Source organism: Thunnus thynnus, chromosome 3, assembly GCF_963924715.1.
Source record: "Thunnus thynnus chromosome 3, fThuThy2.1, whole genome shotgun sequence".
In the NCBI taxonomy this organism is placed as follows: domain Eukaryota; kingdom Metazoa; phylum Chordata; class Actinopteri; order Scombriformes; family Scombridae; genus Thunnus; species Thunnus thynnus.
The window spans coordinates 37,614,183-37,758,361 of NC_089519.1; the positions used below are offsets into that span (position 1 = coordinate 37,614,183).

At 38.4% G+C, this 144,179-nt stretch overlaps 5 protein-coding genes and 1 long non-coding RNA gene across 9 annotated transcripts in view; 1 reads left to right on the top strand and 5 right to left on the bottom strand.

Annotated features, from left to right (window-relative positions):
• LOC137180408 (uncharacterized) overlaps nt 1-9,538 on the bottom strand; it is a 22,486-nt gene extending 12,948 nt beyond the window's left edge. Inside the window, exons 1-2 of one of the 2 annotated variants that reach the window (XR_010927960.1) lie at nt 9,452-9,538; nt 5,002-5,115 (exon numbers count right to left, since the gene is read on the bottom strand). This is a non-coding gene — a long non-coding RNA (uncharacterized lncRNA). Of the gene's footprint in view, nt 1-5,001; nt 5,156-9,451 lie in introns of both variants that reach the window. The other variant, XR_010927961.1, reaches the window with a different exon arrangement.
• Nucleotides 9,539-15,587: 6,049 nt separating this feature from the next.
• Nucleotides 15,588-18,331, bottom strand: LOC137180407 (SH3 and multiple ankyrin repeat domains protein 2-like). Its single transcript, XM_067585757.1, has 3 exons — nt 18,226-18,331; nt 17,173-17,434; nt 15,588-15,673 (listed from the first exon to the last, which is right to left on the bottom strand). The coding sequence occupies exon 2, from the start codon at nt 17,415-17,417 to the stop codon at nt 17,193-17,195; it is 225 nt and encodes a 74-aa protein (XP_067441858.1). The 5' UTR covers nt 17,418-17,434; nt 18,226-18,331; the 3' UTR covers nt 15,588-15,673; nt 17,173-17,192.
• A 3,252-nt stretch (nt 18,332-21,583) lies between these two features.
• On the bottom strand, nt 21,584-75,058 carry LOC137180395 (NLR family CARD domain-containing protein 3-like). 2 transcript variants are annotated; one of them, XM_067585734.1, is made up of 12 exons: nt 74,997-75,058; nt 73,858-73,914; nt 72,459-72,554; nt 72,237-72,359; nt 36,998-37,111; nt 35,132-35,210; nt 34,820-35,048; nt 32,936-34,736; nt 30,753-30,926; nt 28,397-28,558; nt 23,872-23,918; nt 21,584-22,844 (listed from the first exon to the last, which is right to left on the bottom strand). In XM_067585734.1, the coding sequence occupies exons 3-12, from the start codon at nt 72,539-72,541 to the stop codon at nt 22,303-22,305; spliced, it is 3,354 nt and encodes a 1,117-aa protein (XP_067441835.1). In that variant the 5' UTR covers nt 72,542-72,554; nt 73,858-73,914; nt 74,997-75,058; the 3' UTR covers nt 21,584-22,302. The 2 variants fall into 2 exon arrangements, with proteins under 2 accessions (XP_067441835.1, XP_067441836.1); XM_067585735.1 differs by lacking the exons at nt 21,584-22,844; nt 23,872-23,918; nt 28,397-28,558; ... (3 more) ...; nt 35,132-35,210; nt 36,998-37,111 and adding exons at nt 51,167-51,708; nt 52,746-52,792; nt 61,299-61,472; ... (2 more) ...; nt 66,927-67,155; nt 67,243-67,321.
• A 5,306-nt stretch (nt 75,059-80,364) lies between these two features.
• On the bottom strand, nt 80,365-104,455 carry LOC137180396 (NLR family CARD domain-containing protein 3-like). 2 transcript variants are annotated; one of them, XM_067585737.1, is made up of 9 exons: nt 104,366-104,455; nt 100,959-101,353; nt 98,879-98,998; nt 98,542-98,625; nt 95,875-97,723; nt 89,423-89,596; nt 89,032-89,205; nt 81,913-81,959; nt 80,365-81,682 (listed from the first exon to the last, which is right to left on the bottom strand). In XM_067585737.1, the coding sequence occupies exons 2-9, from the start codon at nt 101,233-101,235 to the stop codon at nt 81,123-81,125; spliced, it is 3,285 nt and encodes a 1,094-aa protein (XP_067441838.1). In that variant the 5' UTR covers nt 101,236-101,353; nt 104,366-104,455; the 3' UTR covers nt 80,365-81,122. The 2 variants fall into 2 exon arrangements, with proteins under 2 accessions (XP_067441838.1, XP_067441839.1); XM_067585738.1 differs by lacking the exon at nt 98,542-98,625.
• A 6,922-nt stretch (nt 104,456-111,377) lies between these two features.
• LOC137180406 (myelin and lymphocyte protein-like) lies at nt 111,378-120,606 on the bottom strand. Its single transcript, XM_067585756.1, has 4 exons — nt 120,329-120,606; nt 115,007-115,174; nt 114,345-114,470; nt 111,378-112,769 (listed from the first exon to the last, which is right to left on the bottom strand). The coding sequence occupies exons 1-4, from the start codon at nt 120,416-120,418 to the stop codon at nt 112,695-112,697; spliced, it is 459 nt and encodes a 152-aa protein (XP_067441857.1). The 5' UTR covers nt 120,419-120,606; the 3' UTR covers nt 111,378-112,694.
• Nucleotides 120,607-131,983: 11,377 nt separating this feature from the next.
• Nucleotides 131,984-140,938, top strand: pgap4 (post-GPI attachment to proteins GalNAc transferase 4). The gene is made up of 2 exons (XM_067585755.1): nt 131,984-132,085; nt 133,864-140,938. The coding sequence occupies exon 2, from the start codon at nt 134,144-134,146 to the stop codon at nt 135,332-135,334; it is 1,191 nt and encodes a 396-aa protein (XP_067441856.1). The 5' UTR covers nt 131,984-132,085; nt 133,864-134,143; the 3' UTR covers nt 135,335-140,938.
• The last annotated feature ends 3,241 nt before the right edge of the window (nt 140,939-144,179 follow it).

The following is a 144,179-nucleotide window of genomic DNA, read 5'->3' on the forward strand; positions in this document are numbered from 1 at the left end:
GTTGGTTGGTTGAGTTTGTGGGTTGAGTTAGTTGATGAGTTGGTTGGTTGAGTTGGGTTGGTTGGTTGGTTGGTTGGTTGGTTGAGTTTGTGGGTTGAGTTAGTTGATGAGTTGGTTGGTTAAGCTGGATTGGTTGGTTGAGTATGTTGGTTAGGTTGGTTGGTTGAGTTAGTTGGTTGAGCTGATTGGGTGATTCAGTTGTTGGTTGGATAACTCTACATATAGTGCCTATTTTTCCAGATAATACACCCTCTTACATTCTGCCTGTTTTTGAGAATACAGAACTACTTTGTGAACATCAGCAGAATCTATTCAAGTCAACAGGATCCATCAGGACAGTAACATCTGTATAAAGCCCCTTACAGACCTGAACCCCTTTGCACTAATCTCATGTCTATATAACATGTTGGTCTCATGTCTAAATAAGCACCCAGATCACTTTTATGTCATGACTGCAATCTTATGAGGTCAGACCGGAAACGTTTCTGTATCACTCTGAACAAATCTGAACTGAATGCTATATACATGCTTTCCGTAAATGTCCTGTCATGTCTGAATGAAGCCATAAGAAACATTAACGTTAATTAAAAGTCATTGATGTCTGAATGACCTCTGACCTTTCCTTTAGCCTATTTGTCCTGTCCAACTGTTTCTGGTCTCATTATTTTCTGTTTAATCTTCAGTACTAATCAAAGCAATATTTCCACTGTCTCTATTGATATCTACATTCAGGTTTTTGTTGCAGCAAAGATTGAGTTTCTCCTTTGAGGATTAATTAAATTCCTAATAATCTAAAATCATGTATCAGCACAGGCCAACAGTTTAATTCCAGCAGACGTGAAGCCAAATCATCTTGTCCAAACTCTAAATCTGAACCCACAGCAGAGACTGTCGTACATACCTTAAATTCTCCATAAATCCCACAGTGTGTGTATAAGTGTATGTGTGTTTTGCAATAGTGTTCGGAGTGCGTAATGACTACCACATGCTGCTGTATGTCGACCTGAGTGTTTGTTTCCACTCTGACTCATAACATAATGGCTGGATTTTCAAGCCTGTGCATCTCCAAAGCCACATGATGAAGAACAAAACAATTAAAACTTTGCCAGCTAAAGTGACTCATTGTTAAACTGTCTGCTGCCAGTGATTTGGTGGCATTTCTGAACTGACTATGACTTGAATCGGCTCGGCCCAGTTTGGGTGGTCTGTTTCTTCTTCTAACAAAGATGCGAATCTGCCGCTCTGAGCTCGGCCTGGCTCGCTGTTCCTAAACGGAGCAGTAGGTAGCGTTGACAGGAAAAGTACTGCTTAGGATGCAGTTTCTCTGCTTTGGTTTTGGGGTAAACATCTGCGGTGTTGCTCACCAGCCTCAGGGATCCTAAACCTGGAAGAAAGCCATGTGGGAGAACACGCAGCGGGCCGCCAAACCACAGTATGCACAATATACCACCGTCCTCCCAGCAGAAACGTAAATGAGTTTGACACCAAGAGCATTAGCAGCGTTTTGGCGGAACGAACTGGGGTTTTATGAATTAGTTGTGGCTAAAAAAGGGAAGTGAAATGGTTACGGTGAAGTCGGGATCAAAGTCAGAATATGGAAATTAGCATTACAAGCTAAACACGGGGTCAGGCAGTTAGCAGGGTGGTCTGGTGGTTTGCAAGATGCCTCGAAACCAAAAGGTCAGCAGGTCAGTTCTGCACAATCTTTCCATCATCTACATGTCCTGCTGAAGAACCAGAGCAACACAATGCTTCAAATATGGATGAACTACTCCAACTTTTCTACTCCAAACACCAAGAGATATATTCTGCAAACTGCCTCATGACCAACGGTCGAATCCCAGTGAAACTAAATGGTCCATCATCTGCCACAATCAAAAGACATTGGATTACTACTTGCCTACTTATTATTGTATAAAATTATGGAAAACACAATTGTTTGTCAGATATGGAAGATGGATTTATACTATGCGTCCAGTACAGTGAGTGGTCTGATACAATGTTTAAGCTAGCTTAGTGCAAAGACAGGAAGCAGGGGGGTAACTGCTAACCTAGCAAGTTAACTTGTTAGCTAGCAAGCTAGTCACCAATCAAAGAGTCAGCTGCAGGAAAAGGTAAAGAAAAGAACTTTTCCAGGAACAGAGTGAAGAACTGAAATGGTTTAAAAGCTGGTTTTAAACAGCAGGATAATAACTGCTGTGTCTCCTCCTGACTAAAACAACCGCACCCTCCTCCTCCTCCTCCTCCTCTCTGAGAGACCAAACCAGCCGATCGATATTGAATTAGACAAACTGGCAAGCATGCTCTGATCTATACGGCATGTTTACTCTCTCAGCAATGTGGGACCAATTACTGCCGCTGATCTGAAGTGGATCAGGACTTTTCTCAGGGCTGAAGGGTCGGTAATAAACTCAGTTTGGTCGGCATCACAATAACCAGCCGTGTCTTTTAAATTTCTAATTTTGTTCTCATTTTCTTCCCGGATCCTATGGATAAAGCTGCGCTGAGAAATATATTTTTTAAATTCATATCAAACATTCAATATTATGAGATGACAAGTTTGAGTTATTGACAATATAAAAGTGATGACCTCTCTATCAGATTTCAAATTCAGAGGGTTTTTTGTTGTTGTTTTTGGAACAAATTCAGATACATTTACAGTAGATTTAGAGGAACACTGCTAAGAAAATAATAAAAAATATTTAACAATCTTTAGGTCTGTGCTCAGTAGAGCTGGATATTGAAACGTAACAATTCTTAAAATTCTGACTAAAAAGTAAATGTAGCATCGCGTGTCAAAAAGTGTTGAAAGCTGTCATCGAATGCTTGTTAAGATTCATAGACTTCTTTACTTGTTTGTTGATCAGATCTTTGAATCTTAATTCAGGAAAGTTTTCATATTTGACTGTATATTTTATATGTTTATTTATGTATTTTATTTAAGCCACATAATCCAGATGGATTTCCAGCTGCATATTAGTATAATTGGGACACTCTCTACTGCACATGTAAATGAAGTATTTTCCTGTGTAATGCAGCACTTTGGAATTTGATATGAAAACCCTTTATGGGAAACATGACAGAAACAATTTAAGAACCACTGACCAGAACTCATATTTATAATTTAATTTATTAAAACTGCTAAAGGTAAAATTTTGGACTTAAAAATCTTCACTTTTACTCACAAATTTAAGAATAAAAACAAATTTTCAAGCTAGTTTTTTAGTTTAAATTCTGTTAAATGTCAGAGAGGTTTGTTCAGCTGGTTCAGAGTAGATCAATCATGATTGGACTAAATATCATTGATCAGGATCAATAATACATTACTGAAGCAGCATCATTAACAATAGTCGTTTTAGTCATATTATTATATTTGATAGATGTTGCACCACTTTTTCTTTTTTCAATTATGTTTATCAAACAAACAACAATTGATCTGATTATCAATCACTACTCAGCGTGGAACTAAATTCTCCTTAAACGTTCCTCATCTACCAACAGCAGAACGTCTCGCAGTGCAGTTTAGCCTCCATTTGAACCCATTTCCTGTTATTTCATCTCTACTTATATAAGGCTAACAATTATTGTCATTACCAATCAAAAACTTTGAAAAAATTAACATTATAATTTCCAAAATCTAAGGTGACACCTTCAAAAGTTGTGTTTTATCCGACCAGCAGCTTAAACCCAAATATATTCAGCTTATTATCATATGTGATAAAGAAAAGCATTTGAGAAGCTGAAACCAGAACGATTTTGGCATTTTTGCTTAAAAAATTACATAAACAATGAATTAATTATCAAAATAGTCAAACATCAAAATTAATTTTCTTGACTAATCCATTAATTATTGCAACTCTCTATTTACATTTTGAATTTATTAGAGTGTTGTTCATTTTACATGTTAATTATTTCCAGAGATTTAAATGTTTCACAGAAATAAAATTAAGTTTAAAAAAATTATAAAGTTGCAGAAAAACAAACCTCTGAATAAACTGTAAGGATTTATTTTTTCAATCTATATCCTTCCTTTTCCTTCATGTGATCACTTGAGAGATGCTCTTAAGTAGCAGTAAGTCACTTGATAAATGAGCCAAATGCTACGTTCACATTACATGATGCAGTGACCCAAATCAGAAAAATCAGAAAAATCATCTTTTTTTGCCTCCGAGTGACTCAGGTCTGAATTTTTCGTTATCTGACGCACCAAATAGTTTGTTACACAGAACCATCTGAGAAGTCGTCCTTAAAAGGCAAATAAGTTGATGTGAAGCTTATATTCAGCTTCATCAGTCTGAGTTAGTCATATCAAGTGGATATCTGACACATTTACAGTCTTTTTAGCATCAAATTCCCTCTTTGTGTTTCCTCGGACAGTGTTTCCCTGTTGAGCTGCAGGTGGAAGTATAGTAACAAAAAGAAGGACTCTGGACGCTGAAGCTTCATATTAGCTTCAGATCAACTTTTAAATCCATTTTTGCACAGAAAGAGGACTGTGGATTTTGTCCCCTATCACTTCCATTGTAAGGTCATTATGAAGGGATCTTCTAATGGACAGTATGAACAGGAGGAATGATTACAGCAAGAAAAACATGTTTTAATGTTCATTTGGGCTCCTGACTGTTGGCTTAAGACAGACTAAAAATTGTGAACTCGTCCTTTAAATCTAACTTTAGTCTAATTCTTAGAAGTCTGCTCTAGTTTCTCTCCTCTACTCTAAAATATCTAGACTAGATAAAGTGTCCTCTATCTTTATGAAGATAATTTATCAGTTTGTGCTTTATTTATTTTTTGTTGACCTTGATCTTCAAGCTTAAAAGCCTTTTCTACTCTGATAAGAATAAGATAATTCTGCAGGGAAACTGAAGGTCATTTTTAGCATCATAAAAGTAAATCTTATTCTAACTTGTAACCAAAACAGACGCTCATTGGTCAAAGCTGGTTTTACTGTTGACCTAATTCTTAATGTTTAGACATTAAATCAAATATAGAGGCTGTTACCCCCGAGCAGACTGCTGCTGGCTTCTCAGAGAAAGAACAACCCGGTGATTCTTCGTCCTGGGAAAAGGCCCGGGAGCTGTGGCTGTCCACTTCCCATCATCCTCCACCCAAAACCTAAAAAACAAAACACTGATCCAGCTGAGGCTCAGTTATTCTGCGGGGAGGTAAAACAATCAGAGGAAAGAGCAGGAAAGGAATTTTAAAAAAAGGGCAGAGAAACCATCCAACCAGAGCCGATAAAAATCTAAACAGCTCAAACAAACCCAATGAAAGGGAAAAGAATTCAAACAAAGCCGAGAAAAAGCAGAGCCAATAAAAAACCACAACAAGAGAGAGAAGCGGGATTATAAAAATGATTTTCTGTTAAAAAGGAAAATCCACCAGCTGATGTAGAGGACAGAGAAAGCCTTCATCTTCGTCTTCCTCCCCCCTCAGGACAGTGGAACCAGGTTTAGCTGAGTAATGAAACCAACATGAAAGCTGCAGTTCCTCTAACGGCCACTAGATGCTGCTCTCAAAAACATCTGCACTGCTGACTGAAACACTTAAAGTCTTTCACTTCACATTTTGTTCTCAGTAGCCAATGATGAGGCTGAAAGAAGCTTGTTTACTTGATTGACAGGTGTCTCAGCCTATCATAGTCAGCTGAGGTGCTTCGCCCAAATTAGCACGTTTTTGGCTCCAGTAACTGAGCATCAAAGCATTGAGTGGTTTTAGTTTGTTGTTTTTAGTTTATGACCTTTTTTCACTTGTTGAGTAAAACATCTTTGAGTGTCTTGAAAAGCACTCTATAAATAAAATGTATTATTATCATCATTATGAAGGACAAATCTCATGATCAGACTCAAACCAACAACTTTGTACTGAAGTTCTTTGATAAATTTACAATGTAGTACAAAGTCCAGAGGTTGTGATCTGCAGCGCAACAAGCTAGTGAAGCTGTAAACAGAACTGCTTTCCTGCACATGCTCAGTAGCGTCTGCCTTACACAGAACTACTCTCTGGAGACTGAAAACGTGATGCTGTTATTGGTCTTTGGAGCCGTTTCTACACAAACTAACGTGACCAAACTCTTCATGATGGAGGAACATGTGACCCAGTGCAGCGGTGTGACTCACTGATGTGTTTTTAATCAGATATATCAGCTTTGATACACACACAATACTTGTTAGTACATCAGTTCATTGTTGGTTTGGATCCAAACATGAGATTTGTTGCCAAGAAGAACATAGAAAATCGCCAGAATGATCCTTTAAATCCAAACTACATCTTGCTCATTGTAAAGTGTTTGTTTTGATCAGTCGATTGGATTAGTGAATCTAATCTAAACAGGATCAACGTCTCAGGGGGAGGTGGGGAATGAAATAGTCTCTGTGCTGCTCTTCAGTAATTAAACTCATGATTCTGGACGGCGTTTTAACCGCGAGGAAATTAAAGGATCTGGTCTGTAATAGACATGGACATTAAAGGTGCAGTGTGTAGAATTTAGTGGCATCTAACAGAGCGGACTTGGCAGAAATGGAATATAATATTCATGAGTATGTTTTAATTAGTGTATAATCCCATGAAAATAAGAGCTGTTGTGTTTTTGTTACCTTAGAATGAGCCTTTATATCTACATAGGGAGCAGGTCCTCTTCCACGGAGCCCGCCATGTTGCACCACCATGTTTCTACAGTAGCCCAGAACGGACAAACCAAATACTGACTCTAGAGAGGAGCTTTCACATTTCACTATCACTGTAGGTTCTCCTTCACACTTGGAAGGGGAGGAGGAGGTGGTATTCAGTTGGTTGCAATCTGCAGCCTCACCACTAGATGCCACTAAATCTTACACACTGGTCCTTTAAACAGGTCAAAGCCTCCTCAGCGAGGCGCCAAAGAGATGAAGGTCAGGCAAAGGTCACAGATACTGTGTGATGACTAACTGATGTTGCCATCCCTGAAGCTAGCACGGACAAAATTCACAAATTATAAGTGCAACATTTTGAATCATTTTGATCAATTTTGTTGTGTTTTATGTTTTTGTTCTTCAAAATTTTCAGCAACACAAATGAAATTCGGTTCACTTATTATGTTTTGTTGTTAAAGTCAGAAGTTTGGAGAAAGATAAACAGACAAATAAAACTAAAACTATCTGCATGAGGAGATTCCCCAGCTACAAGAAGGGGAGAACATATAAATGAATATACTTTTTGTATTCTGGGTGAACTGACACTTTAACAGCACTCAAAAAGTTTGAGAGAGAAAAAGAGAAAACATGAGGCATCTCTCGCTAGTTTTTATTTCCTGTGGTTTGTGATTCTGAATGGGAGAGCCATTTGCTTAAAGGCACTTCAGCAGGCCTGAACAATCTGTCTAAACACTCAGCAAAGAAATCCATAAAAGGTCAAACTATCCAAAAGAATCTGGTCCCAGATTGAAGTGATTAGCAGTATCTTAATGTCCTTGACCTCTGACCTCTTGCAGGCCTGCAGCAGAGAGATTATCAGCGCTGTGGGGATGATTGATGTCGGCGGAAACTAGCACATGTTCTTTATCTAAATCCAACACCACCAGAGAGCGAGCAGGCGGAGAACGGCCAGGAACAGTCGGACAGTTTGGGGAGTTTCTGTGAAATCTGAGCTGGATGTTTCTCATGTAGCCTGAAAACACCCAGAGAGGATGCTGAGATCTGCAAGTTAAAGGGTCAGTTCACACAAACTACAAAGACATGTTTCCTCTCTTGCCTCCAGTGGTTTCTATCCAGGCAGGTCGTTTTGGTTTTATTTGTGCATGTTTGGAGATTTCTGCCTCGACTCAAATACAAGGTGAGAACAGCTGTCAGTGTCTCTGTATCAAACATAAAACACACTGTTAACAGTTTTCACTGGAACTACTAGATGAATCCAGGTTGTAGGTGGAAGTAGACAACCAGTGTAGATCAATTTTTAAGCCTTTTTGCTTGGAAAACTGTCCAGGAGATCCTGTAGAGGCAGTTATATGTAGTCATCAAATATCAATAAAATAAAGGCTCTAATCTACAAACTAAATGTTTAAACTTCAGCTGCTCCAACAACAAACTGACACCACGAGTCTCTGCTCCATGAAATCTACATTAAATCTTCATGTTTCATTCTGAGCGTCGTGCAGACAAAAGGACCAGACCAGGAGCCGCTAAAGACGGAGCACATGTTTGAGATTTTTGCATGAAGTGACTCATTTCTTCTGATTGCAGACAGAAATCAGGAGTTTGATGACTGAAAGTAATTCCTGCTGTTTCATGAGCGACTCCACAAAAACACTTTCACATCCAGACTGTGGAGGTCAGACAGAAGCCACGTTCATCTTATTTTTTTTTTCACAATTTCACTGATGTATTAATACTGAAGGATTTCAACATTTCACACAGACGAACTTCAGCTGTTCACTGTGATCAACACAAACATCTCTGCTGTCACTGTCAGAGGAAAAGTCTTCACTTCAAATCAGCTCCTGATTCATCAATAGAAGAGACAGTTTCTGTGGATTATCCAGAATTAATGGTGCTGAAAACACACAATTTCATTCACCTCCATGGTAACAGGCTGGAGGCAGAAATCTGACAACCCAGAAAAAGAAAAATAAGGAACAAATGTGTTTGTTTCTTTGTTTAATGTCTTGTTTTTTTGTAATTTGGGTGAACTGACCCTTCAGGGAAAGGGTCAATATATCACTGTAATGTTTGTGAAGTATCTCAAAGAAGAGTTTGTGAGCAAAGAGTTGGTAGTTTGAATCCGCAGGCTGGTTTGGAAACATGTTGTCATGGAGATTCAGGCTACAACTAACAAATATTTTCATTATCGATTAGTCAAATCAAATGGAGACAAAATAAATGTTTGTTACATCCATTTTTTCAGCTGTTGGAGCTGAAAATTAGAAAATCACTTTACTGACTCAAATTATGTTTCAGTTCAAATATTGTTATTCGTTCATTTTTTAAGCGAACCCATTGCGTCACCTTTTAAAGCCACATCTGTATGTGATCACAAACGGTAACAGTCAAAAGTTTGGACACGTTTTCCCCAAATGAGAAAGCGCGTCCAAACTTTTGACTGGTTCTGTAACTGCTCATAATGCTTTGAGGCCTTCATGTGGTTTTACTCTTAAATCCTATAAATGTCCAGGAATGGTTCTTGGTTAATATTTGTGCAAAGTCATCAAACATTTTGGTTTATTATACTGTATGCAAATAGACGAAATAACAGGAACACTTGCAGCCTAAAGAAATCCAATAAAACGCCACAAACTGCATGTTTAAATATTATCACAGAGCCGAATCAGCTTTTCTCTGACTTTAACCTTGTCAAAGGTTCAGAGGTAAACATGCTGCAGGGTTCTTGTGTTAGATCACATTACATTCATTCGTTGGTCCAGAGCAACATGAGCAAAACAGGAAACATGAAATAAATCACATATGTGGCTGTTACTCACACAAGGAGATTAGCATTAGCTGGTGGTTAGCACACGTCTGCAGGCGTGAGGATGATCAATGGCTTTAATTATCTCTCTGGACACCTGTAAATGAGAATAAGTAATTAAATTCGGATTCAGCGAAAACCAGCCAACACAATCTGCAGAGTGATTATTGAGCCTTGTTAATTAATTGATTTGGAGAATAAGTCAGATAAAGAAAAGTTTGAGCAACTTTTAAGTGTTTTTAACTTTTAAGTGATGTCGACTTATTTTAGTCACGCTAGCAGCGCGGCTCAATGGATGTTTGTCGGTCGACCATTTTCGTTCAGACTGAAATATCTCAACTATCGGATGGATTGCCATGAAATTTGTTGCAACAGGATGAACTGTGATCACGTTGGTCTCCTGATGAATTTTCATGTAGCGCCACCAGCAGGTCAAAGTTATCAGTTATCATGTGAAATATCAACATCTACTTGATGGTTTGGCCCAAAATGTGCATCAGACATTCATGTTCCCCGCTGGATGAATCCTACAGACTCCGGTAATGTTTGACTTTTCCTCCGGCGCCACCATGAGGTTGACATGTGTGGTTCAAAGTTAAAAGTCTCCACAACTTTCAGATGGATTATGGTGCAATTTGATGAAGACATTCATTCAGACGTTCAATTTTTTTGTTCTTTATACTTCATGTTACTCACTAAGATGCTTTGATCAGATTCTCTTTCTTTCTAAGGAAGTTGCTAAAAAAGCTGAAACTCCTGATTAGAATAATTTACTTGTAAATATTTATTCTCATCATATTCTCTTCATTTGACTTATTTGAAAATGTTTTGTTTAATAAATTACATATTTTCAGTTATGCGATCACTGACTGTTACTTCACAGACAATCATTTTTCTGTTGATCGTGTCTGGCTGCCTATTATTTTTGTTTCTTTTGTTTGTTTTTTGATTATTGTGTTGTTGTGTCATGTAAACGTAGCACAAAAAGTAAGGAAATTTGTGTTTGGTAGATTATTTCTTTGTTGTAACAATGCTTCTTGGCAATAAATCTTATATTGTTGGAAAGCCTATTTATTTCCCTTTTAAATGGTGCCACATTTGTAAGGAACATGCATTTGTGGGATGAGCAGCAGAGCTGAGTATGTGGGTTGCGCCCATGAAAAATTTGCCAAATCTTCTCTGCCAATGCCAAACAGCTTATTCTGCCATTGACTCTTGTTTGGTGTTTGGTGGATTGGATGATTGAAGATTGAGGAAATGAGACATGTTGGCAATTTAACAATTTATTAATTGAACAAACAGGAGCCTCAGTAGCGTGTGGAAGAACCACACACAGCCACAACAGCCTGGCACCTCCTCCTCATGCTGGTCACCAGCCTGGTCACACTCTGCTGTGGGATGGTATCCCATTCTTCAACCAGCATTTGTTGCAAGTCAGCCAACATGGTTGTGTTGTTCACTCTGGCACGAACAGCACGCCCAAGCTGATCCCACAAGTGTTCAGTGGGGTTGAGGTCAGGACTGCTGGCAGGCCATTCCATCGTCTAAACTCCCAAATTCTGGAGGTAATTCTTGGAGGATAGAGTTCGGTCCCAGACTGTGGAGATATGGGATTGCCACTGGTTGCAGAATCTCATCTCGATATCTCTCTGCATTGAGATTGCCTCCAATGATGACAAGCCTCGTTTTCCTAGTGAGGGAGATGCCGTCCCACACCATCACACTGCCTCCACCAAAAGATGTTACTCTATCGGTGTAGCAATCAGCATAGCGTTCTCGCGTCTTCTCCACACTTTGACCCTAAGATCCAACTGCCGTAGGCAGAATCTGGACTCATCGCTGAGCATAATGTTCCTCCACATGTTCAGGTTCCAGTGCACGTGTTGCCGACACCAACGCAACAGACCTGATGGTTTAGGGCAGTCATGGCAGGCCTCCTGGCAGCTCTATGAAACCGGAGATTGGCTGCGTGCAGTCTGTTCCAGATTGTCTGGGCAGAGAGCTGTCGGCCATATCGTCCTGCAAACCTTGACTGCAAATCTGTAGAAGACAGCCTACGGTACCTAAGTACTGACAGGGTGAGGAAATGGTCCTCTTGGGGTGTTGTCTTCTTGGGACGCCCACTTCACGGCCTGTCTCTGACATCCCCTGTTATATGGAACTTGGTCTTTACTTTGGAGATGGTACTAGGGCTAACTCCAAATAATGCCGCAACTTGGTTTTGCGGAACACCAGCTTGAAGTTGCCCTATCGCACGGGCCCTATCCAGATCAGTCAAACGTGGCATGCTGATTCTTGGAGCAGACACCCACTGACCACTGTAGCAGGGCCTGTTGATTTTGGCCTCCATCACTTCCATTGAAAGCACATTTGAAGGATCTTTTAATATCCAGTATGAACAGGAGGAATGATTACAGCGAGGAAAACCTCTTTCACTGTTCATATGGACACCTGACTGCTGGTTTAAGACACACTAGAAACACTGAACCAGCCCTTTGAAGCTGTGAGGACCAGCAGAAATGTCCTCACAAAGATAGAAAGACACCAGTTATATGCAGGCAGCATAGCGACAACACACAGTGTCATTCTCTTTCTCTAAACTTCTCTTGATGTTCCAAAATTCATCTGGTAACACAAATAAATAAAGTCTGTTGGTCTGAAAACAAGACTTATTTATTTGGTAAAGATATGAGTTTTCTTTTTGAAGGCACCACATGAATGTTACTGTTCACAGGACAGCAGAAATGTTTGAGATCTTTGGTTTCTCAGTGATGAGTGAAACACAGCAGACTGCTCCCTCTACAGGAAGATCAGATCACTGCAACTACTCATCGACTGCAGCCGAAACACTGCAGGGACTCTCCAAACAGAGAGCTTCAGTGGTTAAATCACTTCAGTCGGCCACTCAGAGAAGCCAACAGAAGGATGAACTTTGTACACGAACATACTGTTAGTTTGGTCTCATCTGAGGATGTTCAGGGTCAGTCTGGACTCAGCAGCTGAACTGGGAGCATCTGACTCAAAGACACCTCGTCATAGAGCAGGATCAGCAGCTCAGAACAGTTTTATATCTTCATTAATGTGTGATTTTTTTCTTGAAGTCATGAGACAAACTCAGTTTTCAGTTTCTAGTGGTGGAAAGTGACTAAGTACATTTACAAGTACAAGTATTGTTCTTAAGTCCAGTTTTGAGGTACTTGTACTTTACTTGAGTATTTCCATGTGATGCTACTTTCTACATTTCAGAGGGAAATATTGTACTTTCTACTCCACTACATTTATTTGACAGCTTTAGTTACTTTTCAGATGAAGATTTGACACAATGGATAATATAACAAGCTTTTAAAATACAACACATTGTTAAAGATGAAACCAGTGGTTTCCAACCTTTTTGTCTTTTGACGTCTTACAAAAAGCAGTGTGTAGTCGGGGTCACATTTCACATGTCTATGAGTTGTTAACAGCTCCACCAAATAGTGATTTTTCCCTCTAAACTTCTCACATGCTTTCATTTCAATAAATGTTCAAATGATCCAATATTTCAGCAAAAATCAAAGATTAGAGAAAAAGTCCAAAAACTGAAAACAGATTTGTGTATCAGAACTTTGTTTTTTCTTCTTTCCTCTCCCATTAATCATCTCACCACCCCTCAGATTTATCTGCTGACCCTTTGAAGGGGCCCGACCCCTAGGTTGGGAACCACTGGACTAAACTAGCTAACTGTATATAAAGTAGTGTAAACTAGCTCCACCTCCAGCAGCTACAACAGTAACATGCTGCTCTAACACTGATGCTTCACTATTAATAATCTAATGATGTCATATATAATAATATATCAGTCAGAGGGACCAAACCACTACTTTTACTGCAATACTTTAACTACATCAAGCTCATAATACTTATGTACTTTTACTGCAATACTTTAACTACATCAAGCTCATAATACTTATGTACTTTTACTGCAATACTTTAACTACATCAAGCTCATAATACTTATGTACTTTTACTGCAATACTTTAACTACATCAAGCTCATAATATTTATGTACTTTTATTGTAGTACATTTACTTGTAATGGAGTATTTCTATATTGCTGTATTGGTACTTTTACTGCAGTAAAGGGTCTGAATGCTTCTTCCACTGTTGTCACTTCCTGATGCCGATAAGAAAGTTCTGCTGGACCTTCAACAGAAAATCTTCCTGTAATCTGATCTGTAGAAAACAAAGTTACACGCTGGATTTCATGGTGGATTTCTGAGTGTTCAGAGATGGAAACATGTTTTTCGTTCCTCTCTCACCCTCCGCAGATCTCACACGAGTTTCAGCCCAGTCGTTTGAGCTTTTTTCACCTCCATCACCAACTTCCAGAAGATTAATATTGATTTTGTTACTTCTGATAACAAACCTGAACATCTTCATCTTCTCACCCTGATCTCACGGTGCAGAACCAGGAAGTGTATTTAAAGAGGGTCTCGCTGATGTAATAGCTCCTTTAAACCAGGAGACTGTTCAACAGTTCAAAGGGTCGCTGAAGAGTTTTTCCACACATTGACCTCTACTGACTTTTTCCTTCCTTTACGTCACTGCGTTGGTTTAAAGGCAAACAGAAGAGCTTCATTAACTGTTTGATGATGTAATCAGTCTACTAGAGGACTAGTAGTTCATATACTTTTATATTTTGTCCTGCGTCTATGATTGTTTATGTGATGAAGTGTTGGGCAGAGGAGGGTTTGTTCGGGTCTGTGGGGAATCTTTCAACTTGTTTTGTATTGATTGTTATTTGTATTAGTGTTTTGTGTCAGAACTCCAGATGGAAATCAGTTAGTAGTTACATCTGGTTCCCCGAAAAATACACATAATAAACTAAATATAATATCGTCCTAAAACATTTTTAGGAATCTGAAATTTGCTCAAAGATGTTTTTTACTTTACAATTTTGTACGAATTTCTATGTTGCATCTATTAAAATTTCCTTGAATATCTTTTAACTTACTATTGAAAACAAAAACACAACATCTTCCTATTAACAGTTGCATTTTATAAATATATTCCAGGGTGTTAAAGACTTAACATGTTAACACATATTTAACAGATAGAAGTCTGAAGTATTGCGAGATGAACAAACACAGTCTGCACATCTGGTTTTATGATGAGAAGAAAAATATAGAATATCTAAATATTTATCTGTTAAACTGTTAAAACTGTTTCTACTGAGACACACATGAGGGACATTTTGGCAAAAAAAACTTCACAGCTTCATCAAAGAATTTTTGTTTTATTGATCAAAATAATTTCTCATCAGGAGTTTCAAACTGAACATGTTCTGGTTTCACTGATTGATACCTTTGACTTTTGGTTTATTAATTGATGTTCTGATAATAGAGATGCCAGTTTACTGTTTCTACTCAACATATCGCAGTGAAACATTCTGACGGGATCAATATCACCAACACATTCCTTCATCAGCAGGTTGATGTTGTTTCGTCACAACTGGCCTGTAAGAGCCGAGCGTCTGTGTGCGTTTATTAATGTCTCTGCCTTTTAAAATATGACTTTAACTGTTAACACTCAGCAGATTAATACAAAGTAATCAAGTCCAGAAATCAATTTCATCAGGAAAGTGGATCTATGAGACACTGAGCTGCATTTAAACTGTCCAACGAAGCTGCAACATACAGACGGTGTGAAGTAACTTTAAATATATTTTAGCACTAATAGTACAGTTTCAGGAAACACTGATTATTATTGTGATGTTACTGCTTACTGTGATATTTTTACCAGCCCTAATCGCAGCGTGAAAATATGATGTCGGCACATCTCAACTCAGTGTGTTGACTAAAACGTCCAGTAAATTAAACAGGTGAAAACACAACAACCGTCCAACAAAGCATTTTTTTTTTTTACTGCAGTTATGTCGTTCACATTTTAATTTTCTCTGTCAGCATCACGAGGACGCAGCGGTCGGTGGATCCCGTATCTGTGAATGTTAACGAGTCGCTGTGTCGTTCACAGTCCGTCACTGTTTTCTGTCCTTCCAACAGTAAAGAAAAACCCACGTGATGAATAATGAAGGTCAGTCCTCGGCTGGTTTCTGTTTGAGCGCCGTCTCGGAGCGAACGGCGCTCCTCATGGCTCTCTGCATCAGCCACGTGGCCACGTGGACGGTGACGAAGGCCCCGCCGGCCGCCCACATCCAGTTCCTCCTGAGCCAACTCTGATGCTTCATCCTGACACGTCTGCAGGCGGGAAGAAGAGACGAAAACTGGATTTATACACACTTTAACTTTTACGTCCTCAGAGACGGATGTAAATAAAACCAGGACAAATGAAACCAGAACTATCTGCAGATAATAGAAGTGCTCTCACTGCATTCACCAGCCTGGAGACATAATTATGAGATAATTACAGCATAGAGATCACAGATTTAAGAGATAGAATTTTATAATGATGAAGTAAAGTCGAAATTACAGGATACAGAAGTTGCAACAACAAAATGTCTCCAGTTTTATTTTGTCTTTTGTTAACGTGCTTCTGTAGGAAACCACTGGAGAAAATATGTGTCTTTGTCATTTGGGAACAAATCCTTTAATAATCATCATCTAAAGACACATTCAAAGTTTAACAAGAAACCTGCAGAGACTTAATATTTGTAGAGAGAAGAAGAGAAAGTTTTCCCTCCAACTTCAATACAGTGAAAACTGTCTTTGAGCAGCATCTAGTGGCCATTAGAGGAACTGCAGCTCAACATCACGGCTGTCGTCTCTTCAGACTGTCAGTTTGGACTGTTTGAGATTAACGATTGTGTTGAAATCTTTGGTTCACGAAAACATAACTGTTAACCTTCTTATACAAGTGGAGGAAAGTAACTACATAAAGCTACTCAAGTACAGTACTTCAGTGCAGATTTGAGGTACTTGTAAAGTTACTTTAACGTTAAGTTGAATTATTTCCGTTTTAGTTTTACTCTCAGTCTTTACATCTTTATATACTTTTACTGGGTGAAAATTTGGAGCTTTTTTTTTTTTTTTAGCTTTGATATAAGACGAAATTCTCACAACATGACCGCTGCTACAACCAACCAGTTTAGAATACAACATGAAATAACAGAATTCACCGGCTGTTCTGATATTTCACAAACACCATGAAGTAGCTGTTGCTACAAATTCTTCCATGTCAGTTTATTATTGATATGAAATTAATAAGTATGCGCACTGGTATTGATTGAACAAGATCACATAATCACATTCAAATAGTTTTAAAACATTTAAGCTTGAAGGTGAAGCACCAATCCTTCCCATAGTTTGGGTTAAAATGTGGTAAAAATGTCCAGTTTAACGGCACTAAAATGCTCGACGTGACAGTAAAAAATGTCCGGTTAGTGGACTACAAGACGTCCAGCAATACATTCTGGAAACCCATTTAATACCAATAAAACAAGCTACTATCAGCAAGGAAAACCAGTCCAGACCAACAGCCTGTGGACTACTGGTACAGATCCAGTTCTGTACCAGTAGTTGGTAAATTATTGCACTGGTTCTGGAGCCGTAGCCAAAAAACCCCCAAAAAAACGTAGCTGCATTTTAGAAACATCTGGTGACGAGTTGATGACGCGTCTCTGCTTCACCACACATTCATCGCACAATCTGGCAAAATGATATCATACAGTCACAGACAGATTACGACCGAGCTCTTAGTGGACCAGCAGCAGGCGCTCCAGGAGACGTGGGTTTCATACCTGGGTTACTGGGTTCTGGGTTACTTGCTCTTGGCGGCAGCAGCAGCAGCAGGAGGAGGAGGAGGAGGAGGAGCTGCAGGAGGAGAAACGTAAGCGACGATGCCCGGCTCAGGAATGTAGTCGTCTCTGGATTTATGCAGCAGCGGGTTTGACTTCAGATTGTACCAGCCCCAGTGGATCAGTCCCAGACTCGTGCCCATCACAATCAGGACTTTGTAGTTCCTCCAGACCTCACGCAGGCCCATGACTGACAGGCACAGAGCTGGGAAATAACAGAGGGAGGACGGATGGTTGAATAGATACAAAAATCTGATTTAGTTTGATTTATTAGTTAGAGAATAAACACTATTTAAGATACTAAAAGAGGGGATATCCTCAGATTAATACTAATTTATTATTATTCCAAAGGACATTTTGTTTGTAAACACACAGAGCAGAAACACACTTATGACAATGAGAAAATATGAAGCCTGAGCGTCCAAATAAGTCAAATCAAGTAGATATCTTTCAACTTTACAGCCTCATATAAGCTTCACAGAGACTTTTAAATGACTGTGTGGACACACTGTGGATTTTGGCCTCCATCACTTCCATTGAAAGCACATTTGAAGGATCTTTTAATATCCAGTATGAACAGGAGGAATGATTACAGCGAGGAAAACCTCTTTCACTGTTACTATGGACACCTGACTGCTGGTTTGAGACACACTTGTAAAATTGTGAACCTGTCCTTTAAGTTTTTTAATAGTTTTCTTTCTTCCAGGCAGCTTTAAGACTACACTTGACTAGAGATGCGTTACATAATAACCAAATTTTAAAAAAAACCTTTCTCCTTACAGCCTGTAAGACAGAAAGGTGAAAGTAACTTAATGAATGCAGCATTAATCAGCTGGCTATATCGTGTCATTTAATAAAGCTGCAACACAAAGAAAAGCTGAATAAACGATCACGTTTAACAACACATACAGCAGACAGTTAGCTAACCTGCTAACAAAGCTAACAGTGACACGAAGGACAAATCGAATCAAACAAAAGTTAAACTGTTAAACTAACCTGTGGTGATATAACTGCACCGCTCACCTTCACCAACCAGCTGTTCTTTATACGCATGCGCCGACCGTGATGTCCGAGGTCCGGAGCCGGGATCCAGCTGTCCGAACAGGAGCCTGATCACAATTATCAGCAGCGTTCAGGCTCAAAACAGCAGCTCTAATAGTATGTCATAAAATATGAAACACGAGAATAATTGCTAAAAAAGATCTGTTTTACAAAAATATCGATTAAAACAAATCCTAAAAAGGTGTCGGTGGTTTTATAAAATGTTTTGTAGCCAGGCAACAATGTCGGAGCCTACATCGGTCACATGACTAAAGACCATATGCGGTTTAGCCCAAAATTTTGCCCTCTAGCCATTGATGTATTATAATAATAATTATTATTATAATAATTATAATGTTATATAAGTATAATTATAATTATTATAATATGGTAGTAATAACTTATGATATGTTTTTTTATAATAAATTGTATGATACATCCATGCTTCTAGGCTGCGACTTGATTGTTTTAATGTTATGTTTTGATGTTATTTAGTGTTGCACTTCCATACAGTTGGGCAGTGGTGGAAAGTCACTCACACTTACAGTTCATTTTTAATGTAGGGGAGAACGGGGTAAATAGAGCCAGTGGGTAAAATGAGCTACCCCCTTTATCAAGGTAACCATAAACAAAACTAATCATGTGACCACAAATTAAGAAAGTATAGTTCATATTACTAAATCCATCTTGGACTCAAGCATATGGAGAAAGAAGTCAGCAAACCAGAGCAAAAAAAAGATTTTTGTCATGCCAAGTGAATTCATCATGTTACTAAAGTTATCAGTCTTGTATTTTAATTAGAAAAGATACATTTTGGAGATTATTACATGTTAATTAAATCAGTTTGAGCTACAAAACAAGGTCATAAACTCAGCATAACTGTGGATCTGAGCTGATCACTGTATGAAACAGTTTAGTCAAAATGGAGGTTGTGGGGTAAAACGTGCCAGTGATGTTGGGGCAAGTTGAGTCAAAGGTTCAATTTACCCCCCAAAATTATTTTCTGATATTCTAGAGACTAGAGACCCTGTTCATGTTTGATCCCTGTTACAAGTGTTATAGTGGTGATGAATAAATACCTAATTGTTGACTAATGTTAAGTTTAAGCCACAAACAAACATGCTGTACATACAGACGGGTGACAAATTAAAGGAAAAAACATGTCAACATAAGGTGTTGGACCACCAGAACAGCTTCAGTGCTCCTTGTTATTGATTCTACAGTCTCTGAACTCTTCTGGAGGGATGAACACTATTCTTCAAAAAGATATTCCCTCATTTGGTGTTTTGATGATGTTAAGTTTTGCCTTTGATAAATTAATGGTATTAATAAAGTTCAAAATTATTTTTAATTTTATAATTAATTTGTTTGATTTTGTGTAATTTTTATATCAGTATTTAATGGTAGCACTATTTACCCCATCCCCATGCTCATTTTACCCCTACCTTGGGGCAAATTGTTCCATAGGACTAACTTTACTTGATGGCTCATTGTTCTAAAACCATAATAGTTAGACAACTTGTTTTAATTTCCATGGGTACACAACAACCTGAAATATATATAGTAACTATTATTTGAAACAAATACACTTTCATTTTGCAGTAAAATCACCAAATGTAAAAAGTGGCTCATGTTAACCCGTTCTCTGCTAGTACTTTTTTGAGGTACTTGTACTTGACTTGAGTATTTCCATGTGATACTACTTTATACTTCCACTCCACTACATTTATTTGACAGCTTTAGTTACTTTTCAGATGAAGATTTGACACAATGGATAATATAACAAGCTTTTAAAATACAACACATTGTTAAAGATGAAACCAGTGGTTTCCAACCTTTTTGTGTTTTGACGTCTTACAAAAAGCAGTGTGTAGTCGGGGTCACATTTCACATGTCTATGAGTTGTTAACAGCTCCACCAAATAGTGATTTTTCCCTCTAAACTTCTCACATGCTTTCATTTCAATAAATGTTCAAATGATCCAATATTTCAGCAAAAATCAGAGATTAGATTTTTTCTTTTGTGATCTAAATATTACATAGTTACATAACGATAAGCTTACAAATCGCACTGCTTTGTTAAAGGTTAAACTAGCTGTTCCCAAACTTATGGCTTGTCACTCTTTACAAAAAAATATCAGTGTGTATTTGTGTCTCTTCGTCATGTTTCAGATGTCTCTGAGTTGTTTGCAGTTCCACCAAAGAGAAATTTCCCCTCACATGGTTTCAAATAAACAATTGTTTGAGACCCAAAAAGATAAAACTCTCCAACATTTCACAAAAATGCAAAGATTAAAGAAAAGTCCTGAAAAAAAATTAATCCAAATGTATGTAGCAGAACTTTTTATGTTCTTTTCTACCCAATCTATCATCTGAAGACCTCTCACATTTATCTTATGACCCTCACAAAGTAGTTCAAACTAGCTCCACCCCAAGCAGCTAGAACAATACAACGCTGCTTATGAGTTGACTCATCAGTGTTAACAATGTAGTTTGTTGAATTTATTTAATATATCAGTCACAGGCTGATTTTCTGCAAAATTAGTACTTTTACTTTAGTACATTAAGTGAATCTAGCTGGTAATACATTTGTACTTTTACTTAAGTAGGATTTTTCATGCAGGACTTTTACTTGTAATTAGTATTTTTACATTGTGGTATTGATACTTTTATTTAACCCTCCTATTGTATTAGGGTCAAATTTGACCCGTTTTCAAGTTTAGATGTGTGAAACATACTTTTATTTTTTTCTGATCAAGACAAGGCTTCATTACATCCTCAATGGCTGCTGAATACAATAAAACATATTTTTGATCATTTCTTTTTTTTTTTAATGTCAATAAAAAAAGTTACATCTGTTATAAATCTGTTGAAAATATTAACTTTATTGACTTTGCCAAAAAAAATGTCATCCCTTCAGACCAGGGTCCTTTCAAAATAAAGTACTACCATTCAAACAGGAAATACCAAAATGAAAGCCATGAAAACAAAATGACACTGGAAAATATCAACTTCATTAACTTTGCCAAGGGCGTCATGTATGACATCTTGAACTCCCCTTCGCTGTCTTTTTGGACCAGGCTCTGCTCCAGTAGCAGTGGGGGGGGGGGGGGGTGTCAGCTGCCAGTAGGATTGTGGCTGGTCTCAGTTAGGTGGTGGTGGGGTGGTCTGTGCTTTCTTCATCTGTCTGGGCTGGGAGGCAGCAGTCACAGCTGCAGCTCAGTGGTAAATAATACTCATGTTTACTCTGTTCACAGTGCAGTCAGGAAGTATTAGAAAAAAGTGACTATGAGGTTGAAGTGCTGACTTTCAGCTTTAGTTTGAGGGTGTTCACATCCATACTGGATAAACAGTCTCGTAGCCCTTTTTATAAACAGTCCCCAAAGTTCAGGACAAAGCAACAGTGATTCTTAACATACAGAAAAGACAACCATGGAGTTCCTGACTGGTCAATCAAACTAATAATTTCCCTGCTGACGAACAAACTGAAGGCAAAAAGCCCCAAAGCAAGCAGTTACAAAATGCATGAACATTATAACTATGTTTTACACTATCAGTCCATTTTTTGACAGAACTAAGACTCAGAATGTCTCAACATGGTTCTTATATCACTGGAACACTGACACTTTCCTTTATCCTTTCATAGACACATTTACTGTGTAAATTACTAATTAATAATTAAATATATTTCAACCTTCAATGACCAACAATGGACAAACAACAATAACTTATATATATATATCACTTGATTATTTTCTAATAACTCAAGTTACAAAAACTGTGGAATCATATTTTTACAAAGTAGAATGACCGGTATTTGTCTTAAAACAATTATAAAGAAAACCTTAAACTAAAATATTAGTTTTTATCTTTATCTTATTACCCCAAAACCCAAATGAAAACATATTTAAAAGTGTTTCAAGATATTTAAAATCACTGAAGAGCCTGAGACATATTCTTGTAAGTATGAGTTAGTATGTAGTTAGTGTGTTTGTCACTGAGTGTTTCTCTACACAGGAGGAGACTCTTCCTCCTACAGTGAACACAGAGAAACTGAAGAACCAGACCCTAAGACTTTAAACCCAGGATACAGAGGTTCAGTGAATGTGGTGTTGAAGGTGTGGAGGTGGATCAGTGTGTCAGAGGAGACTCTGTAGAAGGACAGAGTGCCAGCAGGATGGTCCACATACACTGCTACTCTGTTAGAGACAGAGGAGAAGGAGGGGGGATAGCTTGCAACATCATTGTGCCAGACATTATATAAGTAGGGATCATCATCATCACACCTCAGACTCCAGGATTGATTATTTCTTCCAAACATAGAGAGACCAGTGTCTCCTTTCCTACTGATTCCTCTGTAAGTCACTGATATTTGAACCTCTCCTTTCCATTCGACCTCCCAGTAACAGCGACCAGTCAGACCATTTCTACACAGCAGCTGATACCAATGATCAAATCTCTCTGGATGATCAGGATATGGCTGTTCCTCTGTCACATATGTCACCTTCCTGTTGTTGTCAGACAGTTTGAGGATTCTGTGTGCTGTGTTTGTGTCCAGTGTGAGTTCACAGGCATCTGATGGAGAGAACAAGACACAATACAGCAGCAGATTATCATCTAACACACCTGATGGTTCATTCGTTGATTTACTAACAGACTGAATTAATTAGATAAAAGTTAATTGTATAAAAACCTCAGAATCACTTTTTGGATCTTCTGTCAAACAAAGAATTGAATGCAGATACACAAGCGTTTAATTTAAATTATTTTAAAGCATATGGCTGCCAATTTTCTATATTTTTCATACTGTCAACAAATCTCATGTTTGGATCCAAACCAACAATGAACTGATCTGCTAACAAGTATTGTGTGTGTATCAAAGCCTGATATATCTTATTCCTCTGTGCTGTAGACAGACCTCCTTTGTTGTCCAAAAACTGCACTGGATGACATCCTCCTTCATCCCTGAGGGCAATGGTTACTGTAGTGTTTGTAAATGGTTCAAAAGAGTAAAAACAGCACTAAGATCATAACCCTCAGGAGAGAGGTTCCTCGCACAGCAGACACCACTCCGCATGTGCAGAATGCGGATCTGTTTACGGCTTCCCTAGCTTGCTGTGCTACATATGGCAACCCCTTGACTTTGTACTACATTATAAATTTCTCAAAGAACTTCAGTGCAAAGTCAAGAGGTTGTGATATGTAGCACCACAAGCTAGTGAAGCTGTAAACAGAAACACATTTCTGCGCATGCTCATAGCATCTGTTGTACTAGGAATCTCACTCCTGAAGGTTACTACCATACCAAACTACCATATCCACCGTCTTCTTAATAAAGGAACATGTCACCCAGTACAGCGATGTGGCTCACTGACATGTTTTTAGAAGGTTTTGGACAACAATGCAGGTCTATGACACAGAGGAATAAGATATATCAGGCTTTGGATAAATACACAATATTTGTTAGTAGATCAGCTCATTGTTGGTTTGGATCCATACATGAGATTTGTTGATAATAAAAAAAAATACAGAAAGTCACCAGCCAAATCCTTTAACATGTGCTGCTTTGTTTTCATGAATCAAAGTGAAAAAACACACTTACACTTCCTCAGACCAGGTTTCAGCCTCTGCTCTCCACCATGATCCACCCTGGAGGAAGAAATAAGGTCAGGATTAACTTTCAGAAGCTTCCTCAAAAATGATCTTTACCTAGAACAACAATTCTGACAACAAAGCAAAGAATGTCTGTAAGTCTGCATATCACTTGAACCGTTCATCCAATTGACTCCACACGACTCCACACTTGGCAGATGCATTGCTGAGGAACAAAGGGAGTGCCTTGTTGAATTTGGTGCAATTTTGACACGCGATATGTTTAATATTAATAAACTCTAAATACAACAGCAATCTGTGAGCTGCTCCGCTCTGTGCAGGAGCAGGACGGAGCTTCAGAGCTCTGTTGACTGACTCCAGTATGTCAGGAGAGACCAGAGACGAGGCACAACACAAGTCAGAGAAAAGTGCTCTAAAGATAGAAACATAGACAGCGAAAACAGAGGTTTTAATCAAGAATGGACACTCTTACCCCGTGTCTAGACATAAAGCGAAGTATTAGCAGCACTTTTAGCAGATCAACAGTGAGTGACTACACAGGAGGCGCTCAGATACATTGTTGAGCGTAGGTCACCTGCATTTTGGAAGCACTCAGAGACCAATACACCTGTAAAATGTGATAAAATATGCACGTAATATGGAGCAAATACTTCCACAGGCAGTTCAAAACCAGTTTGTCTCATATGCTCCAAGACCGTGGCAATTGTGAAACACCACTACAGACAAAGCACAAATCTCTGGAGTAAACATATCCACTCAAATCCAAACGGAAGGCACAGAAAAAAAGGAATGATATAAGAGCCCTAACTGATCCACTTTATTTTACGATGCATATTATTTTATTTTTGAACACAGCCCTTATTTTACTTGAAATGAGAAAAGAACATGTATTTACTATTAGAGTGCTTAGCCTATTATTTATATCGTCTGTGTATAATAGAATGTTAGTTTCTTTCATGCTGTTGGTGTATATACTCATTCACACCTCACATCGACTGTATTAATCTTTCTGTGTGGTAAATAACATGATGGTGACAGAATGAAAAAGGCGGAACTCAACTGTGAGGGCAGTGCAGCACCCGGACAGTCTACAGCATGCACACATTAGAGTCATCTTGTATTTTATCTTCAAAAAAGGGAGAGGTTGCAAGCATGATTTGATTTAATGTCTAAATAATTAAATTTGCAAGATGAACACAAAGTATATTGTGAACTTTCCACACTATCACTAACAGACTAATGTTAGTGGAGCGGAGCAGCGAACTCCAGCAGTAACAAACGAGACCAGCTGACCAACACACACTGCAGTATTAAACAACTTAAACCAACTCTGAGGTGAGAAAATAACTCTGAACAGTCTGTTTCACCGCAAAAACCCTGCGCCCACTCAGCATCTTGTGCAGGGATGTCTTTCCCCAGAGCTAACAGTGCAGCTGAGAGGCTGCTCCCCACTGCTGGGGACATGACGTTAACAATACAGCAGAGCACTCCGCCTCCCCCTCATTTTGTTATTCTCATACAGGCAGGAGACACTAAGATGCTTTCAAATTCATTAATTCATAAATTAATGCAGTTAACTTTTCAAATAAAAAGGCTGCAGACCATTTATCTTATCTGCCAGTTATGTTTCATTGTATTTCAGTGGACTAAGGACACCAATGAATGGTTTGGCACACATTATACTGGAGACTGAAAATAGTGCCCCCTTTTCAATTCATTCAATCAATAATTCTCAATTGATTTGGACACAAATGTGAGATTCCCAAAGATTCGCAGCCCTAGTCAAAAATTAACCTTTAAACTTAATTTATTAATCATGTTTCGACGTGAATAGGCTTACTTTGTAATTGTCTAAATGTGATTCAAGGTCTGACCAAGTTTTCTGATTCTTTACAACACTTCAGTGATGATATAAGTCCCCTTTTATGTCTTATGCTGTCTGTGTAGCAGAAAGGAACAACTCAACTTATCATCACTGCTGTATTTTACTATTCTGTTCTGATCTTATCTGTAACTTTCTTGAATGAGAATGGAAGTTTATAGTGTTACCTGCATATTTTATGATACTGCTGCACATTTTTCACCCATACACAAATGCAGAGTAAGTATTTAAGACAGTGCTAGACTTGCTAGTTTGATATTTTAAGTGTGGAAATTTATTCACAAAGTGGAGTGCTTGACTCACTTTGTTATTGGAGGATGTAGCCAGCTAGAAAGAGAGGGGTGGGATGCACACACAGGGACAGGAGCACAGAGAGAGAGAGAGAGAGAGACTTGAGAAAAATAGTTTTTGACAGCCATATCAATTCAATAAGCTATTCAACATGAATGAATAATATTCAACGGATGCTAATTTTCCTAATGATATGTCTCCTCACACTCATAAAGTTAAAGTAAGTGAGGGCTCAATCAACAAAAATCGCTTGCATTGTTGTTTTAATCTACCCAAGTTTCTGTTTAAAACATAAAATTAACATTATAAACAGTAGTAAATTATTGAACAAAAAACAGCATTCTCCAACCAAAGACATTCCTTATTTCTTCACTGTTGTAGCAGCTAGGCCTGAACTTAATGCCACTGAGGGGCTGCAGATGGACTAGTAACTGACATGTCCACCGTAAGGCCATGTTCAGACTGACATGAGACTGCATGAAAAAACACAGTCCTCTCATTCGTTAGAACTAGTGCAGTGCCCATTCAAGACGTGCCTGTTCTGAACAGGCCGATTGCTTATTATTTCTCGAGAACTGCATATATATGTATCAATTAAAACAATAAGGATTTTAATAAATGAAATGGTTTTAATCCAGGCAGAATTGAGACTGCCTGAATTAAAACTAAGACTAAACTAAGGTTGAAACGTGGAAGCAGTTGACAGCCTTCCATTGGTTGATACTGCTGCCAATAAAACGTGTCTGTGCTCCTATTGGCTAGTTTTACTGCCTCTGCCTCTGTTTTTTCTCCTGTGTATGCTCGTTCTTCTCTCTCGGGCAGTTTAACTGAGCAGGGCGAGTGCCTTTGTCCCGCTCAGCAAGTCAGAGCCCAGAAGCACCGCCCCGCTGTGATGTGATGGTGTTTATATCAAACAGTGCCCACTGCACTCAGACATGGAGCTGAACGGCTCGTTGTTTGCTTGTTTATTCAAAGTTTATTAATATTAAATGTGTCGCATGTCCAAACAACTTCACACTCGACACTGCACTTCCTTGGGTCCTCAGCAGTAAACCCACCAAGTGTGAACTCAAGTCAGAGTCCAGAAGCCCCATCCCACTGTGATGTGACGATGTTTATATCAAACAGCCCCTGCCACACTACTGCACACAGAGCTGAGCAGTTCGCTATTTGCATGTTTATTCACAGCTTTTAATACTGAACTTGTCGCGTCACCTGTTGAGTGTTAGATGGATGTTTATTTGTGCTTTAGAATGTAACCGCCGTGAAACAATCAGAAAATAATGTATTTCTGTCATTCACGGGCTTTCTCTCAAAAGAAAACTTTCCAGCGCTGTCTCTCTGTCGCTCGCTCATGCTCTCAGCTCACTTGCCTTTTCTCTCTCTTTGTGTCTTGTCTTTTCTTTGAATGAGTCGGGAAACCCACAGCAAAGCCTAACTTTTAACATTATTAAACAAAGAGAGATGTCATCCCTTCTTCTCTCTCATGGCAAGGTTGTACAGCTCTGATCAGTCGCAGAGCCGAGAAGCCTAATCCTGCTGCTGCAGAGCGGAGCGGCTCACAGATCGCTTGTTTATTCCAAGTTCATTAATATTGAATGTGTCACGTGTCCAAATTGCACCAAATTTGAGAATGCACTCCACTATATCCTCAGCAATGCACCCGCCAAGTGTGAAGTGGTTCAGATGATCGGTTCTTGAGATATGCAAAGGACAAACATACATACAGACAGATAGAGTTTCCTTGCTTTATATAGAGAGATGGGGACAGCACTGATGCAATAGGGGTGCCAACATAGCGGGCTCCGGCAAAACAACACAGGGTTGTCCAAACACCTTTAGCTGCAATGCAACATGACATAATCCAGAAAGACGCTGCATTAGCTAATTATATTCATGCAAGCGTGCATTCCTGTTGGATTACTTTGTTACACAAATGCCTTGTTTCTGCTGTTTACCTCGTGTTCGTCGCGATGAAAGATAAAATAATTGCTCCCTCAATAACTTTCCAGAGTCCAATCTTCCTTTCTTCTGGCTTTAAGTGATATTTATTGCTCACAGAACAATGATCTTAAAATGTTCATGGAAGAAGCATTACCTCGCAGCAGCGTTATCCTGGTATAACAGTCAAAAACTAATTGAAAGTTCCTACCTATACCCTATATTGATTACATTACAAAGGTGACATCTCTTATACAAACTGGTGAACTACATTTAATTGACCTCTCTAGTAAATGACTTCCACTGTTATCAGCAGTGCTGCTGGTACTGAGAACCAACAGTCCTCAGTTTGTGAGTGAGACAGAGAAACAGTGTGTGAGCTCTTGTTGTCTGTTCATACCTGAGAGTGTCCAGTCTGCACTGTGGATCCTTCAGCAGCTTCACCCCTGAGTCTCCTGGGTGATTGTAGCTCAAGTCCAGCTCTCTCAGATGGGAGGGGTTGGATTTCAGAGCTGAGGCCAGAGAAGCACAGCCTTCCTCTGTAATCACACAGCCTGACAGACTGGACACACACACACACACACACACACACAATGATAATTTGTTTGTTGTTCCTTGTGTAAATTATCTGATTATAATGAACTAAGTGATAGATTATCTCATTGGTCCACTGCTTTAAATTTTTTTTTTAAATTTAGTTAGGAACTTTATTGTTCACATTGCGGAAAACTGTCTTTGAATTCACCAAATAGCGTTGAAACAAACATAAGACTACTGCACAGCACAGGTGAAATGCTGGGTCAGCAGCAGAGCTGTGCCCCTTTACAACACAGTAAAATGACATCAGTAACCATCATCAACAAAATCAGTTGACTTAATTATCTGGTGAGTGTTACCTTTGCTGGAGAATCTTAGACAGTGCATCTGGTTTTGATGGATTTCAAAACAAATGCACAGTTAGCAGAAAAAATGAATTTTCTTACATAATTCCCTGGGACCAGAAATTGTATTGCCGATGGTTGATACAACTGAGGATAACCTACACAATAAAATCCTACATATGTTCAGTGTTTTCACTGTCATTTAACTGAATACAAAGCAAATGAGCAATTTGACATTTTCAATATCAAATATGCTTATTAACTTAACTTGCACATTGGTACGACTTTGATGTCTGTGCTGCTTACAGTCTTTGTTCAATCATAAAGCCTTGGTTTGTGTTTTTTAAGTCTGTTAATACCATACTGACGTGCCATTATGTACATGGAAATGGGTCTCAGTCACTGTGACAATTCCTACTCTCCATACTGACCTCAAAGATATTCTCTTGGAACAAGACCACATTGTAATAAATGGAGGCCAAAATCCACAGTCTTCGTTCTTAGATTCAGCTTAGGCTAAAATGATGCTTCAGCAGTCTGAGTCGATATATTCCAAAGTAACAGCCTGTGTAGAACAAAATTCACTCTATTTGTTTCTCCAGAATGTTCCTTGCCAAGTTTCAGTGGAGTGATACATTCTAATGGTTGCATGTAGCTTTGTTGCCAGAATCAGTGTTTTACTAATATATTAATATATATTCATATATTACTTGAAACAAAAAGAGAGAATTTCATCCTAAACAGACTGTAACTCTGGAACACATCCACTTGATTTAGCCAACTGAGATTTCTGAAGAATCATATTAGCATCAGCTGAACTTTGGAAAAAAGGTACACCTATTGTTTTAAATGGCCGAATGCGCACCAAAAGTGTTATGAGGTGCATCAAACTGCCTTGACGCCACTACTCCGACTTTGTTTTGATTTTGGAGTGTCAAATGAGGACCCAGTGACCAAAGCTGTGTTTTCTGCAGCCTAAAAAGAGAGAGATAGAAAGAGCTGAGAGCACCAGCGAGAGAGAGAGATAGATAGATAGAGAGAGAGAGAGACAGTGCAGCAGTGGTTGAGCAAGGAGAGCAAGCAGTGGTAGAGTAATTGAGAGAAATAAAATGCTATTTTTTGATTGTTTCATGGTGGTTATGTTTTAAAGCACAAATAAATAACCATCAAATACTGAACAGACTTACTGTGGAAACAGACACCCTTTGTTTCTGTTTAATTTTCCTCCTCTGCATTTCTCCTTTTCATTCATTCATTACAATCAACCAATGCAGCAGTAAATACAAAGAACAACAGAACAAATCTGTGTTGGTTCTGTGGTGTTGGCATTTCAAATCTGATGCCTGCAGTGCACCATAGGAGCATCAAATAATGTGCATCAAATGATGCGTGCCAATTATTACTGTCAGTGTGTTTGGGCCTTAAGGGCCGTGAGTTCTGGCCTCCATCTCTTACTGTGAAGTCAGTATGAATTGTTACAGTGATCAAGACCCATTTCAAAGTACATAATGGCACATCAATATTGTATGAGAACAGACTGTAAAAAAACCCAAAAACAAACCTGGTACGTCCCAGAAGCCTACTGGTTAGGAGGCATGCCTCATAACCACTACATCTGCAATTCAATTCTGGCAGCAGACCTTTGTTGCATGCCATTCCTTGTCATTCACTCCCCTCACTGTCATAAAATGGCCAAAAATATATTTTAAAAAAGGAAAATTTCAGATCTATCCTTTAACGTCACATGGCTGAAGCTTCATGTTTACCAAACAGACACGAAAGTGGTGTCAATCTTCTCATCTAACTTTTCTACAAGAATGCAAATAATTGTATTTCCAAACATGTCAAAGTATTCTTTTATAACCAAGTCCTGACCTGAGAGTCTTCAGTGTACATTGTGGACTCTCCATTCCATCAGAGAGCAGTTTCACTCCTTTGTCCTGCAGGTCATTGTTACTCAAGTCCAGCTCTCTCAGACTTGAGGACTGGGAGCTGAGAACTGAGGACAGAGCTCCACAGCTTCTCTCTGAGAGATCACAGCCACTCAGCCTGAGAGATAGTAGGTGACAAACGACAAAAGACAAGCACTGATACTGTTTCTGTTGAATACAATTTTAAAATATCAATTTTTAAATCAAATTTTTGAGTTGCTTTCTGTTACTTAATGAGTTGACTGATTGCTCATTAGGTTGTTGGTAAAGAGATAAGTTAACAAAGATTTTTATTGTATTTTACTGGGAATAGCAATTGACTCAGTACTTCCAAATATAGTATATGGTTGGCGATTATCTGTAGTTTTCTTATTGTCAAGAAATCTCCTATGAGACGAACCACCAATGAATTGAACAGGTATTGTAAATAGTTGTTGTGCAAAAACTAGTAAAAATATGTCAATGAGCCGCACCGCTGCACTGGGTGACATGTTCCTTCATTATGAAGAGTTTGGTCACGTTAGTTTGTTTAGAAACATCCCCAAAGACAGAGAGCAGTTCTGTGTAAGGCAGACACCACTGAGCACACCTGGGAAAATTGTTTGCATTGTAAATTATTGATATTTTCAATGTCTTTCTAGCTTGTATGAAATTAAAGTGAAGTTCTGGAACTTGGTTGTGGAAATGTGCTAACCGCATGATTATATACACATCAGAAATTCCACTTTTTCCTAACAACAAAGGTAAAGTTAGTCTGCACGTCTCTTCTGCATTTCCTTTTCTGAATACTCCAGCTCCTATAAACATGAATCCATTGCATTCCACCATTTCTTCTTGTGTGTCAGATGTATATTCATACTGATCATATCAATAAGACTCTGACCCAAATATTGTACACTTCTCAAAGAATTTCAGCACAAAGTCAAGAGGTAGTGATATGTAGCAAAGAATCCAGCAAATCTCTGTAAACAGAACTGCGTTCCTGCACCTGCTCAGTGGTGTTCGCCTCATATAGAAATTTTCTCCAGAGATTATTAGTCTTTAGTTTTTGGAAAACAACGGAGGTCTATGGCAAAGAGCAATAAGATACTGAGACTAGAGCTGTCATGATATCAGATTTTCACAACATGATTATTGTGCCCAAAAGAATTTACGATACAGGTATTATCACAATATTTATAGAAAATGTATATATATGTACATTTATAGAAAAGAAATAATGCTATCAGTCAAATCATCTTTAACTTTGGTTATTGTGTTTTGCCACTTTTCTGACACATTAATTACACTCACAGAGAGAGTCGGTAACCTATACATAGTTTAAACACACTGAAGTATAAGGTTTTTATTTCTGCCTAGAGCTGTGACTTATTAGCTGGAAAACACAATGGGAGCACAGCATGCAGCCGTACCTGGTCCAAGTTCAAATTTAATAACAATACCACAGAAAATGAATATTTTACATGTTTTTCCAAGGGTATGTCTGGGCGTCTTCCAAAAAAAAAGCCATTTAGAGACATCAAATAATCTCTGCTTACCAGATTTAAGAGGTGTTGATTGTACCTGCTGTTGTGATTGTATCTTGAAATGGTTTGCATCAATCGAATCACAAGAATCTTAGCTTTCCAAAGATGTGTCACATGAGTACCCACTTAAAGACAGGAGTTGTGTACATAGCATAGTTGTGTACTTAACAGTGGATGGGCCATCACACTCACCTACGAGGTTAAGGGGTTTCAAGAGGTGCTGGATTATTTACGCGATATTATCGTATTTGTATCATTAACATGATATCAATATTTCATTTTTTAAATGTCACGGTTCATTGCTGGTTTGGCTCTGCACCTGAGATTTGTTGACATGAAGAAAAATATAGAAAATCGCCACATATATCTTTTAAGTTACTTTTCTTAAAATAATTTACACAAATATGCTTTGGTCTTCAGTAAGCAATGACTGTATTAATTTGTGGAGGTTTAACAAACAATTTCAATTTGTTTCTGGTAAAATCACCTAATCAGTTAATTTCCTACATCTTGTGAATGTTATTGGACTAAGAATTTCATGTTATGAGAACAACCCAACACATGTGATACAGTTAGTATCTGCAGTTGTCTATGCACCTACAGAGCTTTGTTGGAGGCTTTGACCACTGGCAGCAGCCTCAGAAGAGCCTCCTCTGAAGCAGAGTATTTCTTCAGGTCAAACACGTCCAGATCTTTTTCTGATGACAGTAAGATGAAGACCAGAGCTGACCACTGAGCAGGAGACAGTTTATCTGTGGAGAGACTTCCTGAACTCAGGGACTGTTGGATCTTCTCCACTAGAGAATGATCATTCAGTTCATTCAGACAGTGGAAAAGATTGATGCTTCTCTCTGCAGACAGATTCTCACTGATCTTCTCCTTGATGTACTCGACTGTATCCTGATTGGTCAGTGAGCTACTTCCTTTCTGTGTCAGAAGGCCTTGTAGGAGAGTCTGATTGGTCTGCAGTGAAAGACCCAGGAGGAAGCGGAGGAACAAATCCAGGTGTCCATTTGGACTCTGTAAGGCCTCATCAACAGCACTCTGGTAGAGATGTGTCAGTTTAGTAGTCTTGCTTCTTTTTGAGCGTAGGGAGGTTGATTGTTTTTCTGCCAGCAGATTGACTCCAGAGTTGACGAATGTCAGATGGACATGAAGAGCAGCCAGAAACTCCTGAACGCTCAGATGGACGAAGCAGAACACTTTGTCCTGGTACAGCCCTCTCTCCTCTTTAAAGATCTGTGTGAACACTCCTGAGCACACTGATGCTGCTCTGATATCGATGCCACATTCTGTCAGGTCTGATTCATAGAAGATCAGGTTGCCTTTCTGCAGCTGCTCAAAAGCCAGTTTTCCTAGAGAAACAATCATCTTCCTGTTTTTTTTATTCCAGTGTGGATCTGTCTCAGCACCTCCATCATACTTGACCTTCTTCAGTTTGGTCTGAACTACAAGGAAGTGGATGTACATCTCAGTCAGGGTCTTCGGCAGCTCTCCTCTCTCTATGCTTTTCAACACATCCTCCAGAACTGTAGCAGTGATCCAGCAGAAGACTGGCATGTGGCACATGATGCGGAGGCTTTGTGATGTCTTGATGTGGGAGATGATTGTGCTGGCCTGCTCCTCATCTCTTAATCTCTTCCTGAAGTACTCCTCCTTCTGTGGGTCAGTGAACCCTCTGACCTCTGTCACCATGTCGACACACTGAGGAGGGATCTGATTGGCTGCTGCAGGTCGTGTGGTTATCCAGACATGAGCAGAGGGAAGCAGTTTCCCCCTGATGAGGTTTGTCAGCAGCACATCCACTGAGGTTGACTCTGTAACATCAGTCAGGATCTCATTGTTGTGGAAGTCCAGAGGAAGTCGACACTCATCTAGACCGTCAAAGATGAACACAACCTGGAACTCTTCAAACCTGCAGATTCCTGCTTCTTTCATTTCAGTAAAGAAGTGATGAACAAGTTCCACCAAGCTGTACTTTTTCTCTTTCAGCACATTCAGCTCTCTGAAAGTGAATGGAAATGTGAACTGTATGTCCTGGTTGGCTTTACCTTCAGCCCAGTCCAGAGTGAACTTCTGTGTTAAGACTGTTTTCCCAATGCCAGCCACTCCCTTTGTCATCACTGTTCTGATTGGTTCATCTCTTCCAGATGAGGCTTTAAAGATGTCTTCTTGTCTGATGGTTGTTTCTGGTCTGTCTTGTTTCCTGGATGCTTTTTCAATATGTCTGACCTCATGTTCATCATTGACCTCTGCAGTCCCTCCCTCTGTGATGTAGAGCTCTGTGTAGATCTGATTCAGAAGGGTTGGATTTCCTGCTTTAGCAATCCCCTCAAACACACACTGGAACTTCTTCTTCAGGTTAGATTTGAATTGATGTTGACAAACTGCAGCAGTAATTCCTGAATGAGGACACAACAAATAAGATCAGTGAGTGGATGTTAGTGAAAATATGAGAAAAGTGGAGTGTGGAAAATCCTCTTACTACTCTGCAGACAGTCAGCCAGCTCCTCCTGCTTCATTGTCCTCAGGAAGTGCAGTATGATTCTCTGAAATGCTTCTCTGCTGCTCCTCATCGGCTCTTCCTCCTCACCAGCCAACACCTTCTCATCCTCACTCTGCCTCTCTAAGCATTCTGGATAATCTGGACTCAAAACATTCTGTATCTTCCTCAGCTCGTTCTTCACAAAAGCGGTGATGTCCTCCTCGAGACGCTAAAAAATAAAACCTGATATGTAAAACATTTTTGTTTCATTTCATTTGCAGTTGAAGTAGAAGTTCCTGTATATTTACACACCATAAAAATGGAGTTCAAGTCTGTTGGATGCTGCTGAACAGACTGACCACTGGGAACCTCTGACTTTTGCTGCTGAACTCTGTGGAGAAAACAGAAATCATGATTTCTAAAAATATCAACAAATACACATTCTTGCATATGACATTTTCTGCATGAGGTGTTATGAGTTTTCATGTATCAACAAAGTCACCTTTACATTGATCTAAGAATTATTGTCAATTGTGTGAAAGTGTCTCATTGTTTATCCACAATTCTTTGAAGGAAACCATGTCATCTATTTTTACTGGAAAACTCCGCCTTGTCTCTTAACTTTATCTGGTGCCAACAGATAGAAAACCAAAAAAGCCTATGGAAAGAAACTGATCAGCAAATTTGCAGAAAAGCAGAAATCACATCACATGTACTGTATGACGTATCCTTTAAGCAAAAATAAGCAATATTTTGTGTCCAACAATTGGTGACCATTCAAAATAATATACAAAATTTAAAGTCTACAGTGAATCACTATCTTAATGTGGTTGAGGGATTTGCAAACCTCCATGACTATCAGAGCTGTTAGGGGCAATAGCCCCCGTTAGGGTGTCACAGTCACAGGTTGTTATTTGTCATTTTTTATTAGTTGCTAAACTTCAAGGGGGTGGGCCTTATGTAAAATGAGCATGCCAGAGGGCAGATGCCAAAAAGGAGAGTAATGATATGGATACGTGGGAGTGGTTTCCTGCAGATGAATGCAAAGTGCAACTTTTTGAGACCATGATGGACAATGAGTGATAATCATCTCTGAAGTCTTATTGTTTAATTTCTGTCTTCATCTATTTGTTAACCTAAATAAGTTGAAACCAATGCCAAGCTCAGTTTGCAGTTGCTGACATGACTAGGGAACCGTGGTGGACTGGCCCAACTATGAAGTCAAGTAAGCAACACCGCTGGGAACCAGTGAAGCATGCTGGCACGCTAGTTGAGCTCACCAGGGTTTCAGGCAAGGCCAGCATCCTGTTCTTACTGTGGTAACAACTGTTCATGTTACCATGCATAAAAGATCTTACTGGTCAATAGAGTGAGAACACATGCCGCAAACAGTTTTCTCTTTCACTTCCACACATCAACAAGCACTGAATTTTAATTTATCAACAGTATTAATGTATGTTTTGATATACAGTGCGGTCTTTGGAACAGCTGTGTAGAGTAAATGCCATCCTCAAGTCCTTCAGCAGCAACAGATCTGGAGCCTGTTCACAGTCTGCTAATTATGTGGCTGTAATACCATTTATTTGGCATCTCCTCATTAAAAATTTAGCAGTGACTAACAAATCTAAAGCCACTTGTTAGCTTGTCACTTAGTAAAGCTGTGGAGAACAGAACCATGTTACTTCTGATTAATCAGTTCCAAATAGTGGTTTTCAGATTTCAAATATAGCAACACAAACTAAACTCCATATATTTCCATTGTATTGGAGTGGAGGACAGATCACTCAATTATTGGACAAATAAGCAGTGAGCAGTCTGTTCTAGTAACAGAAAAACACCTGATCCTCTGTCCTGACACCTTATAGAGAGTGATGGCAGTTGGCAGGAATGACTTCCTGTGGTGTTCCTTGTTGAAGCTGAGCTGAATAATATCTTACTGAAAGTGCTCAGCTGTTTGATCAAACAGATGGAAAATATGCTTTTGTGTATGTTGTAAATAAAATATCCCTCCAAGAGTAAAATTAGCACAACTTGTACAGAACATGATGAAATGTTATAGGAACATTCCCTTAACATTTTAGTTACTAGAAGTTAGTAAGTCTCTGAGGGATTTTCAAGGACAATTCACGTTAGCAAGAGGGCTGCAGAATGACAAACTTGTCTGGATTAAATTCTTACTGTTCTTCAGCAGGTTGTTGTTCATCCCTGAAGTTTACAAGTCGACCCGTGGACCAGTCACTCTTCAGGGACACACAGCTGGGTACAAGAGTGTCTGGTTTCTGCTGATGACTCCTGATAGAAACAGTCAAACCAACACACCTCTGAAAACCTAAATTCTGACAGCTTACAGTCAAACACATTAAAAGCTGAACTCAAATAAAAAATAACCAGTCCAGAAAATAACAGATGCACTGTCAAACCACATGGCACCTGCAGTAACACTCTTGCATATGTGCAAAATGATTTACCACAGCCATCTGAACTGATGTCTGCTGAAAGATATGCATTATATTAATTCACTGCCATTTTATTTTAGGGTCCAACTTCTCAGTGTGAAATTTATGCTCTATTTAGTGCCCTCAAAAATGACCATAATAGAAAGAAAAAAGTTTTTGCTTCTTGCTGAACATCCCCAATGCAAAGCTTTGTATTTGAAAAATGTCTAAATTACAGCTATGTGACACTGCACCTGTCAGTGATGATGTAAAACTATGATAATTTATGAGTCTGAAATCTGATTTTACCTCTCACTGTAGAGTAAACTACTGAGGGTCTGTTATGCAGGGAGGAGTGAATGAGTCAACTTGACAACCATAGGAAACACTGAGGAAAGTGATGCAGGACCTGATTTTACTCTGAATTATATCACCCCATTATTGGGTCAACATCAACTTCAGAGTTTGATTATCTGGTTTGTGAAAATTAAGTAACACCGACACTGAACCATCTTCAGCAGAGACCCATAATCTTTCTCTCTCCTCTCCTGTGTGAGCAGGACTTTATTAATATGATTATTAATTTAATCATTATTATTGAACATGAATATCCTTATCAACTTACCACCTTTGACTATGCATCATCATATATCTTCTCTTTGTGTTCATTATGTGTAAATATTGTAAATAAATTACCATATGTACTTTAACATTGGAGTCCCTGCAGTTCCCAAGAACTAAAAGAGCAACTTATTATCTGAAGATACATTTCATATATTTCCAACCTATGTTCGCTGTGAATTCTGTTCTAAACTTAATTCTATGCTTAAACTCTAAACTTCTTCCCTCTTTTTAGACACTATTTAAATGTGCACTGTGGAGTTTTTGACCTCTACCCGCACTATGCAGGAATATTCTTATAGGAGGGTAACCACACGATACACAATCAACACACATTCCCGCTTATAAACTGTTGGTGGCAGTGGCCTGCCAACAAATGTGCCAGAAAAGGCAGCGAAGAAGAAGACCGTGTTAGCAAGTATGGACGTAAACAATGCAGGTTTCAAAATATAGAAAAAAAATTGGCCTCACCGATACAATGGGTGTTAGTATGACTTTTATCTGACCCTATGTATTTTACTGATTTTGGGTGTTGGACATGTGACATAAACATTCCATAATCTGCATGTCATTTTAGGTAATATGATATAGCTCTTCTTGGGGGGACCTTTAAATACAAATAATGGGTTTATGGTCAAGTTTGGAATTGTTCCAGATGTGGTATGTAATGATACATAATATGTTGTGAGGTAGCTGTCAACCACTTGATTGGAGGGCTCCCAACTGAATTAGTGCCCATGGAAAACCTATGTTATTCATGTGATAAGATACAGATGTGTAACCCCATATAAGCTATGCATCGACAGTGGTACGGTGCCCAGACCATCTTTGTACATGGAATGGACCCGATGGCCATCGTCTAATAAACGTCTTCAAAATAAGAACTTCGTCAGCTCTTCCTTTGAACGATATCATCACACATCCTTCCTTTCAATGGGTTTTGGCAAGAAAAAAAATGAAGGTAAACAGAACTGTGTTTACAAAAAACTTTATAGGACACACATAAAATATGACTTGATTAAAGACGGTGAGGTGGAGAACATTGTGTAAGCATTTTTTTGAAATGATAAACATCAGCAAAATGGGGTATAAACATTAAAATGTAGCATAAATATTAAGTCCTCCAACAATAACATGTACAGAATATGATGAAACATTATGGGATGGTTCCCAGCTAACTGGGAATGTGTTGACTTACTGAGTCTTAGCAAGAAGTTCTCCTTTAAACACTAAAGGTGGATCATTGTTACCTCTTTTTCAGGAGAGCTGCAGAAATAACAAACTCACCTGGTTTAAATTCTTACCTTTCCTCAGCAGAGTGTTGTCCATCTCTGAAGTGAAGAGGTGGAGTCAGGGACCGGTCACTCTTCATGGACACACAGCTGGGTTCAGATCCAGGAGAGTCTGATCTCTGCTGGTGAACCCTGATAGAAACACAGGATTGACGACACAGTTTGAACCTCAACATGATGAAAAGTTGTGGGAATGTTCTCTGCTAGCTGGGACTGTGTTGACTTACTGAGTCTCAGCAAGAAGTTCTCCTTCAAACTTTGAAGGTTGAGTTATGAACTGGTGGCTCTCGATGGACACACAGCTGGGTTCAGGTTCAGCAGAGTCTGGTCTGTGCTGCTGCTCTGGGCTTCAACACAACACACAAAGAGCTTTGAGTGTGAATAATGATGGTGGAGTGATGTGAGTGGAGAACAGTGATGGACAGTTAGAGATCCTCATCTCACCTCTGAGCTTTGGTCTGGCTGTCATGTTCCCCACACAGAGGTCTTTTAGAGGGAGGGACTCCCTCCTCTCTGTCCTCACACTGATCCATAGCAGAGAAACACCTTCACACAAACACAACAACATGTCAGAACTCACACATCATTTCTCATCATTCCTCTCAGTCACATGACAAACATACAGAGCTCTGACTGGAAGGAAACTGAAGAAGCATACCCTTCATAATCTACCTGCTGAATGAAATTACAAGTGAAACAAACAGAACATGCTGCTGTCCACAGAGACAACAAAGAGAAAACAAGCTTCTTCAGTGTGAGATGTTATTGCTTTTCTCTGCATCCTGTTCTTTAATTTTAGCATTGTGTGGTGGATGTCAGACTTAAGTAGTCAGAACAATTGATTGTTTTTCTTTTTAGAAAGACTGATTTAACTGAGTTGATAATGAAGATAATGGTCAGATGAAGCCTGAACAAAGAGAGAGGAGGCTTCTTATTCAATCCATCAAATAAATCAAACCAGTGTAACCTGCAGGCAGAACGTCAGTGGGAGTCAGAGAATCACAGAGCAGCTGGTGTAGTTCTGCTATCAGTCCACTAGATGTCCTCATTAATCTACAGTGAACTACAGAGCAGCTCAGGACTGAGATGGATCTCTGAGGAAGGAGAAACTATTATCTCTGAAATTCACTGACAGTAGTGTTGATCTGAAATATGTCTGTTTATGTGAGGATACAATTTACTCACAAACTATTTTAATGCAGATTTCTATTTACCTTCTAACACATGACACATCATTTCATAACACTGTCAGATTTATTGGTCAAACAGTAGCACAACACAGCAACATCCACGACCACACATCAGTTTAAAACCATCTCCTTCATCACACCAAGAGTCTGGTTCTGCTCCACGTGTCCCTCTTATAAAGGGATTTGACTTGACAAAAGCGCAAATTATCTATATTGAATAATCAAAATGTTGAATGCAATGAACTGTCTTCCACTGTTATGCATTACATGAAACAAACCCCTCCACTCTTTAATAAAACCTGACATAACTAATTTTTGTATGATTTACCATTTGCTTGAAATTTTTGAATTGGACAACAGAAATTTGTAAAAATAACAATATTGCTCTGCCCTAATGCACATTAATACTGACAGGGTTGTCCAAACCACTTAATTCTAACAATGAACAAAGACAAGTCCAAGTAAAAAGGTGACTTCTGATGACACTGAGAAGGGTCATGCTTCTTTATTCATAAGGTTCGGTACCCCTCCCCACTACAAAATATTTGTATATATTTTGTACTTAAAATACCATTTTGTAACTCTTGAGTTTTTCTTTTCCTGCTCACACAGACGTCATCTTTGACCGTCTGAGGAGGAAGCTGATAAACTCAACTCTTAAGGAAACGCCTTCAAACATTTAGTTATTTTCACATATAAAATAAATAATGAAGAGAATTCAGATCCAGCAGAGTTACACTTACTCAACTTGTTCCCATTATGTCAGTTCCTCCAGCAGCTCCCTTGTGTCCTGATCACGTCTGTGTAGAAAAACAGGTTTACAATGATCTCAGTGTGACAACCTCCTTCAATAAAAACATGTAGCAGCTTAACCTGCAGCACAGGACAGGACAAGTTCAGCTTTTACTGTTTTATTATGACTTGATCGAGTTACACATTTCACCCCTTCACTTACAGCAGCCTTCCTGCTCTCATTAAAACTGTTCAAAATGTTCATCATTCACTTCTCTTTCTCTTTGGGCAACAGAAAACAGTTAAAGAAAACTGGACTTCCAGAGTATAAACCCAAACTACTTTTTGTTGCACATTTAAGAGCTGAAGGATCCTCCTTCATCTATAATCAAAAGAAACTACAGATTTAGACTGACAGCTCTCTGCCACCTGCTTAGACAACCAGGCAGGCCGAGGTGAGCTGGAGCTCAGTCTGCTCTGTGGGAGATAAATCTGAAAATCCACAGACTTCAGCTACACTGTAGTCCAGGACTGCTCATATTCAAATGAAAATAAATATATCTGACACATATACACACTAATTAATGTGCACTGTCTCTGATAAATAACTGGAGTAAATCACAAACTGGACTTTCACATTTGAATTATTTCACAATTTCAATTCAGACCTCAAACCTGGATAACAGAACACATTTTCAGTCTCAGCGTCAGCGTCTCATGGAAGACAAGCTGAAACAGTAGACCTGGTCGAGATGAGCCAGGCCTGTGCAGAATCGATCACCATCGCCCACAATGTATGTTGGTTAGATTTTTGTCTGACTTGATCCTGACTTGCTCTGATGTCATGCACACATGGACAACGATTACCTCAAGAGATCAAGGTGGCTGCAAATTTTGGCCCTAAAAGACCTCAGGGCATGATGGGAAATGCTTGGCTGTCACCTGATCAAAGAGACTCTGTTGGATCATGTTGCTGGATCAACAACATGACTTTTTTGTTTGATTGTAAAGACATAGATTTTATTTGTATGATAGTGTATTATGAAGTATTATTTTGCTAACAGAATAAATGTTGTGTGGTTGATGAAAACTTTTATCAGCTAGAGAGACTGAAAAAATTCAGAAGCCTACAAATATTGCAGATGGCTTAAAATATTAACATTACTTTAGTAATTTTAGTTCTTGGAAACAAAGGGGACGTGAGGATTCTTAAAGAAACATCTGTAGCCTTCAGATGTGAGACAGGGTGGTAAATTTGCACCAGACAAATGCTGGTAAAATATGAAAGTGGCTGGTAGATTTCAGACAGAAAATAATGATTTACTATTGTATGTTCACATTTTAAAAAGTGAATTTCCCACCCTGGATGTGAAGCCCTGAGACTTGACTTCAAGTGTCTGAAACCTGCCTTAGAACGACAGAGGTCACTCATTATTATTTTATTTGATATAAAGATTCAAATGATGGGACCTCTGTCCAACAAAGGCCTCAATAAACACAATAAACAGGTTTCATGAAGTAATTTCAGTATGAAAGTCCAACCCCTCCCTGTGGCAGAGAAATGATTTCTGATTCTAACAGCCGTAAAAACGTCTCAACAAACCAACATGTTCAGACTTCAGGACTGTAATGATTTATTGTCTCCTGGCAGTTTAATCAGTCAGCAGTCAGTTTTAATGTGCTGACCAACACTAAACTGTTAGCAGTAATTGAAAAGGTTAAAAACAGTCATTTTTATGTTGGAAGTAAAGAACTTTCAGATGAAGTAAAACACTTACACTGAGTACTGAATCAGAGTCATTACAGCATGTTATTATTTGGTGTTATATCATTAGCGAGGTAACATTTATTAATATGATGAGAAACTTGATGTCAGATATGGAGTCATTGTAAATCTTCACCTGAAATCCCAAAGCTCTAGTTCTTCTCTTTCATTATTTGCTATTTGGAGTTGCAGTTCCACATGTCTCTGGATGACTTCTTAAATAAAACCTGACATGACTAATTTTTGTAGCTTTTATTTACCATTTGCTTGAAATCTTTAGTTTGGATGACAGAAATTTGTAAAAAATAATATTGCCCTGCCATAATGCACATTCATACTGACAGGGTTGTCCAAACCAGCTCATTCTAACAATGAACAAAGACAAGTCCAAGTAAGAGAAGAAGAGTGAGTCCAAATGAGGCTTAGACCAGAGCCAACAAAAACAGTCCTGTTCCAGGACAACGCAGTTTAAAACAACACAGTCGTTTCAAACTAAAACACTTAAGAGTGTTTCTGTAAGTATTTCACCACTTCTGTTGACACTGAGAAGGGTCATGCTTTTTTATTCATAAGGTTCGGTACCCCTCCCCACTAAAAATATGTCCTTTTGTACCTAAAGTTTTTCTTTTCCTGCTCACACAGACGCCATCTTTGACCGTCTGAGGAGTAAGCTGATATTCATGTTGAAATTATGACTGAATTTCAAGCCACTACAACTCTTAAGGAAATACCTTCAAACATTTAGATATTTTCACATATAAAATAAATAATGAAGAGAATTCAGAACCAGCAGAGTTACACTTACTCAACTTGTTCCTGTTATGTCCGTTCCTCCAGCAGCTCTGTTGTGTACTGATCAGGTCTGTGTAGAAAAACAGGTTTACAATGATTTCAGTGTAACGCCCTGCTTCAATAAAAACTCCACGTAGCAGAATTTGAACACCATAAACCAGACTGAACCTGCAGCACAGGACAAGTTCAGCTTTTACAGTTTTATTATGACTTGATCAAGTGATACATTTCACCCCTTCACTTACAGCAGCCTTCCTGCTCTCATTAAAACTGTTCAAAATGCTCATCATTCACTTCTTTCTCTTTGGGCAACAGAAAACAGTTAAAGAAAACTGGACTTCCAGAGTATAAACCCAAACTATTTTTTGTTGCACATTTAAGAGCTGAAGGATCCTCCTTCATCTATAATCAAAAGAAACTACAGATTTAGACTGACAGCTCTCTGCTACCTGCTTAGACAACCAGGCAGGCTGAGCTGAGCTGGAGCTCAGTCTGCATTGTGAGAGATAAATCTGAAAATGGAAACCACAGATCTCAGCTACACTGTAGTCCAGGACTGCTCATATTCAAAAAAAATTAGGGGGTGCTGAAACATTAGGCTTGTTCAAGATGAGTGAGGCCTGGTCAGAAGCCTACAAATATTACAGACGGCTTAAAATATGAACATTACTTAGTAATTAGATTCTTAGAAAGAAAATGGGCAGGTGAGGATTCTTAAAGAAACATCTGTAGCCTCCAGATGTGAGATAGGGTGGTAAATTCGCACCAGACAAATTCTGGTGAAATATGAAAGTGGCTGGCAGATGTCAGACAGAAAATAATGATTTACTATTGTATGTTCACATTTTAAAAAGTAAATTTCCCACCCTGGATGTGAAACCCTGACAGTCCAAATATCTGACAGATCAATAATGTAAATTGTCTTGTATTTCTGCTTTTCCTCAGCGGGGTATCCATCAGATACCCCGCTGGTATAATAAGCTGGCCAAAGGAGGAGATAGAGGCCACTGATATCAAGACAAGAAAGCTCCTCACAATGCATGGAGAGTTTCACCCCAAGTCTAGCACCCTGAGACTGTACACTAAGTGGAACGAGGGAGGCCGAGGACTGGTGAGCGTCAGAGCCACTGTCCAGGACAAAACAACCAACATCCAGTTCAGCACATAATAGCAGGGTGTAAGATGAAGGCAGTGCCATAACCAAGTGACTGGCGTAGTGTACAGGAACATCTGCACTGAGTATGGGCTGGAAGTCCCAAGGTCACAATGGAAGACACCTCCTAAGGTGGTTGAGAATGACCAAGCCAAGATCCTGTGGGACTTCCAGATCCAGACTGACAAGGGGGGGGGGGGGGAGAGGGAGATTTTTTTTTTTTTAATTTTTAAAATATATATTCACACTCAGGAAGCTCATGTCATGACTTTTCAGCTGGAATCCCACACATCCAGATTTTAAAATTAAATTATGATATAAATTTCCACTTTCTTAAACTGACATGGAAAAAAGTGAATTGAATGAATTATTACTAATTTACCACATAGACTGCTACATATAATGTGTAAAATTTTAATTACAGCCAGATGGAGACTGATTTTTTTAATGTTATTCAGATATCGTATGTGGATGTGGAGCCAGATTTTAGAGGAAATACCACATAATCAGAAAGACTGCAGACTGAAGCTTTTTTGACTTTTCCACTGATGTGCTCTGGCAGCATTCTGACTTGTGTTGCATAACTAACTCCAGCGTGCTGTTTGTTTTATGATCCTCACACAAAACTACTGTTACAACTGTTGTTGTAATTTTTCTTTACGAATTTACTCCATCAGACTGGATGAATGTATGTGTCAGGTGTAGGTGTGTGTGTCTGTGTGCATATATGTAAATAGGTGTGTGCAGGAAGAAGGAGCAGCTTCAAGCTCCGGCAGGTGATTGGCTGCTTCAAGAGGAAATCAGCTATATAAAGAGCCAAGATGGCATCACCACTGCACAGGGGCGTCTCCCATCTCCCTCCTCTCCCAACACACTTCCTTACAGTGACGTAGTTCAAGTAATGTTTTGTTCCCTTCTTTTTGAAGTTAATAAGGTTGGACCGCCAGTTTTAGTTAACCTTGTTTTTACATGTTTATATTAGTTAGGGAGGTAAGTAGTTGTAATTTGTTTTTGGTTTTTGTCTTTTTTTTTAACTTATCTTTTTGATTTCAACTTTTTGGCACAGCACAGTCAACAGAAACAAAATAAAAGCCCCTATCTTTGGCATCATGTGACATTGTGATCTTATATGCACACTTGCACCAACTTGCCTCATTATCAAGGTACTCATTGCAGTCTACAGTACGGAAGTCCTAAAAGGCAAGTGAGAAAAAAAATATCCATTTTCTAAGTCTGATCTAAATCCTTTTCTCTCCTGTGTTTATGACTTAAGAACAGGTGAAAAAATAGGTTTTGCCAGGTGAATAAAAAAGTTATGCCAGGATCATTTTTCCAAGTTTTTTGTTGTTGTTGTTGCTGTGAAAATGTTCTAAATAGGACTGATAGAACATAGAATACAGGGTAGTGGCGCACTTGTGTCCTCTTGTGGCCGAAATGAGTATTACAACATCAAACACTGAAAAATCCTGACAAAAAAACAAACATTTTTTCACCTGCTATTTTCAAAGATGAAAAAAAACAACTTAGAAAACTTATCCTGGAAAAACTTTTTTTTCAACTTTTTTCCTACCTATTTCCACAGATAATAAAAAATAAATAAATAAATAAAAAACTAACAAAAATGATCCTGGCAAAACTTTTTTTTCACCTTTTTAAAAGATGAATTATCTGACACTGAATGTAAAATCTGAATCAGCAAAAAAACTTAAAAAAGAATGTCATTTCTCGGTTGCATTAGTCTCAAATTGTTTTACTGTTATACATTGTGCTTTTTTATCAACTTGTCAGTCATCTATAAAGCACTTTGAATAGCACTGTCTGGTACGAAAGGTCATATACAAATAAAGTTTGGCTGACTGGTTCATTCAAACATACTCCCATACATCAATCAAAATTGAGCTGCTTTTCAGTCAGTTTTGGGGTTGTTTGCATATGTTGCAGTCAAATCTGATCAAACCACTGTGTTTTTAAGTGTTTAACTCTTCACAACACTTCTCTGCGTGCTGTGACAGCCCAGCACTGTAGAAGTAGAGAGGGAGAGAGAGAGTAGCTGGCAGTTACACGTTTCGTTTGGCAGCAAGTGCATTTAAAGGCTAAATGACTTAGCAGCAAGATGGACAGTGGAAATAAGCTAGCTAACATTTGCTACCTAGCTAACGTAGGTAATGTTACCGATGCGTCATCATCGTCCCCTGTCAATGTTAAAGCTGCCAAGAAACTGGACAATCAATAATAATCAATAATTAAAGTGGTAGTTCCCTTTCTAATTTCCTCAAAAACATTGATGGTATAACTGGCATATCTAGTCTAGTTACTGAGGTCAATATTATTTGAAAATTCATTCGTTTTGGTGAAAATTTCAGTTCATACTTTGAGCTCATAATTTAAAATTATTGAGACAACACAGTCTTCTGTCACACTATTCAGGCTACTGTAATTTGTTGAAACTTAAAGCTCTATGTCATTTAATGTTTGTGTTGGTTAAAGGGCTACTTTAACCTTTTATGGGTAATTGTTAGTGTATATCAGTAAACTGAGTAGAGTATTGTGCTCTTGCTCTGTTCTTTGAATGGATGGTATATTGTATGTACTGGTTTCTTTTGTATGTTCTTAATCACCACCTAGTGGTGATTCTCAATAGCTGCATTGAAGAGGAAAGAGGGAATAGTAAACAGGAAGTAGAGTTCAGGAACTTCTTTTTACCCCTGTATTCATACTGTGAGCATCACAGTGTAACAGTCCTCTTAATCCTGTGCCTCAAAGTCCAGAAAAACAGATTCATCCGTAAGTCATCTACTATTTATGGTTATATTGACATGTTATGTTACTATTTCTTGGATTTAAGTGCAGTATTTTTGATGATGATTACTTTATTGTCAACTACATATGGATGTATTAGTGTTTGGCAGTTAAAGCATTGATGCTTTTGTAAATGACATTTACTGTTGTATTTTCATCCTTTATTACACATATTGACATATTTTTAAGCACATGTTCACATGGGTTTATGTCAGTAAACTTTTCTCTATTGGTGTACTCAAGATATTATGTAGTATTTACAAAGGTACTTACTTGTTTGTATTTTGTGTTCTTTTTCAGTTTTACAAATTACATTTTTTCCTCAAATAAATCCTGCCAAACACATCAACCTGTCTGATCCTTGGAGGATGCAATGCTGGAGAATATAATGTTAAGCTGGCTGTATAGCTGAAAAATACGTTGCTTGCAACAACTTTTTGTGAGAACAGCAGAGATGAATAGAGTTGTTAAGTGTATTATATTGGTACATTAAAAGATATGGTATGTTGTGCTATTGTTTTTTTCTTTTTAAAGGTAGAGAGAGTACACCTGGTGCCACAGTAGAACAGAAGACTATTACTTCAGAGCAACCTGCAGGTGCAAGACATGTTAAAAAAGTTAAGGGTAATTTTATGGAAAAAATTGTTTTAAAGAGGTTTTTATTCGCACATTAAAAAATATGGCGTGAGCTTGCTTTTTTCCTTTTTGAAGGTGGAGAGAGTAGCACTGGTGCCACAGTAGTAGTAGCAGTGTTGTCTTCCTCCTTAATGGTATGTGCCTTTGGTTAGGAGGTGCACAATAATATCGGCACGCCATCGGTATCTGCCGATAAAAGCTCTAAAATGAAATATTGGCATCGGCCCAAAATTAACATTTTTGCTGATTATGAGAGGCCGATTTGTTGCCTTCCCCTCTGCTGCCTGACTGTGTTTCCCTCCATGGACTGTTTCACCCTTACGGTCCCGGTGCTTCCTCCACAGGCTCCACTTCACTCAGCTGCCCGTCACACCCCACCCTTTTCCATGGTGCGGAGCCGCACTTCGAATTCACTGAGCCTCACCTCCAACTCTGCAAATAAACTACATTTATTACATGTACCATTATCACTAAAGGAGGCAGAGGAATAACTAAACATATGACACACTAAGCAAGAGAGAGCAGGAGAGTGAGAGGGAGAGAGAGAAGCCAACTGCTTAGCTAAGTTAGCTGCTAAGCTAAAATAACTCACAACTGTGGGATTAGCGAGAAAAGTCGCTAAAAGAAGGAGAGAGCTAAGAGTGCTTGAGCACCACTGCCTTTTTCTCAAATCAGAAATGCATTCCATTGAATGGGGGTATCTGATACAAAATAAAGTGCAAATACTGTATATTAAATAACCATGGATTATAAGAGCAGGATACCAGACTGAAAATGGCGCCCATTCAGTTCTTTTCTTTCTTGCTTTTGGGTTTACTTCTGCATTGTGCAGCCTACTGAATAGGCGCAGTGGTGTTCCTCCCAATGGCCCTGCCCGTGAGTTCCCGCCCGGCCCATAGACTTTACATTGTGATGACGTCATGGATATATAAATCACTTTTCTTGGCTCGAGGAAAATTTTACAAATATAAAACCTCCTCAAACCTCTTCACCTCATCTCTTTTACAATGGTGGTTTATGGGGAAAATGCTTTTTGGGCAGCAGGGGGGTGTTTCTTTGCAATACTGCAGATGACTACAGGGAAAAATTGAGCAGCAGCACCCTATCAACCTCTTATAATACATCCATGGTTGACACCAAGCAATAGCATGGAAGCCTTAATGGTCCAAACACCTTAAGACGTTTAAAATAGACTTGTTAACAGGGTATTTTCTGACATATTAATGTGAACACTGAACTAGACATATTGGTCCTATCCGCGTTCCATATATTGTTGACGTTTCTACCATTTGTGCATTGATGTCATCTACCAGTCATCCCTTCAGACCAGGGTCCTTTTAAAATAAAGTACTACCATTCAAACAGGAAATGACAAAATGAAAGCCATGAAAACAAAATGACACTGGAAAATATTTACTTTACTAACTTTGCCAAAAAAAAAAGTGCAGGAGTCGTTTACAGACATTGACTGAAAGAAATACAGACTTAAATAAAGAGAATTTTAGGAGAATGTAAAATCAAAGTCATCAGATAAATGCAATGGCGTCAATAGTAGTAGTAGTAGTTCTAGTAGAAGTTGTAGTAGTAGTGAAGGACAAGAAGAAAGTCTCCTTGATATTATATTAATATTGAAGTACAGTAGTTGAGTAACTGTACTCAGTTAGCGCTCAGCTGTGAGGGCAGGTTAGAGTTAGGTGGGCGATCAGGGCGTCATGTATGACATCTTGAACTCCCCTTCGCTGTCTTTTTGGACCAGGCTCTGCGATTCTAAACAGACAGACAAGACAACCAAGGAGTTCCTGACTGGTCAATCAAACTAATCATTTCCCTCCTGACGAACAAACGGAAGGCAAAAAGCCTCAAAGCAAGCAGTTACAAAATGCATGAACATTATAATTATGTTTTACACTATTTGTCCATTTTTTGACAGAACTAAGACTCAGACTGTCTCAACATGGTTCTTACATCACTGGAACACTGACACTTTCCTTTATCCTTTCATATACACATTTACTGTGTAAATTACTAATTAATAATTAAATATATTTCAACCTTCAATGACCAACAATGGACAAACAACAATAACTTGATTATGTCTTGTTAAATATATCACTGGATTATTTTCTAATAACTCAAGTTACAAAAACTGTGGAATCATATTTTTACAAAGTAGAATGACTGGTACATTTGTCTGAAAACAATTATAAAGATTTTAAACATATTTAAAATCTTAAACATATTTAAAATCACTGAAGAGCCTGAGACATTTTCTTGTAACTATGAGTTACTATGTAGTTAGTGTGTGTTGTGGAAATTTTCTCTGGAGAAAGAGGCACATGGAGACATAAAGAAAGCATTAAACATTGTTACTTGTTGAAGCAGTTGTAAACACTGTACAATCCATCACATCATCAGTAACAATTATACAAATGTCCACACACAAACAAAAATACAATCATCTTGTATTTTTGGAGAGAAAGCATGTTGTTCAGCTGGCCCTTTCTCTAAAGATTGTGAACTCAAACTAGACAGCTTTATACCTCTCCAGAAGCAAAGCTAAAAACAGTCTGGTCCCGAAATGGACACTTCCACAAACCGTTACACCTTCTTACAAACAAGTATGGTCTCTAAAACAGCAGGCTTAAGACAAAGATATCTCTAGCTAACTCCAGAGGTCAACAAGCAATCCTCAGATAGAAACAGGTTCAAGAGTTCAACTAGACTAGGAGCAGGATTTCTTCACCAACATGTGTCCCCAAAATGACAATGACATTACATCACATTCAGTTGATAACAAACACTGACTCCTTAGTTTGAAAACATTTGTAACATATATACAAAAGATTTATAAAATGATAACCTACTATTCAATTTTCTTTCACATGTGTTTGTCATCAGTGTGAGTGTTTCTCTACACAGGAGGAGACTCTTCCTTCTACAGTGAACACAGAGAAACTGAAGAACCAGTCCCCCAGACTTTAAACCCAGGATACAGAGGTTCAGTGAATGTGCTGTTGAAGGTGTGGAGGTGGATCAATGTGTCAGAGGAGACTCTGTAGAAGGACAGAGTGCCAGCAGGATGGTCCACATACACTGCTACTCTGTTAGAGACAGAGGAGGACGGGGAGGAGGAGGGGGGATAGATTACAATGTTATTGTGCCAGACAGAGTAACCATCCTCATCATCGCATCTCAGACTCCAGGACTGATCATTTCTTCCAAACATACAGAGACCACTGTTTCCTTTCCTTCTGATTCCTCTGTAAGTCACAGATATTTGAACATCTCCTTTCCATTCGACCTCCCAGTAACAGCGACCAGTCAGACCATCTTTACACAGCAGCTGATACCAGTGATCAAATCTCTCTGGATGATCAGGATATGGCTGCTCTGTCACTGTCACCTTCCTGTTGTTGTCAGACAGTTTGAGGTTTCTGTGTGCTGTGTTTGTGTCCGGTCTGAGTTTACAGACATCTGATGGAGAAAATGAGACACAATACAGCAGCAGTTTATCATCTAACACACCTGATGGTTCATTCGTTGATTCATTAAATGACTGAGTTGATGAGATAAAAGTCAATTGGATAAAAACTTCAGAATCACTTTTTGGATCTTCTGTCAAACAGAGAATTGAATGCAGATACAAAAGTGTTTAATTTAAATTACTTTAAAGCATATGGCTGACAATTTTCTATATTTTTCATACTGTCAACAAATCTCATGTTTGGATCCAAACCAACAATGAACTGGTCTACTAACAAGTATTGTGTGTGTATCCAAAGCCTGATATATCTTATTCCTCCGTTGTCCAAAAACTAGTAAAAACATGTCAGTGAGCCACACCGCTGCACTGAGTGACATTTTCCTTCATCCCTGAGGGCAATGGTTACTGTAGTGTTTGTAAATGGTTCCAAAGAATAAAAACAGCACTAAGATCATAACCCCCAGGAAAGAGGTTCCTAGCACAGCAGACATCACTCTGCATGTGCAGAATGCGGCTCTGTTTACAGCTTCACTAGCTTGCTGTGCTACATATGGCAACCCCTTGACTTAGTACTATATTATAAATTTTGCAAAGAACTTCAGTGCAAAGTCAAGAGGTTGTGATATGTAGCACAGAACCACATTTCTGCTTGTGCTCATAGCGTCTGCTGTACTAGGAACCTCACTCCTGACGTTTACTATCTTATTATTGTGTTTACTTTTTGTAGCCATTTCTAAACAAATTACCATATCCACTGTCTTCTTAATAGAGGAACATGTCACCCAGTGCAGTGATGTGGCTCACTGATATGTTTTTAGGAGGTTTTGGACAACAATGGAGGTCTACAGCACATAGGAATAACAAATATTGGATAAATACACAATACTTGTTAGTAGATCAGCTCATTGTTGGTTTGGATCCAAACATGAGATTTATTGATATTAAAAAAAAAATACAGAAAACCACCGGCCCAATCCTTTAACATGTGCTGCCTTGTTTTAATGAATCAAAGTGAAAAAACACTCACACTTCCTCAGACCAGGTTTCAGCCTCTGCTTTCCACCATGATCCAGCCTGGAGGAAGAAACAAAGTCAGGATTAACATTCAGAAGCTTCATCAAAAATGATCCTTAGAATTAAGACAACAAAGCAAAGTATGTCTGTAAGTCTGCGTATCTCTTGAACTGTTCATCCAATTGATTCCACACTTGACAGGTGCATTGCTGGGGAACAAAGGGAGTACAGTGTCGAATTTGGTGCAATATGGATGCGCAATATGTTTAATATTAATAAACTCTGAATACACCAGCAATCTGTGAGCTGCTCCGCCCTGTGCAGGGGCAGGGCAGTGCTTCAGAGCTCTGCTGACTGACTCCAGCAAGTCAGGAGAGACCAGAGACGAGGAGTGACAAGAGTCAGAGAAAAGTGCTCTAAAGAGAGAAAAGTAGACAGTGAATACAGAGGTTTCGATCAAGAATGGACACTCTTACCCCGTGTCTAGACATGAAGCGAAACATTAGAACCATGTTTAGCAGATCAGCAGTGAGTGACTACACAGGAGGCACTCAGGTACATTGTTGAGCGAAGGTCACCTGCGTTTTGGAAGTGCTCAGAGACCAATACACGTGTAAAACGTGATAAAATATGCACGTAATATGGAACAAATACTTCCACAGGCAGTTCAAAACCAGTTTGTCTCATATGCTCCAAGACCATGGCAATTGTGAAGCACCACTACAGACAAATCAAAACTAATGGCACAGAAAATAGGAACGATATAAGAGCCCAATATGACCGATCCACTTTATTTTAGGATGCACATTATTTTATTTTTGAACGCAGCCCTTATTTTACTTGAAATGAGAAAAGAATATGTATTTATTATCAGAGTACTTAGCCTATTATTTATATTGTCTGTGTATAATAAAATGTTAGATCCTTTCATGTTGTTTGTGTATATACTCATTCACACCTCACATCGACTGTATTAATTTTTCTATGTGTTGAAGTAGAAGGCGGAGACCAAGCAAGCCTGTTCCGAGCAGGCACGTGTTGAATGGGCACCACACAAGTCTGTAATAAAAATAAAAATAAAATAACAAAATGTCAAACAAAAAAAGAGACTGAAGTTCTATGACAGGATTTTCTTATGTTAGCTAATAACGTGATGTTGACAGAATGAAAAAGGCGGAACTCAACTGCGAGGGCAGTGCAGCACCCGGACAATCTACAGCATGCACATGTTAGAGTTATCGTGTATTTTATCGTCAAAAAAGGCAGAGGTTGCTAGCATGATTTGATTTAATGTCTAAATAATTAAATTTGCAAGATGAACATGAAGTATATTGTGAACTTTCTACGCTATCACTCAGAGACTAATGTTAGTGCAGTGGAGCAGCAAACCCTGGTAGTAACAAATGAGACCAGCTGACCAACACACACTGCCGCGGTAAACAACTTAAACCAACTCTGAGGTGAAGAAAATAACTCTGAACAGTCTGTTTCACCTCAAAAACCCTGCGCCCACTCAGCGTCTAGTACCGAGATGTCTTTCCCCAGAGCTAACAGTGCAGCAGAGAGGCTGCTCTCCACATCTGGGGACATGACGTTAACAACACAGCTGAGCACTCCGCCTCCCCCTCATTTTGTTATTCTCATACAGGCAGGAGACACTAAGATGCTTTCAAATTAATTAATTCATGAATTAATGCAGTTAACTTTTCAAATAAGAAGGCTGTGGACCATTTATCTTATCTGCTAGTTATGTTTTATTGTATTTCAGTGGACCAAAGACACCAATGAATGGTTTGGCACATATTATACTGGAGCAAGAGACTGAAAATAGTGCCTCCCTTTCTATTTATTCAATCAATAATCAATTCTGAATTGATTTGGACACCCAAGAATGGTAATCAAAATCTAATGGAATCGTGAGATTCCCAAAGATTCACAGCCCTTGTCAAAAAATAAACTTTAAACTTAATTTATTAATCATGTTTTGACATGAATTCTGTGCTTTTTGCTGTGTACTTTGAGGACATAATAGGCTTTGTAATTATCTAAATGTGATTTAAGGTCTGACAAAGGTTTCTGATTCTTTACACTTCTCCAGTGATGTTACAATAAAAGTCCCTGTTGATGTCTTATGCTGTCTGTGTAGCAGAAATTGGAATCACTGCTGTATTTTACTATTCTGTTCTATACTGCATTCATTTTTACGATCTTATCTGTAACTTTCTTGAATGAGAATGGAGGTTTACAGTGTTACCTGTATATTTTATGACACTGCTGCACATTTTACACTCATACACAAATGCAGAGTAAATATTTTCAGACAGTGCTTCACATGGTAGTTTGATATTTTAAGTGTGGAAATTTATTCACAAAGTGGATTGCTTGAAGCACTTTGTTATTGGAGGATGTAACCAGCTAGAAGGAGAGGGGTGGGATGCAAACACAGGGACAGGAGCATACAGACAGCGAGAGACCTGAGAAAAAAAATTTTTGACAGCCATATCAATTCAATAAGTAATTCAACATGAATGAATTATATTCAACGGATGCAAATTTTCCTGATGACATGTCTCCTCACACTCATAAAGTTCAAGTAAGTTACAGTTAAATCAACAAAAACTGCTTGCATTGTTGTTTTAATCTACCCAAGTTTCTGTTTAAAACATAAAATAACATTATAAACAGTAGTAAATTATTGAACAAAAAACAGCATTTTCCTACCAAAGACATCCCTTATCTCTTCATTGTTGTATCAGCTAAGCCTGAACTTAATGCCACTGAGGGGCTGCAGACAGACTAGTAACTGACAAGTCCACCGTAAGGCCATGTTCAGACTGACATGAGACTGCATGACAAAATGCAGTCCTCTCATTCATTAGAACTGACATGCTAGGGTAAGCGTATTGTGTCATTTCCTGTTGCCAACTGTGGTTACTAATAGTGTTTTTGCAGCTCCCAGCTCAGTTAACTTTGCTATATTTCTCACTACTGTGGATAAATACCTGCTGTACATTTAAACGTACGCTAGTTCTGCTCAAGCACTCTTAGCTCTCTCCTTCTTTTACGGACTTTTCTCACTAATCACACAGTTGTTAGTTATCTTTAGCTCAGCAGTTAGCTTAGCAGCTAAACCTAGTGAAACAGTTAGCGATGGCTTCTCTCTCTCCCTCTCGCTCTCCTGCTCTCTCTTGCTCGGTGTGTCAAATGTTTAGTTATTCCTCTGCCTCCTTTAGTGAAAACGTTACGTGTGATAAATGTAGTTTATTTGCAGTGTTGGAGGTGAGGCTCAGTGAATTCGAAGTGCGGCTCCACACCATGGAAAAACAATCAGTAGCTAATGTAGTTAGCCAGCCCCCAGTATCCAGTGCGGGCCGACCTAGCGTAGCTCCTACTGCCCCGGTAGTTCCCGAGCAGCCGGGAAGCCAGGGTGGCTGAGTGACTGTCCGAAGGAAGCATAGCCCCAAGCAGAAGCCCACGGTTCACCACCAACCAGTTCATGTTTCTAACTGGTTCTCCCCCCTCAGTAACACACCTGCTGAGAAACCAACTCTGATTATTGGCAGCTCCATAGTCAGAAACGAGAAGTTAGCGACACCAGCAGCCATAGTCAAATGTATTCCTGGGGCCAGAGCGGGCGACATAGAACCAAATTTAAAACTGCTGGCTAAGGATAAATGTAAATATGGGACGATTGTTATTCACAGCGGGAATGACTCTCGATTACGCCAATCGGAGGTAACTAAAATTAATGTTGAGTCGGTGTGTAAATATGCAAATACTATGTCGGACTCCGTAGTTTTCTCTGGATCGCTGCCTAATCTGACCAGTGATGACATGTATAGCCGCATGTCACAATTCAACCGCTGGCTGTCAAGGTGGTGTCCTGATGTGGGCCTCATAGATAATCGGCAGACTTTCTGGGGAAGACCTGGTCTGATTAGGAGAGACGGCATACATCCCACTTTGGATGGAGCTGCTCTCATATCTAGAAATAGGGCTGAGTTTATTCGTAGACCAAAACCATGACAACCCAGAGTTGAGACCAGGAGGCAGAGCTGCAGTCCTACACGCTTCTCTGCGCTTCCATTAGAGCAGTTACCCACCCAAAACCACATAGAGACTGTGTCTGTCCCCCGACCACTTAAATCAATTAAATCCAAAGTAAACAGAAGAGGATTCATTCATAAAAATCTAATGAAAATTAAAACCACTACTGCAATAGTACAACAAAATAAGAGAATTAAATGTGGACTCTTAAACATTAGATCTCTGTCATCTAAAACCGTATTAGTAAAGGATTTAATCTCAGATCATATTGATTTATTTTGTCTTACTGAAACCTGGCTGTGTCATGAAGAATATGTCAGCCTAAATGAATCTGCTCCCCCCAGTCATACTAATACTCACATTCCTCGAGATACTGGCCGAGGAGGTGGAGTTGATGGAGCAGCCATTTTCAACTTAAGCTTAATCATCAACCGTAGACCTAAATTTAATTATAACTCTTTCGAAAGTCTTGTTCTTGACCTCTCTCACCCAACCTGGAAAACTTTACAACCAGTTCTATTTGTTATAGTGTACCGTCCTCCTGGTCCGTATTCTGAATTCCTATCTGAATTCTCATAGTTTTTATCAAACCTAGTCCTTAATATAGATAAAGTAATTATAATAGGTGATTTTAATATTCATGTGGATATTGATAATGAGCACTGCGTTTATCTCATTGTTAGACTCAATTGGCTTCTCGCAGTGTGTAAATAATCACACTCACTGTCTTAACCACACCCTCGACCTTGTTCTGATTTATGGGATTGAAACTGAACATTTAATAATTTTTCCACAAAATCCTATTTTATCAGATCATTTTTTAATAACTTTTGAATTCCTATCACTGGATTACACACCTTTAGACAAAAATTTCTTCACTATGTCTATCTGATAGTGCTTTAGCTAAATTTAAGGAAGCAATTCCATCAGTACTGAATTCAATGCCATGTCTCAATACTACAGAGGACTTATGTTAACTTTAGTCCCTCAGAAATTGATAATCTTGTTGATAGTACTGCAGGCTCATTGCGAATAACACTCGACTCCATTGCCCCTTTAAAAAGGAGGATAATAAAACATAAGAAGTTAGCTCCACGGTATGACTCCCAAACCCGCAAATTAAAGCAAACATCGCAAAAATTTGAATGGATCTGGTGTTCCACCAAAGTGGAAGAATCTCACTTAGCCTGGCAAGATCGTCTTAAAACATATAAGAAGGCCCTCTGTAATGCCAGAGCCACCTATTACTCAGCATTAATAGAGGAGAATAAAAACAGCCCTAGGTTCCTTTTCAGCACTTTGGCTGACAAAGAGTCATAACTCTACTGATCCATGTATTCCTATAGCTCTCAGTAGTAACGACTTTATGAGCTTCTTTAATGATAAAATTCTAACAATTAGAGACAAAATTCAACACTCTCTGCCCTCAACAGGCACCGATTTATCCACAAACTCAGGCACCTTAGAAACAGATGTAAATCCTGACATACATTTGGACTGTTTTTCTCCAGTCGACTTTTCTGAACTAACTTCAATGATTTGTTCAGCTAAACCATCAACCTGTCTCTTAGACCCCATCCCAACTAGGTTGCTTAAGGAAGCCTTACCCTTAGTTAGCACTTCTTTACTAGATATGATCAATCTGTCTTTAGTAACAGGCTATGTACCACAGTCCTTTAAAGTAGCTGTAATTAAACCTCTTCTTCAGAAGCCTTCTCTTGATTCAGGCATTTTAGCCAATTATAGACATATATCTAATCTTCCCTTTCTCTCTAAGATCCTTCAGAAAGCAGTCTCTAATCAGTTATGTGACTTTCTACATAACAATAGTTTATTTTTAAGTCAGGATTTAGAGTGCATCATAGCACAGAGACAGCACTGGTGAAAGTCACAGATGACCTCCTAACTGCATCAGACAAAGGATTTGGAAGGCAAAAGATAGACACGGAGTTCCAGACGGTTCTGTACTTGGACCAATACTATTCACCTTGTATATGCTTCCTTTAGGTAATATTATTAGGAAACACTCCATAAATTTTCATTGTTATGCAGATGATACCCAATTATATTTATCAATGAAGCCTGATGAAACCAATCAGTTAAACAAACTCCAAGCATGCCTTAAAGACATAAAGACCTGGATGACCTGCAATTTTCTACTACTAAACTCAGATAAAACTGAAGTTATTGTGCTTGGCCCTAAACACCTTAGAAACACATTATCTAATGATATAGCTACTCTGGATGGCATTACCCTGGCCTCCAGCACCACCGTAAGGAATCTGAGAGTTATCTTTAATCAGGATAGGTCCTTTAACTCCCACATAAATCAAATTTCAAAGACTGCCTTTTTTCACTTACGTAATATCCCAAAAATCAGACACATCCTGTCCCAAAAAGATGCAGAAAAACTAGTCCACACATTTGTTACTTCTGGGCCAGATTATTGCAACTCATTATTATCAAGTCTCTAAAACCTGTCCAGCTGGTCCAGAATGCAGCTGCTCGTTTACTAACAAAAAATAGAAAAAGAGATCATATTTCTCCAATTTTAGCTTCGCTACATTGGCTTCCTGTAAAATCCAGAATAGAATTTAAAATCCTTCTCCTAACTTACAAAGCCCTAAATGGTCAGGCACCATCATATTTTGAAGATCTCATAGTAAACTATTACCCCACTAAAACACTGCACTCCCAGTATGCAGCTTACTGGTGGTTCCTACAGTCTGTAAAAGTGGAATGGGAGGAAGAGCCCTCAGCTATCAGGCTCCTTTCCTGTGGAACCATCTTCCAGGTTCGGTCTGGGGGGCAGACACCCTCTCTACATTTAAGAGCAGGCTTAAAATTTTCCTTTTTGATAAAGCTTATAGTTAGGGCCGACCAGGCTCACCTTGGATCAGCCCTTAGTTATGCTGCTATAGGCCTAGACTGCTGAGGAACTTCCGATGATGCACTGAGCTCCTCTCTCCTCCTCCTCCTCTCCATCTGTATGCATTCATGTGACATCAATGCATGTCACTAACTTTGCTTCTTCCCCGGAGTTTTTTGTGCTTTCTCATTTTGCAGGAAATCCTGGGTTGCAGGCCGAGCCTTCGTGGTCCTTCACAGTCTTGTTGGCGTCCTTCCCTGGCTATTGCTATTTCTGCTGTTATTGTTATTGTTATGATTGTCGTTATTTTGTCGGCGAGTGCCTTTGTCCTGGTCAGCAAGTCAGAGCCCAGAAGCCCTGCCCCACTGTGATGTGATGGTGTTTATATCAAACAGCGCCCACTGTACTCAGACATGGAGCTGAGCAGCTCGTTGTTTGCTTGTTTATTCAAAGTTTATTAATATTAAATGTGTTGCATGTCCAAACAACTTCACACTCAACACTGCACTTCCTTGGGTTCTCAGCAGTACACCCGCCAAGTGTGAACTCGAGTCAGAGTCCAGAAGCCCTGACCCGCTGTGGTGTGACAATGTTTATATCAAACAGCCCCTGCTACATTTAGACATGGAGCTGAACAGCACGCTGTTTGCTTGTTTATTCACGGTTTGTAATACTGAACATGTTGCGCCACCTGTTGAGTGTTTGATAGTTGTTTATTTGTGCTTTAGAACGTGACTGCCGTGAAACAATCAGAAAATAACGTGTCTCTGTCATTCACAGGCTTTCTCTCAAAAGAAAGCTTTCCAGCACTGTCGCTCACTCATGCTCTCAGCTCACTCGCCCTTTCTCTCTCTTTTTCTTTTCTTTGTTTTTTTTTTAAATGAATCAGGAAACCCACAACAAAGCCTAACTTTTAACATTATCAAATGAAGAGAGATGTCATCCACTCTTCTCTCTCAGGGCAGATTGTACAGCTCTGATCAGTCGTAGAGCCCAGAAGCCCCGCCCCACTGCTGCAGTGTGGAGCGGCTCGCAGATCGCTTGTCTGTTAACACAGGGGGCTCCGGCAAAACAACACAGGGTTGTCCAAGCTTGGTTAACCTTTGACTGCAACGCAACATGAAATAATCCGGCAAGAAGCTGCATTGGCTAATCATGTTCATGTAAGTGCACATTCCTGTTGTATTACTTTGTTACAAAAACACCATGTTTCTGCTGTTTACCTTGTGTAAAATAGTTGCTCCCACAAAGAGTCCAAACTTTCATTCTTCTGGCTTTACATGATATTTATTGCTCACCGCACAGTGATCTTAAATTGTTTATGACAGCAGTACATATAATTCTTCACAAACTAACATTTTCAACATTACCTCATAGCAATGTTCTCCTGGTATAACAATCAAAAACTGTTTGTCCCTTCTGTCTACCAACATATGACAGCTAATTGGAAGTTCCTACCTATACCCTATATTGATCACATCACAAAGGTGACACCTCTTATAGAAACTGGTGAACTACATTTAATTGACCTCTCTAGAAAATGGCTCCTTCCACTGTTATCAGCAGTGCTGCTGGTACTGAGAACCAACAGTCCTGAGCTTGTCAGTGTGACAGAGAAACAGTGTGTGAGCGCTTGTTGTCTGTTCATACCTGAGAGTGTCCAGTTTGCAGTGTGGATCCTCCAGTCCAGCAGACAGCAGCTTCTCTCCTGAGATTCCTGGATGATTGTAGCTCAGATCCAGCTCTCTCAGATGGGAAGGGTTGGATCTCAGAGCTGAGGCCAGAGAAGCACAGCCTTCCTCTGTGACCTGACAGCCTAACAGACTGGACATACACACACAATGATAATTTCTTTTGTGTATTGATGAGTGTCTTTTTTCCTTGCATAAATTCTCTGATTATAATGAACTAAGTGATTATCTCATTGGTCCACTGCTTTAAAATCAGTTTTTATTTTGTTAGGAACTTTTTTGTCCACATTATGGAAAATTGTCTTTGATTTCACCATATAGCATAGAAACAAACATAAGACACAACTAAAGTGAAATGCTGGGTCAGCAGCAGAGCTGCGGAACTTTACAACACAGTAAAATGACATCAGAAACCATCATCAACAGCAAATGTAACAGTAAGTGTAGACAGCCTATCTGGTGTTCATGGATTTGAAAACAAAGATACAGTTATTGGAAATAATGAATCTTCTTAAATAATTCCAAGGGACTATTGCCGATGGTTGGTACAACAACTGAGAATAACCTACACAGTAAAATCCTATAGACGTTTGGTGTCTTCACTGTCATTTAACTGAATATAAAGCAAATGAGCAGGTTAACATTTAAAAAATAAAATATGTTTGTTAACTTTCTTACAGAGTTAGATGAACACATTGATAATATTTTGATTTCTGTTTGTGCTGCTTACAGTCTTTATCCAAGCTTAAAGGCTAGGTTCAGGTTTTTTAAAGTCTGTTAATACAATACTGTTAATACAATATTGACATGTCATACTCTCCAAAATCCACAGCCCTTGTTTTCAAGTTCAGCTTGAGCTAAAATGATGCTTTAGCAGTCTGAGTCAATATATTTCAAAGTTACTGCCTGTGGAGAACCGAATTCCCTCTTCTTGTTTCTCCAGAATGTTCCTTGCCAAGTTGCAGCAGAGTAATACATTGTAGTAGATGTGTGTAGATTTGTTGCCAGAATCAGCATTTTACTGACATTACAGAATGAACCATATACTATGTATTTATTTATTAAAAACTATCAACTATTGTCAGCTCAAATGGTGCCATTTTCTCATAGCCCCCCTTCTACTGAATCTTCAAACTATGTATTTATGTCCATTTTGTCAGCTAGTTGCCACAACTCGCTCCTTTTGGGATCTCTCAAAGGAAATCTCTGGAACGTATTCTTCCTATCGCTTATTTCTTTTAAAACACACTAGATAAACACAGAAGCAAACATATTCCATGTTAGATACAGATGCAAGAGCAAGCTGAGCTGGTCTGGAGGGCAACTAGAACAGCTAAAGATCAACTCCAAAACACTCACAGAGGGTTGTTACCAAAATATTAGTGCCCAAAAATATAGACTGCAAAAATACTCCAGCTATCAAATCTGCAAGGAAAAAAAACACCTTGAGTTGCCCTTGGCAAATAGCTTATAGATGCATTCAAAGTTTACTACTCATCTTGAGTAGTGAAAGCCAGTTAATATCAGCACTACATTATGACCACAACCAGAATATATCCCTGCACCACAGATAAGTGAATAACTTCAGTCCATAGAAACAAAAAGAGGGAATTCTATCCTAAACAGACTGTAACTCTGGAACACATCGATTTGATTAAGCTAATTTCAGAAGCCTCATATTAGTATCATCTGAACTTTGGACCAAGGGCTTTGGATTTTGGCCCCCATCTCTTACAGTGAAGTCAGTATGCAGAGTAGGAGTTGTTACAGCAACTAAGACCCACTTCTAAGTACATAATGGAAAATCAGTATTGTATTAAGATAGACATGAAAAAAACAAACAAATCTGGCACTTCCCAGTAGCCTACTGGTTAAGATGCATGCCGCACAACCACAACATCTGCGATTCAATTTGAGCAGCAGACCGTGGTTGCATGCTATTCCCTGTCACTCTCACCCCCCTGACTGTCATAAAATGGACAAAAATATATTTAAAAAAGGGAAAAATCCAGACCTGTCCTTTAATATCACATGGCTGCATCTTCATGTTTAGCAGGCAGTCATGAAAGTGGTGTGAATCTTATCATCTAACTTTCTACAAGAAAGCAAATGATTGTATTTCCAAACATGTCAAACTATTTTTTTATAAACAAGTTCTAACCTGAGAGTCTCCAGTGCACAGTGTGGACTCTCCAGGCCAGCTGAGAGTAGTTTCACTCCTGAATCATGCAGGTCGTTGTTACTCAGATCAAGCTCTCTCAGACTAGAGGACCGGGAGCTGAGAACTGATGCCAGAGCTCCACAGCTTCTCTCTGAGAGATTACAGCCACTCAGCCTGAGGGAGAGTTAGTGATAAAGACAAACACTGACACCGTTTCTGTTGAGTACAATTTTAAGATATCATTTTTTTATCACATTTTTGAGTTGTTATCTGTTATCTCTCGATGAGTTGACTGATTGCTCATTAAGGTGTTGGTAAAGAGATAAGTTAGAAAGATTTTTTATTGTATTTTACTGGGAACAGTAATTTACTCATTAGTTAAAAAAATTAAATATGATTGGCAATTTTCTGTAGGTCTCTTGTTGTCAACAAATCTCCTGTGCGGAGCCAAACCACCAATAAACTCATCCTACTTAAAAGTATTGTAAATAGTTGTTGTCCAAAAACTATTAAAAACATGTCAGTGAGCCACACTGATGCACTAGGTGACATGTTCCTTCATTATGAGTTTGATCAAGTTAGTTTGTTTAGAAATGGCTCCAAAGACTTAAGACTTAAGACTTTCCAAAGAGAGTTGTTCTGTGTAAAGCAGACACCACTGAACACACCAGGGAAAATAGCTCGTATTGTAAACTATTGATATTTTCAGCTTGTTTGAAGTGAAATGCTCTGTATCTGGTTGTGGAAATGTGCAAACCACACAATTATATACACATCAGAAATTCCATGTTTTCCAAACAACAAAGGTAAAATTAGTGTGGGCTGTTGCACTCAGTGTCTCCCTTTCAGCATGTCTCTGTTTTATTTCCTCTTCTGAATACTCCAGCTCATATAAACGCGCGTCTATGAATCTATTGCACTCCACCATCTCTTTTTGTGTTTCAGATGTATACTCATACCTGTCATATCAATAAGACTCTGACCCAGACATTGCACATTTCTCAAAGAACTTCAGAACAAATTCAAGAGGTTGCGGTATGTGACAAAAGAGCCAGCAAAGCTTTGTGAACAGAACTATGTTCCTGCACATGCTCAGTGGTGTCTGCCTCACATACAACCACTCTCCGGAGATTGAAAATGTGATCACTGTTATTAGTCTTTAGTTTTTGGAAAACAACAGAGGTCTATGGCAAAGAGAAATAAGATATATCAGACTTTGGATGCACACACAATAATTATTAGATCAGTTCATTGTTGGTTTGGCTCTATACCTGAGGTTTGTTGACAAGAAGAAAAATATAGAAAATTGCCAAATATATCTTTTAATTTATATTTCTTAAAATAATTTACACAAATATGTATTGGTCATCAGTAAGCAATGACATTTTGAATGTGTGCATTAATCGGTGGAGGTATAAGAAACGATTTTAATTTATTTCAGGTAAAATTACCTAATCAGTTAGTTTTCTATGTCTTGTGAGTATTGTTGGATTAAGAATTTCATAATATGAGAACAACTCTAAAGTTATTTGTGCACCTACAGAACTTTGTTTGAGGCTTTGACCACTGGCAGCAGCCTCAGAAGTGCCTCCTCTGAAGCAGAGTATTTCTTCAAGTCAAACACATCCAGATTTTTTTCTGATGACAGTAAGATTAAGGCCAGAGTTGACCACTGAGCAGGAGACAGTTTATCTGTGGAGAGACGTCCTGATCTCAGGTACTGTTGGATCTCCCCCTCTACAGAATGATCACTCAGTTCACTCAGACAATGGAACAAATTGATGCTTCTCTCTGCAGACAGATTCTCACCGATCTTCTCCTTGATGTACTTGACTGTTTCCTGATTGGTCATTGAGCTACTTTCTGTCAGTGTCAGAAGACCTCGTAAGAGAGTCTGATTGGTCTGCAGTGAAAGACCAAGGAGGAAGCGGAGGAACAAGTCCAGGTCTCCATTTGGACTCTGTAAGGCCACGTCCACAGCACTCTGGTAGAAATGTGTCATTTCAGTGTTGCTTTTTTTTGCGCACATGGAGGTTGTTTGTTCTTCTGCCAGCAGATTGACTCCAGAGTTGATGAATGTCAGATGGACATGAAGAGCAGCCAGAAACTCCTGAACGCTCAAATGGATGAAGCAGAACACCTTGTTCTGGTACAGCCCTCTCTCCTCCTTAAAGACCTGTGTGAACACTCCTGAGTACACTGAGGCTGCTCTGATATCGATGCCACACTCTTTCAGGTCTGATTCATAGAAGATGAGGTTACCTTTCTGCAGCTGCTCAAAAGCCAGTTTTCCCAGAGACTCAATCATCTTCCTGCTTTCTGGACTCCAGTGTGGATCTGTCTCAGCTCCTCCATCATACTTGACATTCTTCAGTTTGGTCTGAACTACAAGGAAGTGGATGTACATCTCAGTCAGGGTCTTGGGCAGCTCTCCTCTCTCTATGCTTTTCAACACAGCCTCCAGAACTGTAGCAGTGATCCAGCAGAAGACTGGGATGTAGCACATGATGTGGAGGCTTCGTGATGTCTTGATGTGGGAGATGATGGTGCTGGCCTGCTTCTCATCTCTGAATCTCTTCTTGAAGTACTCCTCCTTCTTTGGGTCAGTGAACCCTCTGACCTCTGTCACCATGCCAACACACTCAGGAGGGATCTGATTGGCTGCTGCAGGTCGTGTGGTTATCCAGAGGCGAGCAGAAGGAAGCAGTTTCCCCCTGATGAGATTTGTCAGCAGCACATCCACTGAGGTGGACTCTGTAACATCAGTCAGGATCTCATTGTTTTGGAAGTCCAGAGGAAGTCGACACTCATCCAGACCGTCAAAGATGAACACAACCTGAAACTCTTCAAACCTGCAGATTCCTGCTTTTTTGGTTTCAGTAAAGAAGTGATGAACAAGTTCCACCAAGCTGTACTTTTTCTCTTTCAGTACATTCAGCTCTCTGAAAGTGAATGGAAATGTGAACTGTATGTCCTTGTTGGCTATGTCTTCAGCCCAGTCCAGAGTGAACTTCTGTGTTAAGACTGTTTTCCCAATGCCAGCCACTCCCTTTGTCATCACTGTTCTGATTGGTTGAGCTCTTCCACGTGAGTCTTGAAAGATGTCCTTACATCTGATGGTTGTTTCTGGTTTGTCTGGTTTCCTGGCTGCTGTTTCAATCTGTCTGACCTCATGTTCATCATTGACCTCTGCAGTCCCTCCCTCTGTGATGTAGAGTTCTGTGTAGATCTGATTCAGAGGGGTTGGGTTTCCTGCTTTAGCAATCCCCTCAAACACACACTGGAACTTCTTCTTCAGGTTAGATTTGAGTTGACATTGACAATCTGCAGCAGCAATAATTTCTGAATGAAGACACAACAAATAAGAGTAGTGAGTGGATGTTAGTGAAAATATGAGAAAAGTGGAATTTTGGAAAATCCTCTTACTGCTCTGCAGATGGTCAGCCAGCTCCTCCTGCTTCATTCTCCTCAGGAAGTGCAGTGTGATCTTCAGAAATGCTTCTCTGCTGCTCCTCCTCTGCTTTTCCTCCTCAATGTCCAACACCTCCTCATCCTCACTTTGCCTCTCTAAGCATTCTGCATAATCTGGACTCAGATCATTCTGGATCCTCTTCAGCTCATTCTTCACAAAAGTGATTATGTTCCCCTCAAGACGCTGAAAGAAAAATAAAACCCAAAATATAAAATGTGTGTGTTTCATTTCATTTGCAGTTGAAGTAAAAGTTGTTGTACATTAACACACCATAAAAATGGAGTTCAAGTCTGTTGGATGCTGCTGCACAGACTGACCACTGGGAACCTCTGGCCTTTGCTGCTGAACTCTATGGAGAAAACAGCAACTATGAGTTCTAAAAGTATCAACAGACACATATATTTGTATATTTGCTTTTGGGACATTTTCTGGGTTAGGTGTTAGGGTTTTCAACAATGACACCTTTACATTGATCTAAGTATTTGCTTATTGTCAGTTGTGAGAAAGTGTCTCATTGTTTACTCACAATTCTTTGAAGGAAACCATGTTATCTATTTTTACTGGAAAACTTGTCCTTGTCTCTTAACTTGATCTGGTGCCAACAGATAGAAAACCAAAAAAGTATATGGAAAGAAACTAATCAGCAAATTTGTAGAAAAGCAGAAATCACATCACATGTACTGTATGATGTATCCTTTAAGCAAATATATCAGCAAAAATAAGCAATATTTTGTGTCCAACAATTGGTGACCATGTGGAATAGAATAGAATTTATTTCCGGTCAGCATATACAAATTCATTTTTTATACATACATAAACACACAAAAAAGAGAAAGATACTTAAATAGAGCAGCTCAAAACAGCAAAATAACCCAACTTGAAGTTTTGTTTTTCTGCAGTTCGACAAAAAGGTGTAGGCTGAAGCCGCAGCTTATAATTCCTATCCTCTTAACACGTTATTTTTGATCTTGAAAGGTAACTTCAAACAGCCAAATCAAAACAAGACAAAAACAAAACAAAAACAAAAGAACAAAATCAAGACAAAACAACTAGAACAAAAACAAAATAATACAAATCAATAAACACTTACAGTACATATCATGGACCCTGTCTGTCTATGTCAGTCTTTCTTGATTTGCAGTGTCCTGGGGAACCCCACAAGTAACCTTCAGTGGTTGTGAGTTACATTTATTTATTTGCACATATTGATACCTATTCTCCTGGTAACTGCTTAACCAAGTGAGTGATACCCCTCTAATTCTGTATCTTAGTAATTTCTTCAATAATAAAGTCATGGTCCACTGTATCAAATGCTTTTTTAAGATCCAGGAACACCCCCACTGCATATTCTTTATTTTCTATTGCAGTTGATATTTCTATTTCTTTTGTTCTTTTCTTTTAAAATTCTTTATATAATATTTTTTCTTCTTGCATGCATTTTGAATATCCTTAGTTAGATTGTCCTTACTTTTCAGCAAATTTGTTTTACTACTTTCTTTACTAAAGGACAAAAATGTCTCATTGGATTCATTTACATCTTCCACATAGACTTTATTCCAATCTTGTTTCATTAGGTCTTCTTTAAAAGAGTTAATTGCACCTTGCGTTTTGTGTCTAATTAGATATGTAAGTTTTATCGTTCTTGATGGTCATAATACAGCTATGAATGATTGCAAAAACCAGCAGATGGTCCCTCACTACTTTCTTATCAATAACATTGGTGAAATTGTCAATTAGTGTAGCACTGTGTGTTGTAATTCTAGTTGGCCATGCAATTGAGGGATGTAGGCTCATACTATACATTGAGTTAATGAACTCTATAGTTGTATTGTGTTCAAGTGGATTTAACAAAACAATATAAAAACTTTAAAGTCTAAAGTGAATAGCTATCTTAATGTGCTTGAGGGGTTTGCAAACCCCAATGACCCTCAGAGCTGTGTTGTTAGGGGCAATAGCTCTTGGTAGCATTTCACAGTCACAGGTTGTCATTTGTCATTTCTTATTAGTTGTTAAGCTTCAAGTGGGTGGGTCTTACCTAAAATGAGAATGCCAGAGGGCAGATGCCGAAGAGGAGAGTAATGATATGGACACTTGAGAGTGACATTCTGCACATGCATACAAAGAGCAACTTTTCATTGAGACCCTGATGGACAATGAGTGATAATCATCCCTGAAGTATTATTATTTAGTTTCTGTCTCTATTTGCCTCTCTTTGTTAACCTAAATCCTACAGTGGAGTTTTCTACAGAGAACAATAGGGTCGCCTACCCAACTATGGGGCCATTGAGAGGAAGGCTTGGACTGTTTGTGCTTACACATTGTATAGCAGTTCAGAGAATCCAGCCTTATTAGAGCCTCTGCATGGGGTCCTGGAGAGGGTGTTGCTAGTAAAGTAGAGCCCTAGTCTAGACTGTCTATTATAAACATGATTTTCAAGCACAATGTGGTTCATAAATGTACCTTGTATCAGAACACCTTGGGGTGTCACACATACAGAGACATACGACTGCAGAAATCGTGTGTCCCGACAAGCAACAGGCTTTTGCCAACATCAGCTTGACAAAAATTTCCATGGCAGATAGGATTTTGGATCTTGCTGAAGATTTGGACAGCCAAATTAAGCACAAAGTTAAGTCAGTTGTTGCATTTTTGGTTGTAATTGATGAGAGCATAGACATTACAGATGTTGCTCAACTGGCCATTTTCATTCGTGGTGTTGATGAGACTTTGAATATCATCAAGGAGTTCCTTGAATTGGTGCTGGTGTTGTGACAGACACAAAAGCAAATTACAATTTCAGCTGTCTTGTTGGCACACTGGACAGGGTCAGCTTGGACTGTGCTCCTGTTGTCAGCCTAGCTACAGATGGTGCACCATCAATGATCAGGAAAATGGCAGGTGTTGTGACAAAATTCAGAGAGAAAGTACAGGCCGCAAGTGGAGGGCATAGTTTTTGGACTTTTCACTGTATTTTGCACCAGGAAGCATTGTGTTGCAAGTCATTAAGAATGGATCATGTCATGGGAGTGGTTGTCTGTACTATTTATTTCATTCGAGCCAGAGGTCTTAAGGATTATCAATTTGACAGCCTTCTTGCTGACAAAGACATTACCCATGGCTTGCCATACCACGATGCAGTAAGGTAGTGAAGCCGAGGAGCTGTGCTGATGCATTTCTTTGATTTATGAGAGGAAATCGGACAATTTATGGAGCAAAAGGGAAAACCAGTAGCGGAATTACAGGATCAGAATGGCTGCAGGACTTTGCATTTATGGTGGACCACTTGAATAATCTGAACAAAATGACGCAAGGCTGCAACAAAGTTGTCACACAGAATTATGACATCATACGCACTTACAAATTGAAGCTGAATTGCAGGAGATGCAGCTGTCAAATTGTGACCCTGCTCATTTTCCCTGTCTAATAAATGTGTGTGCCACTGGAATTGATGCTGACATGAATTGGTACAAAGATAAATTTATGGAATTTCTACAGTTTCAGCAACAGTTTCAGGACTTTGGTGAACTAGAGACAGAATACACAGCTCGCCATTCACAGTCAAGGCTTCTGATCTACCCATTGACATCATACTTGAGATAACTGACTTGAAAAGAGACTCACATTTGACGGACAAATTTGCCTCAGTGGTATTGGACACATTTTATCTGTATCTCTTAGGCTACCCCAAATTGACACACACAAGCACTTAAATTGCATTAAGTGTAAAATTGGCAACTGCTCAGGATTTGAAACCTAATATTGATGCATCTGTGAAGGCTAAGAAGTGCCAGGTTTCAGGAGCAAGTTAAACAGGGAGTAGCCTACTTCATGTAAAACGCTGATCAGAGGCTTTTCCATCCTGACCAGAATACATTTTTCTGAAAAAACAATGAATACTAAGTGTGGTCAGATTTAAAGATATTGAACATTGCACAAAATATTGTCATTCAGCAGCTTCAGTACAAAAGAATCTGTAAAAAACTGAGACATAATTTTGTTGAAATTGAACTTATTTTTCTTAAGACATCTCAGGCTGTTCATTATCTGTTTTATAAATGGATGGTTCATTAATTGTGAAAGTTTTCAGAATGTGTGGTCCTCCATACCGAGATAGCGTGTGTTATGACAAAAGGTTTATGCAATTTAGGCATCATTTAATTGGTTTATGACAATCATTTGAGCTAATACAGGCTACAATATAATACAATATAATAAAACAATAATGATAATATGTGATATGATGCGTATTTATTTGTATTATTTTGCAGGGTGTCTATGCATATTTTGTGCATTGAGCTACTGTTTTAACACCTGTTCATGTCACCATGTGTAAAAGATCTTACTGGTCAATAGAGTGAGAACGCATGCCACACACAGCTTTCTCTCTTACTTCTGCACATCAAAAAGCACTGAACTTTAATTTACTGACAATATTAATGTATGTTTTAATATACAGTGTGTTTTTTGGGACAGCTGTCCAGAAGAAATGTCTTCAAGCCATCCTCAAGTCCTTCAGCAGCCACAGAGCTGGAGCCAGTTCATGGTTTGCTAATTCTGTGGCTGTAAAACCATTTATTTAGCTTCTCCTTATTGAAAATTTAACAGTGGCTAACAAATCTAAAGCCACTTGTTAGCTTGTCACTTAGTAAAGCTGTGGAGAACAGAACAATGTTAATTCTAATTAATCAGTTCCAGACAGAGGTTTTCAGATTTCAAATGTGGATGCCACTTGGAATGGAGGGATAGATGAACAGATGGATAGACACTATACACTAATAGTGCCCAGTAATATACTGCACATTAGTAGTGTAAGTGAAGATAATGTTATGTGCTTTACAGAAAAGATGCTGGATTGTGCTTCCATACACAGCAGACAGTACTGAAAAGACTGACAGCAGATGAGTTAGTAATATGGTGAATGCAATCATTGAAATAAAGAAATGTATAAGTTCAGGTGAGCAGTCTGTTCTAGTAACAGAAAAACACCCAATCCTTTGCCCTGACACCTTATAGAGAGTGATGGCAGTTGGCAGGAATGACTTCCTGTGTTGTTCCTTGTTAAAGTCGAGTTGAATAATATCTTACTGAAAGTGCTCAGCTGTTTGATCAAATAGATGGAAAATATGCTTTTATGTATGTTGTTGTGTATGTTGACTTACTAAGTCTCAGCAAGAAGTTCACCTTTAAACACTAAAAGTGGATCATTGTTACGTCTTTTTCTGGAGAGCTGCAGAATAACAAACTCACCTAGTTTAAATTCTTACCTTTCCTCAGCAGAGTCGTGACCATCTCTGAAGTCAAGAGGTGGAGTCTTGGACCGGTTAGTCTTCATGGACACACAGCTGGGTCCAGGTCCAGCAGAGTCTGGTCTGTGCTGCTGCTCTGGGCTTAAACACAACATACACACAGAGCTTTGAGTGTGAATAATGATGGTGGAGTGATGTGAGTGGAGAACAGTGATGGACAGTTAGAGATCCGCATCTCACCTCTGAGCTTTTGTCTGACTGTCATGTTCCTCACACAGAGAGCTTTTAGAAGGAGGGACTCTCCCCTCCTCACACTGATCCATAGCAGAGAAACACCTTCACACAAACACAACAACACATTATTTCTCATCATTCCTCTCAGCCACATGACAAACATACAGAGTTCTGACTGCGAGGACACTGATAAAGCATATCCTTCATAATCCACCTGCTGAATGAGATTACAAGTGAAACAAACAGAACATGTTGCTGTCCACATAGACAACAAAGAGAAAACAAGCCTCTTCAATGTGAGATGTTGCTTTTCTCTGCATCCTATCTTTTTTAATTTGAACATTGAACACTGTTTTGGATGTTAAACTTAAGTAGTCAGAACAATTGATTGTTTCTGTAATTAGAAAAATTGATTTAACTGAGTTGATAATGAAGATATGGGTCAGATGAAGCCTGAACAAAGAGAGAGGAGGCTTCTTATTGCTCCATCAAAGAAATCAAACCAGTCTAACCTGCAGGCAGAAAGTCAGTGAGAGTCAGAGAATCACAGAGCAGCTGGTGTAGTTCTGCTATTAGTACACTAGATGTCCTCATTAATCTACAGTGAACTACAGAGCAGATCAGGACTGAGATGGATCTCTGAGGAAGGAGAAACTATTATCTCTGAAATTCACTGACAGTAGTGTAGATCTGAAATATGTCTGTTTATGTATGGATACAATTTACTGACAAACTATTTAACTGCAGATTTGAATTCATCTTTGAACACATGACACATCATTTCATAACACTGTCAGATTCATTGCTCAAACAGTAGCAGAACACAGTAACATCCACGACCACACATCAGTTTAAAACCATCTCCTTCATCACTCTATCACACTGTCACTCTCAAATCACACATTCATCTATCTATCTATCTATCTATCTATCTATCTATATATATATATATATATATATATATATATATATATATATATATATATGTGTGTGTGTGTGTGTGTGTGTGTGTGTGTGTGTGTGTGTATGTATATGTATATATGTATATCAATATCTATCTATCTATCTATCTATCTATCTATCTATATCTATATATATATATTGACAACTTCTGTTGACACTGAGAAGGGTCATGCTTTTTTATTCATAAGGTTCGGTACCCCTCCCCACTACAAAATATGTCCTTTTGTACTTAAAATACCATTTTGTAACTCTTGAATTATTCTTTTCCTGCTCACACAGATGCCATCTTTGACCATCTGAGGAGGAAGCTGATATTCCTGTTGAAATTATGACTGAATTTCAAGCTGCCACAACTCTTAAGAAAATACTTTCAAACATTTAGATATTTTCAAATATAAAATAAATAATGAAGAGAATTCAGAACCAGCAGAGTTACACTTACTCAACTTGTTCCCGTTATGTCTGTTCCTCCAGCAGCTCCCTTGTGTCCTGATCAGGTCTGTGTAGAAAAACAGGTTTACAATGATCTCAGTCTAACGACCTGCTTCAATAAAAACATGTAGCAGCTGAACCTGCAGCACAGGACAAAGTTCAGCTTTTACTGTTTTATTATGACTTGATTGAGTTACAGTCATATTTTTATTATTACTGTTGTTATTGTTATTATTGTTGTTGCTGTGCTTTTCTGTGTCTCTCCCCCTCCCTCCTTCTTTCTCTCTCAACCCAACCACTCAAGGCAGATGGCCGCCCACCTAGAGTCTAGTTCTGCTTGAGGTGTCTCCCTGTTGAAGGGATTTGACTTAACAAAAGCGCAAATTATCTATATTAGATAATAAAAATGTTGAATGTAATGAACTGTGTCCCACTGTTATGCATTACATGAAACAAACCCCTCCACACTTCTCTAACAAAACCTGACATAACTAATTTTTGCAGCTTTTATTTACCATTTGCTTGAAATCTTTAGTTTGAATGACAGAAATTTGTAAAAATAACAATATTACCCCGCCCTAATGCACATTCATACTGACAGGGTTGTCCAAACCAGCTCATTCTAACAATGAACAAAGACAAGTCCAAGTAAAAGAGTGAATCCAGATGAGGCTCAGACTGAGTAAAGAGCCAACAAAAACAGTCCTATTCCAGGACTAAACTTTAACCAGAACACAGCACTTTTTAATCCCGTTATTTCACATTTAAATGTGATGTAACCTAAAAAATCATTTAAAATAACACAGTGGTTTCAAACTAAACACTTAAGAGTGTTTCTGTAACTATTTCACCACTTCTGTTGACACTGAGAAGGATCATGCTTTTTTATTCATAAGGTTCGGTACCCCTCCCCACTAAAAATATGTCCTTTTGTACCTAAAATACCATTTTGTAACTCTTGAGTTTTTCTTTTCCTGCTCACACAGACACCATCTTTGACTGTCTGAGGAGGAAGCTGATATTCATGTTGAAATTATGACTGAATTTCAAGCCACTACAACTCTTAAGGAAATACCTTCAAACATTTAGATATTTTCACATATAAAATAAATAATGAAGAGAATTCAGAACCAGCAGAGTTACACTTACTCAACTTGTTCCCGTTATGTCTGTTCCTCCAGCAGCTCCCTTATGTCCCGATCAGGTCTGTGTAGAAAAACAAGTTTACAATGATCTCAGTGTAATGACCTGCTACAATAAAAACTCCACGTAGCAGAATTTAAACACCATAAACCAGACTGAACCTGCAGCACAGGACAAAGTTCAGCCTTTACTGTTTTATTATGACTTGATCAAGTGATACATTTCCCTCCTTCATCTACAGCAGCCTTCCTCATTAAAACTGTTCAAAATGTTCATCATTCACTTCTTTCTCTTTGGGCAACAGAAAACAGTTAAAGAAGAGTGGACTTCCAGAGTATAAACCAAACTACTTTTTGTTGCATATTTAAGAGCTGAAAGATCCTCCTTCATTGATAATCAAATTAAACTACAGATTTAGACTGACAGCTCTCTGCTACCTGCTTAGACAACCAGGCAGGCTGAGCTGAGCTGGAGCTCAGTCTGCACTGTGGGAATTAAATCTGAAAATGGAAACCACAGATTTCAGCTACACTGTAGTCCAGGACTGCTCATATTCAAATAAAATTAGGGGGTGCTGAAACATTAGGCTTGTTCAAGATGAGCCAGTCCTGGTCAGAGGCCTACAAATATGACAGATGGCTTAAAATATGAACATTACTATAGTAATTTAAGTTCTTAGAAACAAGTAGGACATGAGGATTCTTAAAGAAACATCTGTAGCCTCCAGATGTGAGACAGGGTGGTAAATTTGCACCAGCCAAATGCTGGTAAAATATGAAAGTGGCTGGTAGATTTCAGACAGAAAATAACAATTTACTATTGTATGTTCACATTTTAAAAAGTAAATTTCCCACCCTGGATGTGAAGCCCTGACAGTCCAGATATCTGACTGATCAATAATGTAAATTGTCTTGTATTTCTGCTGTTCCTCTCCCTGTGTATTCTGACATGTGACTGATGTTTTGAATTTCTTTATCAGGTATGAATGAGTTTGAGGTGGACGGGACAGGAACTGTCTACTTCTTGCTCTGATTGACATCTTGAAAACTGCAAAATCAAACAAACCTTTTCATCTGATGATGACCATCGCTGAGATCATTCAACAACTGTTCAGTGATTATCAGAAACCACAACAGAAAAACAGCTCCAGCTGTGTCCTCTGCAGAGTGTTTAGTTTCAAACTTGGCTTCAAGTGTCTGAAAACCTGCCTGAGAATGACAGAGAGGTCACTCATTATTTATTTTATTTGATATAAAGATTCAAATGATGGGACCTTTGAAACTCTGTGTCCAACAGAGGCCTCAATAAACACAATAAACAGGCTTCATAAAGTAATTTCAGTAATTTCAGTATGAAAGTCCAACCCCTCCCTGTGGCAGAGAAATGATTTCTTATTCTAACAGCCATAAAAACGTCTCAACAAACCAACATGTTCATGACTTCAGTCACAGGACTGTAATGTTTTATTGTCTCCTGACAGTTTAATCAGTCACAGTCAGTTTTAATGTGCTGACCAACACTAAACTGTTAGCAGTAATTGAAAGGGTTAAGGGAAGTAAAGAACTTTCAGATGAAGTAAAACACTTACTCTGAACCAGAGTCATTACAGCATGTTATTATTTGGTGTCATATCATTAGTGAGGTAACATTTATATAATGAGAAACCTGCAGTCAGTTATGGAGCCATTGTAAATCCTCACCTGAAATCCCAAAGCTCTAGTTCTTTTCTTTCACTATTTCCTGTTTGGCTTCTTCTTCTTCTGGATTCAGCAGTTTCCTGCAGGAAATAAAACTGTGCAACTGTTCTGTGAAGCCACAGAAATGTGCTCATCTTATACCATTTCATAAACATCCTCTTTGAATTATATTTCAACCATGTCATCAACTTCCAGCCATAATACCCAGGACACCATCAGAGCTCACCTGAGAGTCTGCAGCTCCACCTGCCTTGGACGACTGTTACTGCTGCAGCTGCCGGTTTCCTCATAAAATAATCAAACAACAATCACAAACAAATCAGGTCAATGTGCAGCAGATGATTCTGCAGATAAATAATTGTGTTCATGTTAGTAATGACTCATACAATGATGGCAGATCTCATGGACGCGTAGGTATATTTAAACAGGTGGTCTAACTAAGATCAGGATCCCTTTTAAACAGAAACATAGAAAACATAGACACATATACTGTATACAAGATAGGAGATATTAAAAAAAAACATGATCACGATCGATATCCAGTATGTCATAAATCAATTCAGTTTTTTCTGTTGATTCTAAAGATGTTTGTGAGCATATTAGATTCAGAACCAGAAAAAATAACTGCAAGCAGAAAATCTATTGAAATAAATAAATTACACAAAACTTACTAAAAAAAAAATGTTTACAGCCAGGGAGCTCATGTCATGGCTTTTCAGCCTGAATCCCACACATCCAGATTTCAAAATTAAATGATAACATTAATTTTCACCTTCTTAAACTGAAGTGCAAAAAACTAATTTGAATGAATTATTAATTTACCACGCAGACTGCTACATATAGTGTTTCAAATTTTAAATACAGTTAAATGGAGACTGATTTTTTTTCTTATTTGTCTTATTCAGACATTGTACGTGGACATGTAGCCAGGTTTTAGAGGAAATACCATAGAATCAGAAAGACTGCAGACTGAGGCTTTTTTTGACTGTCCACCGATGTTCGTACACATCTTCCATTTCAAAATTCCATACTTTTCCAGAATTCTCAGTAGATTTTTCTGACCACATTTGACATCTGAGTACATATAGTTAGTAGTTTATTATGTTAATAAGTGGTTTTAACATCCAACTGTTAACATGCATGTTACATTCTGAATATGTTGCCAAATAATTGCCAGAAGATTGTAGTTAGGTACTGTAGTTCAATGCACAGCATATTATTCTAGCTGCAATGCTAAAACAGTACGTTATTTAGTTTTGCTGACTCCTCCATTTTGAAGATGTCCAACGATTTCACACAAAGTTTACATCTAGCTTTCCTTTCTATTTGGAATCCCTGGCCAACCAGGCTTTATATTTGGGATTGTCAAGCCAGCCCTCAGAAAACTTGCATTTGTCCATTGTGGCTGTTCAGTTCACACTTCTACACAGAAAGCTGGATGACGTTCCACTGTCAAACAACTCTGCCCAAAGAGGAAGTTGGTGCTACCCATACTTGTATTATTTGACCTTAATATATTGAATAAATAATATTGTATTGTTGCCCCCCCATATTATTTAGTTTCTTTTATAAATAAGAACTGATAATGAGTTGGAAAAAAGTGGCTAGCCCATTTACTTTTCTGATAACTAACTATCCACAGGCCTCTGTTATAGCTAATGGGTCTAGATCAGAAGCCTTTAGTCTAGAACAGGGGTGTAGACAAGGGCACTCATTATCACCCCTATTGTTTGCAATTTGTATTGAACCTTTAGCTCAGCTAATCATAGGTGATAGGAATGTAAAAGGTATCATTATCGAAGAAGAAGAGCATAAACTTCCTTATACACAGATGATGTCCCGCTATATCTGTCTGATCCCACAATAACAGTACTTCATGTAAAAAAGATTATAGAGAAGTTTGGCTTTTACAATACAATAAGTTGATAATAAGTGGAAGCCATGGACATAGGTCGTAGAATTTCCCGCTTAGTCAAATCTCAGAATGGGTTTAAATGGCCCACAGGTGGGATTAAATACCTTGGAATATATATCCCTCATTCGTTACAGCAAAGTACAAAATAAATGATCATTTAATGTAAATATCTTCTTCTACATCTTAACTTTATACAGTGAGTTTAGTATAAACCATCCAACCAGGACCAATATGAGCTATTTAGCTCCTTGTAGCCATTAAACTAGTGTAATGTTGCCTCCAAAGGACCATCACTTAGTTTACTTTGCTAACAACACATCAGGTTCGCTAACATCAAGTAAAAGTTAATTCAAAATCTTTACAAATATAAATAAAATAACACTGGAAAATATATGCTTTGTATTAGCAACAAAACAAAATATATAACAGGATAATTTACAAAAATGGATAAAAAGACATAAAAATGATATCACAGATTTGATGAGTTCATCTGACACGGAATGTAAAATCTGAATCAGCAAAGTAACTCCAGCCACAGACAGATGATGGATTGAAAAGGTCTACATGGCCATATTCAGCCCACATCAGGCGGTGCGGTGAAAACGTGGTGAAAATGCACCGCACCTTCTCCTTTGTCGTAAAGGAGAAGTTGAGACAGAATCTCACTTCTAATTATATTGTGACAAATATAAGTATGTGAGGAAGTTTTCTTTGAAAAAATAAACCATATATATCCTGAATTTATCCACCTCCCTGATCTTCAGAAACTGTCCTATCTATGTGGGGAGAAAAGTCAATGTATAGTAAAAGCTGCAAAATATATATTACATCTTGTCATAATCTTAGGGAAACAACCTCTGTAGTGAACGTTTCTGTGTGTTTGTGTGTCTGTGTAAAAATGCCTTTTATTGTATTGTATTTAATATTATTGTTTATATATAGATAATTTATAATTATTAATCATCTTTCAATGTTTATAATTTTCTGTACTGCTTTGGCAATATAGGTTTCTGATCTGTCAATAAAGCTTATTTGAATTTGAATTTGAGAGAGAGAGAGAGAGAGAGAGAGAGAGAGAGAGAGAGAGAGAGAGAGCATCAGTGGTCGAGCGAGCCAGAGAGTGAAAGAAGAGAGAGGTGTATTCTCTCCCAGGTGGCCCTGATCCAGCTTTGAGGGGGCCCCTCTCTTGTCCACTTCCCAGCTGTGGCAGCAGCTGCTTGTTTTGTGTGCTTTTGCTATGCTTTAGTTTTTTGCCTTTGTTAGTCGTTTGTTTGTTTGACAGGTCTGGTAGTCCTGTTTTCGCAGCTTTGAATGTGTTAGGTTTAGTTTTCATGTGGGTTTAGGTTAGAGGGGAGACCCCAGATCCTATGACCCTTTGTGGGTTGGTGTGGGTGTCTTCCCTTCTTTTTGTTCATTTTGGCTGGTCCACCAGCTTTTGTTGTTTTCTTGGTTAATAAATTAGTTCATTGTTAATGACGCTCCATAAAATAACTCTCACAAGGGAAGAAATAAAACCTACTTTAAATGAAGAAGTTAAAAGATCCTCCTCTGCTCTCCTCAAATGTTATGACAACCCTCCCTTCAACAAAATTTTCACATAAAATTTTTAAGTTGCTCCTGTCTCAAACAAAAAATATCAATCACTTCAATTTTAATTTCGGGAGATGGATGGGTTAGCTCAGTGGATAAGTAAAACACTAATATGAGATATTTCAACCTTCAAATGATCAGTGATAAACAAACAAAACAAAAACTGTTTGACTATATACATGACTTGTTTATTTTCTAATAACACATCTCATTTACAAAAACTGTGAAGACATATTTCAGTGAAATAATTTGGTACATTTGTCAGAAAAAACATCCACATTTTTTATTTGTAAGCATGTGTGTGTGTAACTACATACTGTACTTATTTGTGTACAAAATTATAAAGTAAAGGAATCCTAAAACTAGATTTTAACTCTCACCCCAAAAACCTGAATGTTTATATATTTTTATGTGTTTCAAAGTATTTAAAATCAAAAACGCACATTTGTCATGGCCCTGGAGTTTGTGTGTGTTGCGGTGTTGCTGTGTTGTGTGTCTGTGTTTAAGTGTTGCACGTTCCTGGTTGGGTGGAGCTGGACACTGTCTTCCAATAGGTAATAAAAGACCTGCCCCATCCTGGCAGCCAGAAGGCTCTCTCTCCCCTTAAACCACTTTGTGTTATGTTGGAGTTTTGATTTTTTTGTACAGTTAATTTAGCATTTCCTTTATTAGTCCAGCTGTATCCATTAAATTGAAATTTACCTTTTTTTTTATTTTACCTTAGTTAAACAAAATTAATCTGTTAAATAGAATTCCTGTGTTTTAGCTAATCCTTCATGTGTGTTTCCCTCATTTGCTATGGTCTCAGAGATGGACCATAACACATTGTATTCATGACAGAAATGAACAGACATTTTCTTGTAGATTTTGAGTTAGTATGTGTTTGTCATCAGTGTGAGTGTTTCTCTACACAGGAGCAGACTCTCCCTCCTACGGTGAACACAGAGACACTGAAGAACCAGACCACCCAAACCCAAACCCAGGATACAGAGGTTCAGTGAATGTGGTGTTGAAGGTGTGGAGGTGGATCAGTGTGTCAGAGGAGACTCCGTAGAAGGACAGAGTGCCAGCAGGACAGTCCACATACACTGCTACTCTGTTAGAGACAGAGGAGGACAAGGAGGAGGAGGACAAGGAGGAGGAGGGGAGGTCTGTTCTTGTGTTATTGTACCAGAGAGAGTAACCATCAATATCAGAGCACCTCAGACTCCAGGACTGATTATTCCCTCCAAACCTGCAGTCATCACTAGCTCCTTTCCATCTGATTCCTCTGTAACTCACTGATATATAAACCAGTCCTTTCCACTCTGCCTCCCAATAGCAGCAACCAGTCAGACCATCTCTACAGAGCAGCTGATGCCAGTAGTCAAACCTCTCTGGATAATCAGGATATGGTAGCTCCTTTATCACATATGTCACCTTCCTGTTGTTGTCAGAGAGTTTGAGGTATGTGTTTACTGTGTTTGTGTCCAGTGTGAGTTCGGAGAAATCTGATGGAGAGAACAAGACACAATACAGCAGCAGTTTATCATCTAACACACCTGATGGTTCACTTGTTGCTTTATTAACAGATTGATTCTTATTTAGATAAATACTTGACTCATCTTTTGGTGCTTCTTTCAAACTGAGAATTGAATGCAGATAATCAAGCTTTTGATTTAAACTACTTTAGTGTAATGTGCTGCCTTGTTTTCATGAATCAAAGTGAACACACACTTACACCTCACTGGAACAGGTTTCAGCCTCTGCTCCCCACAGTGATCCACCCTGGAGGAAGAAACAAAGTCAGAATGAATCTTCAGAACTTTCCTCATCAATGATTTTCATAAAACTTCACTCAGATCCAACATTAAGACAAAACAGCTCAATTTATAAACACATAAAAGCAGCTTCAGCATGTTTGGATTCTGTGAAGAAGCATCAGAGCTGACCGACCTCAGAGGTCTGCAGGGCTCAAACTGGATCACATCATCACTGATCACACCACCTGTTGCCTTATTCTTCCTGACAAATTCACTCTCAGGACAACTGGACGCTGCTTCACTAGTTACTCTGGTTGAGTAGTGTGGGATTTTTACATATAAATGAACGTCTGTTACATTTAAGCCCTTGCCAAACAAGTTCACACAACGCTGATTAAGACTATCACCGCCAGATAAATCTCTCTGTAGATCACACAAAGAGTTTTTAAATCTGAAATCTGTGGCAACTTTCCCGTACTGGCCGGATGAATGCATGCCAGAGACGTCCACTGGCCGAGCAGCTAACTTCCGGTTAGCCCTCTGCTAACTTGAACGGGGATAAAATAATTCAGTCGTGCAGCTCTTTCCAACGGTTATCGGTCCAAATGGATCAAATTCTGATAGTGAGATGAGTCGTTTCACGGGGGTTGTGTGATGCTGAAAACAATTTATCCATCGTTTTACAGTCGCAACAGTAGCAAGAAATTCAGTGTGTTGCCACGGTAACTTAGCGGCTTAACGTTTGGTCAACGGTTTGTTGTTATGTAGCAGTGCCATCTTGTTGAGTCTGCTGCTGGTTAATGCGGCAATAAATCTCCATTTGCAACTTCTTTAGATGAACCGAGTAATGTTGCATAAATGGCTCCTAAAAAAGTTTAGGAGTGGTGCTCAAGGACGAAAGAAGAGAAAATAGAGATGGAAAATAACACAAGATATAGGAATGTTATTGTTAATTGAATCTGTTTGAATGAATTTGTTAGTCGTTTTTCTTGTAACATTTAAGTCATGTTTTTGAACGAATTAAATTAAACATAGCCACAATAATTTTAACTTGGCAAGCTGGCTAGAAAGTAGTGAATATAGTAGTATTATTTATTTTAGCTGAAATGTTTTTTATTAGAACAAGCTTGATTTCTTGCTATTTTCTTGCTAGCTAACATGAGTAGGATTGAAAGCATCATTTATAATTCATAAAGGCCAGCTTTCCTTGTTAACTAGCAACCAATGTTTTCTTGCAACATTAAATTGGTGTTTTGACTTATTATTTTAATATGTAACATATCAAGTGTCCAAATTACCCTTAAGTGTTTCAGGCTAACCATTAGCTTTCTAGCTATGTTAAATTGTATCTTTGTAGATCGTATTTGGACATAGTTATAATAATTGGATAATTTGCATAATTGGATAAAATTGCGTTTGTTGTGTGGTTAATAAATTGGTCTGGAAGATACATATAACATACCTATGTAATGTCTCACGGCCTATATTTAAAGAATCATAATTATCTGATATATAATCTTTTCAGGGGTGTTACTGAAATATTTTGGAGGAACTTACACTGCACCAGGACTGTCTACGTCATCAGCTGACATGACTGCTGCTGAGGGGACATCATCAGAGACTTCAGAGGCATCTACTCCCTCTTCTGATGTGACTGCAGCTGCAGAGGTCATAACAGAGGTACTACAGCCTTCTACATCCACCTCCAACATGACTGTGTCTACAGTGTTTGAAACGCCTGGAAAAGTTAAAAGCTTTGGTGTACTGCTAAACTTCCCGACCTTGGATGATGAAGCATTGGAGAAACAATGTGAGGAGCTTGAGAACACACTGAGGAGTGACGAGGAAGCCGACATTTATGGGAGAGAGCTGGCTATGGAAATCAGAAACCTTCCTCAGTTACAAACAGGGTGACTGCATTTGAACTGCTGGACTTTGTCCAGAAGAAGGAACTGACAGAATTGCATCCAAATCTTAGTGTTCACTTTATTTAGAGTATTTTTCACTCTTATTGATTGATTTTTCATTGCTATTTATTTGGCAAAATATTTTTGGTTTTATTGGTGTTCATTTGTCGTTGTCTTTTTTTATAGACCTTGAATGTGCAAGTTTGTTGCTTTTTATGGTTTAAATATATTGACTTTATTATTTATTATTTTGAATACTTTGTAATTGTTAATTGTATCTCAGATGTTCAAATTTTAATATATTTTAAAAGACGTTGTTTTGTTCGTGTTCATTCAGTTATGAGCAGTGTGTGTGATTTGGTGGTTGCGCTGGGAGTTTTTTGGGGCCACAAACAAAATCTTGTTTAGGGCCACCAAAATCCTTGGGCCGGCCCTGTCAGGTTTAATAGACTTTTGTTTACATTTAGTCACATATACAGTGGGGTCCAATAATCTGAGACCACTAGTCAAGATTAGGGGTGTGCCCGAATACAAATACGTTATTCGGCAAAGCACAAATAGTGGGGGGGGGGTTTGTTGTTGTCGTTTTTTTTATGAATATTTGTCAAATACCAGCGCGCAGGTCGGTGTACATCACTATCTCAGTCTCTCTCCTCTGCTCCGCTGTTACATCTATCAGCAGGTCTCAACGAGGGGGGTTACATCCACCTGCTACATGACGCACATTTCCTTATTTGGACATCACTCCCAGAGTTGGGGGTGTTCCCCACAGATAAAACTGAGCTACTGACACACGCAAAGTGCTTCCAAGCGACTCTCCATAACCTGTTGTTCCCCTTCTCCTTTCCACAAAGTTCGGTTGTAAAAAATAGGCAATAAATGAAAAGTGCAAAGCAATAATCACCTTTGAAGTTCTTCCCTACATGTTACACGCTGTGCTGTCTCTGTGTTATGGGTGTATAAATAGGTAGAGGTCTGTCTGCAATGAGGTGACAAATGAGGTTTTAGCTCAGTAATCAGTGCAGTCGTCTATGATCTGGGAGACTCCAGTTCAAGACTCGGTGTGGGGACCTCCTTCATAAGGTAGTTTATTCATGAACACTTATTGGTATTATATATTATATATTATTATTATAACAGTTTAATCATCTAAAATCAAAAGCATTTTAATTTTCTAAAATAAAAAGCATAATAAAACAAAAACAGGATTTTTAAGACTTTTTCCACTTTTATTCAAATACAAATACAAATAATTTTGCTGCCTCAAAAAATACAGATACAAATACAAATACCGGACCCTCAGCACATCCCTAGTCAAGATTCTCCTATTTTGCATTTGTTTCACATTTTTTACATTACACATGACATATCACATTACAATTTGAGTGAAAATTTGAAACTTTTAAAAATGTATATAAATTTCAGAATATCTTAGTATTTGGTATGTCCCCCTTTTACAATTTGAATGGTGTCTGTATGATAAGGGGCTTCCAAGCAGTTGAGTGTCAAAGTGACCAAGGTTCCAACTCAGTTGGACGGTTCATCCCATAAACTGCCATTATAAATTTTAATGTTTTAAAAAATTATATAAAATCGCTGAAACATGTTACATTTCAGAAAAATACAAGCACACATCTGCTGAATGAGTTGTACAGATTGCCAGTTGAATGGTTGAAACACGGCAAAAAACGTACGGAATACGGAATAAGAACTAGAAAATGCAATTTCTGTAGAAATTGCATGTGATTGCTGAAAGCAAATTTAGATTGCATAACTGGAAGCTGAACACTATTGAAGAATCTAGCAAGATTAAAATCAGCAATGGGTGGAATTGAACCTACACCCTCATGTTTGTAAGACAGACATGCTATGCACTGAGCTAACATGTCACACACAAATGTCAGGCCACATTCTGGTATTTAGCCTGTCACTTGAATGAAATTGACAAAACAGCAGGTCAGCAAGCAGATTGATATCACCTGGACTCCTTCATCCTTCAACTCTACCGAGTTCTGCCCTAAGCAGGGCTCGAACTCACAACCTTTTGGATCTAAAAGGAGTTCTTAAACCACTGGACTACTCACACATACTTTGTGGCACAGGAAAAGATGTATTTAACAAGCATATCAATCCATATTCTAGGTAGTAATGTTAGGGTAAGCTAGAGAGGAACTGAATTCTGGTACAGGATAAAGATGTGAGGCAACTTTGTACATGAGGGCAATATTATGAGGAGCACTGCAGTGAGCAGGTATTGAACACACAACCTTGTCATCTAAGGTATTGCTGATCATGAGAGTAGTGTTCTAAACCACTGAGCCAACAGACATTCTCAAAAATGAGAGGATCATCATTTTGATGATGAAAATGTATTTGTCTCAAACTAGAGCTTGAGGCCCAGAGATTTGTACATCATTAGTGAAAGCAAGACTAGTTTAACATGAGAATGAATGATATGTGTAAAAAGTGTTTGAAGGAAGAGAGAATCTGTAAGTTTAAGAAACTGCAGTGAGAGAAGACACACATCCTGCAGACTGTATTGCAGTCAATGAGAACATGACAGGGACTCTCTATCAATTAAGGTTCAGATCTCAAAAACAATAAATCCTATGTGAAATGTATTTACATTTTGAGAGAGAGGAGGCTTGTGGCAACATAATGAGGCAAGATATGTGTGTGAGGAGTTAAAATCGTGGGAGTGACAGCAGTTTAGAAAAACATTTCTGGTCTAAAATTATCTGTGCTCTCCACTGTGCCTGATCACATGACACACTGGTGAGACCTAAAAAAGTCTTAAAAACCCCTGATTTTGGGCTTAAATTGCTGAAAAACTACCAAAGATATCACTAAACAATCTGATAACTTTGAAAGTTCAAAGTTTTGTGAACATTTTACAGTTTGAATGGCGTCTGTATGATAAGGGACTTCCGAGCAGTTGAGTGTCAAAGTGACCAAGGTTCCAACTCAGTTGGACGGTTCGTCCCATAGACTGCCCTTATAAATTTTAATGTTTGAGAAAATTATATAAAATCACTGAAACATGTTACATTTCAGAAAAATACTAGCACACATCTGTTGAATGAGTTGCACAGATTGACAGTTGAATGGTTTTTATAGCACAAAGTATGCAGCAGTTGAAACGCGGCAAAAAACATACGGAAGACGGAATAAGAATAAAGACTGAGAAGAACAATGATATGGGAGACTATCCAATCATCATGGGTGGCAATTTTAATGAAGTAATGGACCCAGTATTAGATCATAGCTCTCTATCAGCCTGCACTTGTAGAGCATAAGTGGTGCTCAAAGATATGTCTAAGGCGTCTGATTTGGCAGATGTTTGGTGGCTACAAAATCCATCATCAAGGGATTATACATTCTTCTCTTCACCCCATAGCTTATTTCTAGGACAGATTTCTTTCTGGTATCTCAGTCATTCATATCCACTATAGTATCAAGTGACATTGGTAATATACTTCTTTCAGACCATAGCCCAATATTTCTCCATATACTGTCCTTTAATAGACCAGATATATCCACTAGACAGAGATTAAACTCTAGCCTTTTATTAGACAAATCAAGGTGTTATCCTGTGTGCGTTATTCCTTTTATGGTGTTATTCCTTTTATTAAGGAATCACTTAGATCGCAAATTTTTAAGGGTCACATTATTAATACTCTTCGTTTAAGAAGAAGGAAAACAGAATTACAGTCAAACTTAAAAAAAAAAAACATGTCATCCATAAATCTTACCAGGTTGACTAGACTGAAGCACCAGTTCAATTCAATTATGACCCAAAGGGCAGAATTCTCTCTTTTTCATGCTGGACAGAAATACTTAGAGAAGTGAGACAAGGCTGGTAGATTACTCACCAGATAAATTAAACTATTTAACCATTTATTTAACTATTCCAGCCATCAGGAGGGATGATGGGCGCCTTCCTGATCCCAAGGAGATAAATGGGGCTTTTAGAGACTGTTATCTAAAACTTTATACCTCTGAGTCAAAGGTGGACAAAAAGACATTACATCCTTTCTGTCAACTCTCAATCTTCCATCGTTGTCATAGGACCAGCTCGAACATCTTGAATCACCCATTACTATTGAGGAGATAACTGACGTTATCAAGCACTTACCTTCAAGTCAAGCACCAGGTTTAGACAGTTTATGCCAAGGAACTAGCATCATTACTCCTAGACAACTACTAACCTGTGAAAATTGCAGAGGCCTGTGGACAAAGGAGTGCCTAACTTGTTATTTACCATTACATTTTCACTCTTAGGTATATAGCACAGTGATCTTTGCCCGTGGTTTCATCTCAAAAGCACCATTTGCACCCCTCTTATGTCCATGATCTATATTACAGCCAAACCTGCCCCACAGAATCAGTCACATCCTATTTTGTCCCATATTCATTGAGTTTGGAAGAGAATAGCTCAGATCTTCAAATCTGACCCCTATCTTCACAGGTCTGCCGGTATCTGGCTAAATCCCAAGCTCTGTATAGATAAGTCACCCTTCCTCTGGAAGTCCAGTTTGCAAAAAGGTAACACAGTTCTAGGCAACTTGCTGGCTAGCGCAAATAAACACAAATGATCCCACAGCAAAACTTGTGCTATTTTAAATGAATAAAAATAAATACTCTCATGTTGAAACTTGCATGAGTAATGTGGGGCAAAAATTTGTTTCGCATTTGGTGTGAACACAACATAAAATTCTAGCCATACCCATCCCTACAGCTGTACTGTACATCTGTGGCTTCACCCTGACCATAGGAGGATGAGAAAATCGCAATTTACATGCATTCAAACCTTGTTAAACCAATGCTATTTTGTAATTATTGTTTTTTATGGCACACAGCACAATCTCTCACATCAACTCCATCAGTGAGAGTATTTGTTTCATTTTTCTTCTTGCTACTGCATGGTAAAAAAAAAAAAAGTATAACCTGTGTTTTCTTTTTTATAAATATTGCAATGATAATAGTCTCAAATTATGTGAAAATGTATGGTTTTAGTCAAATAACATTTTCTTGGTTGAGGAATCCCAAACCCTTGTCCAAATGATCTCAGCACATCAGTTAGTCTTCACTGTTATCAGCAGTGCTGCTGGTACAGACTATGAACTAACAGTCCTAAGCTTGTCAGTGTAACAGAGAAACAGTGTGTGAGCTTGTGTTGTCTGTTCATACCTGAGAGTGTCCAGTCTCCAGCATGGATCCTCCAGTCCAGCAGACAGCAGCTTCAATCCCGAGTCTCCTGGATGATTGTAGCTCAGATCCAGCTCTTTCAGATGGGAGGGGTTGGATCTCAGAGCTGAGTCCAGACAAATGAAGCCGTCTTCTGTGATCAGACAGCCTGACAGTCTGGAGACACAAACACTTCATCAATTGCTGAAGAATTGAAGAAAATAATGAATTTTCTTCAGTCATTTCCTGTTTTGTGTGTGTGTGTGTTTTGGGGGTTTTTTTGCAGGTCAGCACCATAGTGTATCTTTCAGATGTTGGGAATCTTCATTGACATTAACCTGTATGTTCAGCGATATTTAAATAGCCATTTACAAAACTGAAGTTGAATTCTGACCTGAGAGTCTCCAGTGTGCAGTGTGGACTCTTCAGTCCAGCAGAGAGCAGTTTCACTCCTGAATCCCGCAGGTTGTTGTTACTGAGATCCAGCTCTCTCAGACTAGAGGACTTGGACCTGAGAACTGAGGACAGAGCATCACAGCTTCTCTCTGACAGATTACAGCCACTCAACCTGAAAGAGAGTTTGTGATAAAGGAAAACAGTGACCCTGTATCTTTTGTATACAATGTAAAAAACTATTTTAGAGTTTCCTTCTGTCAGTCAATAAGTCAACTAAATGGTCTAAATGGTAACATGTAACAGTAATATATACATTAATATGTAACATCGCTGGCTTCATCTATTTTAAAGTGATGTCTTTTTGTCATTGATACAGAGGATCAGTATTGTACACAGTATTGTGAGTAGAGCCTGCAAGCTGCTAACCTCCTAATTTTGTTTGCTTGACTGATGTAATTTAGTTCTTTTCTCCTGGATCACAGCGCGTAACTGGAACATTGACTATATTATTTCAGTAACTTCAGTTTACTTCTCTATTCTGTTATTTGCAAACAAGAACTTCATTACAAACTTTATTTTAGTTAGCCTACATGCTACAATGTGATAATGCCATGGTGTGTGAGTCAGTGTTTACCATAAACTTTGATGCCAGTGGCATCAGTTCCGTTCAAGACTGTCGTAATGATGCAATGTCGTAGGCTAACCATTGTTGTTAAACCTTGGAACATTGAATGTTTGCTAATTTCTGCCTCTAGATGTTATGAAATCTCTTTCTTTTGTTATTTACACTTTTTTGTGGATATCTGAAGCCATGTATATTTTTATATCAATTTGAATATAATCTGCATGATTTTTGGATAATCTATTTCACTTGATTTGGAATAAGCAGGGCCCTCCCTTTGTGCCCATACATAAGCTATGTAGCAGTCTGAGCCTGTGGTTATTTCCTCTCTTTTAGTTTACCTGCTACTCATTTCTTTTTGTGTTTTGTGCATGTTTGTGTGTGTGTGTGTGTGTGTGTGTGTGTATGTACGTATGGTGTTTGTCTGTCTGTCCTGCTGGTTGCTGCTTTTTCTATTGGTACAATTTAATCAGCTAAAGGTTTAAAGGTTATTCATCTTAATATTAGGAGCTGTGCTTCAATTGTCATTCCTAATGTAGAGCCAGTTAATTTTGAATGTCTTTTCATTAACATTATTCTTCATGACAACAAATATTTAACTGTTGGCAACATTTATAGGCCTCCCTCTGCTCCAACTGACTCTACAAAATGTATTCTGTCAACTGTTAATTCTCTTGAGACGCATAATGAAATTATCATAGGTGACTTCAATAATAATTGGCTTGATCATTCCTCCTCCAATGATAGAAATTTATTGGGTAGTGTAAATCTCACTCAGTTAATTGATGAACCTACTAGAGTGGATTCATCCCTGTTGGATTGGATACTTGTCACTTACTCTGAAAGGATAATTAAATCTGGTGTTATGTCAGATTGTTATAATAAGTGATCACTCTATTATATTTTGTGTTTGAAAAATTAAAATTCCAAGTTCTCCTCCTAAATATATGAGACTAAGACAATGCAATAATATTAATGTAGATTGTTTTATTCAAGACTTAATTGCTATGAACTGGGATAGATTTCAATTAATTCCTTTTGTTGATGATGCACGGAACTTCTTTTATGCTGAAGTTACGAACGTAATTGATAAACATGCTCCCATGAAAACAATTGGAGTTAAAGGCAGACATTTACCCTGGATCAGCTCATATCTTATCAGCCTTTCCAAACAAAGGGATAAAGCCTGGGCAAAATATTGCTGGTGTAAAAATTCTGGGAAACCTACAGATACTTGAGGAATTTATATAAGACCAAAACAAGGAATGCAAAATTCAACTACTATAGAGATAGCTTTTCTCAGGATTTTCATAGCCCTAGACAGTTCGGAATCACTTGAACCATATTCTCAACAAAACTAACAAAAGCCTCATAAACCAGGTACGAATTAATAACAAAATTATTTCTGATCCTTTACTTATTTCCCATGCTTTTAATCAGCATTTTCTTGTTTATCTGTGGTTCCCAACACTTTAATTCCTATGGTACAGCTGGTTCCTCAAACTTCATTACTTACAATGGTTAATTTTCCTTTAGAAAAATCCTGCCTACTGAGTTTTTTCATACTATATGTGAGTTAAAAGAAAGTAGTAGTGCTGGTCCAGACAGTGTGGAAGCCAAATTTGTTAAACTTACCAATCATGTAATAATGTATCCCCTTGCAGATTTATTTAACTTGTCTGTGTCTACTCACATATGGAAATATGCCAGAGTTACCCCTCTTTTAAAAGGTGGACCCATCCAATGTGAATAATTATCATTCAGTTTCTATGATTTGTACTATTGCTAAAATCTTTGAGAAACTTACTTTTAATCAATAATCACAGTACATTAATCTGTTTAATATTTTATCTCCATCCCAATCAGGTTTCAGACCTAACTTTTCCACCACCACCGCTCTTCTATAATTCACCAAAGATGTGTTCTCTTGCTTTGATAAAGGCCAACTCACAGGTGCAATTTTTATCGATCTTTCTAAGGCTTTTGATATGGTTGATCACTACCTCCTCCTTGATAAGCTCTATTCAATTGGTTTAACTCAAAATGCTCTCCTCTGGTTTAATGCCAATCTTTATAATAGATTTCAGTGTGTTGTGTTTCAGGGTTCTCAGTCTGACTATTTAATTGGTGAAGAGGGTGTTCCACAAGGTTCCACCATGGGACCACTTTTTCTTCTATTTTTATTAATGACTTACCTCAAATATGCTCAAACTGTCCTGTTCATCTCTATGTTGATGACAGTTATTTACACTTCTAACCCTCATATATTACAAACCCAGAATTCTTTACAGTTCAATTTTAACTTGGTCTAAAACTGGTTTCATAACAACAAACTCATATTGAATAAGAAGTCCTGCAAAGTGTTTGGCACAAGACACAGTCGTTCAATAACCCTTTGATTTGCATATTAATCTTAATGATTGGTTACCCTTTGAGAAAGCTGACTCGCTCAAATATCTTGGAATTGACCCTGAACTCTCCTTTAAGTCCCACATTGATTTTATTTTCTTATTTAATTAAAGAACATATCTGTCTTAGTTCACTTTATCGATCAATTAATTGTTTTAAATTTCAAGTCAGAAAAAGAATAATTTCTCAGTTGACCTATTATTATGCTGACATTGTCTATCAGAACACCTCTGACATTTATCTTTTGCCCCTTAATGTCATCTATAATTCTCTATGTAGATTTGTTTTGAAGTGTCCATATAGAATTCACCATTGTTTCAATTGGCTGCAGCCTAAATCTAGAAGGCAAGTTCACTGGGTTCAGTTAATCTTCAAATGTGTTTACTTTAATTGTCCTTTCTATTTGAAACAGTTTTTGGTTCCATGTAGATCTTCATATCCACTCATATCCACTTTTCAAAGAAGTCAGACGCAGGTCCTTCCAATATAAAACTCCATCCAACTGGAATAATCTTCCTCTTTTTCTGAGATCTATTACCTCTTTACACTGCTTCAGGACATCTTTATTTTCTCATCGTAAAACAAACTGTTTTTGCTTTTAATTTGTGTGTACTTACAATCCTCAGTCTATTTGTGTTACAAATAAACTGTAGACAAACTGCTTCAATTGCTCTCTATGTTGATGTAATTGATTTAATGTCCAGGTCTTTGGATCCTATTTTTCTCGTACAACAGCTGAGGGCTGACGGTGTGGATGGGAGAGGGTGAGCGGGATTTCTGTATCTGCATTTGTTGTGTATGCTTGTTATGTAATGCTGTTTTTGTTTGTATGTATGTGTTTTATAATTGTGTATTTGTGTCTATAAGACCCCCTCAAAAATGAGATGCTACATCTCAAGGGGCTATTTTTCAGTAAAACCAGTTGATTTTAGCAACCTAAATACTCTCCACAGCTGTTTAGCTGTGATAAAAGACTGGATGTCTATCAACTTTCTTCAACTAAATTCTGACAAAACTGAGCTTCTCATTTTTGGCCCTGAAAATACTGCTGAAGGCATCATTCACGCCAGGAATCTTGACATTGTATTTGACCCTAAATTGAAATTTGAACATCATGTCAATAAAATGGTTCAATCCTGCTTTTTTCAGCTCAGGATCATTGCAAAAATCAAACCATTATTGTCAACCTCTGACTTAGCACATGTCATTGATGCCTTAATTTTTTCCTGCCTCAATTACTGCAATTCCCTTTTCACTTGCCTTAGCCAAGCCGCCCTGTCACATCTTCAGCTTGTACAAAATGCAGAAGCTAAGCTATTAACTAGGACTGGCCGTATATCTCACATCTCTCCTGTTTTAGCCTCACTGCATTGGCTGCCAGTGAAGCTCAGGATTGACTTCAAGATTCTTTTAACCACTTATAAGGCCTTACACACTTTAGCTCCTGTCTACATTTCCAAGCTACTAAGCCCTTATACTACCAGGTGGTCACTTAGGTCTTCCAACCCAAAATACTGTTGGCCGTACCACGTGCCAAACTAAAAACCAAAGGCGACTGTGCTTTTGCTGCCCTGGCACATCTCCCCACTTCCATCAGATCAGCTGAGTCTGTTGACTGTTTCAAAAAACACTTGAAAACCTACTTTTTTAGAATGGCTTTCCCATAACATTCGATAAATTCAAGCGTGTGCTCTTGGTGATGACTGTATGCTTGCTGTGTTCGTATGTGTGTGATGCCTGTATGTGTTCTTGAATGTGTCTTTTATGGTTTTCTTGTCCTCTTTTCTATGTGTGCCAATGTCAATGTAAAGTACTGCTAACCTGCGTTAAAAAAAGGTGCTATATAAATAAAGTTTTACTTACTTATCCTATCAATCAATAAATTCTGCATACAATTCAGCATAATTTAAACAATTTTAGCATAAGGCTGCAACATAACAAAATATGAAAAGTGAAGGGGTCTGAATACTTTCTGAATGCACTGTATCTATTCATCTATCTATCTATTCAGACAAGATGTATGGAAAAAGAGACACTAATTATCGTGCAATACTTGGCAGAGAGAGCAGCTGTGAGTTGAAAATGTTGTGATCAGGGTGGGTGATGGGTTATTTTGATGGGTTAACTTATTTTGCTGTTAAATTCTTAATTAGAGCGCACCACCCTGTTTCTACATTTCATCATTTAACATCATTAGAGAGCCAATTCTGCTGCCTCTTTTATAAAGTCCCATATGCACAAGCAGTGAAGTTTAATTCCTATTAGCTCTTGTTGGATATTCATTTATTCATCCATGCAGTTGTTATAAAAAAAAAGTAAAATACACGAAAAGAGTACTTCTCAGATTATTATTATGGCTCTGTGAGGGGTTTTTCAGGGAAATTTACTGATCTTATATGAGAAGAATCTCCTCAAATTGTCTCTTTCACAGTGTTTCATAGTCTATTTTATTTGTGCATCAGAGATGAAGACTCAGAGGATTTTAGCTCAGACATGTGTTCAAAAAGTTATAGAAATGTTACTCCGACAGACCTGTAAGATTTCTGTTGTTATTTATGCTTAAAAGTAACTTGGTTGCTTATTCAGACACCAGATCAACATGTTAAACTGAGATCAGATTAGCATAAAAGAGCATGTCTGAAAGGGCCTTAAGAAACTTTTAGTCATTACGTTTTTTATAGAAAACTGACATTGGATACAACCAAAGATCATTACTTGAAAAACTATACTCACATCTCTCGGATCATAACAATTAACACAAATATCCTCTGGTGAATCAGTGAGAGAACAGATTGTAACAGATCATTTATGCATGGCTGTTTTCATCTGTTGAGATATAAGACTGAAGACACAAACTACTAAATCTTTAAAAATAAACTAACTAATCAATTAGTTGACTAAATTGTATTACTATTAGTTGACAAATGGTGTGCTCAGACCAAATGCAAAGCAAATTTTTGCCTCACGTTACTTGTGCAAGTTGGACCACTGAATCATTTGTGTTTATTCACCCCAAACAGCCAACATGCATTATTGTACATTAGCTGTAAGATAGCTAGCAAAAGAAGGCACCAACCATGTCTGAGGGAGTGTCTCTTTGTGTTTGTGTTCAGTTTGACCTCTGAATGAACTCAGAACTCACCAGGAACTCCAGTTCTTTCTGTCCCAGTCTCTCTCCTGTTCCCCTCTCCTCTTTATGTTCATGAAGTACATTCATAAAGCCCTGTGATATGTGCAAATCTGTTGCTGAAGTTAAAACATTTTCAACTGGTGCATGTCTTTACATCGATTTTGTGTGTAATCACACCACACAAATATTTGCTTTGCATTTGGTCTGAACACACCATAAGACTTTCATTAGTTGAGAGCAAACCTACACATGTGATAGAGTTAGTATTTGCAGTTATCTGTGCACCTACAGAGCTTTGTTGGAGGCTTTGACCACTGGCAGCAGCCTCAGAAGAACCTCCTCTGAAGCAGAATATTTCTTCAGGTCAAACACATCCAGATCGTTCTCTGATGACAGTAAGATGAAGACCAGAGCTGACCACTGAGCAGGAGACAGTTCATCTGTGGAGAGACTTCCTGAACTGAGGTACTGTTGGATCTCCTCCACTAGAGAATGATCATTCAGTTCATTCAGACAGTGGAACAGATTTATGCTTCTCTCTGCAGACAGGTTCTCACTGATCTTCTTTTTGATGTACCAGACTGTTTCCTGATTGGTCTCTGAGCTACCTTCTCTCTTTGTCAGCAGGTCTTCTAGTTTATCAAGATTGGTCTGCAGTGAAAGGCCTAGGAGGAAGCGAAGGAACAGGTCCAGATGTCCATTTGGACTTTGTAAGGCCTTGTCAATGGAAATACTGTGGATTTTCTTTGTAGAGGTTTTCCTTACAAGTAGTTGCACGTTTTGGACTGTTGGTCGTGGAAAAGGCATCACATTTTTGTTGCTGTTGATGAGTGACATTTTCACATGGAGAGCAGCAAGAAACTCCTGAACACTCAGATGGACAAAGCTGAACATCTTTTTGTCATTCTTCTTCCCACGTTCCTCTTTAAAGATCTGTGTGAACACTCCTGAGCACACTGAGGCCTCATTGAAATCAATGCCACTCTCTCTGAGGTCTTTCTCGTAGAAGATCAGGTTGCCCTTTTCCAACTGGTGGAAAGCCAGTTTTGCTAATGACTTAATGTACTGAATGCACTTTTCTAGGCCATATTTTTCTTTTGTCCGATCAATCTGAAACACCAGGAATTCTGCGTACATCTCAGTCAGGGTTTTGGGCAGCTCTCCTCCCTCTCTGCTTTTTAACACATCCTCCAGAACTATAGCAGTGATCCAGCAGAAGACTGGGATGTGGCACATGATGTGGAGGCTTCGTGATGTCTTGATGTGGGAGATGATTGTTTTGGCCTGCTGCTCATTTCTGTATCTCTTCCTGAAGTACTCTTCCTTCTGCAGGTCAGTGAACCCTCTGACCTCTGTCATGCTGTTGACAAAATCTCGAGGAATCTGACTGGCTGCTGCAGGTCGTGTGGTTATCCAGATTCGAGCTGAGCGTAGCAGTTTCCCATTGATGAGTTTCCACAGCAATACTTCTATTCTAGTTGGCTTTCTTAGATCAGTGGAGCGAATGTCGTTGCTATTTAAGTCCAGTTGAAGGCGGCTCTCATCCAGTCCATCCAAAACAAACAGAAGCTTGTATTTGCTCTTGTCATAGTTGGTGTTTCCTGATGACTGTAGAGTTGTAAAGATGTGATTTAGAGCCTCCTCCTTGATGTCTATAGTTTCTGGGATGCATTCATGAATGAGCTCAGCCAAACTAATCTTTTCTCCCTTCAGTGGATTCAGATCACGGAAGGTGAAGGGAAAAATGAGATGCACATCTTGATTAGCCCTTCCTTCAGCCCAGTCCAACACAAACTTATGTACAAGGAATGTCTTTCCAATTCCTGCGATTCCATTGGTCAAAACTGTTCTTATAGGTCTGTATTCTCCAGAAGGGTGTTTGAACATGTCACAGGGTTTGATTGGTTTCTCTGTTTCTGCTGGCTTCGCTGCCATTTCAATCTGTCTGACCTCATGCTGTGTGTTGATATGTACGTCACCACCAGCTGTGATGTACAACTCTGTGTAGACATGATCAAGACGTTGCTTATCCGCCATCCAACCCTCTTGTGCACACATAAATCTGTCTTGGAGGTTTAATTTAAGCATGTGTTGGTAATATGTGATGGGTTTTGGCTCTGGTACAGGAACCATCACATCTGTATCAAACATAAATAGAAAAAACAAAGTATTAAGGGGCATACAGACAAATCTATGCTCTGCATGAAAAAAGGCAGCCCTCTCCTTTCCCTCTCTCCTCCTTTATTTGAATGGGGGCAGTGCGTTGTGCAGTGAGGGTGCCATTGCAGATGGCTCAGAAAAACACTGCTGTTCAAAAAAAGTAGAACTGGGCCCAACTTTTGCTGCAATGTGATGCCATCCAGAAAGGTGCTGCATGGGCCAATCACATACATTCCTGGTGGTCTTTATTACATGAATGCCATATTTGACTGTTAACCTCGTGATCATCACAACAAAAGATAAAAACCATTGCCACTGTGATAACTGTGAATCTGGTTCCCTAAGCAAGGCTTGGAGGGTCGAGCGTGTAGATTTTGGGAACTACGTTCGATACTTCAGTCAGAGGAAGAGGACAACCTTCTGTTGGTACCTTATCCACACCAGCAGGGGGTATTGGTTATCTCTAGGCAGAAACCATTTTAACAGCAAATCTCATGTTTGGATTTAAACCAACAATGAACTGATCTACTAAAAAGTATTGTGTGTGTATTCAGAGTCTGATATATCTTATTCCTCTGTGCTGTAGACCTCCATTGTTGTCCAAAAACTATTAAAAACATGGCAGTCACAAAGCTGCACTGGGTGACATGTTCCTTCATTATGAAGAGTTTGGTCACATTAGTTTGTTTAGAAACAGCTCAAAAGACTAATAACAGCGATCAGGTTTTCAGTCTCCAGAGAGTAGTTCTGTGTAAGGCAGATGCCACTGAGCATGTGCAGCTTTGAGCAGCTTTACCTTCGCTCTGACTGCTGTCAGTCAGAAGCTGAAAGGAGGAAAGTTTTCTGTTCTCTGAAGCCTCCTCATCATCATTGATATCGTCTGACACAAAGAGAAACAGAGAGACATAATTTGGACATTTATTAACCCTGCATTAAATTAGCATGCGGGACACAAAATTTTGCATCAACACAGAAAGATTTGTGATGTTAATGAGCCACAGTTCTGATTTGCAGCCACTAAATCTGCTGCAGTATTTTTAACTTAAGAACTCCAGTTATCATCTGTTAACAATGTGGAAACTACACCAACAAATATACCAACAAATACAATCCAGAGATTACAGCAGCTTTACCTTCATTCTGACTGGTGTGTGAGGGAAGTTCAGGAACAGGATGAAGATGACAAGGAGGACGAGTCTGAGAGGAGGAAGGTCCCCTGTTCTCTGAAGTCTCCCAGGCATCGCTGACATCCACTGAGAGAGAGATAATTAATAATAAGTAAAATGTAATAATATGCAATTTAGCTTTGACAATAACTTAACAGCATTCATGCCAATAAAGCTGATTTGAATTGAGAACTGAGAGATTGATTCAGTGTCTTATATTTGCCTTTTGAATTGATCATTTTTATTGACCATTTGTCATTTTTACATAATTTCTATGTTGTATCATGCAGTACAATTGCAACAGGGGCTTGTGCAAATATTTTGCATCAAATTAAGTAAATTAGAGACAGAGAGAGTTCCGTTTGATGTTAGGGGTCACAGGTCCTCATCCCCTATTAGTCACTTCTGAGCCAAAACATAGATTTTTGTAACAATGTGTTATGACCCTTGGTCACTATTGTGTTTTTTGCTCCTGCAGGTCATCTGTATTTCTATTTTTACAATAACCGCTCTCTCTCTTCCTTACCCCTCTAGTGTGTGCATGTCTGATTGCGTGTAGGTGGTGCTCCCTGATTGGCCTGGGTGCAGGGACAGCTGATTGGCCAGAACGGATGATTTAAACACCAGCTGATGCCGGCTCTTGCAATGGAGGACCATCCTGCCATCCTGTGTGTGTGTGTGTGTGTGTGTGTGTGTGTGTGTGTGTGTGTGTGTGTGTGTGTGTGTGTGTGTGTGTGTGTGTGTGTGTAGATTATGCCTTGTCTTTTGTTTCTATTTTGTTTTTCGATAGGGAAGTTTAGGGTGGGGGTTTAGTTTAGTTTTGTTTGTTGTTTTGCTCAGCTCCGAAGTTCTGCAAAATAAACTGCTACAGAGAACTTTGATGGTTGTCAGGCTGACCGTTCTTGGGCCTGGGAAAAGCGGGGGCTCTAAACATGTTAGACTGGGGACGTAACACAATGTTAATAAGTAGCTTTATGTTGAATGAATGAAAAAGGTGGAACTCCGCTGAGAGGTCAGTGCCCTGTGAGCACATCTCACTTTCCCCTCTTCCTCCATCACTCACTAACTGGTGTTTTTACAACAAACACTGAACCAGTGATGTTGGTCAGTAAATGACTTCAGAAGTTGATTTCAGAAGACTGGAAGATGCTTCCACATGAAACTGTTATACTCTCACACACTTTTGTCTTTTCTGTTGGTCAGACAGTGACCTTCATCAACACCCGTTAGCTTGTTTCAGATTGCAGGTCAGTGGAATACCAAGAATCCCACCCCTACTTTACTCTAGAGATGGTACTTATAGGCTTGCAGATAAAACTAACAACATAGATGGAACGTAAGCAGGTTAATTACAAAAAAAACACAAAGGCAGTAATAACAATGAATGTGTATGTCTGCCTCTATACATTGTCAACATACTTGCATACATATATTGGAACGTTTCATTAACCAATCTCTTATTTTAGCCCTTCAAATTCTGTCTAACTTGCCTCTGTATACAATTAACTTTGACATTTCTCACTCTTTTGTTGAGTATTCACTCTTTAAATTAGATTTGTCACTCAGCCCTTATTAATGAAGAATGGTTAACTTGTTTTGTTTCTGTTTATCTTGTCTTTATGCTGTTTTATGGCTCCTTTTCCTCACTGTGGGACAACAGGAAACATCCTGGAAATACTTTCCAAAGTGAGTAGGGCCCAAAGCTGCTAATGTTTTTCATTGCTCTGCTGTTTTTCAAATCTATACATATAGACGAATAAAGTGGCTGATTTATGTATTGCGCTTTCAAGTGCTTCATTCCTGTGGCATGATAGTGAAAGTGAAGACTTTTCCACTGTCAGTGAAAGCAGAAATGTTTGTGTTAATCAGTCTTAAAACAAAAAAAATAACATGAACGTAGCATTTCTGTCTGACCTCCACAGTCTGAATGTGAGAGATGGCATCTTATTCAAACAAGTTAATATCTTGTTTGCATAAGATCATTGCAGTATCAAAATGCACCTCTCACCCTGCAGTGACATCATGTTTCTCTCTTCCTGTGACTGACCTTCTGGTCCTGAGCTGCTGTCTGATAAACTCTGCAGCAGATTATTCCTGTTGATCTTCTTTAAAAGCTTCTTGGTCACCTCCACAGCTCCAGGAAGTTGGTAGGTCTGCACCATCAGATCCACGGTGTCCCATCTCTCTGCCTTCTCCAGCTTGCATGCTTTGATGGCTTGGAGGCCTTCCAGGATATCAGGCTGCTCCAAAAACCATTTGAATTTCTTGAATTCCTCGTCTTTCAAATCCTCCAGAGTGTTCAGTAGGTCCTCCTTCGTGTTCATTTCTTCCTGTTAAAATCCCAGAATATTTTCAACATGAAGGACTTGCCATTTCCATAAACACCAGTCCACAGCCAGATGTTCTCTGTGGCTGAGTCTTGCTTTTGAGTCCAAACATCACCTACCAAAAACATTGGAAAATTATAAATGAATCCCACATGTAATGTACAAACAGTTAAGAATTACATGAGTACATTGCACATGAAAATTAAACAAGACTAGGTCAAAACCAAGTATATGGCTGGACAGTGTATGAAACGCTAGTCAAAGTCAAGTGCAGTCAAATTTATTTATAGAGCACATTTCATACAGAAAGCAATACAATTACAAAGACAAAATATGAACATACATATTATCATACATAAAAGTAAGCAAACATACGCTTGCATAAATGGATGCATAGGTAATTAAATTGCATAATGATTCAGATTACAACAGGAGCAGACAGTGCACTTTTCTTAGTCCCAGTTTAAATATGTGCATAACATTCTGTATAAGCTGCAGTCAGTTTTTCGGGGGAGTCCAGAAAAGACACCACTGCAATAGTCGAGTCTGCAATTTCCTCTCACTGCTTTTACACCTATAATAATAACTTCTGTTTTGTCACTATTTAGTTGCAGGAAATGCTGGTTCATCCATGTGTTAATGCCCTTGATGCATTTAATCAGTGTTTCCATAGGGCTCAAATCATCAGGAGAGAGGGAGATGTAAAGTTGCGTGTCATCTGCATAATTGTGGTATTGTATATTGTGTTTCTTTATGATGTGCCCAAGTAGAAACATATATAAATTGAACAGGAGTGGACCAAGGATTGAGCTTTGTGGAACCCCACGACACAACAACTTTATCAGATGCAAAGTTTTCAATGACATAGAGACATAGAAATTCCTGTCTAGTAGGTAGGTTCTGAACCAATTTAGAACAGGACCAGACAATCCCACCCAGTTTTGTAGTCTGTCTAGCAGAATCCCATGAATGACAGTGTCGAACATGGCTCTGTGATCTAAGAGTACGAGGTTTGAGAGTTTACCAGAGGCCGTGTTTATGCGGAGATCATTTACAACTTTAATAAGGGAAGTTTCTGTGTTGTGGTGGGATCAAAACCAGATTGAAAAACATCAAACAGTTCATTTTTTGTTATGTAGCTATTCAGTTGATTATACGAAATTTTTCGAGGATCTTACTGAGAAACGGGAAATTTGAGATTGGCCTGTAGTTACTCATGTTTGAGGGAATTAGATTGTTCTTTTTTAGCAAAGGTTTTATGACAGCAGTTTTAAGAGCACTTGGAAAAAGTGTGGACTGGAGGGAGTAGTTGGAAATTTGTAGTATCTCCATATTTAAACAGTTAGAAACAGTTTTAAAAAAGGTTGTAGGAAATGGGTCGAGACAGCAGGTGGAGGACTTGAGCATCAGCACCGCATCCTCCAGTGCTGTGGATGCCTGAGTCCAAAGGAGCAAAATTTGACATATCACAAGTCCTATTCTTGTGAGTAGGTAACACATCTTCTTTGCCAAAACTAAAAGAACTTATGTTTTTCTGATGGTGGTGATCTTGCTGTTGAAAAACGCAAATTCCCTGTATTTTATAGTAGGTCAGGGTGGGTCGAAGATGATGGATTGATGAGCCGATCATCTGTGGAGAACAGCACTTGTGTGTTATTCATATTATTATTTCTGATTTTAGATTTTGATTTTGCCTTGTTATAATTGATGAGGCAATCTTTGTAAATGTCATTGCAGCTTGGTTTCTCTCCATTTACGCTCTGCCCGTCTACTTTGCTTTTTGTTTTACAAAAATATCATTTGTCCAAGCAGCTTTTTGTTTTCAAGGGAGGAACTTTGTCAATAAGATTTTTTACTTTCGAGTTGAAGTTGTTTACATGAACATCTGGAGATATTGAAGTGGACAATACCAGATCGGACATGGAGCTAGTAAAGGCTTCGGCAGTGTCAAAACCAATTTAGGGTTTTTGCACAGTTTTGCTTCCTTATTCATTTTCTGGGAGTAAAGGAGGCATCAAAAGAAATACAAAAAATATCTGATACAATAATATCCTTGATTGAGTTTACAGTAATATTAAGTACCTTTGCATTAATCAGGTCCAGAGTGTGACCTTGGTTGTGGGTGGGTCCAGACACGTGCTGAGAGAACTCAAAAGCCTCCATAAGGCTTATGAACTCTCTCGAATCATGGTCATTCGGATTATCAAAATTAATATTAAAGTCCCCTGAAATAACTATATAATCAAGATCATCATCAAGATCGTTAAAATAGGGCCCAAGGTCTTCCTTGTTACAGCAAAACCACAGGAAAGGGAGAGACAGTCGACTAACAGATCCTCAGCCCTTGAAGGGTCAATCTCACAAAGTTCAAGAAGAGAAGAAGAGTTCAAGAGAACTGAAACAACACTCATCATGGCAACAGGGATTTCCCTGAGGTCACATGCTGAGGGGAAGTTAACAAGGGCATGTTGCACGACTAATGAAAAACAGTCTCATTTGGCCGGCGCCCCTCAAACAGGAAGTGTCATACCAAATTAACCAAATGAAATTTGAAAACAAATTTTAAATTAATGCTGGTATGACTACGAGACACAACATTTTTTATTTCATAGTTATTTTGTTGTACATTTTTAATTTATGTTTAACATAACAGCCTTTCTTCTCTGGATAATTGGAACGGAGGCGGCACCTCACATTAACCAGCTGCCACTGAGACTAAAGGTGCCTTTAGACTCTTTAACAACATCAGTTGTGTAAGTTTATTGTGAGTCACACTGTGTGAGACAGTTCCAATAAATCTTTGTCAGAATCTGTGTCAGACTGTATGATATCAGTTTGAGGAAGTTTGTCAGATTGTTTGATGAATGTGTGGTGAATCATAAAGAAGATAGCACACATTATGACAATTCTGTTTTCTTCATGAAAAGGTTCAGGAAGGTTTCCAACAAGCACATTTGGTGATTCCATATTTTTGTAAACAAAAGGTCTCATACTGTCTCAGCAGAGTTAATGACGTTAATGCTACAGGACTCAACACTCCACTACAACATCAGATAGGTTGGTTAGCTTGAATGAGGTCGTCCACTCCTTAAAACAGTGAAGAGATAGAAATGTATTTAACACTCACAGAGAAACAACAACTGAAGTCTTGTTGATTGTAGATTCTCCTGCAGACTGAGAGAACTGAATCTGTGGAGTCTTTATGAGAACACGAAGAGTGATTACACCTCAAACAGGAACTAAACTTCACAGTTCCTCCTGCAAGAGAGAAAGAACATGATTGGTAAAAAGTAGACCAGGATGTCATGTCACTACACCCAGGAAATGTAGTTGTAACTTTGCCACACTGACTCTCCACATCCTGTCACTGCAGCTGACACACAGACTTCTGCAACACATTAAAACAGCGACAGAGACACTAAATTCATTCACCTGCATCATATCAGGATGGAGACAAATTGCTCAGAACATGGACACATAAAACCAAATCTGTCTGGACTGACACCACTAGAAAGAAGACAGAAAATGTGATTTTTTTTTTTAATTTAGGTGAACTTTAAACAGATTCAAAGTTAACACACTCTCACCATGACCACATGCAAACACAAAGTCTAAACTGAACAAATCTAAACTCAGAACTCACTGATATTTCTCTCCACGACTCTCCACCTGAAACACTGTGAAGTTTATTTATACAATCATTAATCTGTGTATCGACTTTAGGATCATAAATAGTGATCTGATCAGCTGTGACTGGTTCTCCTGCTTTTTATTTTCATAAATGTTATTATATTATAGTCTCCTGGTCGACTGGTCGATTGATTGGTCAATATGGTCTCGTCCGACCAAATTCTCATTGGTTGAATAATTGCCATGTTACTTTCATAAGGAGAAAAGTGCTACATCAATAGCTTTTCAGGATTAATCCATTATTTCTTGCGGCAGGAGGGACAGACTAACAAAGTAAGAAAACGGGGGTGTATTCAAAACACCCTCATTGTTTTCACAACTTTGAACTCGCCCAACCTAATGGAGACTGCTGGGTCTAACTGTACTCAACGTTTACTGAATCTGTGTTTCTCCGTAATGACACAACGAAACCCCCGCCAGGCCAAAAAAATATTTTTTAATGCCAAAAATAATGCCAAATATCCATTCATTTGGAAATCAAAAGCATTTGGGAGTCTCTGTGCAGCGCTGTTCTAAAATGTGAGTCAACTGCTGTGTTGTTACCTAGGAAACTATTGGTAGCATAACCCTGTTTAGGAAGAGGAATATTATGTAGTATGTTTTTGCAGCAAGTGGGAAAGAGCGACCGGCAGGAAAGTGACGGTGGATGCGAGCGGGGCAGGGGAAAAGGTTAGTAGTAAGTTGTCAGTCTGGCAGTAAATGTACAGCACAGACTACAGTGTAACAGTTAATGAATGCTCAAAAGTCACGTCTGTTGTTTCCCCAAGTGCTTTTTGTCCAGAGTTTTTAGAGTTTGTTTATATAAGGACTCAAGAGGTCTTATGTCTGTTTCTCCAGCCTGCCCCCAACATGTGATGCAGTAAGACATATGGGAAAGAATCATAGCTGCATAAATATCTTGGCTGCATCCAAAGAGAGACAGTTTCTAATATGTCTAAAATTTGCTAAGTTGTACTTTATGGTTTTAACCATTTTTTAAACATGTTTCTTAAAGTTCAAATTTGGATCCAGTGTCACACCAAGATATTTAAAATCAGTAACTATGCCAATTTTTTCACCTTTGATGAAAATATCATCGTTAGGAGGTTGTACGATGGTTTTGGAGAAAACCATACCTTTTGTCTTGTTTACATTTTGACTCAGACATGATTGATCGAGCCAATGTGTGATCCTTTCCAATGCAATTGTTAGCTTAGCAGCAGCTAACTCAGCTGTTTTTGCATGTGTGTACACAACGGTGTCATCTGCAAACATTTGTAGCTCTGCATCATGACGCTGTTGAGGGAGATCTTTAATGTATAGGCTAAATAATAGGGGACCTAACACTGACCCTTGTGGAACACCCATTGTGCACTTCATGTTACTGGACAGTGTGTCACCAACTTTAACACATTGTATCCTATTGGATAAATATAAAGACATGCATGCCAGTGCTCTAGATGAGAAGTTAGATTTAGAGAGTTTCAATATTGAAACATCATGATTGACTGTATTGAATGCTTTACACAGATCTAAAAATACAGCACAGTACAATTTCAGTGGACCAAGATTTTCTTTGGTTGACTACAACCCTAGATTTTGGTGGCCCTAAACAAGATTTTGTCTATAGCACCCCCCAAAAAACTCCCAGCGCAACCACCAAATCACACACACTGCTCATAACTGAATAAACACGAACAAAACAATGTCTATTAAAAATATATTAAAGTTTGAGCAGTTAAGTTACAATTAAAAATTAGAAAGTATTCAAATTAAAAAAAAGCAACAAACTTGCACATACCAAGGTCTATAAAAAAGACAACGACAAATGAACACCAATAAAAGCAAAAATATTTTGCCAAATAAATCGCAATGAAAAATCAATCAATAAGAGTGAAAAATACTCTAAATAAAGTGAAATCTAGGATTTGGATGCAATTCTGTCAGTTCCTTCTTCTGGACAAAGTCCAGCAGTTCAAATGCAGTCATCCTGTTTTTAACTGAAGAAGGTTTCTGATTTCCATGGCAAGCTCTCTCCCATAAATGTCGGCTTCCTCGCCACTCCTCAGTGTGTTCTCAAGCTCCTCACATTGTTTCTCCAATGTTTCATCATCCAAGGTCGGGAAGTTTAGCAGTACACCAAAGCTTTTAACTTTTCCAAGCGTTTCAAACACTGTAGACGCAGTCATGTTGGAGGTGGATGTAGAAGGCTGCGGTACCTCTGTTATGGCCTCTGCAGCTGCAGTCACATCAGAAGAGAGAGTAGATGCCTCTGAAGTCTCTGATGATGTCCCCTCAGCAGCAGTCATGTCAGCTGATGATGTAGACGGTTCTGGTGCAGTGGAAGTTCCTCCAAAATATTTCAGTAACGCCCCTGAAAAGATTATATATCAGATAATTAAGATTTTTTAAATATAGGCCGTGAGACATTACATAGGTATGTTATATGTATCTTGCAGGCCAATTTATTAACCACACAACAAACACAATTTTATCCAAGTATGCAAATTATCCAATTATTATAATTATGTCCAAATACGATCTACAAAGATACAATTTAACATAGCTAGAAAGCTAATGGTTAGCCTGAAACACTTTAGGGTAATTTGGACACTTGATACATAATAAGTAACTTAAATACCAGTGCCTCCATATGGGCTCCCCCTTCCTCCTCTTCCTCTTTGTCCTTCATCCCTTTAACATGTTGATGTTTCAGCTGTTTTTATCAGATTTGAGTCTTCAGGCTCAGTTCCTAATTTAGTGTAATTTGCTCCAGCAGCCACATGGAGGCACTAGAGAACCACATGTTGTTTTGTTCAACATCATTCAAACTCACAGAACTTTATTTGAGATACTAGTGGCGATATCAGAGTCTCTTACCACAAAAAACATGGAGCCTTGTATCTTGTAGATTTTTTTCCACTCTTGTCAGACACCTTTTTATAAATCTGATATATTATAACATTAGTCAGTTACTTACAGTATCTTCATCTATGTCTCTCAACAAGATTAAATATATTTTGTATAAATATTACATATGTAAAAGAAGACTAAACTCTCAATGCGCTAGTCAAGAAGTACAATTAATGGAGAAACTGACTCACAAAATAAAAAATATGGAGGATGCGTCTGAAAAAAAGGACTTTGGATGTATGTATGTTTATGAGCATAAATGTATCTAATACCAAATCCACTTCTTTTTAAAATTCATTTATTTAATGTGTTTCCCCTTTTAGTTTTTGTGAAGATTACAAGCCTTTTACATCATAAGCTGTTGAAATCTGAAACAGCAATTCTGCACATGTGAAAAAGATGAAAGACGTTTTGGTTCAGTTTTATATTTTTGCCTAATAGGCTACAGCAGAGATAAACAGGATTTTGTGTTGCTCACAACATTGACAAACAACATATAAACAACATTAACAGTAACATCTCTTTCTGGAAACTGATGCTCTGAATGATCCACAGGAAACACTGGAGACAGTTGTGATTGAGGAAACACTGCAGGACATTTACAGTGATGGTGATGACATTAACATCTGCCATACATAATGAAATGTACACTACGAGGCTGAAAGTATGTGGACAGGTGAACGGTGAAAGGTGTTGGATGGAGTTGAGGTCAGGGCTCTGTGCAGGCCAGTCAACAGGAAAGAGACAAACACAAACTGTTGCCACAAAGATGGAAGAACATTATTGTCTCAGATATCATTGAGTGCTGTAACTATAAAATGTCCCTTCACTGGAACTAAAAGGCCCAAACCAGGAAAAACAGACCAAAAGCAGCCAAACTGCGTTTTTGTCGGCATCGTGTGTCGTCTGTGTGTGATTGAGATGAAGGCTGTCGTCGCTCAGACAAGCTGCAGCCTCTCAGAGCTTCCAGCTTCTTCAGTTTCATGGAGATGCTCCGCTATTATCACCTGCTGCCTTCCCTTCATCAATTATACACCGCAGCTACAGTTCACTGACCCGCCATACCTACCGGCCGGCCAGCCTTACACTCGCTCTGTGTGTGTGTGTGTGTGTGTGTGTGTGTGTGTGCCCTGTATTTACTTGCTGCCATACTCCATTAAACCTGGTTTTATTTGATCTGAGCTCTCAGTGCAGAAACAAGCTTGGTTCCAAAGTACTAAAGCGAACAGGGTTTGACTCTTTTTACACCTTAAAAAAGTTCTAAAGGATAATTCTGTTTTCTTAAAACTTGGGTAGAATTTTGAGGCTTTTGTCCATCATCTCTACCTATAATAAAACACGAGCAGTTGTAAATGTAAAGGTCTCAGCGATCTAAATGATCCTTCAAAGTTTTGACCTCATATGTTTCAGCAACGACTGCTGTTTTGTCTTTTAACTTCTATAAAGGAAGTGGGGAGGAGTCGTGTTGTGTAGGTTGACCTCTGCTGCTTGTTTTAGCAGTTTTATAAAATAACATACAGCAGGAAGACATTGAGACTTTGTCCCACACTGCACCGGGACCAGCTGCTCATGTTATTGTTTTAATGTGTTTGTGTTTTATTATGTGTTTATAACAGTGTGATATTAGAACAGAAGCTGTCAAAACATGTGCTAATGCAATAACCCCCCCCCCCACAGGAGTCTGTAGTTTCTTCAGTTTCCTCTCAGTGATGTGTGACCTCTGACCTCTCCTGAGCACTCTCCTGCCCTCCCTGCTCACCTGATGTTGCTCCTGATAAAATATTCACAAGTGTCAACCGCCAGCATCACCCTCACCCGCCCTCCGTAACCATGGAGACACGTTCAACACAGCACATGGTGTCCTGTTGTTGTAACTGAAAATGAAATGTGTAACGGAGCGTTAACATCGGCCATATTTGTTGTTCTACAGTCTATGAAGCGTAGTATTTTGATTCTGAAACGCTGTGTATACATTTTGAATCATGTGGGGAAATATCTGAACCAGTATAAAGTCCTGCTGGTGTCCCAGTAGAGGCTGAACTGTTCATTACAGCCACAAATAGGATAAAAAAAACATTATTCAGTCAATCCAGCTTTCAGACACAACCTCAAACTCAACGGTTTGTCATGTGGTTCATTCCATCTGTCTACATAGATAAGAATGATAAATTAGTTTAGCACCAAGTAATGAACTTCATTTCCCACAAACCATCAGGGGTAAATGTCACCAGCTGGACAGACTGAGACCAGTCTAAACAAGAAACATCAAGGAAATAATCCTTGATGTTAAATTAGCATGCTAACACCAACAGCATGCTAACACAGGCCCGCAGCACTAATTAAACACAACCTGTTATAATATGAAGACGTTAAATATGCTGCAAAACCTTTTATATATATGAAAATATAAACTTATATTAACTTATGAACAAACAGATGATTCTAAATTAAATTATTATCATTTATTCAGAGAATAAAGATCCAAAAACAATTTTGTTTCAAATGTTTCAAAACAAACTCATTTATTCATTTTCAATTCATTCAGTTTTAAAAGTTTACAAAAGTGAAACTAACTTTATAAAAAAAAAAAAAAAAAGTCAGTTTGCATCCTGGTCTGATCTTAATTTAATTTAGTTTCTTTTATTTGACAGAATTAATAAACTTATAAAAAATATAAAACAGCCGCGTCAGAGTCTGTAATCAGTTGTAAATACCAAAATACATCCTCAGAGTCAGACCAAGAAGCTGCGACATGAGGGTGGACAAAATAATAGAAACCCTCTGAACAGATCAGTAAGTACTTCTTGTTGAAGCTTATCACGTTTTGTTCTTGTGTGAAATCTGTTGACGGTCGTTTGTGAGGCTTTGACTCGTCAGCAGGCTCCACAGTCTCTGCCGGAGCAAATCAGCCACAGCTAGAAAAGTTAGTTACTGCGTATTAAAGGTGTTGAGTGATATGGCAAAACATGTTATCATCTGCTCATTTTTCAATCAGTCGATATCGATATTTATTGCGATATAAATGAGGTCACTATTTAAGTTGAGCTTAATTTTCTTGAGCAAATTACCAGGCAGTAGACCTGAAAAATGACCAAGAATGATGCGAGCTGCAAACAGAGAATCTATCTGAATAAATATGTTATCACAATAATAATCTTTTTTTCAGTCTAAATTCCTTATAAACCCTGCAGAGTGAAATGTTTTCATCCACGGAGCTCAAATCTGAGACCAGTTACGTTCATCAGTCTCTTCTGTTGCTGGTTGTGTCTCTTTGGATCAGACTAATCGCTGGTGTTTCAAACTGTGTGCCAGTGTTGGGGAGCAGTTAATTACATGAAGTTCAATTACCAGTTTAAATACAGTTTGCAGTAGTTGAGTGGTAGTTTAACTACATTCAAATCTCAGCAACGTTTTCAGTAGTGAACTATATCTTTGGATCATGTAGTTTAGTTAATAACAAACTACATATTCATAGTATTCTCATGATGTTTTTTGCAATATGACACAATGCAACAGCTCATTGGCCACAGTTGTCATTTAATGACAATCACCTGCAATCGAATACAATGAATTTCCATAAAAACTGATCATTTTCCTGATTCCACCTCTAAAGTTGCTCCCTCTCCTCTCCTAAACATCCTCGGGCTGCCCGAGTCTGTAAATCAAACGCACCTACTTTTTGAAAGTAGTTTTAGTTTGAAAAGCTAAATCTTTCTGAGAGAAGTTAAGATGTAGTTTAACTACTTTTCATTGTGAAGTAGCTTTTAGTCTGTAAAGTAGTTTCTCAGATGCATCTGGTGATAAACTTAGTTTGTTTCCGTCTTTGTTGGCACAGTTTACATCACCAGTCTGCTTCATGTCAGACTAAATACATCTCTTGGTCTTTTGACTTTATATACGTTACACAGGGTCACACAAGGAAGGAACGTGACTTCATTCTCTGCTCAGGACACCATTAATCCGCTATATCTTTACACAGCTAATATTTGTTTGCTGCCATATTAATTTTCTAAATCTCATATATAGAAACTTTAACTATCTGACTTTTGATACCAAAACAACAGCATGAAGTGTGTTTAACTAAACTCAACTAACAAGTGTTCCAGTGACGTGATTGGCTTTTATTTTGAAGGAAAACAGTGTAATTTATTATCAGCGTTTCAAACTTTTAAATTTTCTATGGCGACCAGTGTTTATATTGTTTATATATCAACTGGCCTGAGTATATATCAATAAAATATGACTCTTAAATAAAAAAACAATTATTTTATGGGAACACGTTTATGAATATTTAATATGTTCCTGTGTTTCATCCCGCTCTTGCATTTTATATTTTTTACTTTTACATTTTTTTTATGATTTCTGTTTGTTTTTATTTGCAGTTTATTGACTCTTTCTTCTATTTCTGTAAAGCACTTTGTAAGTTTATTATTGTATAAATGTAAGAGCCATGTTTTGATGTGTAACTTCCTTCTCAAACTAAACCTGCACGTTTGATTACAAGCTTCAACAAACTGAGGTGTTTCTGTTATTCTGTCCACCTCCTCTGTAAGCAGTTACTGTAGGTGGTGTTAACAGGGAGGCTGCAGCCTGTGTGGATGAAGATGAAAATCCCAGCGGCTCCGTGACACAAACCATCAGGTAGTGAAGCTCCGACTGTCGTCCATCACTTCAAATCCCTGAAACTCTTCCTGCCTGGTGACAGACAGCCGGAGACGTTACGGAACGATGATCCAAGATGCGTTCGCTTCCTCTCCCAGCGCGGGGACGAATCCCCCAAACCGAGGCCTGACAGTGATGTCAGTGTGCCAGGCCTTTATGTACAAGCTTTAGGAATAAAAATCTGTCCGTGAGGCTCTGCAGGGAGGAAACCTCTAGAAGGATTTCCATCGGATGGCAGACAGGATGGTGTGGATGAAGTAGAGGAAAGTCGCCACGTAGGAGAAGACCTGGAGAAGGCGAAGAAAACATCACTGAGCTTTAAAATGTTAAATATCTTTAAAACAGAAGAAACTGACAAAACTACTCACTGATTTTACACAATGTACTAATCATTAGTACTGTTCAGCCTGTTATAACAGCTGCATTATGTTGTCTGCAGCTCTGGAACAAGCAGCAGCTTCCACGTCTGAGTCTGAAGTATCTTAACGTGCCGCTGACAGCCGCCAGATACTCCAATTGACCCTCATTCAAAAAGCATCAACCTCTCTGTAGAAATGCTTTTAAATCATGCGTTTGCGTAGACAACCCGCTGCATAGTGACTGGAATTGTTCATCTACTTGCATGTTACTGGAGGATTCCACTAGAGGGCACAACAGAGAACTAACGATAAACAAAGAACTTCTTGATTTATGGACGTAATGTCTCAGATTTGTTTCCATTAATTTTTGCAGGTTTCCACAGCAGCTATTCTGACGAGCATATTCGTCGCTGTGCAGCAGCAATGATACATCATACAGATGCAGGTAGTTACGACTTGGTCTATTAACTTGTCTTCAAAACTTCCCACCATTGCTGTCGCTGCTGACAGGTACAGCGCCGGGCTGTGAGGCCAATTTGACGTAGCGGCCAAACTGTAATTACAACGTCACGTGACGCTATTGAACCCAAAGAGACTTTTCCGATAGACTTACATTGTGAAAGAGACGTCCATAAATCAGCGGATACATTTTTTTGAGCATCACAACCCCCCTGAAATGACTCGTCTCACTATCAGAATTTGATTCATTCGGTCCGATCACATTTCGAAAGTCCGAAAGAGCCGCACGATTGAATTTTTTATCCCCATTCAAATTAGCCGCAGGGCTAAACCGCAAGTAGCTGACTCGGCCAGCGAAAGCCACTAGTGCGCTCGCTCTATGGGCCCAATGATCCCGGAAGAAGGTAATTTTATATGCGGAAGTTGAACTTTTTTGGCTTCATGTGCCACTGAGCAACTTTCATAGGAATGAACAGGGCCCCGCCTCCAACGCTGTATCCAGTTCTCTTTATACATCCATGGTGCCTACTGACCCCTGACCCTGTCACGTCCCCATACTGCCCCTACTGGTCATGTGCATATTGCATCTTGCGGACACGTAGCATTAATTTCTAAGGATGTGCACAACCAATGCTCCAAACACACACAGGATACACAAAGTAAGTATTCAGTATTGTTTTCAATGAGTCATTCTGGTCTCAATCTCTAACTTCAGGCCCTCTAATAAGTGTGCTGGTGGTCATTTTGGAAATGATTGCTGCATTAATAAGATTTGAAGACTAACAGTAGCTTTGATGTCTGCTGTGCATTGTTTACAGAGAGAAAGACCAGTTTAGAGCAGACCAGCTAGGATCAGAAGTCCTGTTTCAGACAGAGGCTGAACTGAGGGGCTGCATAAAGGACCAGTAGAAGATAAATAAGGAGTTTTTAACTGGAAATCATGCAAAGATATTCCAGTAGAACCCCAGAATATAAATATAGAGCTGGAAATGTGCAGAATATGAGTCCTTGTTCATGGTTTGGATGTGATAAATATCAACTCACCACTGCAGAAATGTCCAGCTGGTAGTTTTGGAAGTTTGGGTTGTCTTTCATCTCTATTGTCACTTTGGCCAAAGCCACTGAAGCACTGAGGTAGAAGAAGGCAGCGATGCTGTGGTACGCAAAGTCCTGGGAGGAAGAAGAAGAAGAAGAAGAAGGAGAAGAAGAATGGGGAAACAGTTAGACAGTTAGGTTGTCAAACAGCTCTTCACAGAATCTGTCACAATAAAGTTGAAGCTGGTTTTAGTTTTTTAAGTTAGAGTCTTGTTGTGATCAGACTGTTTTTATGGTGCGTTTAAGGACGTTCTAATACAGTAATAGATTTGACAGTCAGCTGTTGAACAGCAACGTTTTTTTGATGCAAGAAGAAACTAAAATCACTTTCTCTCTTTGTCACAACATCCATGTTTCCTGATTGTCTTTCTTCTGGGTTTCATTTTATGGACAACACAGATCAATAATGTGATGGTTTTCATCAGGTAACAACTACAGATGTCGACCAAGCGGAGTTTTGAGGTTGTTTATCACAAATAGTTGGCAGTGAAATATAATCACACAAATAACACAACAAAAAGCAAACAAGGAATACGTGAATTTGGTCTTTTTTGCGTTAAAATGTTTTCTCACAGTCAAAACAGTCGAAGTTTGAAGTCCGGAGAACTTACTGCTGCAGCCCAGCTGCCCTTGTTGTGATGCCCCCCGCAGGCGAACACCACCAACCAGATGAAGGTCATGATGAAGCAGAAGACGGACACGAACATGACCCAGCCCTGAGGGTTCGAAGGCACCACCAGCGTGCACGCCACCAGGATCCACACCAGACCGCCAAAGATCTGCGGGAGAGACAGACGACGACGTCCTGAGTGATCATCACATCAGCCCGAACATCAAACATCAAACTGGACGTTCAGAACAACACGGCTCTCCCAGTAATGTGCCAGTCTAAAACATTTTCATCCTGTTATTATGGTCTGACTCTACTAATGATGAGGACTCTGTTTAAATAACTTATGGAGAGAACTTTTAGTGTTTTTATCTTGTTACAATATTTTATTTATTTTCTTTGTTTTCTGTTTCTGTGAGCTTTTGTTTGATGTGGAAAAGTCTGCCGGTTGTTTAATGACTAATAAATCAGTCGATCCTGAACCTCTGCAGAGCTTTATGAGCCCAAAACTTTATTAAAATGTGAATTTCTTCCTCGACAGATGAGCTTCCAACAACTCAAACCTGATTCACATGTTGCATCTTGTCAGCTAATGAATGAATCAGTTGTTTTGATTGACAGAAGAGTTTGAACTGAGATCAAACAACGCCAGCAATTCAGGACTTAGAGATAGATATTTATTTATCCGGAAGGAAATTATTGTGTCGTAGCAGCACAATACAACCAAGAGATAATAGACAACATGTGATAAATAATATATTTTTACCTCATTTACAGTATTGTTTTGTTTTGTCTTTTTTAATCCTTTCTTTATGTTTTTAATGTCTTTTCATGTTTTGTGAATCACATTCTATCCTTTTATATGAATTATTGTTATTATAGTAGTAGTAGTAGGGGAGACCAGGGACGGTTGTACCACCTTGAATTCCTCCAATCAGAAACAAGCTACAGCGATTACACTCACTCTGCACATGCTCAGTTAGATTGTCTTCTTGTTTACTAAAAAGGAGCCACGTTTGAAACTCCCAGAGAAACTTACCAACAAAAGTGTTTGTTTGGTTTTTTTTTAAGGTAAAAATGTAACTTTTCTATCAGATGTATTTTTTTGGATGCTGTCCTGAAATTAAATGTCTGAGAATCCAAACAAGTATTATTAGATTCACTGTTTTGTGAGCTAAAAATAGAAATAGCTAACATGTGTCAAACTAGCAGTCAAGCTAGTTCACATGATGTGAAAACATGGCTGGTGATACTGGGACGGTTGTAACGCCTTGTTACCTGAACCAAGTTTCATTTATATAAGGTCTACATAAACTGGATGGATAGATAGATACATACATGCTAAGTTAATGATAATCAGTTGCTAATAGTCAGTGGAAACTCATGTTAGCTTACAGCAGCTAAATATCAGAAAGAGGAAGACAGACACTTCCTTTGCTGCAGAGGCTTCAGATAAGGAAAGTGGCCAAATCATATGGCATTTGTCATGTGATCCTGTGCTGAATGTTGTCCTCAAACTAATCCATTTTGATTTCATGTTTAAACTTTTTTGAGGATGTGTCTTCTACCCATTAAATAATTTTCTTCCATTATAATTTGACGGCTCTTTTTTGTCATGTAGTGTGAAAAAAGGTAATCATTATTTTAAAAAAAGAAATGAATAGTCACAATAACATGAATGTTAAATAATCTTTTTCATTCTGAGTATTTGATTGATTAATTATGTATATTTTAGACATGTTACAACCGTCCCTGCACACTGGGACGGTTGTAACAGTGGAGTCACTGTAGTTAAATCATTTGCAACCTGTGCATATTTCATAAAACCACTTAAATATATTGTTTCACTAGTTAACACATTGAAGTTTATAATGTAGCAAATGGACTACTCCAGTGTAAATGGTTTTTAATTTATTAGGAAAACTGTAAAAAGTGTTACAACTGTCCCTGGTCTCCCCTAGTAGTAGTATCGGACATCAGAGAAAAACAGACTGTTCCTTTAATTTCAGCACAGGAACACGTTTCATCACATAAACACTCTGTTCATAACATTCATTCAGATTCAACCAGATACGTCGTCTTTCTGTTCTTCCATTCTGTTTTCTGAAGTGTTTCCATTATTTTGTCCGGCTGTGTTTGCAGCACAGAGCAGGACGTCGCTGCCTTCATTCACTTTACACCTGATGATGACTGACAGTCTGCATTATTCATGGAGCTCCACCCTCCTCTCACCTGCTACCAGCCCTCCACCTGTGTGTGTGTGTGTGTGTGTGTGTGTGTGTGTGTGTGTGTGTGTGTGTGTGTGTGTGTTGATATTAACGCATGACTGCATGTGAAACCACCTGCATCATTCCTCCTCTCGTCTCTTGACGTCAAATCTCCAGAATGAAGAAACTTTTCTCTCCTCTCATATCGGCTCTTATTTCTGTTCCGATCTCTCGTCTGTCAGGAACATCTTTTAACGTCTGGCGGGCGGCCGTGACCTCTGACCTCCTTACATGCTTACTGGTTTCTTGCGATGTTGTTGCTGATGTACTCAGTCAAACGTGAGCCGGCTGTGACCCGTAAACGGCTGCCGGATTTGAATTTGGGTTTTGAAAGTGCGAACTAAATCAGATTCGTGTCGACGCCTGAAGTCGGAGCGGAGTTACTTCAGCTGATTCTTGGACGTCATCCATCACGAGTCTGCTGGATTCATGCAGCTGTCAGACCAACATCTGGTTTTTGTTTTTATTGTAAGTGTTAGTATGATTTTTATCTGACCCTATGTACTTTACTGATTTTGGGTGTTGGACATGTGACATAAACATTCCAGAGTCTGCATGTCACCTTAGGTAATATGGTATGGCCCTTCGGGGGGGACCTTAGAGATACAAACAATGGATCCATGGTCAAGTTTGGAACTGTTCCAGATGTTGTGACACATAATATGTTGTGAGGCAGCTGTCAATTACTTGATGGAGGGCTCCCTACTGACCTAGTGCCCATGGAAAACCTATGTTATTCATGTGATAAGATACAGATGTGTAACCCCATATAAGCTATGTACCGACAGGGGTACAGTGCCCAGACCATCTTTATACATGGAATGGACCCGATGGCCATCGTCTAATAAACGTCTACAAAATGAACGATATCATCACACATCCTTCCTTTCAGTAAGTTTGTATCGTCGTCATTTTTTGATCTTTGTTCTGTTTTTTCTTGTTTTATTGATCCATCCGTCTGTTTTCTTTACTGTTTATCCTGCAGAGGGTCACAGGGGAGAGATGGAGCAGCTGACACCTGGACGGGTCGCCAGCCAATCACAGTGTAGAGACAGAAAACCATTCACACCTATTTAGAGTCACCAATTAATTTAATGAAGGTCCCACAGACGATAATTTTGGTCTGTAGGAGGAAGCCGAAGAACGCAGGCACAGAAAGTTCTCAGCCGGCCGGCGGGTTTGAACCCAGAATCCTCTGCTGTGAGGCGACAGTGTCAACATTTATTGATCGATGTGATTTTTTTCTTGTCGCTGTGGTTGTTTGGACTCAGGGAAGACTAGCGAGCACTTTGTGGGAACTGATCCGAATGAAGAATAAAGAATAAAGAACAGTCGACAACCCAAAGATCAATAGTTTCCTATCATGTAAAAACTCACATTTAAGAAGCTGGAAATGTTCAGTTAATCGATCATCAAACAGCCAGCTGATTTCATGTTGATTCATTAACAGCAGTTTTGTAACAGCAAATATCTGCCAGCTGACTGTGACTTTAGATCAACTTATTCAGTTTGACTTGTTTTACTCACAGAATCACTCAGTTGTTCAGTATTTGTTTAATATATAAACATATATTCTGTATTTAATCTCCTTTTATGTTTGTCAGCAGATCAAATTTGAATATATTGATGTTTATAAACATTACAGATGTAATTGAGTCTTTAAAGGCTTCAGATTTAACTGTCTGGTTGTTTTATAGACACAGTTTGTTCCTTTAATAAAAAATATACAGAATTTTCCAGTTCAGTGATTTCATGATGAAAACTATTTGTGGTTTTAGATTCATAGTTTGTATCATAAACATTCATGTTGGAGGTTAACGTGAACCAGATCACATGTTCAGCTGATCAGAGCTGATCTACTGTCACACAACAGTAACATCAGAACGTCTCATTCTATTTCTGTCAAACCAATAAAATAAATGTTTTGTCTCTGATAAATAAATAAAAACCAGAACGACAGGAATTAAAATATGTTGAAACATTTTCATCATGTTTAAATACTGATCCCACACTGTGCTGTGTATGTAAAGAATGTCGATATCTTCAATTATATGATAAACTGGAACATCTGGAACAATTAAACCTCCTTTATGGACAAAGTTACATTTATATGATTTACTTCATATAAATCATGTTGTTATACTGTGAGCTCTCAGGTATAGACTAGATTTTATCAACTCTGTTCGACACTTTAATGATTTATTGTTTTCATACCATGTGTTGTGTCTCTTATAAATAAATAAAAACTGTCATTGAAACCTGAACGGCTGCACCAGAATAAAACATTATGTTCTTCAAAAATTCTTGAAACTACTTGATTTGTATTTTTGGATGTTTATTCTAATCTAATAGGAACGATACTGTGAAAAAGCTTCAGCAGCAACTTTAATGTCTCTAAACTCAATCAAAGAATATTGACATTTTATTTTATTCCTCTTTTATTGAAAGTATTTGAACGTTTTCATTTATCTGCTGGTTTACATCCTTTGTCAAAGAGACAAGAAGCGACTGATCTGAAATTATTGGCAAAACACAAAGATCCCAGTTAGAGCTTCATACTGCAGGACTCCTCAAGAACGACAACGACTTTAACATGATGCCTGCATGTAAAACAAACAGAAGGAGGTTTGTTCTTATCCAGAAGCCATCAGACTGATACATTCCTGCACTTTAACTCTTTTGTGGTTTAGTGCTGTTGGATATTGTTGACCAGCCATTAATCCTTATGTGTTTTAACTCTTTCTGACATTGTCATATTTGTATTTTTTATTATTATTATTAATATTTAAATTAGTCTGAATGAATTGTACATGTGTACTTGTTTGCAAACGCGTTTTCCCCAAACTGACCATTGAGGAACGAATTAAGTATTTCTGAATTGAATAAAAGATGTTCAGTCTTCAGTCTCCAGACAGCAAACCAGAAGCACATTCAAGCTACTATATAACAGAGTATTTCACTACCAGAATCACCAAATACTTCACTAATTATTAAATATTTGTGTTTTCATCCGTGCGTAAAAGCTGCGTAAAAGTTCCAGCAGAGACGCTTCTTACCAGCTCGGGCACGTAGAAGATGTCGGGGATGGTTGTACATATTCCGATCCCGCTGGGGAGGTTCCCCATGGTGGCGGTGTTGGATGCCATCCTGCTGCTGCTGCTGCTGGTCACACTGACGCGACGCTCAGAGCCGCTGCCGTTAAAACCGACAAGAGCCTGCAGACCGGAAAAACCGGAATCCCCGAGCGGAGACACGCCCGGTGGCCCGCACACACACACACACACACACACACACACACACACACACACACACACACACACACACACACACACAGACCGCTGGAGGTTCAGTCTGATGGAGAGTGAGTGAGAGACTCATTTATCACCATGACAACCAGCAGCATCAACAACAACAACAACAACAAACACAGGAGCAGCGCTCATCGTGACATAACGATGATGATGAATTTTAGAGTTTTTTATTCCATCTTCTGAAAATATGTTTTTATCTCTTATTTAGTTTGTCTGCACGTGGGTACGTTGCTTTTTCATTTTGTCCTTGTAAAAGTTTTATAAATAAACGTTATCATATTAATTATTATTGTTGTTATTATTATTACTGAATTGTTTTTATTGTTTTATTTTTCTTGTGAATATGAGATTAATAAGGATATATTCACAATAAAGTATGTTATTATTATTATCAGTGGTTGTACTGATAGTAATACGTTTACTATAAACCAGGGAGCAAATCTTGATTTCTATAGCTGATTAGATATAAATGTATTTATTTTATTCCAGGAAAAATACAGTGTGATTGACAGAATGATAAGATCTTTATACACATGCATATAAACTGTACTGATGAACTATTAAAATTAGTGAATGCAGTAAGAACAGTAAAACTACACAAGTTTAATGAGACAATTAATGTTTCCTACTGATGGTAGTCATGGTAACAGTAACAGTAATAGTATCATGTATTAATAGTGTCAGCGGTTCCAGTATTACACATTGTGACTCGTCATAGCAGTTAAGTTAATAACATTAATAACATTAATAACATTAATAATCAGTCAGTTCCAGTTAATGTTCTGACTGCTCATCGTCTTCTTACTGGGACTGAACCAACATGTTACTTGTTCCACATGTTTCTCCTACTGGGACAGAAGAAATATTTACTGGTCAGATGGACTGTTGTTCAGTACAGAGAGGGGAACCAGTTTAGTGTAGCTTAGCCTAGCTTAGCCTAGCTTAGCACAAATACTGGAAGCAGAGGGAAACTGTTAGCGTAGCCACCTTCCAACATCTCCAGTTCTGTCTGATTTACATGTTGTTTCCTCTCTATTGAACACGTGTGAATGTAAAAGAGAGACACTGTGGTTTTAGCAGCAGTTAGTGAGCTGTCAGATCTCTTTTCCACAACTGCTGCTAGCTTCAATTCTTGGGAGGAGTGCTGAGTAGCTTTTTAGCTTTAGCTTTATCTTGATACAAAAACATTTGCATCTAAAACACATTAAACACTGATCTTGTTGCCTGAATTTTTTCCCAAAGTGACCCAGAATAAACAAAAATAGAAATATTTCAACTTTTTTTATTTTTGTGCAGCTGATACACATTTTCAAAAAGTGTAGAGAGAAATCCAGGTTAAATTTGATTCATATTTATTTAAAACACCATTGAGAAATGTTCACGTTTAATAACATTCATTGAAATCATGATGGCTGTTATGTTCTTCTGTGGTTTCCAACCTTTTTGTCTTTTGACGTCGGGGTCACATTTCACATGTCTATGAGTTGTTAACAGCTCCACCAAATAGTGATTTTTCCCTCTAAACTTCTCACATGCTTTCATTTCAATAAATGTTCAAATGATCCAATATTTCAGCAAAAATCAAAGATTAGAGAAAAAGTCCAAAAACTGAAAACAGATTTGTGTATCAGAACTTTGTTTTTTCTTCTTTCCTCTCCCATTAATCATCTCACCACCCCTCAGATTTATCTGCTGACCCTTTGGAGGGGCCCCGACCCCTAGGTTGGGAACCACTGGACTAAACTAGCTAACTGTATATAAAGTAGTGTAAACTAGCTCCACCTCCAGCAGCTACAACAGTAACATGCTGCTCTAACACTGATGCTTCACTATTAATAATCTAATGATGTCATATATAATAATATATCAGTCAGAGGGACCAAACCACTACTTTTACTGCAATACTTTAACTACATCAAGCTCATAATACTTATGTACTTTTACTGCAGTAAAGGATCTGAGTTCTTCCATCACTGACTTTCCATCGTTGTCTCTGCTGTCTGACATGAAGAAATACGTCAATAATATTTTACATCTGAGCTCGGTTCTGTTTGTGTTGCTGCAGGTTTTCACACCTCACACTGTAAACAACAGAACCATGGAAACAACCAGCATGCATTGTGGCAGGCGAGCTGTCAGACAAACACCTTAGATAATCGCCAGGCTGGATCTGGTTTCCTGCCGCTGACATCTTATCCTCCTGCCTGGGAAACCTACTCCTGATGGAGACAACGCTCAGCGGACGAGGTCCCCCCCGACACAAAACCTACTCTCTACCAACTCCTGAGGGAAATATCTGACTCTTTAGCTGCTAAATGCTCCACTATGTTCACCAGCTAGTCTCTGGGCAGGAAGTGTACATTGAGTTGAGACTGAATCAGACAGGAAATGTGCTGCAAAACCAAAACTAGCAGCTAAAAGAGGCTAAAAAAGCTCCATCGAGCTGCAGAGCAACACTTTCACATTACATGATGTCATTTGATTCAACGTCAATACAAAAATATTTATTGGTGCAGCTTTAAAAACTGCTTTTTATCTTATCAAACAATATATTGAAAGGTTTCCATAAAAAAGAACAATATTAAACAAAAATCTCTCCATCTATCAATCTAAAAACAGTAAAATGAAAAACAAAAAGCTAATCTCTCATCTCAGACTGATCTTGTGCTAAAAAAGAATCATTGTGTCAGTGATAAAAACTGTTTTCAGGTGTTACACAAAGGCCAAAAAATGACAAATGAATTGTTGCCATGGTAACAGATAATGGGGACCCAAATAAAACAATTACTTTTAAAATATGTATCAATCAGGACCAGGATCGTTCTCATTATCGATTGATCTGCAGGTTATTTTCTCCATTAATCGTTCAAACCTTCAGATAACTGACAAAGAAAAACATCAAAACATCACATCTGAGAAGCTTTAATGAGAGAACATTATCAGTGAGCTGTGGCTTCCTGGGCACAAAACAAACAATATAAAAGAGTAAAAAAACAAGCTTTCCCTCTCTGTCCCAGTCCTCCCAGTCCTCCCAGTGCGACCCTCCTCCACCTGTCCGTCACAGCTCCTCCAGGACTCAGTTTCCACTGAGTGAAGCAACCTGAGCTGCGGGTGAATTCCTCTTTTTTTCCTGCTGCTCTATTGTCCTGCTGATGGTGTTATCGGGTAATGAGTCGACCTGCTGGGAGACTCTGTGTTATCTAATCTTCAGCGCTGAATACTTAATGATCAGATGATAAACGCTACAGTCCTGGATCAATACTCCAAATCGATTAATAAAGTATACTGTGTAACGTTTCAGTTCAGTTGTTTGGTCTTATAGTTTCACTATAAAGTAGGGATGTACAGAGAGTCCAGTATTTGTATTTGTATTTGTTGAGGCAGCAAAATTATTTGTATTTGAATAAAAGTGGAAAGAGGCTTAAAAATCCTGTTTTTCTTTTTATTACGCTTTTTATTTTAGAAAATTAAAGTGTTACAATAAGTGTTCATGAAGTGTGTGTCAGTAGTTCAGCTTTATCTCTGGGGAACACTCCCAACTCCAGTTGTGACGTCCATATTATGAAATGTGCGTCATGTAGCAGGTGGATGTGACTCCCCTCACTGAGACCTGCTGATAGACGTCACAGCGGAGCAGAGGAGAGACACTGAGATAGTGATGTATTTAACATGGTTTGTTTTCCATCCCGAAAACAAATAATTTTTATAATATTTGTAAGAAACAAATATTCGTGCTTTGCCGAATAACGTATTTGTATTCGGGCACACCCCTAGTGCTGGCGCCTCCTACAGGCTGCAGAGACGAGTACTGGTAACGTTGGTCCTGAGGGTTCATTCTCTGGGGAGCAGGACTGGGATCAGACCAGTAGATTTAGATATTTCTTGTGTACAACTGGAACTTCTATCTTGATGTTGTTTTTTGGAGAAAAGTCCCCAAAATTTATCATCTGAGGGCCACGAATATCTTTATAGGTTTCACAGTAATGTGACCAGCCGATAGCCAATTAAAGGTTAATGTTTACTTCAGGGCTGCAACCAATGATTATTTTCATTATTGATTAGTTGTTTGGTCCATAAAATCTTTTTTTTAATTTTTTTTTAACCAGGAAGAGTCATATTGAGATTAAAAATCTCTTTTACAAGAGCGTCCTGGTGAAGACGGGAAGCAGCACAGTTAACAGGGTTGAAAACATAAACAAACATATAAAATATTCATATAAAAATATTCATCAAACAGGGGTGAAATGAATCAGTCAAAACATCTACAGCCAGATGTCCGAGTCATTTAGAATTACTGTTAATGCATCTTTTCCCAGTTCAGTACTGGTTTCTGAAGGATGGAGATCTGTAGGTAAGATGGAAGCAGACCAAGAATATAAATAAGAATATGCTGAAGGTGAGGAAGACCTTTAAGATTAGTAATAAACCTCAGTGCTTCATGGTAGACACATGTATGTATATATAACATCAGCACAGATATAAAGGCAGCAACAACATGTCTCTTTTCAGCCTCAAAGGAAAAGCAAAGACTTGTTTCTAAAAGAAAAACTCAATTTCAGCTTTAGTTTGTTCACTAATTGCTGATTATGAGGCTTAAAAGAAAGAGAATCATCAATGATGTTTCCTGGATGTTTGTACTGAGATACAGACTCTGAGCTCTGAGTGGTGACGGATGGAAGATTCAGTGGCTTTGATTCTGCATTTGAAAACATCAAGAATTTTGTTTTGTCAGCATTTAAAACAAGTTTTAAATCAAAGTATTAAAAGTTGTAGCTGACAAAGAGTCTGTCAGAAATGTGGATCAGTGTTTCTTAAAGACGACGTCCTCAAATGTCTTGTTTTATCCACAACACAAAGACCAAAGAAACCAGAAAATATTCACATTTAAGAAGCTGAATCAGAGAATCTGGAAATGTTGCAGACCTGGTTTACTTGGAAAGAGAATTTTTCATTTCACTTCATCAACCAGAGGAACAAGGAGTCCTGATCTCAACATCATGGAGTCAGTCTGGGATTAACAGGACGAGACAGAAGCAGCAGAAGAAGAAGATGAAGACGCAGGAACAACCGACCTGCTCGACTTTAGATCAAGTTAACTGATAAATAAAAACTATTCAAAGCATCCTCACTTTACTTTTACTGCCTAAAACATTTGCACAGTTTAACAGAAAGAAAGAAACAATGTGTTGTTATTTCTGTCATCGGTCGGACAGAAACAGATGTAATTGTTTGGTTCATGAGCTTCCTGTCGTGGTTTTAGTTACCAGACTGTCTGTAACCAGTAAACCAACCTGGCAGGTGTCTGACAGGTGTGGAGTCGTGGACGGTGACGAATACTGATGGTCTTCCTCAAGTGTCTCCTGCCAACTGGAGCGACTCGGCTCGGCTCGGCACGGCTCAGTAAGAAAACTGTCAGTGTGACGGCGTCTCGCTGCTGATGGTGGATCTCTGTCAGCTGTACGTACAGAATTAACACAGCAAACACACTTCCTGATACGTCTACGTGCAGGTTTTTCAAAATAAATGTTTATAAATGAAATTATGACTCAGTTTGGGAACAAAGAACAAACTTGGTGACCTCTGACCTGATGCTGAAACGTTTGTAGCCACGTTAGCTTGACAAATATCTGATGTATTGAAATTAACTTTGGTTCATGAGACTTTTTGTACAATTTTCTGACGTTTTACAGTCCAACACATGAATCTGAGATTTGGATGCTGCTTGAGGAAGAAGCTTGAAACATGTTGCTGCTGATCACAAACTGTTCTGTGTTCTTTATGTATGTATCTGTGCACATATTGAGGATATTACATTCTCTCAGCTCTCCTGCTTTGTTCCTTTGTTCACTGTTTTCCGTTGAATCTGTATAAACTTTTATGTCAGTCTGATAGTTGTTTTTTTTGTAATCAATTGTTTTTATTCCAAAGAAAAAACATAACAGAATTTGTTACAGTAACAACACAAAATAATAAAGTATAATAACATAATATATCCCACTATAACAGATTTGAAACATTCCAGTAAAGTCCGATACTAATAATGATAACAATAATGTCAAAACACAACTGACAACAGGACGGACAATTTTTAGGGATTCTTCAAGCAGTTAAGATAAACTCAAGTTGAGTTCATTTTCTCAAATGAGCAGATTGAATACATATCTTTATAATTCATGATAATAAACTGTTAGACGATACTGATACCATTCAACTTAACAGATAGGAGACTGCTTGAACATTTACTGTAGTAATACTTATTCAATTAGTTTGCTGATAAATCCATTAGTGGACTGGATGTTTGAGATACTTATCACCCTGTAGCTAACAAAGGGTAATCCCTCCCTCCCTACCAACCCACAATAGTTCATTGATACATACTGGATGTCAGTCTGATAGTTGTTGAGATATTTCACTAAAACATGAGACAGTTAACACAGTTTAATATGAGTATAGTAAGACGATGGACTGTTTGGGATAAAGTTAGATGTTCTTTTTGTTATAATTGTTCAGCTATACTTAGATTAGTTGATTAATTCATTCAGAAAATGAATTGCCAACTATTTTGATAATTTTTTTTTAAGAGAAAATGTCCAAATTTTCTGATTCCAGCTTCTCAAATCTGCATATTTTCTAGTTTTTTCGTCCTCTGTGACAGTAAACTGAATATCTTTGTGTTGTGGATAAAACAAGACGTCGTCTTTGGCTTTGAGAAACAATTTTCACCATTTTCTGACATTTTAAAGACCAAACAACTAATCTAGAAAATAATCGATAGGATGAATTGATAATGAAAACAATCATTAGTAGGGATGTGCAGAGAGCCCAGTATCTGTATTTGTATTTGTATTCGAATAAAAGTGGAAAGAGGCTTAAAAATCCTGTTTTTGTTTTTATTACGCTTTTAATTTTAGCAAATTAAAGTGTTACAATAAATGTTCATGAATAAACTACCTTATGAAGGAGGTCCCCACACCAGGTCTTGAACTGGAGTCTCCCAGATCATAGACGACTGCGCTGATTACTGAGCTAAAACTTTACTCATCGCCTCATTGCAGACAGACCTCTACCTATTTATACACCCATAACACAGAGACAGCACAGCCTGGAACATGTAGAAGAACTTCAAAGGTCATTCTTGCTTTGCACTTTTCATTTATTGCCTATTTTTTACAACCTAACTTTGTGGAAAGGAGAAGGGGAACAACAGGTTATGGAGAGTCTCTTGGGACTGAGATAACAATGTAACCAACCCACAAACTGGTATTTAACATGTTTTTATTTCCTCCCAAAAACAAATAATTTTTAAAATATTTGTATGAAACAAATATTCATATAAAACCCACTATTTGTGCTTTGCAGAATAATGTATTCGTATTTGAGCACACCCCTAATCATTAATCTGAGCCCAAATTCAGAAACTACATTTATACACAATGAAAATAATAATATTAACCAAAGACCCTGCTGTTGTTAATGAATGTCAGAGTTCAGTGAGTTCATGTATCAGAGATCCAGAATCCAGCTGAACACGTTTGTTTCCATAAAAAATAAAACACTTAACATCACATCAGAGTCACAACAAACAGGCCTGCTGTCGAGGAAACAAACCTCCGCTAACGCTAACGCTCATTATTCATAGAAACGTTGGTTAAAAAGCAGAATTTATCTCACAAGTACAGATTCTATGAGATATTTCCTGTAATATAAAGTATGAAAAGATCAACATTAATATGTTGAAACTGTAAATGACCAAAATAAAAGAGAGAATTCTGTTTTATTAGATGATTTAAATTAAAGTGTTGATCTTTAGTTGTTCAGTGATGTTGAGAATAAGGATGTGCAGAAGGCCCGGTATTTGTATCTGTATTTGTATTCGAATAAAGGTGGAAAGAGGTTTAAAAATCCTATTTTTGTTTTTATTACGCTTTTAATTTTAGAAAATTAAAGTGTTACGATAAGTGTTCATAAAGTGTGTGTCAGTAGCTCAGCTTTATCTCTGAGGAACACTTCCAACTCCAGGAGTGATGTCCATATTAGGAAATGTGCGTCATGCAGCAGGTGGATGTGACTCCCCTCACTGAGACCTGCTGATAGACGTCACAGCGGAGCAGAGGAGAGACACTGAGATAGTGATGTAACCGACCTGCGCGCTGGTATTTGACTTGTTTTTGGGGGTTTTTTCCCACAAACAAATAATTTTTAAAATGTTTGTATGAAACAAATATTCATAAGAACCATTATTTGTGCTTTGCCGAATAACGTAATTGTATTCGGGCACACCCCTAGTTGAGACTTTGATGGTTTGTTCATCTCACTGATGTAGAAAATGTCTTTTCTGGTGTCATTTTGTCTGGAAACATTTTGTCAGATTTTGTTGAAAAACATGAAAACTAAAGAAAAAAGCTCTTTATTGGAACAGAAATTTGATTTATCAGGTGAACATTCAAAAGATTACACCATGAAACTAGACACCATAAAACTCCATTAATTTAGAGATTTATGGAGCTAATTAATGGATAACTTAATTGTTATGTATTAAGGTATTTTTAAAGGATTAGCTGTAGAGTTTAGGGCCTTTTTAAATTGACCTAATAAGATGAAATACATTCATTTTTGTCAATTAAAGTGAACATTTGAGGATACTTAAAATATTAATTTACTATCATATAAGAGAAAAAGAGCAGCAGAATTATTGCTTTATTATTATTATTGCTTGTTGCTTTAAAATATGTCTTAAAAGTTAACTGATAATCTAAGTATGTGTTGATGATTCGTCTGATTGTTTCACCTCTGGTCTCCTCAGAGGTCATCGAGTCCACAGTTTGACATTCAGGTGACATAAAGTTTATCAGATGATTATTATCAGATCTGATGTCGCTCACATTCCTGACCAAATATCTGGAGGATGTTTTGTGTGTTTGTGTCCGAGGTTAACGTCACTCTGACGTTCAGATCGGAGATGAGACTCCTGATAGAGATAAACTGATAAACAGACGGAGGCGGAAGAAGTATTCAGATCCTTTACTGCAGTAAAAGTAGCAATACATCAATGTACAAATACTCCATTACAAGTAAAAGTCCTCCATGAAAATCCTCCAACAGTAAAAGTACATAAGTATTATGAGCTTGATGTAGTTAAAGTATTGCAGTAAAAGTAGTGGTTTGGTCCCTCTGACTGATATATTATTATATATGACATCATTAGATTATTAATACTGTAGAAATCAAACTGTCCTTGTATTTTAATGTGAGCGTTATTATTGTTTAGTTTCTATGATGAATGTTTTTGTGATTATTTATGTTTTTTTTATCTTTTAACATCTCAGGACTACAATATGTTGTCCTTTGGATTGTTGTTCTTGTGTCTGTAATCTGTTAATAAATCATTTCATATCTTATAGTGAAGACATGAAGAAATGAAGACAGTCACAGCTTTGAGGGTCTTCGAGTATGGACGAGATGTTTGCAGCTTGTTGGAAGTCGACCTGCAGAAACACTCAAGGTTCAGTTTTATTGTCACCGTAAAATACAAGATGACACAATAAACTGCAGCTGTTCATGTTGTCAGCATCATGTTGACTCTGCTGCCACCTGCTGGATCTACAGATCATCACAACTAATTCAATACATACAGTATGTAGTAATACTATACTACTATATATATACATACATGAAATACTATATATAAATATACTTGAAAAGTTGATGAAATTGTGTTAAAACATAGCTAATAGCTCGTAAATCAATCAGATGTATTTGTTTTATATATTTATGTACTGTATGTTGTCTGCACACTTTTTAAAAAAAACTTAAATTAAAAAATGGTAAAATATTAAAACACAATAACACAGGGTTGAATAATAGGATTACATTTTAAACTAAGATGACAAACTGTAAAAGTAAACTTTCAGTACATTTGTATGAAGGCAAGAATAGAGACGACGAGAGATTAAAAAGTCATAACAATGTTTCATACAGCTGTTTACAGAAGCTCATCCATGGAAGGATATTCAGCAAAGCAACCATCAACCATCAACCATCAACCATCAACCATCAACCATCAACCATCAACCATCACAAAGACGACGGCTTCATTCAGAAAGTGAAATAACAGTTCTGCTTTCTTCTGACAATCCAAAGTAAAAAGGGAAGTCTGTAAATGTTTGCTAAATGTGACAGTGTGGTTATTATTGGCAGTGGTGGAAAACTACTACTGTAAAAAAACTACTACTGTAGTTAAGTACAATTTTGAGGTATTTTTACTTTACTTGAGTATTTCAATGTGATGCTACTTTATACTTCCACTCCACTACATTTCAGAGGGAAATATTGTACTTTCTACTCCACTACATTTATAGCTTTAGTTACTTTTCAGATGAAGATTTGACATAAAAAAATTTAAATATAAAGATCAAACCAGCAGTTCTTAAACTGTTCGGCTTTTTACAAAACAATCAGTGTGTATTTGTGTCTCTTTGTCATGTTTCAGACGTCTTTCAGTTGTTTTCAGTTCCACCAATGACACATTTCCCCTCACGTGGTTTCACATAAATAACCGATTGAGGCCCAAAGACGAAAAACTCTCCAATATTTCACAACAAATGCAAAGATTAAAGAAAAGTTCTGAAAAGAATAATTCAAATTTATGTAACAGAATAATGTTTTTTTTCTTCTTTCGTACTTGATCTGTCATCTCAGGACCCCTCAGATTTATGTCAGGACCCTCACACAGTAGTTCAAACTGGATCCACCTCCAGCAGCAGCAACAATAACACTGTTATATTTATTTAATATATCAGTCACAGCCTGATGTTCTGCAAAACAAGTACTTTAACTTTAGTACTTTAAGTGCATTTTGCAGTTAATACTGTAATTTTACTCAGGTAGGATTTTAAATGTAGGATTTTTTACTTGTAATGGAGTATCTTTACATTGTGGTATCAATACTTTTAGTTAATTAAAGGATGTGAGTGACCCTTAGTTATACTGCTATAGGCCTAGACTGCCAGGGGACTTCCCATGATGCACTGAGCTCCTCTTTCCTCCTCTCCAGCTGTATGTATTCATAAACCATTACTGAATATTACTAACTTGGCTTCTTCTCCACAGTTCTTTGTGCTTTCTCATCCGCAGGAAACCCCAGGGACCAGTGTGTGGCCCTTATCCGTGGGGACGTCCTTCTCCAGCTGTTGCTGCTGTTTGTTGTTGCTAGTCATGCATCTATTATTGTTGTTGTTGTTGCTGTTGTTGTTCTGCTTCTCCGTGTCTCCTTTACTTTAGCAAAAGTATCAATACCACAAGGATACTAGTTGTACTATAATATAAATATCTGTAGTTTTTCTCAGGCTGTGCAGCGCCCCCTGCAGGTCAGCAGCAGCAGTGATTAATTTCCCTGCGCATGTAGTCGGAGTATTACGTTATTTAGAGTGCGTGTCTGTTACCGTAGCTGTGATCTTCGGACATGGCAGCCATCAGCCCACAGCAGCAGCTCCTCAACTCTCCGTGAGTGTCTTTTCTCTGCTTTTATCCCTGTGAAACCTGTTCTCTATAACGCCTCCACAGAGTGTCCGTTAGTCGGTCCGTTAGTCGGTCCGTTAGTCGTCCGTTAGCCGGTCCGTTAGTCATGCTGCTAACCGACGGTCCGTTAACGGGCTGTTTCCTCGCTGATCTTTGGTTCCTGTTGAAGTGTGTAGACACAGTGTAAAACAGCAGCCAGGTGTTTCCGTGTAATCACACTCAAACAGACTGTTTTAATCAGACAGACGTTATAAAGCGCAAACAGACCGTTTTCTCCTTTATACTGTTTGTTTGTTTTTATCTTCATTGTGTTAGTTTAATGCAGAGCAGAGAAACAAGCACACAGGATGCAGTTTATCACCTTATATAGCAGCTGTTTAGGTCTTCCTGTTTGTTATATGCGCAAAGTTTAGTTTCGAGAAGGCAGCAGAGTAGTATAATGTGTTCATGCCTCAGTTAGTCTGAAGCAGGGGTCATTTAAGGGCCTTTTTTTGGGAAAACGTGTTAAATATTCATTTTCTGTGGTCATTATATTTGATCTTGGACTAGTTGAGGTTAAATGCTGTGGTCCCAGCTGTGTTAGTAGTAAGTCTCAGCTGTACTGTAGGTCATCTACAGGCATCTGTTTGCAAAAAAAATATTCAGGCAGCATTAAAAACTTTCTACTTCAGTGTGTTCAGACTGTTACTGAATGCCAGCAGCCACTCCTGGTGGTTCAAGAACAGCTTTCTGTTTACGTTTGGTGTTCCTGTTTTAAACTGATGTTACAGGAATGATAAGAGGTTAAATTTAGTGTGTAGTATGACTCATTTTATGGCATCCTAACAAGGAGAAGCCGGTTGGTTAACAATGAAGACAACAACTCCCATGATCCCACGCTACTTCACACCGTTATCAAACGTTATCATCTTTTGTTATTGTTTCGATTGAGACCCATAGAAGCAGAAATTACATACTGTGCGTTTAAAAGTCTGTGTGAAGCTTCTATTCAGCTTCAGCAGTGTGAGTTAGTCATATCAAGTGGATATCTGACACATTTACAGTCTTTTTAGCATCAAATTCCCTCTTTTTGTTTCCTCGGACAGTGTTTCCCTGTTGAGCTGCAGGTGGAAGTATAGTAACAAAAAGAGGAACTTTGGCACTAAAAAGACTGTAACGTTGAAAGATATCTACTTGATTTGACTCATTTGGACGCTGAAGCTTCATATTAGCTTCAGATAAACTTTTAAATACATTTTTTGCACAGAAGGAGGACTGTGGATTTTGTCCTCCATCACTTCCATTGTAAGGTCATTATGAAGGGATCTTCTAATGGTCAGTATGAACAGGAGGAATGATTACAGCGAGAAAAACAGCTTTAATGTTCATTTGGGCTCCTGATTGTTGTTTTAAGACACACTTGAAAAACTGTGGATCACAACTTTTCTTCAGTTCTAGTGAAAAAAGATCACAAAGATACCAAATCTGTCTGGCTGAATTTTGGGGGAAAATGATGATGCACAAGACCTGTAGAGGAATTTCACCTGACGGACCAGTGCAGCTAATAATAAATAAATATTTACATCATCATTTCTTAACAACTTTAAGTAATATTAGTAACATTTTAGGAACTGTTGGAGAAATTACAAGAGAAGATATAATTAGCTAATATGATAGCTCATTTAGATACAACTCAACTTAAAGATGATAAACGATGATATTGATTGAACTGTTGACAACAGTAACTGATAGAAAACCTCTTCTCATCCCATTTCTCTCTACAGACAGCAGAACAGAACCAGACGACCCGGGCCGGGCTGAAACTCTCACCTTTCTGTTTACAAGAAGAACAAGTGCCAACACCGGACTCATTTTCCACAGAGATATCAGTTCACAACAGGTCGATCAGGTTTCACTGCTGCGGGCAGTGCCATAGCTATTCTGAAGCAAACTGCACGCTGGGACGCTGTAAATGTTGAGCTGTTCCCAGTTGGGTAAACTCTCCTCCTCCATCAGTCGGTGTGACTTCATTTTGTCACCGTGTGGTTCCACTCTGTTTCACCAATGCCTCGATGGAAAGCCTTCTTCAGTCAGTACTTGCGATGGTCGAGCACTGTCACTCAAGCCCTCATCCTTGCCGTCATCACATTTTGCGTTGTTCTACCTCTTTGCTGCCATCGGCTGCTTTATTCTTACTTCTTCATCAAGTCCATGTACCTGGACTCCATGAGTGAGGAGGTCCTGCGGGAAAGCCTCGACCGAGGTCAGGACGCCCTGCACTTCTGGCAGAGTACTTCCACTGCGGTGGCTTCCAGATTCAGCGACATCGCCCAGCATCCTGAGCTGCTGGTTACCGTGGTGACAGCCAGGCGGAGCGAGGGGCGGGACTTCCACTACCTGCTCCAGGTGATGCGGCAGCTGAACGGCCTCTTGGGAAGCTGCGGGGAGCGGCGGTGCGCAGAGGTGCTGGTCTGCGACGTGGAAAGCGGCCCACATGAAAACCAGGACGCCAAGCTGTTGGAGCGACACTTCCGGGTGATCCGGCGATCCCCTCGGGAGCAGCAGAGGAACAGGGAGCGGGTCAACACCTTCGAGAGGGAGAAGAGGGACTATGTCTTTTGCCTGCAGAAAGGACAGGAGCTGGTGAAGCCCAAAAACATGGTTGTCCTGGAGGACGATGCTTTGCCTAGAGGGGACTTTTTTGCGGTTATAAAGGACTTGCTCTCACGTCGGTTTTCCCTCCAGACTCTTTACATCAAGTTGTATCACCCTGAAAGACTTCAGCGCTACTGGAACCCTGAACCCTACCGCATCCTGGAGTGGGTGGGACTCGGGCTGGTCGGAGCGACGGCCCTCCTCCTCACCTTTCCTTATTGGAATCCTTGTTCTTTCTCCTTCACGCTGTCGACCAGCCACCTTCTCTTCTTCACCCTCTACTTCATGGCTGTTGCCGAGCTGGTGGGGCGGCACTACCTCCTGGAGGTGCGGAGACTTTCCCCGCAGCTCTACGCCGTTTCTCCAGCCACTGAGTGCTGCACGCCAGCCATGCTCTTCCCCGGCAACGCCTCTCTTAGGGTGGCAGAGTATCTGGACGGCTCGTTCTGCATTAAGGGAAACGCCAAAGACATGGTTCTGTATCAGATGGCCAGGACAATCCCAGAGGAAAGGTCTCATAGCGTAGAACCCAACCTCATCACCCATATCGGAGCCTATTCCTCAGTCAGACCAAACCCATCCAGGCCCCGACTCCTCTGACGGGAAGGAACCAGAAGGAGGTCAAAGCAAGGCTGGATTTAATCAGGTTCCTCCTCACTTGGTTCAATGTTTTTTTGTGTTGTTTTTTTCCCGCCTTGTCACCTTCTGGACTCTTTCAATCACAGCAAGTGTTGGTTTGGTCATTTGCGAGTGAAAAGTTGTCAAGGCAACAAGGTGAAAAACAGGCCATGATTGGTTGAAAAGTATTTTTAGATACGAAGATTCAACTAAACTTTGTCTCAACAGCATTTCAAAGACTAAATATCAGTGTGTAGTGGGTCTTAAGTTTCCTTGTGGAGTTTTTGACCTCTAGTAGCTACTGTGATCTTGTGCACATATACAGGTGACGCAGTATACATTCCTAGTTTCAAGCTATTCCACTGATTTATAGGTGGCTGTAATGTACCAAGAAATGCAGCAATGTGCCAACAAAAGCAAGACAGAAAAAGACTGCTAGCAAGCAAACATGGATTTAAAAAATGCAGGATTCAAACTCCTACAAAAAATGGTTTTGTTTTTATTAGGAAAGGAATGCACTCAACATTTTTGTTAGACCTCAAGGATAAAGTTTGTTTCCAGGAAAACTTCACAGGGCACCTTTTAATGATGATTATGATTGAACTGAAGTGCAGTTGTGACAGTTTTATGTGACCTGGAAAGTTAAAAAAAAAAAAAGCGTCACTTCTCAACCAGTTTCACTGTGGTTTTGGACAGAACTTGGAGCCCTTTGCATCTTTTCACCAGTAAATCACCAGATCCCCTCTCACTGAGCTGTGATTTCAGTTTAGGACCAGCCATCATATCATCACTGCTGGAAAATGTATTTAATCAATTTGGGTGACTTTCGTGTTTTCTACTCTTCTGGAGGATCATGTGCTTCTTTACTGTTGGGTTAATCTACTGCCTGGGCTCACGCTACTTCCTAGAAACCCATCAGATGCTGTCAAAATCCAACATCATCATCCACCTGAAAACAAGGCTATTAAACTTTTTGAACATGCAGATTTTTACTCAACAATATGTTGCTTGGAAAATGGTAAGATCATTAAAGGATTTGTTCACTGTTTATACACAAAGACCTTATTAAAACAAGGTTTGAGGTTCAGTAGTACCAAATGTCTCCCACACAGATTATCTTTAGCAAACACTGGTTTGCAAAAAGGTCATAAACCAGACTTCAGCTAAAAGTTTAATTTGAGATACTGTGGAATTAAAGTGAGGCATGAGGAGAGATAGAAGGTTTGATAAGAAAATCCATTAGCTAAACTAAAAGCTCACAGTTCAGAGATCTTCATCTTCTCAGGTTGCAAAGCAGCCTCTGCCTTTATTTCTTTTGCCTACATTTGTGGAATTTGCATAAAGGTTGAACAACAGTGAACACATCCTTAAAGGGACGAATTCGAAGAGGCAGATTATGACCGTGTCTTATTTTGGTTTTTGATTTTGGCCTTTTTCCTTTTTTTGACAATCATGTTTTTGTACTTTCATTATGTTAACAGAGAATTGTGAAATAATAATGATATCACCCATCTCTGCAGTGTGCTACCATAGAGTTTAGTAGAGCAATATTATGCAGTTACAGTGCTGCTGTTGGAGTTTTGACTACCACAGCAGAAACACTGTCAGTCAGTCTAAATGTTATCTACAGACGAAACCTCCACACTGACACATGAAGCGTTTATATCATATCAACCTTTAAGAGAACAGTCTGACATTGAAGGTAAATTAACCAAACCCCGCCTCCCTTTTAGTTTCTGTTGCTACACTTCAGTTTGTCCATTCTTGCAAAGCAAATATACAGTTTACAATAAAAGTGGCAGATTTAGTGTTGAAATTCACAGTTATTTTTCAAACAACGCCTTCTTGATTTCTGAAAAAAGTAGACAAAAACAGATTCTCATTTCTAGCTGTCAGTTGCACTGAAACAACAGCTGTCGCTAGCAGGTTCTTTCAGCTGTCACTAGCTAGCTAATTAAACGAACATTAGCTCCATAAGTTGGTTGTTAACTGTCACTGGCTGATTTGTTTTAACACAAGAACCCTGTAAAAGGGTTTTAAAGATGCATTTGATGGCTACATACATGACATCATGCTGGCAAACTGAGGCTAAAGCTAACAGGTTTCCAGGTAAAAAGTCATCACCGACTGATGACGCGTGGAAGACATGGAAATAAAAAATTGTGTAGTAAGTCTTAGTATTATAAGGAGCATAATAACAAAGTAAAGTCAGACTTATTTCACTATAAGATAACCATGTTTTGCTGCTTAGCTTACATACTTTTTCATATTTTCAAACAGTTTTTCACTTTAACATTACAACAGAAAAGGCTTTTAGCAAGAGGACTAACTGGTATGTTTGGCCAATGTCAAATTATCTCAGGTAACGTTGGCTGCAGTTACTGGAGTGTAAACTTCCCAAAATCCAGTAAAGATCAAGACAGACGTTAGCAGTCTTTAACGTTAGCTTAAACTCTGATAGCATCCCGGCTCCACAAAGGGGATGCTCCCATCCTGAAACCCCACAAACGGATGTAGTGAGCTAATGAAATGCTGTTTGACTTTGGAAATCATGCAAGGTTAACACTGTAAATAGTAAGCTAGTTAGCTGGACATGCTAACAGTTGATGGGGGGGCGTAAAAGATACAGGACTCTGACAGCAGAGACCCGGGTTCACATCCTGAGCCCTGTGTGTGTTCAGGTTTGGTTCAGGTTCGTGAGAGATTGTTTGAAGTTGGATTATTTTCTCTTCAGATGGAGCTAGGCCAGCAGTTTCCCCTTGCTTCCAGTCTTTGTGCTAAGCTAGGCTAAACACGTCCTGGATCTGTCTCTTTAAGATGAAACTGAAACATCTGAGAGGATTTACTGAAATGTCAGACTGTTCATTCAACATCAACCACTCTCTATCACTGATTGTGCCTTTTAATGTTTTTGACTTTGAACATTAATAGAAATTTCACTCCATAAAGTAATTCAACCGATATTTTATTTCTGGGTGAAATGACTCTTAAGACAAGTTGCAATATTTAAGTTATTTTTAACGTGTACAAAAAGGTTCCTGAATGCCTTCTAAAAAATTATTTGGATCATATGAATTACAGAAAGTAGCTGCTAAAGTAGAACCATCAGGCTCCAGTCTGCTACTGGTTCTCGTTATACTGGAGATAAATATCACAGTAAAGTCAGGTTGAGTTTTCAGATCAGATGTTTTCCAGCCTGCTGGGAGTACTGGGAGATTCTGGAGCTCAAATTGGTTCCTGTTATCAGCTCTAAACCAAAATTGAATAGTTTGTTTCTAAAAATGAGATTAATATCAATATAATTTAAATGATTGGCTGCATAAAGAGCAAAACGAGTAATGGCGCCGTTTAAAATAAGTGTTCAAAGAACGAACTTTTAATTTTTATTAAAGACTGCTAATATGATGTTTCTGAGGAATTAAATACAATTTTTTTTAAAAACAAACATGAAATTTATTTAATCGACACGTTTTAAAGGAATAGTTCAACATTTTGTGAACATTTGCTTTCATGCTGAGTCAGAAGACTGATATCAGTCGTAAATATGAAGCTGCAGCCACTTTGCTTTTTGTATGAATTAAACAAAACAAGATATAACGTGTTATTTACTGAGAACAAACATATTTCACAAAGTGGTCCACTTTTAAAGGAAACATATCAGATGTTCAGTCATCGATCATTTTGATTTGATTTTTTTTATTATTCATGTAGCAAATTTGCCTCAAAGTGCTTTAAAATCTGAACATTGTTGTACATAAACTGTGTATATTTTTCCTACAGGCTTTCATATTGTTTTGGTTTTGAGTGAATGTTTAACATCCATCTCACGCTGGCATCAGATCCATTTTAAAACGTATTAATCGAGCATCTTCACTAAAATATGTGAAAACTGAATCCGCTACTTCAGATTGAACTTTTGGCAGCTCAAAAAATATTGTAAACATGATTTATTACTGCTGGTCTCTGACTTCATCATTAAAATGTACTTTATTAAAAATATATCCATATTTACTTATATAAATATAAGTAAATATGGAAATATAAATTAACAGAATCTGACAGTTTTGATTTAAAAACATACAAAAAGTTTAAAATAACAAAATAATCTGACCTGAAGTTTACTTTTTTTTTTTTTTTTTTTTTTTTTTACAATATTCAGATAAATGTACCATATGAGCAGCTTCAATATGTTGACAGAAACATGAAAGTTTATCTGGAAATCTCGTCAGCTGCCTTATTCAGAGTTTTATGTTGTTTTATTTGAGGTTTGACTCACGCTTGGTTGTGGTTTGATTTTTACCGTTTATATGTGATTTTATTCTCTTTCCTCTGCGTTTGTGCCTCATTCAGCGACTTGCATTGAGATGTGTGAGATGTACATTTTAAAGTGTTTCTCGTGTGCCAGTGTGAGATGCTTGTATTTACCCTGTAAAACACACATTACATTACAAACCTATTTCTCCTGGTCACTACAAACCATTGATCCCAGGAAATCAACTGGAGCAGATAACACACATATTTAATCTTTCCATTTCACCTGGTATCAGCCCTCAGCAGTCTGGTTTCAGACCATCTCTGCTGTTACATTACCTGTAAACGATATTGTTTCTTGTTCGGACAAAAAGGAAGAATTGTGCTGCTGTTTTCATTGACTTGTCAAAAGTGTTGGATACAGTTGAGCTTTCTCTGCTTATTCAGAGACGTTGACGTTTTATTGGGTTTGATTCGACTGCCTGTAGATGGTTTCAGTGTGTGAAAGCTGGAAATATCCAATCAGAGTTTTTACCGATAACAAAAGGTGTCCCACAGGGATCAGTTCTGGGTCCTGTGTTGTTTACAATTGATATTAATAATATTGTGTCTTCTCTAACTGACTGTAACATCCATCTTTACACAGATGGCACTATTCTGTAGTGTTTTGCCTGTAGATTATTGTATAACATCTGTGCTGCAGGTTTATTCTGAACTCTTCAGTTTTTTTTTTCTTCAACACATCCTCACTACGCCTGCCTGGACGATTCGAGACGACGATGATCTCAAACCACTTCACCTCAACGTGCTTTTGTTTTCACTCGAGTATTATTTCTCTGTATCGCAACATCATTGCAAACGAGGGAAACCTCAATGATCGAGGCTTAAATGAAGGTTTTTGAATTGAAATTTACAAATAAATTTGCATTTATTTAAAGTTTGAATGTTTTTCCCTCTTTAGTTTTCTTGTCTGTTCACTGCAGTGCAAAGAATATTTATAGTATTTAAGAGGTAGATTTTATTTCTTATTACCACCACTGACCTACTGACTGAGCATCTCATACATTAGATGTGTTGACATTTCTTACAAATTATAATATAATTGACTTATTTTTGAGCAGCCGTTTGTATTTTCCTTTATTTGTCACAGCCGGGTCAAAACACACGTCTGACATGTTGGTTAAATTATTGTCTAAATGACAAAACATTTGTGTTTTTTGATTAAAATGTAAAATAAAGGCATTTTAGTAACTAAAACTACCCAAATAAGATGTCTCTCTGTTGACACTGTGACTGTTCTACATTTAAAAGACATTAAATCACTGATGGAGGTCACAGTGTTGTTGGGAAATCTGTATCCAGGCAGCGACGTCTAGTCGACCAACGAGGAAGTTACAGTTAATAATCATGTCTGGTGAACAAACAGGTTGGTTTACATGTTTGTTTCTACAGTAAAAAAGTCTACATGTTTATTGAACCACAATAACAAAACAGCATCAGATGTCACATCAATGTGAACATTTTAAATTAAAAAGACTTTGGGGGGGAAAATGTGACGGATGGACACGGAGGCGGTGAAGCTGATTCTCTGCAAGTATAAAGTATAAAACTCCAGCAGTCGGACTGGTTTTGTGTCCCGGCAGCTGAGATAAATGAGATAACGAGGTATGAGAGGAATGATGGAGAAACCACAGCTGAGTCAGAGCGTCCTGATGTCGTTACTCAATGACCTGCAGGCTGCTGGCAGGACATGTGTGAACAAGTACTAAACTTATTAAATAACATTTTATCAAGAGGTGAACAAACTCTTATAAATCAGCAGCACATCAGTCCAACTTTAAGACGTTAAACATTTGATCCTGCTGTCAGCTGCTGCAGGTTTTGAGTCTTCCTGAGTTAAAGATCCAATCAGATCACCAACAGCTGATGGTCTGTAGGACTCATCACTACTGAGACCTTCAGGTGTTCAGATGAGTTTATAGAACATTAAAGAACATTTAGAACATAAATGAAGCTGGTCTCATGGTTTACTGATGGATTCATCTGTGTGAAAACGGTGATATAATATTTTAAACTCTGGTTTATTCATATTTATACTAGAATATTAAAGCTGGAGGCTGTTAACTGCTGCCACCTGCAGGTGAGATGGAATATTACATTATTGATATATGTCAGTTATTAAGTAGTGTTTGGGTCTAGAGGCATGAGAGCGCAACATAAAGACAAAGAAGCGATTAATGCAAAAAAAGAAGAAGCAATTTATTGCTTCCACATATAAGCAGTATGACAGAAAATGTGACAGGACTGTATTCCTGAATTAATGACGCGGGGCTTCAGGGTGAATCAAGGCCAAAATAATAAACAAAAACCAACTATCAAACCCAAAACACCTCCTAACTAATCCCTAATCAGAGTAAACAAACAGACATGTTCTGAACTGAACTCCCTGTGATAACAAACACAGTGTGTATGATGGTGTTTTATTAATGACCACATGGTGGCGCCACTGGTGCCATAATTCAGTTTATTCGTTTTATTAAAGACAACAGAATTGTAGAAACATTATGTTATAATATTAGTTTATTGCTCCTTTTGGTAGAATTGTATGAAATGTTAAACACTGTATGAACAACTAATTCAGTTTAATATTAAAGATTTATGGTCCGTTAACTCAGTGTCGCTTCATTTCTACACTTCCTGGAACATATTTTCATTAATTGTTTTTCCTACAATCATCGTTTCATTGTAATAACAGTAAACTCAACAGTAAACTCAATAAAACGTCTCAGCGACAGTTTGACGTCGTCTCGTATTTAAAACTCAGCACAATTCAAGAAATCAGTCAAAGTTTATGGATCCTGATCGTCTTTCTCATCTTTATAATATTATTTTTGGGGCTTTTTCACATCTTTATCACATCTTCCGTACTTTCTGTCTTTATCAGTTTTAATATTAAAGATTTATGGTCCGTTAACTCAGTGTTTGTTTCTCCGGTCAGACGTCATCAGTGTCGCTTTATTTCTACACTTCCTGGAACATATTTTCATTAATTGTTTTTCCTACAATCATCATTTTATTGTAATAACAGTAAACTCAATAAAACTCAGCACAATTTAAGAAATCAATCAAGTTTATGGATCCTGATCGTCTTTCTCATCTTTATAATATTATTTTTGGGGCTTTTTTCACATCTTTATTACATCTTCTGTAGTTTCTGTCTTTATCAGTTTGTATCTTTTGCATCAGTGTAAACTAACTAATAAAACAAATTTTTTAAAAATAATTCAAAGTTTTAGGAAAAAAAAGTGAAATCCTGAAGAGACGATCGATAAAGTAACAAACATGTCAGATTATTTTATTAAAGTTATAAATATTTACACATTTTATCATCTGCAGGTCATAGATGTATTGATCAGAGTGATCAGCAGGTGTGGATGTATTGATCAGAGTGATCAGCAGGTGGCAGCAGCTCCACAGAAATACTGACAAACATTCAGGAAACGAGAGAAACTGAAGATGATCAGCTGGAATCTTTCTGTCATTAAACTTGTAATAAACATTAAAATACTGTTTATCTATATACATAATAGCTTTTGAAACAAACATATTCGATGTTTCTAATAAACTTTTTATTCATATTTCAGTTGAACTTCATGGAATAAATCTCTTATTAAGGTTTAGAACAGAAATAAATGTTGTAAAGAAAAACAAAAATGATCATTTATGTTGTTCAAACTGTATTTATTAAAGGGAAATTCAACTTTAAAATGAAAATATGATGATTATATGAGCAGCAGTCTGATCCTCCATCAGTCAGCAGGTAAACATGAAATAAACAACAATAAACAACTGAACAGGTTTCATTCACAGATCTCAGTAGTTCTGTGTTTACATCAGTGTGTTGACCTCTGACCCCTGGTCACATGTTGCACTGTCTAACAGTTCAGTTAGATTATTGTCTTGATTCATTGATTGATCGTCGTTTTGTCCATAAAATGTCAGAAAATAGTGAAAAATATCGATTTAAATTCTCCAAAGTCCAAACTTACATCTACAGATGTTTATTGTTATTATTATTATTATTGTTGTCAGTTTATCTTCATGAATCAATAAATCATCACATCTGAGGAGCTGAAACCTTTTTATACATCATCAAAAACAGTTACTGATAAATCTGTCAATCGATCAATCAACTAACTGATTGATCTACTGACTTTCAGCTCTGAAGAAAGAAATCCAAACAAAATAAAGCAGAAATTAGAAGAAAGCTTGAAAAAAAAAATCACTATTTTGTGTCCAGAATGTATCCTGTCCAACCATCTCCTGACCCCTGACCTCTGACCTCTGACCCCTGACCCGGAGTAAACCTGCAGGTCAGGAACTGTGTGAGGTTATAAGAATGGATTTTCTGTTTGATCCTTTCTTGTAGTTTGATGGTGTAACTGATAAATAACTGATATTGATATTGATCTTTGCGTTCTGTGTGTCTGACGTGTTTCTCGGCTCGTCTGGAGACTTTCAGTGAAGCTTTTAGTTTTTATTCTCTGAGCTGCTGGAAGATTAAAACTTCTTCAGT

Bases quoted from the DNA above. Each gene is read 5' to 3' on its own strand.
- LOC137180407 (XM_067585757.1), bottom strand. From the start codon at position 17,417: ATGGGCCTGCGTGAGGTCTGGAGGAACTACAAAGTCCTGATTGTGATG.
- LOC137180395 (XM_067585734.1), bottom strand. From the start codon at position 72,541: ATGGATCAGTGTGAGGAGGGGAGAGTCCCTCCTTCTAAAAGCTCTCTG. The intron at 72,360-72,458 runs GTGAGATGCGGA...GTTGTGTTTAAG, and splicing joins AGTCAGACAAAAGCTCAGAG to CCCAGAGCAGCAGCACAGAC. The intron at 37,112-72,236 runs GTAAGAATTTAA...TGTTTCTATCAG, and splicing joins CACGACTCTGCTGAGGAAAG to GAGTCATCAGCAGAAACCAG.
- LOC137180396 (XM_067585737.1), bottom strand. From the start codon at position 101,235: ATGAACACGAAGGAGGACCTACTGAACACTCTGGAGGATTTGAAAGAC. The intron at 89,597-95,874 runs GTAGGTGCACAG...ACTCTCTTTCAG, and splicing joins AAAGCCTCCAACAAAGCTCT to GTTGAGTGGCTGTAATCTGT. The intron at 81,960-89,031 runs GTATGAACAGAC...TTCTTCCTCCAG, and splicing joins TGGAGACTGGACACTCTCAG to GGTGGATCACTGTGGGGAGC.
- LOC137180406 (XM_067585756.1), bottom strand. From the start codon at position 120,418: ATGGCATCCAACACCGCCACCATGGGGAACCTCCCCAGCGGGATCGGA. The intron at 114,471-115,006 runs GTAAGTTCTCCG...TCTTCCTCCCAG, and splicing joins AGGGCAGCTGGGCTGCAGCA to GACTTTGCGTACCACAGCAT. The intron at 112,770-114,344 runs GTGAGTTGATAT...CGCCTTCTCCAG, and splicing joins AGCTGGACATTTCTGCAGTG to GTCTTCTCCTACGTGGCGAC.
- pgap4 (XM_067585755.1), top strand. From the start codon at position 134,144: ATGCCTCGATGGAAAGCCTTCTTCAGTCAGTACTTGCGATGGTCGAGC.